The 144,179-nt window shown below is 39.7% G+C and overlaps 1 protein-coding gene across 1 annotated transcript; it reads left to right on the top strand.

Annotated features, from left to right (window-relative positions):
* Positions 1-61,858: 61,858 nt before the first annotated feature.
* NUP50 (nucleoporin 50) lies at positions 61,859-142,360 on the top strand. Its single transcript, XM_053719039.1, has 8 exons — positions 61,859-62,036; positions 67,754-67,833; positions 72,139-72,222; positions 85,735-85,921; positions 93,489-94,100; positions 104,892-104,970; positions 124,743-124,861; positions 142,007-142,360. Exons 2-8 carry the CDS (start codon positions 67,765-67,767, stop codon positions 142,207-142,209), a joined length of 1,353 nt encoding a protein of 450 aa, XP_053575014.1. The 5' UTR covers positions 61,859-62,036; positions 67,754-67,764; the 3' UTR covers positions 142,210-142,360.
* Positions 142,361-144,179: the final 1,819 nt, after the last annotated feature.

Raw genomic sequence — 144,179 nt, 5'->3', positions numbered from 1 at the left:
AATAGATAATTGCTATTGTTTTTAGCCTAAGTTCTGGACGTCCAGATTTTTCATATTTTATCTATATTTTTATCGATATTTTATCTGTGTTAATAAACATCACTATTTTTTTTAATATATCGAAATACGTTTGACATCTGTTAATCTTATAACAATACACAGCCCCTCGTTTTTGAATATATCCCAATACGTTTGAAATCTGTTAATCTTAAAACATTACATAGCCTTATGTTTTTCAACATCATTGACTATTAGTATAGTCATACGCCTATTAGCCTATTCATACATAGTAACCAAAAGTATCTCGCTGGACACTACTGTAATCTGCTTTCGACGAGCTAGTCCCTAGTGTTCCAACTCATTAGTTACTTAATTTATAATAGAGTGTATTTTACACTGAATCATTATATAATTTGCACATATAATAGCAGCTAAATATCTAAGAATTCTCTGACATAAGTTCTCATTAAAAACTCCCCCTAGCTTCTCAGCGCCAGTACTTTCCCTCCTTGTCCACATTTTTCCTACTAGAGGTTTCTGATTGGGGCACACCCCTGTACTTGGCATTTAGGGACCCATAGTGCCAACTTATCGCTCTTTATTTCTCAATACACTCCAGCAGGTAAAGTGGGACATTGGGAACAAATTAAAGGGGAGAAAGTTTTTGAGAAACTGTCCCTTTAAAGTGAATGTCAATTTTGATGCTAAAGTGCCCAGTTTTTAAAAATTTGATTAAAAACAGGGACACTTTAATTCATCAAAATTTACATTTCACTCCTGTTGTAAAAAACCCCCAAAACTTAGCTTTTAATCTTGACAGCAGCTCCAGCTTCCTCCAGTCGTTGCAAGCCATTTCTGATGTCAGAAATGATGGATAGGTCATCCTCCAATCACGGCTTCTGGTGTCCGATTCAACGCCGTGATTGGAGGAAGACGGATCCCTCATTTTAGACCCAGGAAGAGGCTTTGCGACGGGTGGAGGAAGCTGGAGCAGCTGTCAAGTTTAAAAGGTAAGTTTTTTTTTCACAACAGGAGTGAAATGTAATTTTTGATTAATTAAAGTGCCCCTGTTTTTAATCAAATTTTTTAAAACAGGGCACTTTAGCATCAAAATTGACATTCACTTTAAGTTGCATTCTTCCTCTTTTGACCATGGGCAATGATTGACTTCCTGTCTCTCTAGAATTCACAGAATAGTAAGGGTAAAGGAAATACTTGTAAAAAATTTAATACACATTAGCAGGTAAAATTGATAATTGGGAAAAATAAAAGGGGAGAAAATGTTTGAGTAAACTGTCCTTTTAACTGTATTAATTACCATCCCACCTGGCACCTCCCACCCTCTGATCCCTCCTAAACAGCTCTTTCCTCCCTCACCCCCCATTGGTCACCCCCATCTTAGGTACTGGCAGACAGTCTGCCAATATGACATTTTAAGGCAATATTTTTTTTTATATATTTTTTTTCTGCAGTGTAGGATCCCTCTTACCCTACAACCTCTATGATCCCTCTCTAACAGCACTCTAATCCTCCCCCCTCTAACCTTGTCCCCCATATTAGGTACTGGCAGCTGTCCGTACCTATAGAATGTCAATATATATATATTTTATTTTTATTTTTTTAATTTTACTTTATTTTGTTATTTTCTGTAGTGTAGTGGTCCCCCCCTTCCGCGATCCTTAGTTAGGGACCCGCTACCCCACCTTTTTCCTATAGCATCCCTACCTTTCCTCTCCCCCCCACCCCCCACCCCAATCCCTCCCACACCTCCCACCGGCACCTGTAGTTGTTTGTTACAGTAACCATTGTTACTGTAACAATCCAGATCTTGGCTTCCTGCAGCTCTGACGTATATATACGTTGTGTGGTACAATAAGCAAAGTACTGCACAAAGAATATATAGGTTGCTTTAGGCGAAGTTTGCTATTCTGTGAATTCTAGAGAGACAGGAAGTCAATCATTCGCTATGCTCAGAAGAGGCAAAATGCAACTTAAAGGGACAGTTGTCAAAAACTTTCTCCCCTTTAATTTGTTTTCAATGAACCACTTTACCTGCTGGAGTGTATTAAAATGTTTACAAGCATTTCCTTTACCCTTATTTTTGGCATTTGAAATAGTTGATTTAGCCTGTGGTATCCCTAGCTATTCTGAAAGTTTCTGGCCTTAGGTCCAAGTTATAGATAAGCTGCAAAAACAAAGCCAGCAGAAGAAATTACACTCCCAGTGGGGTATAGAAGAGATATGGCAATAAAATGTGAATTTTCCATTGTTCTTTCCAAGTATTGGTCTTTGGTTTACGGACAGATATAAGATAAAGAAGCATGTATATGTACACAGTGTGATAAAGTAATGAGATCTGATTATACCTAAAAGATAAACCCATTTTATTAAGTTATGGCTTCAAAACACAAAATCAGCTATTAAATATACACAAATAAACAGTATAAAACTATAAACTAGTAGTAGTTGGTAAAAAAAAAAAAAAAGTAATTGGAAACATTAAGGGAAAAAAAAATTACAGTAGACTGTCCCTTTAAATTCTCAGTATGTCTGCTCACTTCATCTAGCTGTAGGCAATGGCTACACTGAGAATTTCTGAGTGCTTGTTTTACAAGAAAATAACACCTAGCTTACGAGTTTTGCGCTAAACAGGGTGCGAAACTGACGCCCAAAAAGTTGCGTTATTTCACTCTCCATAGTGCTGCCATTACGAGTTACTGAAAAGCCTCCTTGTGTGTGCGATATGGTGGCGTTAAGCTCAATACTGCACAAAATCCAAGGGCTGATTTGACGTGCTCGTGCACGATTTCCCCATAGACATTAATGGGGAGAGAGTGTTAGAAAAAAAAACCCTGAAGTGTGGAATGAAATATTTCTGTAACGCAACCCCATTGATGTCTAGGGGGAAAAAAGTTACGTTTAATCCTAGCACCCTAACATAAACCCCAAGTCTAAACACCCCTAATCTGCCGCCCTGACATCGCAGACACCTAAATAAAGTTATTAAACCCTAATCTGCTGCCCCCAACATTGCCGACACTAATAAAAGTTATTAACCCCTATTCCGCCGCTCCCCGACATCGCCAACACTATAATAAAGCTATTAACCCCTAATCCGCCGCTCCCCGACATCGCCGACACTATATTAAAGTTATAAACCCCTAAACCGCCAGCCTCCCACATCGCCGCAACTAAATAAAGCTATTAACCCCTAAACCTCCGGGCCCCCACATCGCCTCCACTAAATAAACCTATTAACCCCTAAACCGTCAGAACCCCCACATCACAAAAAAAACTAAATTAAACTATTAACCCTTAAACATAAAACCCCCCTAATTTTAAATTAAAATTACAATATAACTATCTTATAATAAATAAAAAATTACCTGTGAAATATTATTTAACCTAACATTACTATTAGGTTCTAATAAAAAAATACTACCAATTAAAAAATCTAAATAACAAATTTAAAAAAACCTAACACTACGAAAAAAAATTAAAAAATCTAAAATTACAATAAAATAATAAACACTAAATTACGAAAAATAAAAAACACTAAGCTTACAAAAATAATAAACTAACGGCTAGATTACGAGTCTTGCGTTATGAGTAAAAAAGGACCGTTAAGCCTGATAACGCTGCTTTTTCACTACCGCTGGTATTACGAGTCTTGCAGATTTAGGGGCACCGCACACTTTTTTGGCCTTACCGCAAATCAACTTACGCAATTTGCGTATAGTCTTTTTTTCTATGGGACTTCCATAGCACCGGTATTATGAGCTTGTCCTGGGAGGCCAAAAAGTGAGCGGTACACCCTATCCCGTCAAGATTCGTACCGGATTCTAAAGTCAGTAGTTATGAGTTTTACACTACAAAGCTGTAGCATAAAACTCATAACTAAAGTGCTAAAAAGTACACTAACACCCATAAACTACCTATTAACCCCTAAACTGAGGCCCTCCCGCATCGCAAACACTAAAATTAAATTATTAACTTCTAATCTGCCGCTCCGGACATCGCCGCCACTATAATAAACATATTAACCCCTAAACTGCCGCACTCCCGCCTCGCAAACATTAGTTGAATATTATTAACCCCTAATCTGCCGTCCCTAACATCGCCGCCACCTACCTACATTTATTAACCCCTAATCTGCCGCCCCCAACGTCGCCGCCACTATATTAAATTTATTAACCCCTAAATCTAAGTCTAACCCTAACACTCCCTAATTTAAATATAATTAAAATAAATCTAAATAAAAATTCCTATCATTACCTAAAACTAAATACTTACCTGTAAAATAAAACCTACGCTAGCTACAATATAACTAATAGTTACATTGTAGCTATCTTAGGGTTTATTTTTATTTTACAGGCAAGTTTGTGTTTATTTTAACTAGGTAGAATAGTTACTAAATAGTTATTAACTATTTAATAACTACCTAGCTAAAATAAATACAAATTGACCTGTAAAATAAAACCTAACCTGTCTTACACTAACACCTAACCTAACCCTACAATTAAATAAATTAACTAAATTAAATACAGTTAACTAAATTCAAAACAATTAGCTAAATTACAACAACAACAACAAAATTACAAAATCTTTAAACTAATTACACCACATCTAATAGCCCTATCAAAATAAAAAAGCCCACCCAAAATAAAAAAAACCCTAGCCTAAACTAAACTACCAATAGCCCTTAAAAGGGCCTTTTGCGGGGCATTGCCCCAAAGAAATCAGCTCTTTTACCTGTAAAAAAAAATACAAACAACCCCCAACAGTAAAACCCACCACCCACACAACCAATCCCCAAATAAAACCCTAACTAAAAAACCTAAGCTCCCCATTGCCCTGAAAAGGGCATTAGGATGGGCATTGCCCTTAAAAGGGCATTTAGCTCTATTGCGGCCCAAAGCCCTAACCTAAAAATAAAACCCACCCAATACACCCTTAAAAAATCCTAACACTATCCCCCGAAGATCCACTTACCGGGAGAAGTCTTCATCCAAGCGGCAAGATGTCCTCAATGAAGCCGGCAGAAGTGGTCCTCCAGACGGGCAGAAGTCTTCATCCAAACGGCATCTTCTATCTTCATCCTTCCGACGCGGAGCGGCTCCATCTTCAAGACATCCGGCGGGGAGCATCCTCTTCCAACGACGACTACCTGACGAATGAAGGTACTTTTAAGTGACGTCATTCAAGATGGCTTCCCTTAGATTCCGATTGGCTTATTAGGATTGAGCTCGCATTCTATTGGCTGTTCCAATCAGCCAATAGCATGCAAACTCAATCCTATTGGCTGATTGCATCAGTCAATAGGGTTTTTTCAACCTTAATTCCGATTGGCTGATAGAATTCTATCAACCAATCGGAATCTAAGGGACGCCATCTTGGATGAAGAAAATTCCAGAAGTAACCATCGATTGAAGAGGATGCTCCATGCCGGATGTCTTGAAGATGGAGCCGCTCCGCATCGGAAGGATGAAGATAGAAGATGCGGTCTGGATGAAGACTTCTACCCATCTGGAGGACCACTTCTGCTGACTTTGTTGAGGACATCTTGCCACTTGGATGAAGACTTCTCCCGGTAAGTGGATCTGCGGGGGTTAGTGTTAGGATTTTTTAAGGGTGTATTGGGTGGGTTTTATTTTTAGGTTAGGGCTTTGGAGCAATAGAGCTAAATGCCCTTTTAAGGGCAATGCCCATCCAAATGCCCTTTTAAGGGCAATGGGGAGCTTAGTTTTTTTAGTTAGGGTTTTATTTGGGGGTTTGGTTGTGTGGGTGGTGGGTTTTACTGTTGGGGGGGTTGTTTGTATTTTTTTTTACAGGTAAAAGAGCTGATTTCTTTGGGGCAATGCCCCGCAAAAGGCCCTTTTTTTTAAGGGCTATTGGTAGTTTAGTTTAGGCTAGGGTTTTTTTTTATTTTGGGTGTTTTTTTGTTATTTTGATAGGGCTATTAGATTAGGTGTAATTAGTTTAAAGATCTTGTAATTTTATTTTCTGTAATTTAGTGGGGGTTTTCTTGTAATTTAGATAATTGTTTTGAATTTAGTTAATTGTATTTAATTTAGGGAATTTATTTAATTGTAGGGTTAGGTTAGGTGTTAGTGTAAAAGTGTTTAGAAGTGAGCGTTGGCGCTAACTGTTATCCTAAATGCCTGGTTAAAAAAACTACTCCTCCTCAGTAGTTTAAAAAATGTGAGTGCTATAATTAAAAAGGGGTAACTGGCGCTAATGGTTAGATTAGCTAGGATAACACTACCAATGATGTGACTATTATATTAATAGACGGCTATCCGTTTGAGTGAAAAAATAGAATTGTGGAAAAATGAGCATGTGATGTGGATATCCTATTATTATCCTTCTGTTAACTGAAAGATAAAATACAGTGTCTCAATTCCTAATTGGATAAAGTGACAGCGTGTTAAAAAACAGAAAATGTGATAGAGGATTTTACCTATTTGACATCGTTAATACTGATGTTAGTGTAGTAAGAAAATTGTGACGTGTATACGTTTGATGTGGTGGACAATTAAGGTCTATATATGTAGATAATAAGTAACAGATTGGATAGCAAAAATAAATCTCTGTGACAGTATTACTACGTAAAATATTTAATCCTTATAAAAAATCAATAAAACAACAATCAATATATTTAAAACATTAGGGACGTCTCCCTTGCAATCAGTAGTATCTGTCGACAAGAAGTTTGCTCAGCAGCAGTTAACTGGACATCGTTGGTGGTATATACTACAGTGTTACTGCATAAGTAAAAGTCACAATGGCACAAATAGTAAGGTACCTTACAGTTAGAGATGTTGTGGAGGCTGGTAGACCGACCGTGTGTTGATTCTTTTTGCCCTTGCACCGGGTCTCAGTATAGCGGTGTATTTCGCGGCTTAAAGACCAAACAGCTCGCTAATGTGGTGATTGGTGGTTTGGGTCACACACCCCTTCTCTGATAGGTCTAATGAATGGCGTTCCGTGAAAATATATCGGCCAATATATTATTTGATGAATCCTTCTTCTTACTGAAATGATGTTTGTTGAACTTGAGTCAGACAATTTGTGCCTGCTGTAGCCGTGTTCAGAGACGGTTATAGTGGTAAAAGTAAATACTCGCTATTCGCTGATCAGATCCCTGGTCCTTGCAGTGGCTTTATCTCCTAAATCATAAAATTAGAGAGTCCACAGGAGGGGCTGGATCGCAGCTTTTGCGTGTATTTCAATCTTTGATGGGTTCCAAATAAAAGCAAAGTTTCTGGAGTAAATTCTACACGTTTCACCCTGAGAGGGCTTTATCAAGATACTCCAGGTGTATATTTCACACTTTTTTAAAGGTGTTCTTTGGATTTCATTGGCTGCTTGTTTGTTGATTTCTATTGGAGCCAGTGTACAACACCTCTTTTCCATAAAGGTGGACTTTAGGTATTACTTAGACATATATAAGGTGGTATAGATATATTTGTACTTATACAAATCATTATCTCCTGTATTACTATAAATCCTTGACATACTTATATTTATACAGAGTATTTAAAGGGCTATATAAAAGTGATAACGTTTGTTGTATCACTAATGTTGATAAATACAATGTTCCTATACATATAAATAGAACAATATGACAGTTATAAATATATTAATGCTGTTACAAATCATTATCTCCTGTATTACTATAAATCCTTAAATTACTTAATCTTTGCAGAGTGTTTGGGGGGATATAAGAAAGTGATAACATATATTATATCGCTAATGTTGGTGAAAATGATATTCCTATACATGTTACTCGAACAATATGACAATTATAATCTTTAATAGAAAATAAAGAAAGAATTATATACATACAAATTACTGTAGGCGATCTAAATGGAGAGAGAAACTTACTGATTATTCACAGGGTGTCTATAGCAGACTTCAAGTAAATAACATATCTCTATATGTTATGAAATTATTATTAAGCTACAACTATGGGGATAAATGTCCAGGGATTTCCCTAAACTTAAGAATAAGTGAATGGCAAATATATAATAAAAATAAAAATTAAATAGTAAAAAAATTATTAAAAAAATAGTAAAAAAAATGTATTATTCAAAAATAAAAAACAATAAAGAGCTATTCTAATGTGCATCTCTATAAATTAATGGAGATATAAAGTATAATGCTAAATCACAAATGTGGTATGTAAGGACTATATGAGCGACAAAGATTCAAAACTTATGTTGTGGATGGATAAAAAGGGTTAAGTGGTCGACTAAAAAAGTGCCAGAAAGAATATGGAAGTTTATAGTGATACTATTCAGGTCAAAAATAAAAATATATAAATTAATAAAAATTATAAATTTATAAACAATTTATAAAAAAATGGATATTTCTAGTTCTGAGTTTAGTCCCTGGGGTTGTAATGTTTGTAAGGTGTATATAGTCTCTGATTCAATTTTGAGTAATTCTACTTCTAAGCTGCCCCCTCTCCAGTTTCTGGTTACTTTTTTGATTCCCCAAAATCTAAAATCTGCCAAGTTATTGTTATGCTTTTCTTTGAAGTGTTGATATAAATATGTATCTTTTTTTCCTTTTTCGATTGTCCATAGGTGCTCACGGATCCTTTCTCTAAGGGTTCTAGTTGTCTCCCCAATGTATTGTTTATTACATGTGCACTGGACCATATATATTATCCCTTTATCTTGGCATCTGATGGTACTATCGATTTTATATACTTTTCCTGTTTGTGTGGACTTATATTCCTTTGTTTTACAACTGTACTGACATGATTTGCAGTTTATACATGGAAAAAAAACATTTATATTTTCTCCTGATAGGCTAGTTTGTATTGTCTTGTTTGATTCATTTTTAAACTCGCTCGGAGCTAGAATTGTTTTTAGATTTCTGGCCTTTCTATAGATGATATTCGGGTATGGAGAAACTTTATTACCAATAATAGGGTCATTCTGTACTAGATGCCAGTGTTTATTCATTATTTTTCTCAGAGTTTTGTAGTCTTCATTGTAGTTAGTGATAAGTGATACATTGATGCTGTTACTATCTGGAGCGGATGTGTTTGATTTATCTTTATACTTCAGGAATTCTTTCCTATCAACAGATTCAATATCCTTTTTAGCTTTAGTTATTAAATCTTTGTTATAACCTTTCTCTAGGAACTTTCTTTCCAGAAAATCAGCTTGTTCCAAATAGTCTGTATTTTTTGAACAATTTCTACGCAAACGGATGCATTGTCCCTTTGGTACGTTCTCTTTCCATCTTTTTAGATGGCAGCTCTCTGAGTGTATTAGGTTATTAGCATCTACTTGCTTAAAATGAGTTTTCGTGTTCAATGAGTTCTCTACTATTTCAATTTCTAGATCGAGGAATACTATTTTTTCTTTACTTATAACATTAGTAAATTTTAAGCCTAGGGTATTGCAATTCATATCTGCTAAAAACTGGTCTAAATGTACAATATCACCTTTCCAAATCATTATAATATCATTTATATATCTTTTATATAGCACGAGGTTTGCGCCAAGCTCATGAGTCTGGATGAAATTTTGTTCCCAGTTGCCCATAAATAAATTAGCATAACTTGGCGCAAACCTCGTGCCCATTGCTGTACCTGTTAACTGTAAATAAAATTTCCCATTGAAGGAGAAGTAGTTCTGATTAAGAATGAAAGTTATACCATCTAATATAAATTTTGCCTGTTCTTTTTTTAATGTTTTGTCATTATGTAAATAAGATTCCACCGCTTTTATACCATCATCGTGTTTGATGCTTGTGTAAAGTGATGATACATCACTTGTAATCAGATAGTAGCTATTTTGCCATTCTAATTTTTCTAAAATTTGTAAAATGTTGGTGGTATCTCTCAGATAAGAAGGGAGAGTTCTAACATATTTTTGCAAGAATTTATCGATATATTCTGAGAGGTTGCATGTAAGTGATCCAATGCCAGAGATTATTGGCCTCCCTGGTGGGTTACTGAGATCTTTATGTATTTTTGGCAAGTAATAAAAAATGGGTATTTTCGGAAATTTTGATGTTAAATATTTGAATTCTTTGATGTTTATAATACCTTTGTCCTTTGCCTCATCTAATAATGAACTTAATCTATTGGAATATAGAAGTGTTGGATCTGATTTAAGTGTGGTGTAAGTACTTTTATCATTTAGTAGTCTATTTGTTTCAATTAGATAATCTTCTTTGTTTAAAATGACAACTCCTCCTCCTTTATCTGCCTGTTTAATCACAATGTTTTTGTTCTTTTGTAAACTTTGTATAGCTTGTTTTTCTTTTAAAGATAGATTATATTTAATATGGGTATTGGGTGTTGTATTTTGTACGTCTTTTTGTACTAACTTCTCAAAAAGTTCCAAATTGCTTCCCCGTTCATGTCTTGGGTAGAACTTAGATTTTTGTTTTAAATCTGTATGTGTATATACGGGGGTTTGGCCCGTATTTGTCCTTTGATTTAGAGGATTGGGATAGTTTCTTTCAATTGGAATTTTTAGAAAATATTTCTTTAGAGTTAACTTTCTAACAAATTGACCTATGTTAATATGTGTTTGGAATTTGTTCATTCGGGTGGATGGTGCGAAAGACAAACCTCTATTTAGAATTTGTATTTCTTCTTTGTTTAAAGTAGTGCTGCTAAGATTAAAAATACTGTTTGGCACTATTTCGTTCTCTTGAAGTCTCTTATTTTCCCTTCTTCCTCTTCCTCTGCACCCTCTCTTGATCTTTTTTTTTGGCTTCTTTGTGGTTTTTGTATTTCTCTTTCTATCCTTTGTTCTAATCTTGGCCCTGGTATAAAAAATGATGGTTTGGTAATTCAGTTTCTCTTTGGTTTTCAAGATTTGAGAATCTGTTCCTAGTGGGAATTTGCCAAGGGGAGTTAGCATGTGTGTGATTTTGATATCTATTCTTGGAATAATTCCAAGTATTGTCATTTCTCCAAGTGTTATCATTTCTTTCTTGTCTATTGTTATATCTGTTATATTCATCATGAGGGGGTTGATATTGGTTAAATTGATTTTGGTTAAAATGATTGGAATTGTTTCTTCTATAATTATGGTATCTGTATGTGTTTCCATTGTCATAATGTGTTCTGGATCCATTATAATTAGTGTTACTTCTATTATATGTATTATTAGTATTTGACCTGTTCTCTTTATAATATGTGTTATTCCAATCTCGTCTGTTGTATGTGGGTTCTATATTGGACCTTGATTCTCTATTTTGGAATGGTTCGTACCATTCCCTTCTGTTGTAATTGTCATTCATATGGTTGGAGTAATGTTGTTTAGTGTTACGTTCATTTCTAGTTCCTCTACTATTTTGAGGTGTGTAGGGGCCATTTCTATGGTAGTACTGATCTCTATGTTGGTTATCATGTTTGTTCTCTATATTAGTTTTAAAATTTGACTCGTTGGAAGTACTTGGTTGTGTATCTATGTTAATGGGCTCTACCGATTGTTCTAAATAATCATTTTGGTCTCTTTTCAATTTCCCCCATTTGGTATTTAACAGGTCTTTTCTGAGTTCGCCTAATTTGTCAATTATATCTCTTTGTCTGTCTTTATAATCTATGTTCTCTTTTTTATCTGCTAATTTGATTTTAATCCCTGAAATGTTATTTTCAATATCTATAAGGGATAATTCTCTAGATTTTTTAATAATACCCATTAGCGTCATGGAAGCTTTTTCTAAAGTGTCTTCCCATTCTTTTTCCAATTGTATTTGTAGTTCAAAGTTACATTTTTTCTTTAACCTCAGACCCCTTGGGACTATGTTTGAGTCTATGTACTTATTCATAAAAATAAGTTCTGTTTTTTGTTTGAGTTCTTTGGTCATATATTTCTCTAAATCAAACATTTCATCTTTGATATTAATAGACATATGTGCATTTTCATTCTCGGCCATATAATTGTCATTTAAATTTGCCAAAAGATTGTCTCTAAATTTAAACATATCTTCTTCCTTGATGTATAAAAACTTATTTATATATGTTAGGAGTGTTGAAATGATCTAGTAATGGTAGCTGTTGGGGCAACAACACTCAGTAGGAAGATAGAGAGGATAGTAGTGAACAAGTGTTTAGAAGTGAGCGTTGGCGCTAACTGTTATCCTAAATGCCTGGTTAAAAAAACTACTCCTCCTCAGTAGTTTAAAAAATTGACAAATTAGGCGAACTCAGAAAAGACCTGTTGAATACCAAATGGGGGAAATTGAAAAGAGACCAAAATGATTATTTAGAACAATCGGTAGAGCCCATTAACATAGATACACAACCAAGTACTTCCAACCAGTCAAATTTTAAAACTAATATAGAGAACAAACATGATAACCAACATAGAGATCAGTACTACCATAGAAATGGCCCCTACACACCTCAAAATAGTAGAGGAACTAGAAATGAACGTAACACTAAACAACATTACTCCAACCATATGAATGACAATTACAACAGAAGGGAATGGTACGAACCGTTCCAAAATAGAGAATCAAGGTCCAATATAGAACCCACATACAACAGACGAGATTGGAATAACACATATTATAAAGAAAACAGGTCAAATACTAATAATACATATAATAGAAGTAACACTAATTATAATGGATCCAGAACACATTATGACAATGGAAACACATACAGATACCATAATTATAGAAGAAACAATTCCAATCATTTTAACCAAAATCAATTTAACCAATATCAACCCCCTCATGATGAATATAACAGATATAACAATAGACAAGAAAGAAATGATAACACTTGGAGAAATGACAATACTTGGAATTATTCCAAGAATAGATATCAAAATCACACACATGCTAACTCCCCTTGGCAAATTCCCACTAGGAACAGATTCTCAAATCTTGAAAACCAAAGAGAAACTGAATTACCAAACCATCATTTTTTATACCAGGGCCAAGATTAGAACAAAGGATAGAAAGAGAAATACAAAAACCACAAAGAAGCCCAAAAAAAGATCAAGAGAGGGTGCAGAGGAAGAGGAAGAAGGGAAAATAAGAGACTTCAAGAGAACAAAATAGTGCCAAACGGTATTTTTAATCTTAGCAGCACTACTTTAAACAAAGAAGAAATACAAATTCTAAATAGAGGTTTGTCTTTCGCACCATCCACCAGAATGAACAAATTCCAAACACATATTAACATAGGTCAATTTGTTAGAAAGTTAACTCTAAAGAAATATTTTCTAAAAAATCCAATTGAAAGAAACTATCCCAATCCTCTAAATCAAAGGACAAATACGGGCCAAACCCCCGTATATACACATACAGATTTAAAACAAAAATCTAAGTTCTACCCAAGACATGAACGGGGAAGCAATTTGGAACTTTTTGAGAAGTTAGTACAAAAAGACGTACAAAATACAACACCCAATACCCATATTAAATATAATCTATCTTTAAAAGAAAAACAAGCTATACAAAGTTTACAAAAGAACAAAAACATTGTGATTAAACAGGCAGATAAAGGAGGAGGAGTTGTCATTTTAAACAAAGAGGATTATCTAATTGAAACAAATAGACTACTAAATGATAAAAGTACTTACACCACACTTAAATCAGATCCAACACTTCTATATTCCAATAGATTAAGTTCATTATTAGATGAGGCAAAGGACAAAGGTATTATAAACATCAAAGAATTCAAATATTTAACACCAAAATTTCCGAAAATACCCATTTTTTTATTACTTGCCAAAAATACATAAAGATCTCAGTAACCCACCAGGGAGGCCAATAATCTCTGGCATTGGATCACTTACATGCAACCTCTCAGAATATATCGATAAATTCTTGCAAAAATATGTTAGAACTCTCCCTTCTTATCTGAGAGATACCACCAACGTTTTACAAATTTTAGAAAAATTAGAATGGCAAAATAGCTACTATCTGATTACAAGTGATGTATCATCACTTTACACAAGCATCAAACACGATGATGGTATAAAAGCGGTGGAATCTTATTTACATAATGACAAAACATTAAAAAAAGAACAGGCAAAATTTATATTAGATGGTATAACTTTCATTCTTAATCAGAACTACTTCTCCTTCAATGGGAAATTTTATTTACAGTTAACAGGTACAGCAATGGGCACGAGGTTTGCGCCAAGTTATGCTAATTTATTTATGGGCAACTGGGAACAAAATTTCATCCAGACTCATGAGCTTGGCGCAAACCTTGTGCTATATAAAAGATATATAGATGATATTATAATGATTTGGAAAGGTGATATTGTACATTTAGACCAGTTTTTAGCAGATATGAATTGCAATACCCTAGGCTTAAAATTTACTAATGTTATAAGTAAAGAAAAAATAGTATTCCCCGATCTAGAAATTGAAATAGTAGAGAACTCATTGAACACGAAAACTCATTTTAAGCAAGTAGATGCTAATAACCTAATACACTCAGAGAGCTGCCATCTAAAAAGATGGAAAGAGAACGTACCAAAGGGACAATGCATCCGTTTGCGTAGAAATTGTTCAAAAAATACAGACTATTTGGAACAAGCTGATTTTCTGGAAAGAAAGTTCCTAGAGAAAGGTTATAACAAAGATTTAATAACTAAAGCTAAAAAGGATATTGAATCTGTTGATAGGAAAGAATTCCTGAAGTATAAAGATAAATCAAACACATCCGCTCCAGATAGTAACAGCATCAATGTATCACTTATCACTAACTACAATGAAGACTACAAAACTCTGAGAAAAATAATGAATAAACACTGGCATCTAGTACAGAATGGCCCTATTATTGGTAATAAAGTTTCTCCATACCCGAATATCATCTATAGAAAGGCCAGAAATCTAAAAACAATTCTAGCTCCGAGCGAGTTTAAAAATGAATCAAACAAGACAATACAAACTAGCCTATCAGGAGAAAATATAAATGGTTTTTTTCTATGTATAAACTACAAGTCATGTCAGTACAGTTGTAAAACAAAGGAATATAAGTCCACACAAACAGGAAAAGTATATAAAATCGATAGTACCATCAGATGCCAAGATAAAGGGATAATATATATGGTCCAGTGCACATGTAATAAACAATACATTGGGGAGACAACTAGAACCCTTAGAGAAAGGATCCGTGAGCACCTATGGACAATCGAAAAAGGAAAAAAAGATACAAATTTATATCAACACTTCAAAGAAAAGCATAACAATAACTTGGCAGATTTTAGATTTTGGGGAATCAAAAAAGTAACCAGAAACTGGAGAGGGGGCAGCTTAGAAGTAGAATTACTCAAAATTGAATCAGAGACTATAAACACCTTACAAACATTACAACCCCAGGGAATAAACTCAGAACTAGAAATATCCATTTTTTTATAAATTGTTTATAAATTTATAATTTTTATTAATTTATATATTTTTATTTTTGACCTGAATAGTATCACTATAAACTTCCATATTCTTTCTGGCACTTTTTTAGTCGACCACTTAACCCTCTTTATCTATCCACAACATAAGTTTTGAATCTTTGACGCTCATATAGTCCTTACATACCACATTTGTGATTTAGCATTATACTTTATATCTCCATTAATTTATAGAGATCCACATTAGAATCGCTCTTTATTGTTTTTTATTTTTGAATAATAAAAATTTTTTACTATTTTTTTAATAATTTTTTTACTATTTAATTTTTATTTTTATTATATATTTGCCATTCACTTATTCTTAAGTTTAGGGAAATCCCTGGACATTTATCCCCATAGTTGTAGCTTAATAATAATTTCATAACTTATAGAGATATGTTATTTACTTGAAGTCTGCTATAGACACCCTGTGAATAATCAGTAAGTTTCTCTCTCCATTTAGATCGCCTACAGTTATTTGTATGTATATAATTCTTTCTTTATTTTCTATTAAAGATTATAATTGTCATATTGTTCGAGTAACATGTATAGGAATATCATTTTCACCAACATTAGCGATATAATATATGTTATCACTTTCTTATATCCCCCCAAACACTCTGCAAAGATTAAGTAATTTAAGGATTTATAGTAATACAGGAGATAATGATTTGTAACAGCATTAATATATTTATAACTGTCATATTGTTCTATTTATATGTATAGGAACATTGTATTTATCAACATTAGTGATACAACAAACGTTATCACTTTTATATAGCCCTTTAAATACTCTGTATAAATATAAGTATGTCAAGGATTTATAGTAATACAGGAGATAATGATTTGTATAAGTACAAATATATCTATACCACCTTATATATGTCTAAGTAATACCTAAAGTCCACCTTTATGGAAAAGAGGTGTTGTACACTGGCTCCAATAGAAATCAACAAACAAGCAGCCAATGAAATCCAAAGAACACCTTTAAAAAAGTGTGAAATATACACCTGGAGTATCTTGATAAAGCCCTCTCAGGGTGAAACGCGTAGAATTTACTCCAGAAACTTTGCTTTTATTTGGAACCCATCAAAGATTGAAATACACGCAAAAGCTGCGATCCAGCCCCTCCTGTGGACTCTCTAATTTTTATGATTTAGGAGATAAAGCCACTGCAAGGACCAGGGATCTGATCAGCGAATAGCGAGTATTTACTTTTACCACTATAACCGTCTCTGAACACGGCTACAGCAGGCACAAATTGTCTGACTCAAGTTCAACAAACATCATTTCAGTAAGAAGAAGGATTCATCAAATAATATATTGGCCGATATATTTTCACGGAACGCCATTCATTAGACCTATCAGAGAAGGGGTGTGTGACCCAAACCACCAATCACCACATTAGCGAGCTGTTTGGTCTTTAAGCCGCGAAATACACCGCTATACTGAGACCCGGTGCAAGGGCAAAAAGAATCAACACACGGTCGGTCTACCAGCCTCCACAACATCTCTAACTGTAAGGTACCTTACTATTTGTGCCATTGTGACTTTTACTTATGCAGTAACACTGTAGTATATACCACCAACGATGCCCAGTTAACTGCTGCTGAGCAAACTTCTTGTCGACAGATACTACTGATTGCAAGGGAGACGTCCCTAATGTTTTAAATATATCGATTGTTGTTTTATTGATTTTTTATAAGGATTAAATATTTTACGTAGTAATACTGTCACAGAGATTTATTTTTGCTATCCAATCTGTTACTTATTATCTACATATATAGACCTTAATTGTCCACCACATCAAACGTATACACGTCACAATTTTCTTACTACACTAACATCAGTATTAACGATGTCAAATAGGTAAAATCCTCTATCACATTTTCTGTTTTTTAACACGCTGTCACTTTATCCAATTAGGAATTGAGACACTGTATTTTATCTTTCAGTTAACAGAAGGATAATAATAGGATATCCACATCACATGCTCATTTTTCCACAATTCTATTTTTTCACTCAAACGGATAGCCGTCTATTAATATAATAGTCACATCATTGGTAGTGTTATCCTAGCTAATCTAACCATTAGCGCCAGTTACCCCTTTTTAATTATAGGTGTTAGTGTAAGACAGGTTAGGTTTTATTTTACAGGTCAATTTGTATTTATTTTAGCTAGGTAGTTAATAAATAGTTAGTAACTATTTAGTAAGCATTCTAACTAGTTAAAATAAATACAAACTTGCCTGTAAAATAAAAATAAACCCTTAGATACAATGTAACTATTAGTTATATTGTAGCTAGCTTTGAGTTTATGTTATAGGTAAGTATTTAGTTTTAAATAGGAATTATTTAGTTATTAATAGTAGTTTTATTTAGATTTTTTTAAATTATATTTAAGTTAGCGGGTGTTAGGGTTAGACTTAGATTTAGGGGTTAATAAATTTAATATAGTGGCGGTGACGTTGGGGCGGCAGATTAGGGGTTAATAAATGTAGGTAGGTGGCGGAGATGTTAGGGACAGCAGATTAGGGGTTAATAATATTTAACTAGTGTTTGCGATGCAGGAGTGCAGCGGTTTAGGGGTTTATTATAGTGGTGGCGACGTTGGGGGCGGCAGATTAGGGGTTAATAAGTGTAGGTAGGTTGCGGCGACATTGGGGCGGCAGATTAGGGGTTAATAAATATAATGTAGGTGTCGGCGATGTTGGGGACAAGCGTTCCTTCGATGAAGAAAAATTAGGACACAAGGAAGGAACCACAATCTCCTAATTGATGTTGCGATCTGACACAACCTTAGGAAGAAAACCTAATTTAGTACGTAAAACTTTCTTATCTGCATGAAAAAAATCAGATAAGGGGGTTCACATTGCAAAGCAGAGATCTCAGAAACTCTGCGTGCAGAGTCAATAGCCAATAAAAAGAGAACCTTCCAAGATGACAATTTAATGTCAACAGAATGCAGAGGCACAAATGGAACCTGTTGCAAAACCCAAAGAACAAGATTTTGGCTCCAAGGAGGAGCCCCAGATCTAAACACAGGTCTGATCCTAATCAGAGCTTTAACAAAGGAATGCACGTCTGGAAGCTCAGCCAGTCTCTTGTGCCTTAAAACCGACAGGGCCGAAATCTGTCCCCTCAGGGAGCTAGCAGAAAGGCTCTTCTCCAACCCATCCTGGAGAAAAAATAAGATCCTGGCAACCTTAACTCTGTGCCAGGAAAAGCAACGCTCTTCACACCAGAATAAGTAGGTCCTCCACACCTTGTGGTAGATACACCGAGTAACTGGTTTATGAGCTTAAATATGAGTATCAATGATACTCTCAGAGAAACCTCTCTTGGCTAAGACTAAGCGTTTAATTCTCCACGCAGTCAGCCTCAGAGAATCTAGATTTTGATGAACAAATGGACCTTGTATCAGCAGGTCTCTGAGACAAGGTAACTTCCACGGAGGAGATGAGGACATCCCCACTAGATCCGCGAACCAAGTCCTTCGCTGACACAATGGATCAATCACGATTACTGATATCCGCTCCTGTTTGATGCGGGCCACTACTTGAGGAGAAAGCGGTAATAGAGGAAAAAGATATATGAGATTGAACCTCCAGGGCATTGCTAGTGCATCTATTAGATCCGCTTGGGGATCCCTCGACCCGTACCTGGGTAGCTTGATATTGAGACGGGACGCCATGAGAGCTATCTCCGGCGTCCCCCACTTGCTGCATATCTCTGCAAACACCTCGGGATGGAGAGACCATTCCCCTGGATGGAAGGATTGCCTGCTGAGGAAATCCGCCTCCCAGTTTCCTAACGTGACGAAAGGCAAAGAATGACTGGGGTAATGAGGAAGTGGGAGGGATATTTAAGCCTTTGGCTGGGGTGTCTTTGCCTCCTCCTGGTGGCCAGGTGTTGTATTTCCCAACCATAAGGAATGAAGCTGTGGACTCTCCCTATCTTAGGAAGGAAAAAACCCACCCAAAAAAACACTAACCCAAAAATATCTACTCACGGTTCCTGATGTCCGGACATCCATCTCCATCCAGGCGGCAAGAAGTCTTCATCCAGGCAGCGATATATTCATCGGTCCCGGGGGGGCATCTTCTATCTTCATTGCGGCGGCGCAGAGCCATCCTGGAAGCTGATCCCATCCTGTGCGGAGCGTCCTCTTCAAACGATCACCGCCATACACTGAAGTTGAATGCAAGGTAACCGTTTCAAAATGGTGTACCTTGCATTCCTATTGGCTGATTTGATTCTTTAAATTCAAATCAGCCAATAGTTTTTGAAATCCTATTGTTAAATTCAAAACAGCCAATAGGATGAGAACTACTGAAATCCTATTGGCTGTTTAAATCAGCCAATTTCATAGGAAAAGTTTTTATTTATTTAAATATAGTTATATTGTAATTTTAATTTAAAGTTAAGGGGATGTTAGGTTTAGGGGTATATAGTTTAATTTAGTGTTTTGCGATGTGGGGGCCAGTGGTTTAGGGATTAATAGGTTTATTTAGTGGTGGCGATGTGGGAGGCCAGAGGTTTAGGGGTTAATAGGTTTATTTAGTGGTGGCGAAGTGGGAGGCCAGAGGTTTAGGGGTTAATAGGTTTATTTAGTGCCGGAGCTATGAAAATCCCACACAAAAACGTAATTTTGAGTGCGGCATGGACGTTGCGTTACAGGCTAAAATGCTTGCGTTACAGCTATACCGACACAACTCGTAATATGCGTTCCTGGCCATAATGCTGGAATGAAAATCCAAAGAATACGGCAGCAATCAGTAGTTTAACAAATGGTCTTTATTTGGAGCACAGCAAACAAAACAGCGACGTTTCGGGAGCTTCCTCCCTTTGTCAAGCATAAAAAATTGTGGTAACAAGCTTCTTAATATACCCACATCCACCAGGTGGCAGCAAAGAGTAATTTCCTCCTATATAGGATACATTTTAACTCATTCATTTCCTTGGGACATTACAAAAAGTTTTTAACACATCAATATATTACAAAGATACAAATTGAATGTTAAAAATTATATATATTAAATTGTCTCAATATACAATCAAAATTGATACAATGTTTAACTATATATATACATGGTGCAGGGATCAATCCTTATAAACCTAGGTTAATAATTATTGGAAATGCAAACATTGCTTTTTAACAAGGAACATCACCACAGAAAACAAACCCAAGTTTATTCTATAGGAACACTGACAAGTCCCAATCTTTATTAAGCCCCATAGGTTGGAGGGTGTTCAATTCAAAAATCCAAAATCTCTCTCTTTGGTGGAGCATCATCTCCCTATTACCTCCTCTCCTTGGAATAGGGACAAAATCAATCACTTGAAAGCGTAGTTGACTAATAGCATGTCCTGCTGAATTAAAGTGACAGGCAACAGGGGACTTTTCATTCTTTATTCTAATAGAGCTCTTATGTTCCACTATTCTATCCCTAATGGGCCTGGTGGTCTCACCCACATAGCTCCGCCCACAAGGACACTTGATTAAATAAATTACAAATTTTGAGTGACAGGTATAGAAGTTCTTAATCTGGTATTTTTTGCCTGAACTGGGATGATAAAAGACAGATCCTTTAATCATATTGCCACAACATGAACATCCCAGGCATGGAAAACAACCCCTATTCCTGTCAGTCAAAAATCTCTGACCATCCCCAATCCTAGAGCTACCAATATCAGCCCTAATCAATTTTTGTTGCAAATTATAGCCCCTTTTAAAAGCAGGCATTGGATTCTCTACAAACTCAGAAATATTAGGATAGCATTTGGACAATAAAGGCCAATGCTTCCTAATGATATTATTAACCCCTTAATGACCACAGCACTTTTCCATTTTCTGACCGTTTGGGACCAAGGCTATTTTTACATTTCTGTGGTGTTTGTGTTTAGCTGTAATTTTACTCTTACTCATTTACTGTACCCACACATATTATATACCGTTTTTCTCGCCATTAAATGGACTTTCTAAAGATACCATTATTTTCATCATATCTTATAATTTACTATAAAAAAAATATAAAATATGAGGAAAAAATGGAAAAAAACACACTTTTTCTAACTTGACCCCCAAAATCTGTTACACATCTGCAACCACCAAAAAACACTCATGCTAAATAGTTTCCAAATTTTGTCCTGAGTTTAGAAATACCCAATGTTTACATGTTCTTTGCTTTTTTTTGCAAGTTATAGGGCAATAAATACAAGAAGCACTTTGCTATTTCCAAACCACTTTTTTTCAAACTTAGCGCTAGTTACATTGGAACACTGATATCTTCCAGGAATCCCTGAATATCCCTTGACATGTATATATATTTTTTTTAGAAGACATCCCAAAGTATTGATCTAGGCCCATTTTGGTATATTTCATGCCACCATTTCACCGCCAAATGCGATCAAATAAAAAAAATTGTTCACTTTTTCACACATTTTGTTACAAACTTTAGGTTTCTCACTGAATTTATTTACAAACAGCTCGTGCAATTATGACACAAATGGTTGTAAATGCTTCTCTGGAATCCCTTTTTTCATAAATAGCAGACATATATGGATTTGGTGTTGCTTTTTGGTAATTAGAAGGCCGCTAAATGCCACTGAGCACCACACGTGTATTATGCCCAGCAATGAAGGGGTTAATTAGGGAGCATGTAGGGAGCTTGTAGGGTTAATTTTAGCTTTATTGTAGTGTAGTAGACAACCCTAAGTATTGATCTAGGCCCATTTTGGTATATTTCATGCCACCATTTCAACGCCAAATGCGATTAAATAAAAAAAAAGTAAAATTTTTCACAATTTTAGGTTTCTCACTGAAATCATTTACAAACAGCTTGTGCAATTATGGCACAAATGGTTGTAAATGCTTCTCTGGGATCCCCTTTGTTGAGAAATAGCAGACATACATGGCTTTGGCGTTGCTTTTTGGTAATTAGAAGGCCGCTAAATGCCGCTGCGCATCACATGTGTATTATGGCTAGCAGTGAAGGGGTTAATTAGGTAGCATGTAGGGAGCTTGCAGGGTTAATTTTAGCTTTAGTGTAGAGATCAGCCTCCCACCTGACACATTACACCCCCTGATCCCTCCCAAACAGCTCTCTTCCCTCCCCCACCCCACAATTGTCCCCGCCATGTTAAGTACTGGCAGAAAGTCTGCCAGTACTAAAAAAAAAAGCTATCCTTGATAAAAAATAAATTTAAAAAAAGGCATATTTACATATGCTGCTCTGGAGGATCCCCCCTTAGCCCCCAACCTCCCTGATACCCCCCAAACAGCTCTTTACCCATCCCCCTCTAACTTATTAGTAGCCATCTTTGGTACTGGCAGCTGTCTGCCAGTACCCAGTTTATAGTAAAATATGTTTTTATTATTTTTTTTAAATAATTTTCTGTAGTGTAGCTTGCCCCCCCCCCAAAAGACCAACCCACCACCCCTCCCAGATCTCTTAGATCGACATATATGTAATTATATTTGGCAATCACTGCCACTTTTCTCCCATCACTTTTCTGTAGTATAGCGGTTCCCACCCGCTTCCTACCCCCGCGCGCACCCGCGCGCGCACCCGGCGTTCCCGCCCACGATCCCGCCCCCCTCCACATGATACGGCCCATCGATGGCCGCCCACCCGCCTCCCAGACTGGTTCCCACCCACCAACGAAACCGGCCATCGATGTCCGGTACAGAGAGGGCCACAGAGTGGCTCTCTCTGCATCGGATGGCCAAGGGGGGTTATTGCAGGATGCCTCGATGTTGAGGCATCACTGCAATAACCGGAAAGCAGCTGGAAGCGAGCAGGATCGCTTCCAGCTGCTTTCCAGACCAAGGACGTACGCCACACGTCCTCGGTCATTAACTGTATTTTTTTTGAGGACGTGTGGCGTACGTCCTTGGTCGTTAAGGGGTTAATCCTATAGCTCTGACAGTTGTATTCTGATACGAAAACCATTCTTTTAGACTCACCCCTTCTATCTTCCTTACTTTTTTTAGGGGGTATATGGTTTTTTTTCTGTGCTGATGTTCCTTGTTACAAAGCAATGTTTGCATTTCCAATAATTATTAACCTAGGTTTATAAGGATTGATCCCTGCACCATGTATATATATATAGTTAAACATTGTATCAATTTTGATTGTATATTGAGACAATTTAATATATATAATTTTTAACATTCAATTTGTATCTTTGTAATATATTGATGTGGTAAAAACTTTTTGTAATGTCCCAAGGAAATGAATGAGTTAAAATGTATCCTTTATAGGAGAAAATTACTCTTTGCTGCCACCTGGTGGATGTGGGTATATTAAGAAGCTTGTTACCACAATTTTTTATGCTTGACAAAGGGAGGAAGCTCCCGAAACGTCGCTGTTTTGTTTGCTGTGTTCCAAATAAAGACCATTTGTTAAACTACTGATTGCTGCCATATTCTTTGTATTTTTATTACATTTCAGTAGGGTCTGGTGGTACCCCTACATGGCGTGCAAGTGGTTCAGGTGCTGACTGATACTTTCTGGACATTTCATAATGCTGGAATGGCCATTTTTTTCAGCGTTAAAAGCCGTACCGCAACACTTGTAATCTATCAGTAAGTAAGCTATTTGCCAGTTCTTTTAAACACTATCGCCTAGATTACGAGTTTTGCGTTAGAGTCAAAAAGCAGCGTTGGCCGGTCCTAACGCTGCTTTTTTACGGCCGCTGGTATTACGAGTTTCAGTAACGCAACAAAAATATCCGTCTCCGCTGAAATCATTAACGTCAACCCAGACCCAGTAGTTAACAAAACTTAACATATACCGCAAAAAAAAAACATCCACGAATCACAAAAAAACATTACACAAACTACACTTACACTCATACAAACACTACACTATATTTATTTTTAAGATTTTATTTTTTCAGGTCAAAATAGAACGGATCAAAGTTACGAGATCTTGGGTGTTTGAAAAAAAAGCCAGAGAAATCCATTCTCCATTGACTTACATAGACAGACGGGAACATACACTCATATAGCTACATCTAACTACTAATATTATCACATACATACACTAATTGATAAAGACAAACAATATACAGCACATTACATACACAAATAAGATTTTTATTAGGAATTTAACATGATTTAGCTACTTTTTCACACAAGAACATGACGTCACTCACTTTACGCTCAAAACAAGTCTTGGATTTAATTTCTACACACATTTTTATCCTCCATTGACTTCTACGGGGAAGACGTGCTCGTGCACGTGACAGCCAGATTTACCTAACACACGGAAAAGAAAAGACAAGAAAACTCGTAATACCAGCGTTAAAATTGTGAAACTAACTCATTCTTTCTTGCGTTAGTATCGCTATGACAAATAGATCAAGAAATGGCTATTTCTCTATGGAGTTATGGCTTTTACTTGTGTGAAATTCCCTACAACATCAAATTGTTATATAAAATTTCATTATTTCAAATACAAATCACCATCAACAATACCAAATATTTTTGATCAATTACATCAGATTTAAACGGACAGAAAATTAATTTTAACATTTCATTATTCACAAACAGTAGACAATTTGAAACACCTCTCATTTACCTCTATTATAGCATTTAATTTATTCAACTCATAGGCTTGCATGAAAAGCATATCTACATAGGCTTAACACATGATCATTAATGGATGCACATACATTACTTTTATCATTCACTCATACATGTGCATTGATATGATGGGGGGAAAAACACATTAGATTCTCTCTATGAATCATGAAACATAAAATAGGGATTTTATTACAAGACCAGAGACTCATATTTTGCATTCTCTTTCTTTACTACTAAAATGCAGTTATTCAAAGTATAGATAAAAATACAACAAACTGTCAAATTTAAAAAGTAGACAGTAAAAACAAATAATACATCAGTGACCAATCAGAATAGAGAACTGATTAAACTAAAACCACATAACCAATCAAATTGATAATAAGTCCTATAAACTGTCCAAAATACAGCAATACATCCTCTTTCTTTTACTGCTTCAGAAAGATAAGTATTGCTGTATTTTGTTTATTCTTATTAAAAGTATTTTTATTGTTTTTTGTTTCCATCGTTTTTCCATGTTATGTTATGGCTTTTTTATCTTTAGATAGCCTTTAGGTTTATTTATTTATTTACTTTTGGTTTGCTTATTAAACTTTGTATTTTTACCCCCATTACTTTTTACTTACATTCCGGTTTTGGTTTTTATTTGTCTCAGCCGATTACGAAGCATCCTTGCTTGTAATCGGCTTCTTTTTCCCTGCTGCGTTATGCAGCACTGTTCCGACGTCCATTTTGTGTGTTGAGTCGGTTTCAGTGCGCATGCGCAGCCAGTCTTCACTTCCTACGCAGTTAGTTTCTTCTTCCCGTCCGACTAACAGCTGTTTGAGTCGGGTATTAGCAACATTGTTGCTTTCCTGTCTAGTTGTTTTTCTGCTAGGCAGTCTTATTATTTAATGTTTATATTCCTTGGTCTCTGTCTCCATCTTTTGGCCATAGTTTGTATAACTTTGGTTAAGATTAAGTTAATTCAAATTTATTATTTTGTGTTTTGTTCACATCCTTTGGGGTCAATATAAAATTGATATATATTTTTAAAAATATGTATTAGATTAAATTTGATTAGTTTGTTAAATAAATTTATTAATTTAGTTATTTTAAGTTTATTTTAATTGTTTATATATAGTTTAATTATGTTTCAATCTTCAGATTTGAACCCTCTTAATTCAGAAAGTGTTCAAAAGATGATTGATACATCAATGAATTCTATGCTTGAAAAAAATTCTCTTTTAATTGATAAATCGTCTAAAAAGACTTTAAAAAGAAAAAGGCCTATTTCAAGTGGCATTAAAACAAGTAAACAATTATTACTGAAATCTCGCCAGTTTGTCTTTGGTTCAGTTGTTCCTGGCAGGAAAGGAAGGAAAACCCCTGTAATTCCCTCTACTCCCAAGAGGTTACTTATGGGAGAGGCTTTGGCCAATGATGAAGAATCTGAGATTTCTGATACTGAAGTTAATTCTGATTCCTCTTTGGATGCTAATAAATCTGAAAATTATATTTCTAATTCTTCAGATAATTCTTTGGCCTCTCCGAAGATTAAAAAATTCAAAAAAGCTCTTTTAAAATCTAAACATTTGGATTCTTCAAAAGTTGAATTTTTTTATTGCTTAGGAAATCCTAGGTTTAATGCAGATGATCTGCACCACCCTAGATCTGCGGAGTGGTGCCCTTCATCTGATATTGCGGAATTCATTGATTACCAGTTAAGACAACCCTTAAAGAGGGACTCAAGAAATAAGATGAGGGCAGAATGCCCCAGACCAATTCTTCCTAACAACGCTTGTATTACACCTAAAGTAGATCCAAAAATTTTAAAATTCATAGGGTCTCCAGGTTTTAAGTTAAAGAAGGGCATGGACCGTGCTTGGAAAATTTGTCAAGACAAAATGCTTGACACTATTGGTCCTTTAGCTAAGCTATTTGATTTATCTGAACAAGCTGTATATGACAATTCATTGCTTGATCCGGTCATAGTCAGAGAATGGCTGCAGAGGATGCTCAGTTTTCTGGGTAACGCCAACTCTGCTATGTATACCGAACGCAGACGAAATATACTTAGACGTATTGACCCCAAGGTTTGTGATTTCGCCATTAATGAAATTCATTCAGATACTAATGGCCTTTTATTTGGAGACACATTTATTAAGGAACTTAACAGTTATGTAAATACCTTCTCTAATCTGAATAAAGTTCGTACTTCTATGAAAAAGATTTTTCATCAGGAACGTTTTTCTGAACAGGCTGGGAAAGGTAGAGGCCGCTTTCCCGGCCGTGCCTCATATCCAAACAGGTCTCAATTTACCAACCAGCAATTTCATTCACAAAGATCATATCAAAATCCAATTTCCTCAAATTTCTTCCCATCCAGAGGAAGATTTTGGAATCCTAGACTCCAGCGTTCGAGGCAAAGATCTCGCCCATCTCAAGGTAAGGCAGATTGTCTCTTTTTGCTCAAAATTGGAATTTAATAACATCAGATCAATGGGTTCTTCAGACGGTTTCAGGTCTTTTTATAGATTTTATTTCTCCTCCAGTTCAAAAATCTCTTCCATTTCCAATAAAATTTTCTGTTTCAGACAAAATTTTGGTTCAAAACGAAATTTTAAATCTGGTAGAAAAACATGCAATAGAACCAGCTTCAGATCTTCAAAATTGTTTCTTCAGCAATCTTTTTCTAGTAAAAAAGAAAAATGGTCAATTTCGCCCTGTTATAAATTTAAGAGCTCTGAATGCCTTGGTGGTTTATCAACATTTCAAAATGGAAGGTATTCATCTTCTCAGAGATTGTCTTCTAGACAACGATTTTTTAGTCAGATTAGATCTGACAGATGCTTATCTCACGATTCCAGTAGCTTTAGATCACAGGAAATTTCTTACTTTCAATTGGGAAGGGAAAATCTGGAGTTTCACTTGCATGCCTTTCGGATTATCTTCGGCCCCTTGGATTTTCACCAAATTGATGAAACCTATAATTACTTGGCTTCGTCTTCGAGGTGTTCGCCTTATCATCTATTTAGACGATATTTTGATTATGAATCAAAATTCAGTTGTTTTGAGTTCACAACTCAATCTATTTATATTTTAGAAAATTTAGGTTTCCTAGTCAACAAAGAGAAATCTGTTCTTTCTCCAACCAAGTCTCTAACCTTTTTGGGTTTTCAAATAGATACAGTGAAATCTACTTTAAGTCTTCCCAGAGAGAAAATTGTGAATATCAAGAAAGAGATTTCAAAAACTCTTTCATTGTCTTTAGTTCCCATCAGGACTATAGCCAGAATAGTTGGGTTACTTTCATCCTCTATTCAGGCTATTTTCCCTGCTCCTCTTCATTACAGGGAACTTCAACGTTTAAAACATTTTCATCTTCAGAAAGGTCTTTCATATTCTCATTTAATTCCTCTTTCTTCAGAAGCCAAAGAAGAACTTTCATGGTGGTTATCCCATATAGAAGCTCAGAACGGGAGAGCCATTTTTGGGAAATCTCCGGATTTAATTATAGAATCCAATGCCAGTCGTTCGGGTTGGGGAGCTCGTTGTGGTCCTTCAATCACAGGAGGAAAATTGTCTTCAGAGGAAAAACTTTTTCATATCAACTGCTTAGAACTTTTGGCAGGCTCTTTTGCAGTCAAAAGTTTTGTAAAAGATTCTTTGCCAGTGTCAATTTTACTCAGAATGGACAATATTCACATCTTTAAAAATTAGATTCTAATGTCACGCAATAGCACACAATCGATGTGCATTATAAATACATTTAATAGAGCAATGTCAATACTTCACAATAAGTCACGAAATTTATTTAATAAACAATAAATACATACAATGTTAAATTTGTATTAGTAAAACTTATTTGTATTCAAGAACCTGATCGATATTAAACATCGAAATGTGTAAAACATTTACTAATGTGACTGGATTATATTTCCAAAAAAATAAAAAATAATAATATTTAATGGATCACGTATATTACATCTGCGTCACACATATCCGCATAACAGTCCCATGAGTTACAAATAAGTCTACATGAAAATTGTAGTAACAGCACCCCCAGGAGGTATGTGTATGGAAGTTACAAAGATATGAAACATTAAGGAACAATCAATCAGAGTTCATCACACAAACATAACTTGAGTCATTATGGTCTCACAGACATGATAACAAAATTTCAATATTGTATCCAATCAGATGTACAGATACCATGTCCCATGGTGCATCTCATGTTTACTTCACCATATAAAAGTCCATTACACATTGCCATCTTTGTCAGTTCTCTAATGTCTGCTGGCAGATACAGTGTATATATATATATATATATATATATATAAATATATATATATAAATATATATATTATATTATATTATTAGACAACCTAGCAGGCATGACGTCTCCCAGGTTCACCAAGCTGGAGAGTGCTGCACTGGTCAATGCTGTTGAGGACTTCTATCCTCAGCTGTTTGGGAACAAGAAGAGGTTGATGAAGCAGAGCATTAAGAAGGCCCTCTGAGCATCTATTACCAATGAGGTTAATTTGTTGTTGGGTGTCCAGAGGAGCCAGGATCAAATCATGCGGAGGTTCGGGGATATGAGGTTGCGTTTGCACAAAAAAGTCGACCTCATAAGGGAGTGGGTAAAAGCCCGTAAGAGGGATGGCAAGAAAACTAAGCCACAACGGAAACTCTACCTACTCCCTTATGAGGTGACTTTATGCAAGCTCCTCAATCTCCGGTTCCCCAGCAGATTTAGATCCTCTCGCTCCTCGGCCTCTTCTTCTTCCCTCCCAGCTGCTGGATCAGAAAGTCCTGACCCGGAGGCCAGTGCAGCTGCTTCTCCGTCCGGTGGCCTGGGAGAGGAGCACAGAGAATATGAACCAGGTAAATATCCAACTTCATATAAAATATTAATATTTGATTTGATTTTTAAGAAATTTGTATATAGTCATATATTCAACCTATATAGATCTCACAACACACACTACATATGATGTTTAGATATCTGAATTTAGATTCGTCACACATAAAATATGAATGATGTTTCTTGCGCTCTACAGAATATGCATAACAGAGCGAAAATGGAATTGCGCATCTGTGAAATCCCTATTATCCGCCATTTCATACATTGACTATCGAATCATAACACAGTTCTAAATATTATTTGTTATTGTTCAATATTAACAAATATCCAATTGTAATCTCGTAATACACCCAATTGCAAATAGATTTGAAGTCTTTAGAAATGATACTCATCACACTACTATATCCAAATCAATTCTGAATCACGGATGCGTAATTCCGCTTGGAATCATTGCGCAATGATCACGAAAGATAGAATTGCGCACACACGTGAACATGTGTTTGCTGTAACTGGCATCGCTTTAGACATGTTGGTCAAATCACGGATGTGCAATTCCGCTTGGAATCATTGCGCAATGATCACGAAAGATAGAATTGCGCACACACGTGAACATGTGTTTGCTGTAACTGGCATTGCTTTAGACATGTTGGTCAAATCACGGATGTGCAATTCCGCTTGGAATCATTGCGCAATGATCACGAAAGATAGAATTGCTCACACACGTGAACATGTGTTTGCTGTAACTGGCATCGCTTTAGACATGTTGGTCAAATGTATACGTTAATTAGTATATATGAGAAGAATACAGTATCCTTATTTACAATCTTCTACATTATAAAAGCTATACTAGCAAGATCAAAATAAACAATGAACTATCTCTATCAATTGTTGAGAATGCAAGAAGACACAAAATGAATTAAAGCTACAGTCAACAACATAAAAGATTGAAAATAAGAATACAGAATCTCTTTATTTAGACATTAATTGAGGAAACAATGAACTCATGTGAATACAAATAGATTTGCACTTTGTCAATTAGAATTGAAAAATCAGATTGTTTGTGTCCATGACCTGATTTGTATTAATGATATCCAATCCTCATTGAATATTTTACAGATCTTGATGTTAGTGCTGGAACCTCAAGCCAGGGTTCGTCACAGCATGGTATGTCTCATATTAATTTACCTCTGTCTTACAAACCTGGACATAACATTAAATAATACATTCACATTGATCGATATTTATATGGATACTCTAATTATCTTTTCTGGTTATTTTAAAATAAGAATCACGAATCAAAGTTGGGATTACATTGTAATACGAATCTAAAATTATGAGTATTTGAAGATATCCCTTCTATTCTTGATATCTTTATTTTAATGTAAGCTTAGGTTCCTGCCTATATTATATTCTGCCCATGTGTAGTGCTTGACATTTTTTGGATACATTTAGACAACACTAACACATTTTTGAAAATGTGCAGATTAGAAAAATATACATTTCATATGTTTTTTTGTTTATTCTTATCATTAAAGGGACATGAAAACAAATATTTCACTTTTCGGATTTAGACACGTGATTTACCACAAATTACAAATTTGACTACATTATATAAATTGCTTCAGTCTATTGTTATCCTTATTATAAAAATCATATCTAGGTCGGCTCAGGATCAGAAATGCATTACTGGGAGTAACCGGCTGATTGTTTGATGCAGAAAATTGCCTATTTTCATTGGTTCAACGCATGTGTTCAGATACCAGTAGTACATAGTTGCTCCTTTAAAATAAAATTATAAGACAATGAAGCAAATAGACCAAAAAAAGTCTATTTGAAAGTTTTTTTTTAATCACAGGCTGGATTTAAAAAAAAAAAAAATTACACATTTTGAGCTTCATGTCCCTTTAAGAGAGAAGGATAATTAAAGATTCATGATGATATACTTAAATTACATATTTGATTGTAATTGCATGCTCCATCACATTCATTACATTACATTGTCAAATAAAGATATTTTAATATTAAAGGGATAATGAACATCAATTATTTCTTTTGTCCTTCAGATAGAGCATGCAATATTAATAAACTTTCTCATTTACTCCTATAATTATATTTTCGTTATTCTCTTAGTATCTTTATTTGAAAAGCAAGAATGTAAGTTTAGATGCAGGTCCATTTTTTGGAAACAACCTGGGTTGTTATCACTGATTGGTGGATACATTAAATGCCCAATATTTTATGAACCAAAATATTGCTTAGCTGCCTTCTTTTTTTGCATAAATAAAGCAAGAGAACGCAGACAAATTGATAATAGGAGTACATTTTAAATTTGCTTAAAATTAAATGTTCAATTTGAATCAATGAATTAAAAAATTGTGGTCAGTGTCCCTTTAATAATCAATATATTCATTCATCCTTACATTGTTTTGATGAAACAATATTGATATCTAAATCACATATTCACTCTTGGACTTACTTTATAGATATAAGCATACTCAAATAGCACCATGATGACATATTTTTAATAATAACTTCTGTTTTGCATTGTGATCAATATGTGTTGTGTCCTAAAATAAATTACTGTACATTGCACAAAAGGATCTATGTGCCACATGGCTTCAGTTCGATTTGTCACCAGTTGTTATTCGAAGTGTTGTTTGTGTGTATTATCTTAAAAAGATTGATCAATAGGTATATTTAGATAGGCAATAGAATCATATGAGATGAATTGTCTGTCTAATATAGTAAGAAATTAAACATATGTTAAAGACATAATTTTCTTTAGAATCACCTTGATTAACTCATGCATTTATTGTTCATATTAGTGCTCTATTCTTCACATTTCTAAGTATATTTTTTTGACAATTCTATATTGATGGGATTTAGTGATGTCCAAACTGTGTTCACTAATATATATCTATATCATTAATAGATGTAGTTGTTGTGGGGAGCCCAGAGGGATCCAGCACCGACAATGAGCTGCCTTTGCAGGCTTTGGGTAAGTCCATTGACTCATTCATATGTCATTGAAGGTGTATTTGTAATAAATATTATGATCATTATTCTGATGAAGCATTACATTTGAATAAAACAGATAATTTACTCCTCTGATTATATATCTATTTATTTTTAATTTTGAAAGATTAAGATCTCAAAGCTTCTTAGTCTACATCTTTGTGCTTCAGAACATGGATAGCATATGTTTCTTTTTAGCATAAATTTAGACAACATGTACTCTGCTTTTGAGATATTTGTAAAAATACACACTAAAATGTAATTATTACTCATCGATAATAACAAATCTAATGTCATTTGTATGCTCCATCAAAATGATGGAATTCCTAACTTCGGTTCAGTATATCTTTAATGCAACATTGATGTGTGTCCTTGAGCAACCGTAACATATGTTATAATATCTGATTTTAATGTGTACACATCATGTTATGTTTTACAGAGATTGATGTAACATGTGAGGCGGAGGAGGAAGTGGCTCCCTTGGAGTCTGATGGTATGTCAAATCTATATAACATGTATTGAACATGTATTATTGTTTTAAAACATTCTCTGGAAGAAAAACAAAGTCTACAGCTTTGGCACTTTAAAAATTATTATTCCATTATTGGTACAATACACTACTGCCCCCCTTTCTATATCATGCAGCATGAACATGTTTGTATTTTTCATTGATTTATGTATGATTTGTCATTAATGACATCATGATGTCACATGCATATTCCATGCCAAACCACAATAATCACCTTCTGATTGTACAGACAGTCATTGCTATTCATCTGAGTGCCTAGATGCAGACCATATCCTCATGTCATCATTGTTTATAAATTCCAAACCACTTTTAAGTATACATAAAACATAATCATGTTTAAATGGCTTGATTTGATTTCATGATGTATGAGATGTTAATATATTTTTATTATATATTTCAGATGGACCTTCCACTTCTGGGCATCAGCTTCCCGACCCTCCCCAGGCCCCTCCCCAGACAGAAGCCCCTCCCCAGGTAGAAGCCCCTCCCCAGGTAGAACCCACTCCCGGCCCTTCCCATTACTCCTGTCCCTCCAAAAAAACGCCCCTTTGTCCCCCCTCGCCTCTCTCCCCATATTTCCGCCAGTACAGCTCCCCCACCTGTCCAGCCCCCAACTCACCAGGCCCCTAACTCCCCAGCTGTACGGGCTACCCCAGTGCGGCAGCCCATCCCCCCTTCACTCCCCAGCCCAATCCCATCCCTCCACCCTTCAATCCCCCCAGTCCCCACCTTCATTGTCCTGGGTGTCGGATTGTCCTTCCCAAGCACAGTTGTAAGTATCATTCTAAATCCAAATTATAACATATTTGATCTTGTATCACTCCATATACCAATCACAACTACTTGGATAGAACAATAGATAATTAACTTTTTAGTACCTTATCTGTTCTATAAACCACTGGGAGTGTAATTTCTTCTGCTTGCTGTGTTTACACAGCTTGGCCTCGAGGCCAAAAGGTTTAAGGATAGGTGTGGATACCACAGGCTAAATAAACTATTTTGAATGCCAATTTAAGGACAATGGAAATACTTATAAACAATGTAATACACTCAAGCAGGTAAAGTGTATCATTGTGAACCAATTAAAGGGGAGAACATTTTTGAGTAAACTGTCCCTTTAATGGTTTATCTTTGAAGAACATATTTAATGTGTAAAGCTCTGTTTGGCCTGGTCGAATGGCATGAATTTCTTCTGTCTGCTGGATTTTGCTTTCAACATTTTCCCTCCGGGAGGCACGCATCTGTTCTTGAAAATCGCATAATATCGGCAGCTCTGCTATCTCCTCCTGAGGGGCTGCTGGTGCACGGCGGGCTGCTGGTGCAAGAGGGGTTGCTGCAGGAATCTCTTCTGCAGTGGGGACTTCTTCCGAGGATGAGGATAGAGGGATGTCTTCCCGAGGTGGCGAGTCATCTCCACCACTCTCATGCCTGGGTGAAGGAGGAGCCTGTAGTTGGTGTGCTGCCTCCTCCCCCTACTCTGTATATTGTAAAAAGAAAGAAATGTATATATTAGCATAGTTCCAAATAAAGATGTAAATGCTTTTGCTTACAATAGAATTACAAATGCAGCCTCATTAATCCACTTTGAAATATAACAATCAATACGATTTCCATATTTTCAAAACCGTGTTTCTGATATCTATCTGGTTAATCTGAATGTGTTTTTGCGTTTGTTTTCAGTCTGTTTAAATGCACACCTAATCTGTAGCCTAGATACCAATGTAATCGCAAGGCAATTGTGAATGCGTTTACGTAATAATGTGTAAAAAGGCGTAATTGCATTAATCATATCCTTAAATACATTCTTTATTTTTGATGTAAAGAGATTATTAAATGAGCTGACAGTCAGATCAGAGTGGCAGGTTCCCGGTATCGGCTCCTCCGATACCTACTATGGCCACCTCAGAGATGCTGAGACGCAACATATCCTCCCATTTGGAATACTCCACAGTCATTTCAGGGCCACCACCGGTCCCTGTTGCGTATTGGTACTCCCTGGAGATCTTTCTTTTGAGTTCTATTTTGCAGCCCCGGTAGCGATGCTTTATAGACTCGACATCCCTGTTACGTGCCCCCACTGCATTAACTGCATCCCTGATCCCCAACCATAGCTTCCTCTTCTCCCTAGGGGGTGGCCTTTTGAGCCTGCAGCCTCCTAGCCCTGTCATATAAGCCTCTACGAGGGCCTCCTTCTCCTCTATAGTATACCTCGCCTCCCTAGTCAGCTTGGTTTTCCCCTGTGATGATGTCCTCTGTTTCCCGGACATCCCTCCTCTATAACCTCTTCCCTGAACTGAATCTGGAGGAACTCTAATAGTTCGGGGGTAATCTGCCCCTATCCCCCCCTCCCGACATACTCCAACCAAAAGTGAATGTGCCCAAATGAAAGGGGGTCAAAATAAATAACAAAAAATTAAAAAGTGTGAAAGGGATATAAATAAAAGAGGGTAAGGAGTATTTAACCCCAAAAAATGTAAAAGAAGACTAAAATGAGGATATGTAAACAAAATCTACCTATGAGATGGGTATGGGCTTACAGGGAATGGGATTACAGGGAATGGGGTATGGAGTGTAGTATGAGAGGGGATGGGGTATGGAGTGTATGTAGTGTTATTGATAAGTGTATGTATGTATTGAATGTGTTTGCGTGTAAATGTGTTAAGTATACAGAAAAACCACTCTCACACTCACCCAAACCAACTCTCGATCACTACCGCTCTCTCACACTACCACTAACTCACTCTCTCACACTACCACACTACCACTAACTCACACTACCACTAACTCACACTACCACTAACTCACACTACCACTAACTCACACTCTCACACTACCACTAACTCACACTCTCACACTACCACTAACTCACACTCTCACACTACCACTAACTCACACTCTCACAATAACACTAACTCACACTCTCACAATAACACTAACTCACACTAACTCTCACAATAACGCACTAATCTCTCTCCTCTCTAATCTCCAAAAACCCTCCAGCAACAGAGTCAAAGAAGTCATGCTTGTGGCGTGCTTATATACCCTATGTAAATGTTTAATTATGTACCGGTTTGCCTTGTAAATTATGTCCAGGTGTGCTTTGTTGGTAATTAGTATGTGTGCAATATGTATTAGTTGTGTGAATTTACGCATGCTCATATTGAGTTAGTATTTGTGGAATGTGTAGAATGCGATGATGTCATAGTGATCGTTTTGCATAACATTGTCCAAATGAATTATGTGTAAATATAAATGTTGATTTGTGATTGTGTAGTATTTGTGAGGTGTTGTAAATATTTGTTTGTACTAATATTCCGTAATGTTGAATGTGAATGTTTTGCTTGTGTATGAGTGTGCAATTGTTTTTCGTGTTGTTTTGTTCCGTGTTGCAGTATCATAAGGTATTTCTGTATTCCTCGTTTAGTGTAAATCATGTTTATTGTTTTTGTTTCCCGATTGTGAATGTGTAATGCGTATGTGCTATGTTGCGTGATTGTTGTTAGTACATTTGCTGTGTGTTTTTGTTGTGCATTATGTGGTATACGTAATATGAAAGAGCAGTGCGTATTTCTCGCGAGATTGAGTGTTAGCTGAAAAATGCGTGCTTCTTTGATTTCTCATTGATCTCTATGGGAGAATGTTTAACGCGGGCGTGATTACGCGTATAAAATAAACGCGGTAGTCGTGTTATTTTGAGACTCCTAATACCTACGTTAGGAAAAGTGCGCTAAGGAAATAAGACGCGTAACTAACGCACCCCTTCTAACGCAAAACTCGTAATCTAGGCGAATGTTTCTTTTACTCTTTAATTTTTATGATTTTTGTTTATTTAGTTCTTTGTTATACACTTTCAAAGTAAAAGCTTAACACACACACATATACATACACACACACACATATACATACACACACATATACACATACACGCACACATCAGAGTTAAAAGCCGTACCGCAACACTTGTAATCTAGCAGTTCTTTTTAACACAATGTTTCTTTTTACATTTACTCTTTAATATTTAAGATTTTTATTTATTTAGTTCTTTGTTATACACTTTCAATGTAAAAGCTTAACACATACATACGTACAAATGCACACACATACACACATAAACATACATACACACACCTATACACACATATATACATACACACGCACACACACACACACACATGTATATACATACACATACATATATACATACATAAACATACACACACACATACACATATATATTCACACACACACATACACATATATATTCACACACACACATATACACATATATATTCACACACACACATATACACATATATATTCACACACACACATATACACACATACATTCACACACACACATATACACACATATATACATACATATACACACACACACACATACATACATACACACACACATACATACATACATATACACACACATATACATACATACATACATGATATAAAAAACAAAGAGGCACCCATGTGTGTGTCAATCTTCACCAACCTGTGACTTTAGGACACTGGGAATAAGGGTACTCACATTTATTGAAAGCACTCTCTTGTGCTAGTAGAGACACACTGACAGCTCTCAGCCTGTCAGTTGGCTGGCATCCAGACACTCCAACCGTCCGGTGGCTGTAACTGTCTTCCCAAAGAAATCAGCTCCAATAGTTAGCAGTTTAAAAGCATTTATTAAAACATAATAAAATCAAACAAAGTAACTATATTGCTGATACGGAGTACATCTGTCATAAATGTGTCCAAATAGTATACAGCGCGTTTCTCAGCGTGTAACTCTGCAGTTTCATCAGGCATAACATTGCCGTATCACTTGCGGTGTCTTGTCGAAATCTGCAACCCGACGGAATTTGTGACCGTTACGTCACCACATTCCTGACCGCACACGTGACTGGTTGACCACCAATCACCTGCTACAGACACCTCCTTCCAGATTTTGACACTACACCTTGAGGGGTCGCAGAATCAGACGGAACAGCTGAGCCTGTCTGATTTTGCAGCCTTCACTGAAGCGCCGCTGCTCCACAGCTTACCATGGCGGGAGGAATTGAAATTGTAACGTCTTTAGCAAACTGCTAGTGACGGTCACAACATTGGCATCATTCTGAGGTATTTAATAGAATATAGTGACATGGCGGCACATCATTGCTATGATAATATAGCAGTAGCACTCATATTAAACGTCTCGCTGGCAGTAAATAAAGGAGAAACATACAAACACTTATATGATCGGGTGGGTTACCATGCCTTCATACATTTATTAGCAGTCCGAAACGGATAGTACTAATATGGAAATGTCTATGAAAGTTAAAAATACGTTGACACTACAACGGTCTTAAATAGGGAAGAACAGTAACAATTAAGGAATGGGAGGTCTTTTTTACAGCGTGTAATCATGCAGATAGGTGCCTTTCATCAGTGATAGATGAAAACAGCTGAGCAGGCTACCAATAAAGAGCCTTTCTTTTGTCATGACGTAACTAGGCGTGTCCAACCCCCACAAATAAGGGAATAAATAATTAGTCAATATTTCTACACACCTCCATGTAGAGCCTCCTCTGACAAAACTTAAACATATGTGAGCGTAGTTTTAAAAAATATATACATATGTACACGATCATCATTGTACAGTGATATATATATATATATATATATATATATATATTTATATAGTGCAGACCTCCAAAAGCAACCACGCTCACTAGTGCTCATAGACACCTTACCAGTCCCATGAGAGAAACAAAGGGCGTCAGAATGGATATGAATAAAGTATAAACTATATGAAAGAGACACATCCAATCTATTTGAAAAAATGTGATAAGGAAAAATAACTATTGTGACTAAATCTAGTAGCGAATGCATCGACACTGGTCGGACTACCCGTAAAAACAATATTGGATGTAAGTGGACAATCATATATAAAAATGTGCATACATATAAATACTAAAGTAAATACAAAATCGCCAACAGGTTCCACACCTCCCACCGGCTTCCTGCAGCTCCGACGTATATATACGTTGTGTGGTAAGATAAGCAAAGTACTGCACAAACTATATATATGTCGCTTTGGGCGAAGAGGTTAAACATGTGCTAGTTTACTATTCTGTGAATTCTAGAGAGACAGGAAGTCAGTCATTGCCCATGCTCAGAAGAGGCAGAATGCAACTTAAAGAGACAATTTTTAAAAAAACTCACCTTTAATTTCACTTTACCTTCTGGAGTGTATTACATTGTTTCTAAGTATTTCCTTTACCCTTATATTGTCATTTAAAATAGTTGATTTAGCATGTGTTATCCCCACCTATTCTGAAAGTTTCTGGCCTTAGGTCCAAGCTATAGATAAGCTGTGTAAACACAGCCAGCAGAAGAAATTACACTCCAAGTGGGGTATAGAAGAGATAAGGTAATAAAATGTGAATTCTCCATTGTTCTCTCCAAGTATTGGGCTTTGGTTTACGGACAAATATAAGATAAAGAAGCATGTATATGTACACAATGTGATAAAGTAATGAGATCTGATTATACCTAAAGCTAAATCTATTTTATTAGGTTGTGGCTTCAAAACACAAAAACAGCTATTAAATATAAACAAAAAAACCTTATAAACAGTATAAAACTATAAATTAGAGGGGACGGAGCCGACCTCAACCAAGATGGTGGCGTAACTCCGGAGCTCCTCTGATGGCGCGCTAAAAAAATAACTTAAAAAAAAGAGACCAAATGCTCAAACTCGCACAGGCTACGAGTGATTAAGCTGTCCTAGCAGGCCCCGATACATCGGAGACAAGGAGGAACAAAATCGATGCGGCAGTAAGCTGGAAAAAGCCGTAAACGCTCTCACCACAGGCGATATTCCACGGACCACGAGTTAACGGCCGGCACACAAGCAGTGTATATATCCTCAGCAGGCCACACTAAAGGGCCAGATCATCAAGGGTAAGAGACATAGGGGGAACCCCCCCAAGTTCTTTCCCGCTAAGGGCTAACTCCACAAAATGTAACTAGGCCGGATCACGGCCTACACACTGCAGCCCCAACATATATTAAAATTATAATACGAAGCAAATATTGTTGTAAGCAATGACTCCATGAGGGAAGAATTTAACCAATTATAGTTACGCTACGAATCACAACAACACTCACTGGAAACCCTGCATAATAAAGTTGATGACCTGGAAAACAGGAGTTGCAGGAAGAACCTTTGCATCCGCGGGGTGCCAGAATTAGTCTTACCAAAAGACCTTCCTACCTACTTACCAGCCCTTTTTATCTACTTAAAGGGAGCCAACTCATCTGAACCCATTCCTTGGGATAGAGCTCATAGAGCTTCATGTCCGAAGCCAACAGATACAGCTCCCCCAAGGGACATTATAATAAAATTTAAAAACTTTTGCAATAAGGAAAAAATATTAGACACTTTCTTTGAGCAGTGGATTCGTCTTGATAAAGGTCTAGGACAGGCTTAAACAAGCAGATGTGAATCCACTGCCTTGTTTAAACAGAGTGCTCTGTATATTTGTTACCTGGATGATAATGGATTTAAAAGGAACCAATTTTTGCTAGTTCGAAAACAACGCCAAAAAGCCAGCTCCTGATTGGAGACCTGAGCGCATGTGACCGGCCAAACGTGGAAGTAACTTCAAAGACTGCATTCAGTTGGGGCAGCAAAAGGGACGATCGCCTAAGGATACGAGCACTTAAACTGAGTGTTACCACATCCTAAAAATAAGGTACAGTGGCGAATTATACTGGGTGGGACCCACTACTACACGATTAAAGGTATGGGCTGACTTGTTACCACCACTGTTCCGTAAACTTTTTAATAAATAGTAAAATATCTGATATCTCTGGGTTAAGAGAACTCCCAAAGCATCGTTGAATGCAGACCAACAACCTATTGAATTATAAGGATATCTAAATCTCTAACTATTTATGTTTCTTGGAATGATCATTGTGATTTCCTTAATAAGATTTCATATTTAAGATTCTACATTTTGAGACTGAGAATTATTTGCTTACATTTGTTTTATTGACATTGTGTTATTTTAAACTATTTCCACCGGTGGAATATTAACGTTGTATTTTTCATATGTGATATATTTGATCATTAATTTTATTAGTAAAGACTTTTGATTATGCATTTTATGAGAATTTTTAGTAAATACTTATCAGTAAATAGTAACTCCATACACAAACAGTTTTGCTGTTTATTAGCGCATCTTCTTTTTTACTTGGATTCTTTACTAGGATTGGTTGCAGAAAACAATTCTCTAAGGAGTTGCTAACTGTTTTTTTCCTATACTGACAGATTAGCCTATTGTTTTCTTCAAGGAAAAAATATTAGGCCTATCCCGAAAGAACAAACCAATACGGTTTAGAGGTACAGTCCTGCAGTTTTTTGCTGACCTCTCACAAAGAACTTTGCGACAAAGAAGAGATTTCATCTATGAGGACAAAAGATTTATTTGCAAGGAGACCTCAGAGATTGCCGACTAATGCAAGGCTTTAAATATTGAAGCACCAGGATCCAGAATCACCGACTGCACAAGATCACACGCCCTCCGTCTCACCTCAAACATGGACAACAGTGAACAACCAACAGAAAATAACTTTTTCCTCTCTACAAGCCCAGGACTCAAAGGCTCTGAGGATAACTAGACCTAGATCTCCAAGACCAAACTTTGGTCGTTAACTAAAGAGAAGATACATTGGTTTTCTGACCTCCCCCTAAGGAACAATTATCTAGTAAGGCCTTGAAGAAGTTAGGAAGGTCTCAGGACAGGTTTGAAAACCTCTGCTCTAGACTTTGCCCTCAAGTTTCTACGGCTTATTCTCTTTCCACAGGTGTCTATGGCTTATTGCAACGACCTCCCAAATGCTAAAACATATTATTTTTCCTCAAACTTCTGTGTTTCTTTGTCTCCTTTCTCTCCCCATGTCACTATAGTTCTCCTAAAAGGTGTATGTGTCCCTATCTCTTCTCCCTGTGTCTATAACTTATTCCCCGTTATTACAATGTTTCCACATCACTTTCCTCATCCATGTTTGTGAATCCATCTTTCTATACTCTCTATACCCCCCTCATGTCAGACTGCTCTATTAATCTCTTTCTTTTCTTCAGCTCAAGTCCCTATATGTCTCTCTCTCCAGTTCTCCATACCCTGTTGTACCCATATCTCATTGCCTCTTAGCCCCAGACATCAGTCATTCACGCTTTTTCCCTGCATACCTCCAGTTCTTGTCACTTTCTCATGCTCTCTCAGCCACCAATGCAGCAGCGCTCACTTTACTTACTGCACAGCATTATTGATAGTTTAGTTAAAAAGTGAGGGGAAATAGGCAGATTACCTTTGTTACCACTGAGCAACTTCTGTTACATGTTATGCCGCCACCACCACTGCCGCTTCTAAAACTTTCTGCTCTGTGAATTCATTGCAATATACGCTCTAACTCCCTCACTGTCCTGTCATGCGCAACCTGTCTTTATCTGTGAGCGGGCCTATCCAAATCACTGTGCATCTTACAGGGAACATTGGTTAGAATTTAAAAAAATGGCTTTTGCATTGCCGTTATTTTACTAATGCCGGCACCGGTTCCTAATCACCAATTACCAGCTGTGCCAGTAAAATACCGTCTGGGTGACAAATCTAAGTGTGAATAATGGTTATTAGAGGAAAATATCCTAACTGTGGCTCTTGTATCTGTGACAGGGATGTGAGGGGGGAGTTGTGGCCAGTGGTTCATCAGTGTTTGGTGGGCAGAGACACAACAGGAGGGGCAGAACAATGCATGATTATCTTGCAGACAGTTGCCAGTACTAGAGATGGCTGCCACTAGTGAAGGGGTTAAAGTAACAAAGTACTCTGTTTCTATCCTATACATGAAAGAGCAGACGATAAATATGTTAATAGAACTAACAGGAAGTACAAATGTTTATGTACAACTGATACATAGGTAGGTATCTATTACTCACTGACCCACAGTGGGTGTTTACGTGTCTGCATAGCCTTATTATGCTTGTAAAAAAGGGCCATGTGTTAATGTATTCACAGATGGAAAATAACTGCTCCCTTATATTTCTGTGCATATTTTCTGTGTGCTGAGCACTGAGCATACCTACAAACCAGCAGGGATACCATTTATTTTTATACTGTACAGTATTGACGTTCAGGTCCCTTTAATATGTGGACTGAGCATGTGCAAAAGCATTAAAGGGACATTTTACTGCAAAAATGACATATGCTAATTCATTAGAATGTGTAATGTTAGCACTAAGGACCCTGGAAAGTGGTTAAACACATAGTTAAAGTAACAGAGAGCGGCTGGTAGTGAGCAGTGGCAGGTGCATGCCCTACCAATCACCAGCCTTGTCTATTCATGAGCTGCAATTTACTCCCAAGCATTTATTTTACTATGTACTTAAAGGGATAGTCTAGTCATAATTAAACCTCCATGATTCAGATAGAGCATGCAATTTTAAGCAACTTTCTAATTTACTCCTATTATCAAATTTTCTTTGTTCTCTTGATATCTTTATTTGAAAAAGCAAGAATGTAAGCTTAGGAGCCGGACCATTTTTTGTTCAGTAGCTAGGTAGTGCTTGCTGATTGTTGTCTATATATAGCCACCAATCATCAAGTACTACTGATTATCTATTACCCAAATTGTTAATAGGAGTAAATAAGAAAGTTGCTTAAAATTGCATGTTCTATGAGAATCATGAAAGTTTAATTTTGACTAGACTGTCCGTTTAACCCCTTTGCGGGGATAAAACATATAGGGGCTGATTGCTGGTTTGTCTACAAAATTCATCAATAAAGTCTAGCAGGATTTTTGTAGATAAATATATGTGATCCACTCCATAGACAGATAAGTAGAGCTATAATCAAATTACAGCATGTCTTTTTCGCACTACAGTGTTCCTTTAAAAGGATATGAAACCCCCAAAAAATTATTCTGTGATTCAGACAGAACATAACATTTTTAAAAAGTTTCAAATTTACTTCTATTATCAAATTTGCTTTGTCCCCATGATACTCTGTGTTGAAGAGATACCTAGGTAGGCATCTGGATCACTACATGGCAGGAAATGATGCTGCCATCTAGTGGTCTTGCAAATGGATAACATACTTGCAAAACTGCTGCCATATAGTGCTCCTGAAATGGGCCGGCTCTTAAGCATAGTTCCTGCTTTTTGATAAAGACATCAAGAGAATGAAGACAATTTGATAATACAAGGAAATTAGAAAGTTGTTTCAAATCACATGCTCTATCTTAATCATGAAAGAACGATTCTGGGTTTCATATACCTTTTACCCCTTAATGACGCATGTCGTACAGGGTACGTCTTACACAAACTGGTCTTTAAAGACAAGCGGCATACCCTGTACGTCGTCAGGGGTTTCAAGCGTCTGGAAGCGATCCTGATCGCTTCCAGTCGCTTTCAAGGTATTGCAGTGATGCCTCGATATTGAGGCATCACTGCAATACCTTTTTAGGCACACCGATGCAGAGAGAGCCACTCTGTGGCCCTCTCTGCATGTGAAATATTCAATAAGCCATCAGCACTTGTAATTATTTAGAAAGCTTTATTGGAACAATGTGCAATGTTTCGAGGAATTAACCTCTTAATCATGCATGAGGTTAATTCCTCGAAACGTTGCACATTGTTCCAATAAAGCTTTCTAAAAAATTACAAGTGCTGATGGCTTATTGAATATTTCACATGGACTGGGAGTAATAAGCAGCAATACTCAGCCATTCGTGCACTATTGAGAGACTTTCTTTACCCTTTGGTGCTGTCATCCCATTGTTTGGACTATAAGCCCTCTCTGCATCTGCCAGCGATGGTGCTGATCGTTGGTGGGTGGGAGCCATTGCTTGGAGGCGGGTGGGCGGCCCATCGCTGGGAACTTCCTTCCGGCCAGCTGTTCTCCATGCCGGTTGTGCGCGGGAACGCGCGAGGGAGGTGAGGGGCGCGTGCACGCACACCCGCGATCTAGGCACAGACCAAATTAAAATTGTTGCAGAGATTGCTGGGAGAGGGTAGTGGGTGCAGAGGAGGGGGGGATCTGGGAGTGATCTGGGAGAGGGAGGGGGTAGGTTATGGAGGGGGGAAGCTACACTACAGGAACATTTAGGTTTTTAAAAAAAAAAAAAAGTTATTTTATTGCAAAGTGGGTACTGGTCTGGCAGACAGCTGCCAGTACCCAAAATGGTGGCTAATAGTTAGTGGGGGGAGGGTTAGAGTGCTCTTTGGGGGGGGATCATGGAGGTTGGGGGCTAAGGGGGATCCTACACAGCAGAATATAATATTTTTTTATTTTTTTTAAATAATAAAAAAAAACAAAAAAAACTTTATTTTAGAACTGGCAGACTGTCTTCCAGTACTTAAAGGGACATGAAACCCACATTTTTTCTTTCATGATTTAGAAAGAGAATGCAGTTTTAAACATCTTTCTAATTTACTTCTATTATCTAATTTGTTTTATTCTCTTGATATTCTTTGCTGAAAAGTATATCTAGATATGCTCAGTAGCTGCTGATTGGTTGCTGCACATAGAAGCCTTGTGTGATTGGCTCAACATGTGCATTGCTTTTTCTTCAACTAAGGATATCTAAAAAAATGAAGCAAAATAAATAATAGAAGTAAATTGTAATGTTGTTTAAATTTGTATGTTCTATCTGAATCATGAAAGAAAGAATTGCCTTTTAAGATGGTGGGGACAATTGTGGGGTGGGGGAGGGAAGAGAGCTGTTTGGGAGGGATCAGGGGGTGGGATGTGTCAGGTGGGAGAATGATCTTTACACTAAAGCTAAAATTAACCCTTCAAGCTTCCTACAAGCTACCTAATTAACCCCGTCACTGCTGGGCATAATACAAGTTTGGTGCGCAGCGGCATTTAGCGGCCTTCTAATTACCAAAAAGCAATGCCAAAACCATATAATTCTGCTATTTTCTGAACAAAGGGGATCCCAGAGAAGCATTTACAACCATTTGTGCCATAATTGCACACGCTGTTTGTAAATAATTTCAGTGAGAAACCCAAAGTTAGTGAAAAAGTTAACAATTTTTTTAATTTGATCGCATTTGGTGGTGAAATGGTGGCATGAAATATATCAAAATGTGCCTAGATCAATACTTTGGGTTGTCTATTACACAACCCTAAAGCTAAAATGAACCCTACAAGCTCCCTACAAGCTACGTGATTAATCCCTTCACTGCTGGGCCTAATACACGTGTGGTGCGCAAAGTGCTACTTGTACTTATTGCCCTATAACTTGCAAAAAAAAGCAAAGAACATGTAAACATTGGGTATTTCTAAACTCAGGACAAAATTTAGAAACTATTTAGCATGGGTGTTTTTTGGTGGTTGAAGATGTGTAACAGATTTTGGGGATCAAAGTTAGAAAAAGTGTGTTTTTTTCCATTTTGTCATCATATTTTATAATTTTTTTATAGTAAATTATGATATGATAAAAATAAGGGTTTCTTTAGAAAGTCCATTTAATGGCGAGAAAAACGTTATATAATATGTATGGGTACAGTATGGGTGAGTAAGAGGAAAATTACAGCTAAACACAAACACCGCACAAATGTAAAAATGGCCTGGCCCTTAAGGAGTTAACATTGAAACAAGGTTAAAAAATCTCATGCTTTTGAATATTTTTGTTAATCTGTCCCGAGGAGGAAATTGAAAACTGTGTGATACCTGTGCTAATCAGTATTTCATAGTAGGACGTTGTGAGTTAAAGGGATACTAAACCCACATTTTTTCTTTAGTATCCCTTTAAAGCAGAGCTTTCCAAACTTTTTATGTTGGCGACACACTTTTTAGACCTACATCATTTCGCGACACAGTAATTCAGTTGTACTGGCAAACAGGAGGTTAAACTAACTTGTTTTAAGAGATACGGATACATACATAAATGATATAATAACTAAATGTATTTACAAGTAACAGTATGTAAGTGTGCAAGAATTAAAAAAAAGTTTAATAACACCAACGGCTACTTACTATTTTAATGGGATGTATGAGGTTGATGGGATGAACACAATTTCAGAATATTTGGTGGAATATTAGATAAAGACACTCGCATTTCATCATCAAGCATTTTTAAGCTTCCCCTTCCTATCCATATATCAAGAGCAGGAGCAGCAATGCACTACTGGGAGCTAGTTGCAAAAAAAACCCCTCTGACTTCAGCTCAGCGTTTAAGCTGCCACCCTCAGAGCTCGGTGAGTCCGATTGACTACTGCCCGCGCTGTAAACACACTGCTGTCCCACTCACTGACTACACATGCAGTCACGAGCCGATTTAGGAGACTACACGTGCAGTCAGGAGCCAATGTGCCACCAATGGGAATAGTTTCAGTTCCCACTGAGCTGCGCCAATAGGTTAAGATGATCTGTGTCCCCCTAGGTATCAATCACATGTCAACCATGTGATATGGGTAGCAGCCAGGCGGAAAGTCAGAAACCAAAAAAAAAATGTAAAGAAATTTGTGCTGAAGCAGGGACACACCTACACACTGCTACCGACACACTAGTGTGTCCCGACACACAGTTTGGAAAGCACTGCTTTAAAGGCACAGTAAAGTCTAAATAAAACTTTATGGATTCTTAGAGCATACAATGTTAAACAAGTTTCTAATTGACTTCTATAATCTAATTTACTTAATTCTCTTGCTTTCCTTTGTGGGATCTAGCTGCTGATTGGTGGCTGCAATTCTGCAAATATATGTCTCTTGTCATTGGTTCACGTTCACCCAATGATTTCAGCTAGCTCCCAGTAAAGCATTCCTGCCACTTCACCAAAGGATAGTAGAAGTAAGTTTGAAAGTTTTTTAAAATCGTATGCTCTATCTGAATCATATTAGAAAAATGTTGGGTTTGTGCATTTAACTTTGGCAAAGCTGCTTCAACTAACGACCAATACAAAGGCTACATTAACATTCTGCAGCAATAAAATCTGTAATGTTTTATGATTTTTTTGGAATAAGCAAATACATTTGACAGCAATAATAGAGTGAATTAAAGGGACATAAAACCCAAAATGTTTCTTTCATGGTTTTCTTATATGATTCAGACATTCAGAGTATACAATTTTAAATGTACTTCTATTATCAAACTTGCTTTGATCTCATAATGATATTTGTACCTAGGTAAGTAGCGTCAGCAGTGCTGCTATCTAGTGCTCAACATTCTTGCAAAACTGCTGCGTATAGTGCTCCACACACGTGTACACTCCTGAGCTTATGTCCCTGTGATAATTAAAATAAATTGGAAAGTTTTTTTAAACTTGCATGTCCTGTCTGAATAATGATTTTTTTTATGTCCCTTTAAGACTATTACTTTTTTCATTTTTTATTTCATCAAACCTTTATCTCATAGGTCACTTTTGTTAATATTTACATTTGTAATTTAATTTATAATTACACAAATGCTTGTAGCTATGTATTTAACCCCAGCAAGGGAGTCGGTCACATAGTTAAAGTGCCATAAAACAGCTTGAGATCTGTGCATATTCTAAAAGGACTAATTAATTTAAAATGGTTTGCATAAAAAAAAAAAAAAAAAAAATTGCTGGCAAGTATTTTAAAATAATTTTCAAAAATAAGCAAAATTAGTTACATAGCTAAGCTGCCTGGAGCAGCCAACTCCACCCCTCTTATCAGTGTTAAATTACAGGCATTGTATTTCAGCTGAGTTCACAGTTTCTAGGTATGCTCCAGCAGATAATCCCTATGCACTTTGCATTCTACCAAAAGAACAATAAACATAGATACAGCCATAAAAGGAATTATGTGGGGGGAGTTAGAGCTTTACAATTCAGAAACTAAAAAGAAAGGGTTAATGGCGAGGCACTGCAGTATAAATTTGCAGGTAAAGTAATTAAGGTACATATATTATTTTGTCTCTATCCCAACTTGTTTCATGTCCCTTTAAATTCCTGTAGCTGCCAAGCCGGTCCTGCATAGAACACACTGTAGTGCTCCGGAGCAGAACTCCTAGTGTACTTGTTTTAATATGTACACTAAGGGTAGTCAGTGTAGTTGATAAGCCACCCACGAGCAATCAGTAACGCTCAGTCCGTTATTACAAGTTAAACTGTTTAACCAAAGTATTTTAACATACCCTATAAATATATAACTCACACTTTACTTTTTAATACTAGTGTGCAAATTAGCGATGCTGAATCTGTTGGTGCTCTACAAATAACTGATAAACAATAATCCTAAATATTACTTCTTTTAAAGGGGCGATAAATTCAAAATTAAACGTTCTTAAATCATAAAAATTCTTACAACTTTCCAAATGACTTTAATTATCAACATTTGCTTTGTTCTCTTGATATCCTTTGTTGAAGAGTAGACTCAGGAACAGCAATGCAACACTAGGAGCTAGCTGTACACATTAGGTGAGCCAATGACAAGAGGCATTTATGCAGCCACCAATCACCAGCTATCTCCCAGTAGTGAATTGATTCTCCTGTGTTTACCCAGGTATTATTATTGGTTATTTGTAGAGCGCCAACAGATTCCACAGCGCTAATATGCTTTTCAACAAATGGTATCAAGAGAACACAGTAAAAATACATAATAGCATTAAACTGGAAAGTTGTTTTAAAATACATGCTTCATCTGAATCATGAAATAAACTGTCCCTTTAACACTTTTGAAAAAATATCTGTTGATTAGTATAGCCTTTGCTGTTGTACTTTCAAATATACCTTCAAATCCTATAATATAAAAGGCTAAGTGTGTTTGTCCGAAGCTGTCATGCACAGTAGAGACAACAAGGACAAACACACCTGGCCTTACCTGACATGCTGTTTGCAGCGAAAGTGGGCGTGGCTGGATGGGGGCGTAGCCGATTGGGAGCGTGGGCGTGGGTGGGCGTGACCGGACATGGTGGGGTGTGGTCGGGCACGGTCGGCACAAGAGAGAGGGGAGCAAAATAGAAAGAGAGGGGGCAGAGACAGCAAAAGAGAGGGGGCAGAGACAGCAAAAGAGAGGGGGCAGAGACAGCAAAAGAGAGGGGGCAGAGACAGCAAAAGAGAGGGGGCAGAGACAGCAAAAGAGAGGGGGCAGAGACAGCAAAAGAGAGGGGGCAGAGACAGCAAAAGAGAGGGGCAGAGACAGCAAAAGAGAGGGGAAAGAGCAAAAGAGAGGGGAAAGAGAGAGCAAAAGAGAGGGGGGAGAGAGAGCAAAAGAGAGGGGGGAGAGAGAGCAAAAGAGAGGGGGGAGAGAGAGCAAAAGAGAGGGGGGAGAGAGAGCAAAAGAGAGGGGGAGAGAGAGCAAAAGAGAGGGGGGGAGAGAGAGCAAAAGAGAGGAAGGAGAGAGAGCAATAGAGAGGAAGGAGAGAGAGAAAAAGAGAGAGGGAGAGCAAAAGAGAGGGGAGAGAGAGAGCAATAGAGAGGGGGAGAGAGAGAGCAAAAGAGAGGGGGAGAGAGAGAGCAAAAGAGAGGGGGAGAGAGAGAGCAAAAGAGAGGGGAGAAAGACAGATCAAAAGAGAGGGGGAGAGAGCAAAAGAGAGGGATGGAGAGAAAGAGCAAAAGAGAGGGATGGAGAGAGAGAAAGCAAAAGAGAGGGGGGAAGAAAGAGAGCAAAAGCGAGGGGGGAGAGAGGGAGCAAAAGCGAGGGATGGAGAGAGAGCAAAAGAGAGGGCAGAGAGAGACAGAGCAAAAGAGAGGGGGGAGAGACAGAGCAAAAGAGAGGGGGGAGAGACAGAGCAAAAGAGAGGGGGGAGAGACAGAGCAAAAGAGAGGGGGGAGAGACAGAGCAAAAGAGAGGGGGGAGAGACAGAGCAAAAGAGAGGGGGGAGAGACAGAGCAAAAGAGAGGGGGGAGAGACAGAGCAAAAGAGAGGGGGAGAGAGAGAGCAAAAGAGAGGGGGAGAGAGAGAGCAAAAGAGAGGGGGAGAGAGAGAGCAAAAGAGAGGGGGAGAGAGAGAGCAAAAGAGAGGGGAGAGGGGCGGAGCTAGCCGCTGGAGAGTGAAGACGTGTCTGCTTGAAGCTCTCTCCTGCAGACTTATAAAACCCTGACATTTAGTGGGTTAAAGTGCGAAATTTTGCTTTTTGTTTGCCCCTGGTACTTGTCCTGCTCACCCTAAGTACTCCGGACAGGACTGAAGTTATCTGTGGGACGTTTTATTTACTTACAGTCCGGGCATTCTATTGCCTCTCTAACTCAAGGCGCTCCTGAGGGGGACAGCGAAGAGACCTGCTCTCCGGAGGGCCGGGGCTCCGCTCCGGAGGGCTAATTACCACCTTACACAGAGGATTGAGCAAGGTCAACTGCCCTACATCGAGCCTGTTAGATAACAGACCCTGACCGCCGGATACCTAGCGCACAAGAAGCAACCTGCTCCGGATACCCCTGTCTTACCCTCAGCCCTGCCTACTGACTTGCTCCGGAGGGTCGGGGATCCGCTCCGGAGCACTTGTCAGCTGTGTGGGGTCTCCTAGCCACCGGACGCTCTGTACCTGCCTGTCTTCAGGAACTTCGGGAGCCAGCACACGTGGGAGCCCGGGTGGCCTGATCTGGAGGCCGTGAGAATTGCAGAGGCAAGTGGCGAGAGCTGTCCCGGTGCGGTACCCAGGGGAGACGAAGTTTTGGAGGTGCCGGAGGATCAGTTTCGCCCCTCAAGGCAGTGGATGTTTTGCCTTCTTGTTGGTGCAGCACAGGAGGGCGCGAACGGCGGCCATCTTGGGCCTAGATATTAAACAGATACCAGCGCCTGTGTGACTCCTTGATCCTCCACCATCAGCAGAGGATTTGCCGCCCAGCCGCACTACGTGGATTGGTGAGACTGTTCCTTTATATATTCCCTATATTGTTGGCCGGGTGTTGGGGGGCCTCCTCACACAGAGTTGTATTGCCCAGCGTGGGGAGAGACTTTCCTAGAGGGGACTTGAGCTACTGTTGCCCCCTCCTTGAACTTTGTGGATGTGCAGCCTAATCCCGTACTAGAGGAGGCAACACTGTCAGGCCCTGGGTACGCTCTTGATAGGAGTAATCCTACCAATTTAACAGCAGTCTCTTAGAAGTGCATCCCCAGTGTTTATTAAGACCCATTCAACAGGCCCTGATAAGATATTCCCTGCCTGCTCACGCTATCTCCACTTGGGCTCTGAGCTGCTTATCTGAAATTAGACTTAAACTGCTTTTTCAAAGTTAGGCCAGCCTCAAACAGAACTCCCCAAGACTCTCCTTAGATAGATAAGGAACCCAGTACTTTCCCAGCCACGTATAGTAGTCTGGCACATCTTCTGTGTAACACATTTCTGCAGTCCATATCAGCTTGTGTATATGCCTTAGACTGTTAACAAAGATTGCCGCTGTGTTATTTCATATGTCTCTGGCCCTGTACTGCACAGCCTGACATTCCATATTAGCGGGCCTTATTATACTGTTAACTTATTGCTGCTGCGTCAGCTTATGTGTCTTTGGGCTTTGGCTCAAGGTGGAGTGTTGTGTTATTTCATTGCTGGTCTAACAACTTTTTTTTCCTGCAGGTCCATTTCATGATAATAGTCTTGCCTGTATATTAAGCAACTGTATGCTCCATTTCCTTTGCAGGGATTGCTGTATAATATCGCCCATAATTACTTTGTGATTCCATTTTGCCTGAACCCCAGTTGCTCCTGTCTGTTTATTGCACTTATCCGAATTATTTACTATCTGAGGAAGCAAACTTAGCTTCTCGCTCTGTGTACTGGCTGACAGGGGCCACTGCTCCGGGTGATCTAGGTTTATAAGCCCGTCTGTGTAACACTCTCACACCTCATATTTTGACACAGTCAGGCTCGCCCTCACTGAACTAACAAATCACCTGTGGTATATTGACTGATTTCTATACCCTACTGTCTAACCCCTCACCTCCCCGCTCCCGCCCGGCTTGTCCGGGTGGGTCACCTCCAACTCCCTTATCCCTTCCTTCGGGTCGTATCCCCCTGCTCCCCGAGGTGAGGGACTAGCGTGGTGGTAACAAAACTGTACACTCATGTAATTTCTCCTCTTGATGTGTGAATCAGCCCCGCTCCTACAATGTGATAGGTACTATGTAAACTAAGTGCTTGATTTTAGTATGTATAACCCTTGAATTTCTTTCAAAACAGCAGGATATTGCTCTTGAGCCTCCGGAGATTCACTACCTTACCTTCCAGAGATCTAACCATTAACCTATAAGATGCCTCACATGATAAAGAAACATTCAAAGTCTAACCCCAAACCCAGGAAGACAGTCTTTGACCATTTTGCCCACGTTTCTAAGGAACCCCCATCCCACCCAGGAGGTGAAATGAGTGAACCGGATTCCCAAGATGAAGAATCTCAATCTAGCCAACACTCAGCATCTTCCTCCCAACACTACATTACAGAATCATCGCTCAAGAAACTCCTGGCTATCCAGACTAAGTCCATCACCCAAGAAATCCAACGCAGCTCAGCTGAACTCAAAAAGGAAATTTCAGAAATTGGTGACAGGGTTGATGCGCTGGAGCGCAAGCAAGATGATCAAGCTGTGGACCAATCCAATATCCTGGCCTATGCTGAAAATCTGGCTGAGCAGATCTCACAATTAGAATCTAAACTGGCTGACATGGAGGACAGATCGAGGGGAAGTAATATAAGATTCAGAGGAGTCCCAGAAACGGTGGCTCCAGCAGATATCCAAGGCTACCTCCAAGACCTCTTCAAAGAGCTGATAGGCACCCCTGAAGGACTGTCTGGCACAATGGAGAGAGCGCATAGGGCTCTGCGCCCCAGGTCGGTGAGTTCTGACAAGCCGAGGGACATTGTGGTGTGCTTCCATAGCTACTTATATAAAGATCGCCTCCTTCAAGCTGCTTATCGTAAACCAAACCTAAGTGGAAGGTTCGAGGGGGTACAAATATTACCTGACCTTTCAGCACACACCCTCCAACAGCGTCGACACTTCCAGTCAGTGACCACTGCTCTGCGCAGGGCTAATTACCGTTATCGATGGGGGTTCCCAACCAGACTCATAGTTACCAAAGACAACCAGTCCGTAACCATCACTACACCCTCGCAGGGTACGACTCTGCTGACCTCATGGGGTTTATTAGTCGACCCCCAAAATGTACGGGCTCAACCTCAATCTGCCCTGAGAGCTTCAGCTCCTGAATGGTCAACAAAAGAACAGAGAATAAAAAGACCCAAGACACAACATCTGCAAGCTTCTCAAGGACATCCTGAGCATGTTGAATAGGCTCCTTCCGAAGTTACTTGACCTAGTTTAGAAATGAGTCAGCTATTAGGTCTCTCCTGATGGTTTCTTCTGACTAGCCTGCATTCTGAGGCAGGCAGGACCCTTGTGAGACTCTATAAGTCGTCACAATGTTCACTTTTGGAATAAGTTATATATTATAAGTTATGATAAGTTATGTTATCTGCTGTTTTGTAATTGTTTTGATTTAAGCACTTTATATTATGATAAATACGTCCCTGGAGCGGGGCTGACGCTTCTGCTTCGCTGAGCTAGCTCCGGAGCTGTTCATTCAGCCCCCCAATTGAAGCCCACACTAGGGCTCTCTTGAGGTGGACTACTTCCACCACACCAGAGGCACTGCTAAGTGCCCTCCTCTCCTATTTACCTTTCCCCCCCCTCTCTATTTCCCCCATTTTGTCTTCCAGTCCTAGGTACTACGACTTCCTGGCCCCAACTCTCAATCACTACTAGGCATGACTTCCTCTCCTTTGAGGTTTCTAACCCAAAACGTTAGAGGACTTAATACTCCCTTTAAGAGAAGTCTCCTATTGCGCTCGTTGAGGCACCACAACCCTGACATAGTGTTCCTCCAGGAGACACATTGGTTAAACGATGAACCGATCAGACTCTCCTCTAGGGATTACACGCACATCGAACATGCTCCCTTTACCAAAAAAGCCAGGGGCACTGCAATCCTCTTACATAAGAGACTAGCTATCGAACCGGTCATGACCATCAGAGACCCACAGGCCAGATATATTATTCTAATCTGTAATATTAACCACGTGCTCTATACACTTGTTTCAGTCTACCTACCCAACATTCATCAACCTAAGTGCCTCAAACACATTCTCCATGTCATCTCTCAGCACAAACAAGGCAGGGTCATTATCTCGGGCGACTTCAACATGACCTGGGAACCGAAACTAGATAGAAAATCCTCTGACTTAGCTAGGACTTCTCCCCCTACGGAAAGGCTTGCAGCGAAATTCCGCACACTTATGACAGGCTCAGGGTTCTTTGACATTTGGAGGGCTATCCACACTCAGGACAGAGACTACACCCACTACTCACTGCCACATCGACAATACGCCAGACTTGACTACATATTCTCTACGGCAGACTCCCTTGATCTAGTAACTAACACGGCCATCCATATTTGTCCTTGGTCCGACCACGACTGTGTTACCGTCGACCTCATATCCTCAAATACCACTCGCTCCAGACCCTCCTGGCGCATGCCCCATAACCTTTTGCAAGATATCCCCCTTAGAGAAAAATTACGCACAGAAATCAGACACTTTCTAGAAATCAATGACAGGGCACAAGTGGGTGATGACACCCTCTGGGGAGCTACTAAAGCAACCATAAGAGGCTTAATGATCTCTGAACAGGCTAAACTACGAAAGCAAGCGGGACTTTCGCTGTCTCAGTCTCACATTAAACTTAGAGAATTAGAGGCCCTAAATAGAGTAAAGCCTACTAACTCCTTAACGACCCAAATCACCAACATTAAAAACCACATATCTCAGCTAGAGCTTCGGAGAACCCAGGACAACTTAACTAAACTGAAGCAACTATACTTCTATAAGGGCAATAAGGCGGATACTCTCTTAGCCAATAAACTTAGAAGCAGAACTAGTATCGCACGTATTCATGGCATTGTTAAAGGAGGTTCCCTTCTTAAAATCCCCTCACAAATTGGGAAGGCTTTTGCTGAGTTTTACTCCAACCTCTATAACATAGAAAAAACTGAGAACCCCCCAGTAACCTCAGAAGACTCCATTCGTGAGTACCTAAAAACATTGAACCTACCGTCCCTCTCACCCGATCAAAAAGACACCTTAAATTCGCCATTCACCCTTAGGGAAGTACAACTGGTTATCAAGAACTCTAAATCATTTAAATCACCTGGCCCAGATGGCTTCCCAGTGCATTTCTATAAAACCTATATCCAAGAACTCTCCCCTCTGCTCCTTAGACTCTTCAATTTAGCCAGAGATGAAGGCAAATTTAGGAGTGAATTCCTTGAAGCCACTATTGTGACTATACTGAAACCTAATAAAGACCCCTCTCTTTGTGCCAGCTATAGGACAATCTCACTAATCAACACTGATATTAAGTTCTTCTCCAAAATTCTAGCTAACCGTATTGCCAACCTCCTCCCCCATTTAATCAATCCAGACCAAGTTGGATTTATCCCCGAAAGAGAGGGTCCAGATAATACTAGAAGACTCTTGAATGTGATGTCCCTGTCGTCCAGCCTTAATAAACCTATGGCGATTATATCATTAGACGCAGAAAAGGCCTTTGATCGGGTGAGATGGCAGTTTCTGTGGGAAGTACTTGATGCCTTTCAATTCCCGAGTTCCCTCATGGGAGCAATTAAAGCCCTATATTCTACTCCTTCCGCTTCGGTAAAGGGACTGGGTTTCCAAACCCCCTCTTTTCAAATCTCCAATGGAACTAGGCAGGGTTGTCCCCTGTCACCCCTACTTTTCGCGCTGGCCATAGAGCCGTTGGCAGAACAAATTAGACGCGACCCACACATGAGTGGGATTACCCTTTGTGGCACCAAGCACAATATAGCTTTATTTGCGGACGATATCACCCTTTTCTCTTCAGATCTTGCGTCCACCCTCCCTAGACTCTTACTTATAGTTAAGGAATTTAGTGCCCACTCTCACTACAAACTAAACATTCCCAAAACTGAGATTTACACCCAAGGCTTCCAGAGCTCGTCTATGGCCCCTCTAAAAATCAAATATCCTTTTAGATGGTCGGACACTTCAGTGACCCACTTAGGAGTCAAATTATCCAATGACTTTCCCCGGATTATCAGGGACAACTACCTTCCTTTGCTATCGGAGCTTCGCTCCCTCGGCAAGAGCTGGAACCTCTCGCAAGTTTCGTGGTTAGGGCGGATAGCAGCACTAAAGATGTCTTTTTTGCCTCGTCTCACATACTTATTCCGCTGTCTGCCAATCAGAGTTCCCAGGCACATTCTATTACAGTTTCAGAGCGAAATTACTAAACATATATGGCAGGGCAAGCCCCCAAGGGTGGCGCAGAGAGTGCTACAGCTACCTAGATCTAAGGGCGGTCTGGGCTCTCCCTCCGTGGTAAGATACTACGAGGGAGCAATGCTTACCCATGTCTCCCAATGGGGAGTCATGCAACCTTCCTGCAAATGGCACTCCATCGAACAGGCTTCGCTTCCCTATAACCTAAGTCTGCGTGACCTGATATGGACGCCGACCCATTGCCGTAGGGAACTATCCCTGATAAACCCCATCATCCAGGAATGCCTGAAATTTTGGGACAAAATCCGCCACTCTAGACAAATCGCCCCTCACCCCTCTCCCATAACCTCATTATCCGGCCTGTTAGTAGGCCTACAGGATGCCCATCCTCTGAGATGGACCCAAATTGGAATAAAGGTGGTCTCGGACCTTTGGCTACCGGCTCCGGAGTGTGGATTTAAAACTGCATCCCAATTGGGGGCTGATGTGGCCTTACCCCATATCCTTAAATTTGAATATTACAGAATCAAAAGCTTTATGACCGCCTGGGGCTTCAAGCCTCAGTCAAATCGCCCACTGACCCCGTGGGAGTCCACTTGGAACCTAGGAAAGAGGCTATATAGACCCCTCTCTAGACATTACACCCTGTTGGACTCGGAACCAAACCCAGTTCTGGCCCCCCACCTTGCCAAGTGGAGCTCCCTGCTAGACAAACCGCTCACAGTAGAAGATTGGGAACAAGCGCTCGAACGAACCAAAAAAGCTGTACACTGCACCACCCTATTTGAAACTTATTATAAGTTGGTGGCCCATTGGTACTATGTTCCCATCAGGCTAGCTAAAATATTCCCTAGCGCATCTCCGTACTGTTGGAGAGGTTGTGGTCAGAGAGGGGACTCTTTACACATTTGGTGGGAGTGCCCTAAAATACGCCCTTTATGGACAAAATGCTTTGGAGCCCTCTCCAAATTGGGAGTCTCCTTACGTAGCTCTCCTGCAGTTGCCCTACTACACATAGGTATCCACTCTATCCCTAAACACCATGCTTACATTAGTATATACCTCTTCATGTCCATCAAACACCTGATTGCCTGTGACTGGAAATCAGAGCCCTCACCTAGTTGGACGAGAGTTTGCTCCTATATGGCCTACTTATATAATATGGAAAAAAGCATATTTTACAACCTAGGTAATTCTGACTTATTTGAGCTTACATGGACCTACTGGAAAGACACTTATGATACAACCTGGAGACCTAATGTCCTCACTCCCTCTTAGCTTTTCCCGGAGGGAATGAGAGATCTGACCTAGGGATAGTTCTGACTAGACCCAGCTGGATTTCCTTTGAAACACCCACCTACGACCAATGACATATCACTCAACCCTTCCCCCTACCCCCTCATCTCACCCTTAGACCTTTCTCCCTTCCTCCCTCTATCTGGCCAAGAGACCTTTGGGTCTCCCCCAACTGTGTTATAAAGTACCACTAAATATCTTTGTTCATGATGGTGTTATCAGTACTTCCTTGAACAGTATATCATTTATTTCATAATGTATGTCTATAGACAGTTTAGAGGACGGACTGTGTCCTCGCACTGCTATATTTGCATCTGTATTGTTCTTTTTATTTTTACTTGTAAACATGACAAGTTTAATAAAGCTCTTTTGAAAACTTAAAAAAAAAAAAAGAGAGGGGAGAAAGACAGATCAAAAGAGAGGGGGAGAGAGCAAAAGAGAGGGATGGAGAGAAAGAGCAAAAGAGAGGGATGGAGAGAGAGAAAGCAAAAGAGAGGGGGGAAGAAAGAGAGCAAAAGCGAGGGGGGAGAGAGGGAGCAAAAGCGAGGGATGGAGAGAGAGAGAGCAAAAGAGAGGGCAGAGAGAGACAGAGCAAAAGAGAGGGCGGAGAGACAGAGCAAAAGAGAGGGGGGAGAGACAGAGCAAAAGAGAGGGGGGAGAGACAGAGCAAAAGAGAGGGGGGAGAGACAGAGCAAAAGAGAGGGGGGAGAGACAGAGCAAAAGAGAGGGGGGAGAGACAGAGCAAAAGAGAGGGGGGAGAGACAGAGCAAAAGAGAGGGGGAGAGAGAGAGCAAAAGAGAGGGGGAGAGAGATAGCAAAAGAGAGGGGGAGAGAGAGAGCAAAAGAGAGGGGGGAGAGACAGAGCAAAAGAGAGGGGGAGAGAGAGAGCAAAAGAGAGGGGGAGAGAGAGAGCAAAAGAGAGGGGGAGAGAGAGAGCAAAAGAGAGGGGGAGAGAGAGAGCAAAAGAGAGGGGGAGAGAGCAAAAGAGAGGGGGAGAGAGAGAGCAAAAGAGAGGGGGAGAGAGAGAGCAAAAGAGAGGGGGAGAGAGAGAGCAAAAGAGAGGGGGGAGAGACAGAGCAAAAGAGAGGGGGAGAGAGAGAGCAAAAGAGAGGGGGAGAGAGAGAGCAAAAGAGAGGGGGAGAGAGAGAGCAAAAGAGAGGGGGAGAGAGAGAGCAAAAGAGAGGGGGAGAGAGCAAAAGAGAGGGGGAGAGAGAGCAAAAGAGAGGGGAGAAAGACAGATCAAAAGAGAGGGGGAGAGAGCAAAAGAGAGGGATGGAGAGAAAGAGCAAAAGAGAGGGATGGAGAGAGAGAAAGCAAAAGAGAGGGGGGAAGAAAGAGAGCAAAAGCGAGGGGGGAGAGAGGGAGCAAAAGCGAGGGATGGAGAGAGAGCAAAAGAGAGGGCAGAGAGAGACAGAGCAAAAGAGAGGGGGGAGAGACAGAGCAAAAGAGAGGGGGGAGAGACAGAGCAAAAGAGAGGGGGGAGAGACAGAGCAAAAGAGAGGGGGGAGAGACAGAGCAAAAGAGAGGGGGGGGAGACAGAGCAAAAGAGAGGGGGAGAGAGAGCATGCAAAATAGAGAGAGAACGCAAAAGAGAGGGGGGAGAGAGAGAGCGTAAAAGAGAGGGGGAGAGAGAGAGCATAAAAGAGAGGGGGGAGAGAGAGCGCAAAAGAGAGAGGGCAGAGAGGGAGCAAAAGAGAGGGCAGAGAGCAAAAGAGGAGGGAGAGAGCACTAAAGAGAGGGGGAGAGAGAGCAAAAGAGAGGTGGAGGGAGCGAGAGAGCGCAAAAGAGAGGGGGAGAGAGAGAGCGCAAGGGGTGGGACCGCTGTACTGCAAAAAATGGTCCGTGTAAACAGGCTTTAGGACTAGTTAGAAATAAATTAATTGAGTCTGAATTAAAGGGACATGAAACCCAAAAAAATTCTTTCATGATTTAGGTAGAACACACAATTTTAAACAACTTTTCAATTTACTTCTATTATTAAATTTACTTCATTCTGTTGGTATCATTTGTTGAAGGAACAGCAATGCACTACTAGTTTATAACTGAACACTTGTGTGAGCCAATGACAATCGGTATATATATGCAGCCAGCCAGCCACCAATTAGCAGCTAGAACCTAGATTATTTGCTGCTCCTGAGCTTTTTTAGATAAACCTTTCAGCAAAGGATAACAACAGAATGAAGCAAATTAAATAATATAAGTAAATTGGAAAGTTGTTTAACATTGAATGTTTAAACTAAATCATAAAAGAAAAATTTTGGGTTTCATTTCCTTTTAAGGCTTACTATATGGGAAACAAAGGGTTAAAAATAAAGAAAAAAAAGGTTTTGAGATGCAGTCAGAAGGGTATGTATATGACAAATAGCAGAGAGATACATGAATAATGTCACTTCCTGCAGTATGTTATTACTATAGCAGGGGGGCAAAAATGTTTGTACCAGACCAGGGTCCTCGTTGAGTACATAAAGTGTTTGTGTGTATGCACTGTTATTTAAATTATATGTTCTTATTTCGGGTGAGGTCACCATCATCAAATATGCAGGTTCTGAGATATGATGCCTCAGTTTATGCAACATGTCCCTGTAATACATTAAACTAAATACAGAACACAGGATTATTTACTAATAAAAATATATTCACTAAGACTGAAATGCAAATGTAAAGAGAATAATATTGATTTTTATTATTAATTAATTTTAAAACGTCATTAGTTATGTAAATGAGAGCACATTGGTACGTAATGTAAGACCAGTTGCAGCCCTCACCCTGTACGATCCCTACACGTGGCTACTGCGCTTGCGTACGTCAAAAGCCTCATGCCCTAAGTATGAATGAGTAGTACGTCACTAAGCAAGGCGAAGCCCTTTGGCGCTTCTTATTTCTGCGCATGCGCTTTGTGCGTTGGCTCTCGGCGCTCTTAGAAAATGGCGGTGTGAAGCCGCTTCCCGCTCTTCTGTGTTTTATCTGATCTTGCTGGGCGGATTTACTGTGAGATGTGTCTCTTCTAACTGACGTTACCGTGAGGCCTGTGGTGGTGGGAAGTATTGTGAGACCTGGGGTCCGAATCCTGTTTTTGTGCGACAGGTAATTTGTCAGGGAGATGTGGGACTGTTTGCGGCGGTACCGGACCGCCGGGTACGTTATTGACAAATGGGGCATTGGATTGGTGTGATTCAGCAGAGAGTACCGGTGTTCGTTCTAAGATGTCCCTGGACCAACCGATGCTGGCACACGGGCCTGGGCTGTCTGGTCGACACAATGCTCCTGGAACTGACAGATCTACCTCACAGGGCCTGTACCGTGACACCCTACCCGGCTGCTGTAGTATAGTTATAGCTGACAGACCTACCTCACAGGGCCTGTACCGTGACACCCTACCCGGCTGCTGTAGTATAGTTATAGCTGACAGACCTACCTCACAGGGCCTGTACCGTGACACCCTACCCGGCTGCTGTAGTACAGTTATAGCTGACAGACCTACCTCACAGGGCCTGTACCGTGACACCCTACCCGGCTGCTGTAGTACAGTTATAGCTGACAGACCTACCTCACAGGGCCTGTACCGTGACACCCTACCCGGCTGCTGTAGTACAGTTATAGCTGACAGACCTACCTCACAGGGCCTGTACCGTGACACCCTACCCGGCTGCTGTAGTACAGTTATAGCTGACAGACCTACCTCACAGGGCCTGTACCGTGACACCCTACCCGGCTGCTGTAGTACGGTTATAGCTGACAGACCTACCTCACAGGGCCTGTACCGTGACACCCTACCCGGCTGCTGTAGTACAGTTATAGCTGACAGATCTACCTCACAGGGCCTGTACCGTGACACCCTACCCGGCTGCTGTAGTACAGTTATAGCTGACAGACCTACCTCACAGGGCCTGTACCGTGACACCCTACCCGGCTGCTGTAGTACAGTTATAGCTGACAGACCTACCTCACAGGGCCTGTACCGTGACACCCTACCCGGCTGCTGTAGTACAGTTATAGCTGACAGACCTACCTCACAGGGCCTTACCGTGACCCCCTACCCGGCTGCTGTAGTACAGTTATAGCTGACAGACCTACCTCACAGGGCCTGTACCGTGACACCCTACCCGGCTGCTGTAGTACGGTTATAGCTGACAGACCTACCTCACAGGGCCTGTACCGTGATACCCTACCCGGCTGCTGTAGTACAGTTATAGCTGACAGACCTACCTCACAGGGCCTGTACCGTGACACCCTACCCGGCTGCTGTAGTATAGTTATAGCTGACAGACCTACCTCACAGGGCCTTACCGTGATACCCTAGCTGCTGTAGTACGGTTATAGCTGACAGACCTACCTCACAGGGCCTGTACCGTGACACCCTACCCGGCTGCTGTAGTACGGTTATAGCTGACAGACCTACCTCACAGGGCCTGTACCGTGACACCCTACCCGGCTGCTGTAGTATAGTTATAGCTGACAGACCTACCTCACAGGGCCTGTACCGTGACACCCTACCCGGCTGCTGTAGTATAGTTATAGCTGACAGACCTACCTCACAGGGCCTGTACCGTGACACCCTACCCGGCTGCTGTAGTATAGTTATAGCTGACAGACCTACCTCACAGGGCCTGTACCGTGACACCCTACCCGGCTGCTGTAGTACGGTTATAGCTGACAGACCTACCTCACAGGGCCTGTACCGTGACACCCTACCCGGCTGCTGTAGTATAGTTATAGCTGACAGACCTACCTCACAGGGCCTGTACCTTGATACCCTAGCTGCTGTAGTACGGTTATAGCTGACAGACCTACCTCACAGGGCCTGTACCGTGACACCCTACCCGGCTGCTGTAGTACAGTTATAGCTGACAGACCTACCTCACAGGGCCTGTACCGTGACACCCTACCCGGCTGCTGTAGTACAGTTATAGCTGAAAGACCTACCTCACAGGGCCTGTACCGTGACACCCTACCCGGCTGCTGTAGTACAGTTATAGCTGACAGACCTACCTCACAGGGCCTGTACCGTGACACCCTACCCGGCTGCTGTAGTATAGTTATAGCTGACAGACCTACCAGCTGTAGTACAGTTATAGCTGACAGACCTACCTCACAGGGCCTGTACCGTGACACCCTACCCGGCTGCTGTAGTACAGTTATAGCTGACAGACCTACCTCACAGGGCCTGTACCGTGACACCCTACCCGGCTGCTGTAGTATAGTTATAGCTGACAGACCTACCAGCTGTAGTACAGTTATAGCTGACAGACCTACCTCACAGGGCCTGTACCGTGACACCCTACCCGGCTGCTGTAGTACAGTTATAGCTGACAGACCTACCTCACAGGGCCTGTACCGTGACACCCTACCCGGCTGCTGTAGTATAGTTATAGCTGACAGACCTACCTAGGGTTGCCACTTTCAAAACAGAAAAATAAGGGACACCTAACGCAGCGGGGGCCAAACCCCTCGGGGCCACGATGACCACAGTGGTGGTAAATCACAACTTAAAACATGTTTTTCATATGCAGAAGAAGTGGGGAGGGGGGGGTCTGTTTTTTTTGCTATAGAACCATTGCAGTGGGTGTCCCAGCTAATCTTTTTAACAGTGCTAAACTGGGATCTTCTAAGTAAGTTTTTAAACAGTTTTATACTGGATTTTTAGCTCAGCATCTGTGCATATTATTCTTTATAGTAGTGTCTATTACATGCAGTTAAATACAAAGTGGTGTATACAATGTATATAGTATTTAGAGTAATTTATCATTAACCTAGAATGTACCTGTATTGCATTATATTGCATCTCTAGTAATTACAATGGTAGAGAATGACAAATTTAGGGAATCTTGGAAGCCAATGATATATATAGGTATATGCAGAATAAGCCATAAATTATTGAGAAGCCCAGGGATTTGGCATGCACTGTCCTATAGCATCTGTCTACTACAAATATCCACTTAGCTCCTAAGCTATGGTACACATACTCATCCCAGCCCTATTCAAAATCATGCAAAGTAGCACATATAACATACCTGTGTCACACTTTCCCAGGCATGTACATTGTTGCAGGGAACAATATAAGCTTGCATTTATTTCATCTCTGGCAGTCGTATTATATATTGTGTGAATTGCTAAAACAAATAAAAAGGTTTGTCATGCCAAGCCTAATTTGCATCAAATCAATTCCCTATCTGGTTGCTGGCAAACTCCTTAGCAAGCATTGGGCAAAAAGAGTCAAGAAACCTATACACACTGGAAAAATAGTAATTATTTAGTATAATTTTTATTTTGCCTTTTTGCTTAATGCTGCAGTCTTCCATGCTTTTTGTTTAGGTATTATTTAAAGACAATCAATGTTGTGCTGTATGACAGTCGCTCATCCTGTCACAACATTAGATCACAAGATCACAGACTTTACTTTCACAGGATACCAACAACTAATGTCTAGAAGTAAACAACTATACAGATAAACACTGGTACCGGAACAATCCTACCAACAGCTACACATAGCAAGGTAAAGGCAAAGCCACAATTACCACAGTCAAACCCATTCGCTGCTAAATAAGCCCTGCACATCAGCTGTGTACCACATCATTTAAGCTGCTTTTTAACTCACCAGTTATTATTATAGTGCCGGTCCCCCGCCAGCCAGCATACTCAAGACACCGGGTGCAAATCCTCTCTTTCGTCTCCTTCTACTCTATCTGCTTGAACTGCTTCCCGCCACACCGACACTACCAAGCCCCGCCCACCACTAACTCCATGTCCACCACCTCTGCACCGCTTGTCACTGGGTCCCCCGGACTCCTACCAACATAGCCACGGTGGCTGCCAGCCAGTAGAAAATACGGGACAAACCCCGTCCCGTATTGATTCAAAACGGGACGTGCTATTTTAGTCTCAAATACGGGACGATTCCGTATTTTAAGGGACGGGTGGCAACCCTAGACCTACCTCACAGGGCCTGTACCGTGACACCCTACCCGGCTGCTGTAGTACAGTTATAGCTGACAGACCTACCTCACAGGGCCTGTACCGTGATACCCTACCCGGCTGCTGTAGTACAGTTATAGCTGACAGACCTACCTCACAGGGCCTGTACCGTGACACCCTACCCGGCTGCTGTAGTATAGTTATAGCTGACAGACCTACCTCACAGGGCCTTACCGTGACACCCTACCCGGCTGCTTTAGTACAGTTATAGCTGACAGACCTACCTCACAGGGCCTGTACCGTGACACCCTACCCGGCTGCTGTAGTACAGTTATAGCTGACAGACCTACCTCACAGGGCCTGTACCGTGACACCCTACCCGGCTGCTGTAGTACGGTTATAGCTGACAGACCTACCTCACAGGGCCTTACCGTGACCCCCTACCCGGCTGCTGTAGTATAGTTATAGCTGACAGACCTACCTCACAGGGCCTTACCGTGACCCCCTACCCGGCTGCTGTAGTATAGTTATAGCTGACAGACCTACCTCACAGGGCCTGTACCGTGACACCATACCCGGCTGCTGTAGTACAGTTATAGCTGACAGACCTACCTCACAGGGCCTGTACCGTGACACCCTACCCGGCTGCTGTAGTATAGTTATAGCTGACAGACCTACTTCACAGGGCCTTACCGTGACACCCTACCCGGCTGCTGTAGTATAGTTATAGCTGACAGACCTACCTCACAGGGCCTGTACCGTGACACCCTACCCGGCTGCTGTAGTACGGTTATAGCTGACAGACCTACCTCACAGGGCCTGTACCGTGACACCCTACCCGGCTGCTGTAGTACAGTTATAGCTGAAAGACCTACCTCACAGGGCCTGTACCGTGACACCCTACCCGGCTGCTGTAGTACAGTTATAGCTGACAGACCTACCTCACAGGGCCTTACCGTGATACCCTAGCTGCTGTAGTACAGTTATAGCTGACAGACCTACCTCACAGGGCCTGTACCGTGATACCCTACCCGGCTGCTTTAGTACAGTTATAGCTGAAAGACCTACCTCACAGGGCCTGTACCGTGATACCCTACCCGGCTGCTGTAGTACAGTTATAGCTGACAGACCTACCTCACAGGGCCTTACCGTGATACCCTACCCGGCTGCTGTAGTACAGTTATAGCTGACAGACCTACCAGCTGTAGTACAGTTATAGCTGACAGACCTACCAGCTGTAGTACAGTTATAGCTGACAGACCTACCTCACAGGGCCTGTACCGTGACACCCTACCCGGCTGCTGTAGTACGGTTATAGCTGAGTGACCTACCTCACATGGCCTGTACTGCAACACTCTACCTGGCTGCTGTAATACGGTTATAGCTGAGTGACCTACCTCACATGGCCTGTACTGCAACACTCTACCTGGCTGCTGTAGTATGGTTATAGCCAACAGACCCACTTTGCATGATCTGTACCGTGACACCCTACCTGGCTGCTGTAGTACAGTTATAGCTGAGTGACCTACCTCAGATGACCTGAACTGTAACACCCTACCTGGCTGCTGTAGTACGGTTTTAGCTGACAGCCCTACTTCACATGACCTGTACCGTGACACCCTACCCGGGGGCTGTAGTAAGGTTATAGCTGACAGGCCTACCTCACATGACCTGTACTGTGACACCCTACCAGGCTGCTATAGTGAGATTATAGCTCTTTGTGCCACTTGGCTCTCTTGTGAGGTTTGCTATTCATTTCAGTATACTTTGTGAGCTGGTGAACTCAGAATGGAGAGATCATAGCATTTGAACTTTATCCTGTGTTAATCCTATGTAGTTAATCCTTGTTTTAAACCACATTGTGAGCTGACTCATGCCTTTTATTTCAGGCAACAACAAGATGGCAAAAAGAATTGCAGACAAGGAGTTGACTGACCGGAACTGGGATGAAGAGGATGAGACAGAGGAAGTATGTTATATTTTTTTATGTAGACAATTCAGTATCCAAAATTAAAATATAACAAAATATAGAGTACGTCCTATACGGGTCAGGCTAATATACTAAAACTAATAATAAATGGAGATGCCAAAGTAAAATGTTAAATACAATGCAGTTTAAGATTCACAGAGAGAGAGATTTGTATTAGTTCTGAAAAAAAACATTGGGGAGGGAGTGTCCCAGTAATCCCCTTTGAGAAAAATGGGGCATTGCATTCTACTAACTCAACAGAAAATAGGGCTGGTCTTCATATTTTTCCAGGGATGCTTTTTATTCCCAGTCAAGCCCTGGCTTAGAGTACAGTATGTTTTGAGCACAATTGTGCAAGATGAGAACTAGCAGTATAACAGGAAATCTAGCAATTAGAATATTTTTTTTCAAAAGTTAGTGGCAAGTTCTTAAAGGGGCAGTATACACTCATTTTCATTTAACTGCATGTAATAGACACTACTATAAAGAATAAGATGCACAGATACTGATCTAAAAATCCAGTATAAAACTGTTTAAAAACTTAATTAGAAGCTCTCAGTTTAGCTCTGTTGAAAAGGTAGCTGGAAAGCCCACTGCAAGTGGGAAATAAGACACTCCCCCCCTCCCCCTTCTTTTGCATATGAAAAGACCCTTTACACAAACAGGAGCAAGTTGAAGTAGGTATACGTCAGTATTCGCATAAAACTTTGGGGCTTGGTTAGGAGTCTGAAAATCACAGCAATGTTATTTAAAAATAAGCAAAACTATAAAAAAAAAACTTTATGGGCTATATAAATAGATCATCTACAAAACATTTATGCAAATAAAAAATGTGTATAATGTCCCTTTAAGGAACAGAAGCATCTCTGCATGTTTAGCTATAAGTCTGTTTCTTTTATAAGTAAGGACATTTGACGCTAAGCTGAACAGTCTTCCACTTTTCACACTACTGCATGGGGCAGAAATTTATATTTGGGCCATTTTAGCCTGAGCTGGAAATCTCAGTTTATTAACTGCCCAGTACTTCAGGGGTTTGTCTGAATGAGGTACAGTCATCTCTCCCTGGTAGGCTTCCAGCGGTTTATTAGCAGCTTTTGGAGCACTGTTCTCAAACGTACAATAACACCTTAATTTTTCATAAAAACATTTAACACTACCGAATCTTAATGTACATGTTTCTCATTGGCCAATACAGGCTGAGAGCATTAAAATACACACAACAAAACTATTTTAAATAAAATTTAAGTTCAAAACAAGATCTGTGTCGGATCTCGATGGAGGCGGCTCAGGCTCCCAGCTGTGACGTAGAAACCGGCTTCTTTTCAGCCACCGCTGCATGTGTTGCAATCCAAAGCCTGCTGACATGGGGTGAGTGATGTCACTTCTGGGCGGGGCTAAAAATCGCATACACTCGCGGTTTAAAACCACATATGCGGTTAATCATACAGCCCTAATATATCTAACAAAAATAACTTGCATATCCAGTTGTAAATAACCAGCTATAAGGTTAGGGAAAAAAATATTTAGTCTGTTCTTAAAATAATATACACTTATAAAGGTTGAATCTGGTACAAATCACATTATTAAAAATATATAAATAAAACTATTTAAAAAAAAGTCAAAAGCGCTGAGGACTATATATCAATATCTGGACATAACCTTACACATTTATCTTTACAGTACATATAATCAGCAATAGCAAGCAATTCGCTAATGTGCAAACTGCACATCAATTTAAATAACTCCTAGGGCTAGGTGTAACGAATAAGCTTGGCACTATATCACGCAAAGCATAGTCCCAAATCCCCTGATTTAATATAAACCATTCAAATGACTCCTATTTCTGGGTTGCACTCTTACACTGTCCTGGAAAAGTAAACGTCTGTAGATGTACTTTAGGCTAAGGGTATTATCATAAAACACAATACCATGTACAGGATTTCATTGGAGTTAGCTTTTGCTGTGTGCAAACAAATTAATCGATAGATGATGGATGAGAATACTTGACAACTATTTTCATTATCAATTATTTCAATTAGTTGTTGCAGCTCTAGAAGTTTTTCAAATCTTGGATTCCTCTGCAACATTATGTACAGATATAAGTAAAATCAAAATTCAGGGACACTTTCTAGGTTCCACTATTTGGGTTCCAACGTGCATGGTCATTATTGTAACAGGGAAATATTTCTGAGTTTTTAGCTTCTAAATTTACTTTTTGGTTAGTTTAATGCTCTTTAACAAGCCACATAAGACGTGGCAGTACAAAACTGATATGGCTTAATATTTTTCTTCTTGCTTGACCCTTTTGCTGTATACTACAAAAATGTATGTGTAAATTCCTTAATTTGCCTACAAAAATGTGTAATGCATGAGTAACCAAAGTGTGTATGTAGGAATTCAATATCTGTATGAATTTATTGGGAGCTGGGCCGAAATTGCTTTTAAAATGGGTGTATGCATTTTCACTAGGTAAGCTGATAGTGTAGCATGCACAGTTGTAAGCTTTTAACGAAAATAAATTGATAACACAATTAAGGGACCTTCAATAGCATTTATATCTTTATAATTAAAGATTTTTAGTTTTGTTTTTTAAATCCCTGAAACAGCTGTGTTAGTGCTGTTGTGTTGTCATCCCCACTAGTCATGGTACGCACTTATTTTGTGTAACAAGCTAACGTATTCAAGTTTGCTTCTACCTACACAACCTATATCTTAAAGGGACATGAAACCCAAAAAATTTATTTCATGATTCAGACAGATGATGCAATTTTAAACAACTTTCCAAATTACTGCTATTTAATTTGCTTCCTTATCTTATCTTTTGCTGAAATATTTATCTAGGCAAGCTCAGAAGCAGCAAAGAACCTAGATTCTCGCTGCTGATTGGTGTGTGTACACAGATTGTCATTGGCTCACCCATGTGTTCACTTAGAAACCATTAGTGCATTGCTGCTCATTCTACAAATGATACAAAGAGAATTAAACAAGTTAGATAATAGAAGTAAAGTAGAAAGTTGTTTAAAATTGTGTTCTCTATCTAAATCATGAAAGGAAATTTTTGGGTTTCATGTCCCTTTTAACTTGCCTTAAAGGTACATTTTCTTTCACGATTTGGATAGAACATAGTTTTAAACCACCTTCAAAATTACTTTTATTAAATTATCTTTTGCTGAAGGAACGGCATTACACTACTGGCAACTATATGAACAAATCTAATTAGACAATCACAAGAGACAAATGTGTGCAGGCATCAATCAGCAGCTAGCTCCCACTAGTGCAGGATATGTACATATCCCCCCCCCCCCCCACACACACACACACACACACAGGGGATGGATACCAAGAGAACAAAGCACATTTGAAAATAGAAGCAAATTTAATAGTGTCTTAACATTTTTAGTTTAGTTTTACTTCTTGAATGTTTTGATTGTCAAAGCTTTTTTAAAATAAAACAATTTAGGAGCCAGATAGTGGGATTTGTATATTGTTGTATGGAGAATAAACCCAAAAAGGAGCCAGTAGCTTGGTTTGTCAAGCCTTGGTTTAAAGTCTATGTAAATTTTGATGATAAAGTGCCCATTTTTTTCAATTTAAATTTCACTTGTGTTGTGAAAATACTTGCCTTTTTAATCTTGACAGCCGTTCCGGCTTCCCCCAGTTGTCACAAGCCTCTTCCTATGTCAGAAATGACTGATCGGTCATCCTCCAATCATGGCTCCCCCCCCCCCCCCCCCCCCCCCCCAGGTGGAATCGGTGTCTGATTCAACGCTGTGATTTGAGGAAGCTGAACTCCTCATTTTAGACCTAGGAAGAGGCTTTGCGATGGGCAGAGGAAGCGATACAGCGGCTGTCGAGATTAAAAGTTAAGTATTTTCACAACACAAGTGAAATGTAAATTTTGATGTATTAAAGTGCCCCTGTTTTTAATTGAATTTTTGCACTTTATCAGTTTACATTCACTTTAAGGTATGTTTGATTAAAACTAAATGAACTGGATATAAACCGTATACTGAGCTACACAGGGTGTGAATATACTTTTCACACCCTGTGTAGCTCAGCAACTCATACTTTCCCTTTGTGGTGGTGTGCAGTACAGCAAGTCAAACTCTCTTCCTTCCTTTCAGATAGCCAAGCATCCTCTTGTGTCTGTTATAGGCAGTAAAATAAGTGTCAAAGGTTCTAACATTTTAATGCAGCAGTTATTTATGAAGTAATTCTTCCCCCAACCCCCCGCCCTCAATTTGAAATGTTCCTTGTTCAGTAATGGTTTTAAAAATAAATTCTCTCCAAAATGTATTTCAATAGGCAGGAACCTTTTCTGTGGCCCCTGCAGATGTCTTGAAGACCAGAGAGATAAAGAAAGCAAAAAGAAGAAACACTGGAAGTGAAGTAAGTTCACTTGAATTTAAACATACAATGTTACATAAGCCAGTGTGTACACAGTTTCTTTTGCATGGAGGATTTTTTCCCAAAATCTGAATTTTATAGAAAAATTCTGACTAAAAATCTGTTTTCTGATTTATAACCTGGTAAGTCTGTACCCATCGAAAATTGAGGTACAGGTAGAAAACCTTTAATCCAAACTGCTTGGGACCATAAAGGGTTTGAATTTTGGAACATTTGCATCTGTAAAATGGGACAGTTTAGAGAGGGGACATGAGCAACCAAGTGTAAACATCTTAAAGTGATGGTAAACTCCTTTTTAAAATCGTATCCATAATATTAGGGATATTTTAGATGGAGTTTGTGTCATCAAGTGTTATTAAGTTGCTCTAAATTTTTAATAGATATATGAAATTCAAATTCCCTGCACTCCGCCACCCACTCACTTAAAGTCAATTTTTCTGTGAACAAACGGTTTGAATTGTCCTCAAATCAGCACTCTAGCTACAACAAAACTGCTATATGAGGAGAATGCTGATTGGACAACAATTCAAACCTTTAGCTCACAGAAAATTTGACTTTTGAAGTAGGCAGTGGAGTTTTTAAGAGTATTTTTAGTTAACGGCACTTATTCATTAAACTTTACATTCACTTTAATATAGATTTTAAATTAAAATATCCTGCATATTTTAATTTAAAATAAATATTAAAGTGAATGTAAAGTTTAATGAATAAGTGCTGTTATCTAAAAATACTCTTAAAAACTGGGGCACTTTCATTCATTAAACTTTACAATGAAGCTTTTTTTTCTTTTTAATGACACAAGTCCACGGATCATCTAATTACCATTTGGAATATCACTCCTGCCCTGCAGGAGACGGCAAAGAGCACCACAGCAAAGCTGTTAAATATCACCTCCCTTCCCTCACACCCCAGTCATTCTCTTTGCCTACGTTAAGTGCGAGGAGGTGGTAATGTTAGGTGTTGGAAAAGATTCTTCAATCAAGAGTTTATTATTTTAAAGTAGTACAAGATTGTGCTGCTTTGTCCTGGGGTGTAGCCGTAGTCCATATCAGTCTCTTCAGTAGAGCAGTTTTGGCTTTAGAGCAATGGGAACTTGAGGGACATAATTCTCACTGCACCTCCCTTATATTCTATGCTGCCCTATTTATGAAATTGTTATGGGAAAATGCTCAGTCTTTTTTTATTTCCTCAGGTCTAAGGGACATTTTAACTCTCCTTACTGGAGAGGACTCTGATAGCAATGTTATGCAGGCACTGTGGCTGAGCTGCTTATTTTGTTAAACTATGGCGGTTCCACTTCTCCCGGTGGTGAAACTTTAACAAATATACCGACCGGGAGATTATTTAGAGATGCTCATGAGGGTCGGAGTTAAGTGTGGCGGTAATCAGCATTTCGCGCCATTTTTCTTGCATCTAAAAGGGGAGTCGGCTGACTAGAAACACATGGTTTCCTATGGAAGCATGCGACTAGGAGCGGAACTCGACTAGGATCGTCTCCTGATGGAATCCGGATCGTTTAGGCTGCTAAATTGATCCATTGTGGAGTCAGAATGGACCAAGAGGCCTTGCAAATTGTCATTTGCTCTTTGTGTTTCGATGCCAATGTGGAACCATCAATCCCTTTTTGTTCCTCATATAATTGAGAGGACTTTACATTATAGGAATAGACTTTTTTCTGAGCCAACATGTTCCAAGGTGGATGTTCAGGAGTCTATTGACAATGTTCAATTTATGCCGCAGCTCTCTCCTCAAGTGTCCCAAAGTTTACCGCCCACACAAGCAGTGCACTGCGTCTCCTCTCTAACTCCTGGGGTTACGTTGCAAGACATCACTTCTCTCATGTCTTCTGCAGTTTCTGATGCGATGTCTGCTTTTCCCATGTTACAGGGAAAACGTAAGAGGAAAAACAAACATTCAGTAAGCAAGGTTTCTGACGCAGTTGTTGCTATTTCGAATGCCCCCTCCCAGAAGCCTGAGGAGGAGGATACCGTAGTAGCATCTGAAGGTGAAATTTCAGATTCTGACAGTGTTAATTCCTCTTGCTGATGTTGAAGTTGTATCTTTCAAGTTGTTTAAGCTAGAGCACCTCAGTCTGTTACTCAAGGAGGTTTTAGCTACATTGGACAACTGCGACACCACGTTCGCAGTTAATCCTAAGAAATTCAGTAAGCTAAACAAATATTTTGATGTATCCTTCCTTGGTGGAGGTTTTTCCTGTACCAGATCGTGCTACTGAGATTATTGCTAAGGAATGGGAGAGACTGGGTATCCCTTTTTCTCCTCATATATTTAAAAAGATGTTTCCCATAGCAGACTCTATCATGGAGTCTAGGCAAACAGTACCCATGGTGGAAGGGGTAGTTTTCACTCTAGGGTTGGATGAAGTAGTGCTAATATATTAAAGTATGGGACGTCTCCCTTTTAAACTTTATATTTTTGGGTTTCTATGTATCTTAACCTTTACGTCTAGATTATTACAACACTCTAGTTACACAATGGCTATGTAACCACCTTAATCCACCTTATATTTGCATCTGAAAATGTAGTGTCTTTAAAAAGATATTTTCTTGACTAATTGTCAGAAATAAAATGTTCATAAAAATTGCTTTGATGTTTAAAAGTCTTTTTCCAGTATAAAAATATATTTGTAGTCCAATAAATTTCCGCTATTTCTTAGAGGGGTAACCTTGTAACACTTCAGTCTTTTTTATGCAATTTGTAACGAGTGTTTCTAATGAGCTTACCGGGTCTTCTGACACCTGCTGTGTCTGGCGGTTTGTTTGTTTATCTTACCAGGAAGATGTTTATGCCTTTTCTCTCTCCAATCTTGTACGATACAAGACTAGCCTGTAAGCTTGGTTCCTCGGAGCCTATTTCAGTCTGTGTGGCTCTGATGGTTCAGCACCTTCTGTTCAAAATATCTCTGGCTGTCAGTATTTGGCAGCAGGCTTTCGAGTCAGGTGAATACTTCCGCTACACGCTCCGGCGTGTTTGGCGGTTCCTCCGATACTTAGTGTACAAACGGCCGTTTGTTTCTTTTCTTCTTCCCCTGTACTCAAATTGTGATTGAGATCCTGCAGGGTATATGTGAGCTGTAATGGTTGCGTCTACGCGTTTCGCCGGTTGGCTTTATCAAGACGGATGGTTTGTGTTCTGAAGCCCGGTGTTTTTAAAGAGCCCTCTTCTCTTTCTGATTGGTTGATGTTTCTTCCTTTTTCTATTGGTGATCTGTTTAAATGGCTTTTACTGAGGATTTAAGGTGGACTATCGAATTGTATCTATCTTTGCAAATAGTATAGATACATTTGTTCAATTTATAAGGTGGATTTTTCATTTGTATCTATCTTTTTCAGATGGTATATCAATTTTTTGTTATTTTATTCGATTTATAAGGTGGATTATTAAAATCTTCTATTATATACATCAATGTTTCTAGTCGACTTATATAATATATTAATATATTGTTTATCAATTTCTAATGGATTTTCTATATATCCAAGCCTAAACGCAGATTATTTCAAAATGGATGTTTGTTATTTCATATAATTATCACATTTTTATGATATATTTTTCCCATTCTTTTGTTAGAATGTATAGCCATCAATTTTTTGTCATCGTATTAATTAGTGTGTTGTATATATAGTTTTCATTATTTTATATAATTCTAGCTTTTATTCTTTACATAGTTCTTTTACTAGATTTGTCCTTATATATTTGGTATAGTGTTGTTAAATTATAAATAATTTTTAGTGACTTATTTCTGAATTTTTTATTATTTAGAAACTAACGATTTCATTATAGAATTTGAGATAGTAAGATAGGTAATAAATTTTGAATCAAGTTTTTTATAAAGAGTAATTTAATTCCCATGTTTTTTAGATGGTTTTTATGGTCTTGTTGAAATATTGAATCTTACTAGTTCTATTTGTTTTCATCATTATGAGGTAAGAAATGGGGAAAGGTCCAGTTCAGAATTTAGTCCTGATGGATATAAAGTCTGCATGTTGTAAATTAATTCTGCCTCTTTTCTTAATAGTTTTTCTTCAAAGTTTCCCCCTCTCCACTCTTGTTTCAATTTCTTTATACCCCAGAATTTAAAGTCTTTTAAGTTATTCTTATGTATTTCTCTGAAATGAGTGTATAGATGAGTTTCTAGATTTCCCTTAGCTATACAGGACAGATGTTCTCGTATTCGTTCTCGTAGGGTCCTTGTAGTTTCTCCTATGTACTGTAACTGGCAAGTGCACTGTATAATGTAGATGACCCCTTTGTCCTGACATCTTATTGTTTCTTTTATGTGATGTATTAATCCGTTAGTGTTGGATATAACTTTCTTACATTTACTGCTAAACTTGCAGGATCTACACCCAAAACAGGGAAAAAAACCTTCTAATTTGTTTCCAGTTAGATCTTTTTGTGTCATGTGTGTTTTTTGTATCTGTTTAAATTCGCTAGGGGCGAGTATCTGTTTAAAATTTTTGGCTTTCCTGTATATGATTGTTGGATTATCTTTCATTTTTTCTCCTATCAGAGGATCTGTTTGGACCAGATGCCAGTGTTTTTTGACAATTCTTTGCAAAATATGATGGTCACTGTTATAGTCTGTGATTAATGCAACATTAATTTTATCTTCTTTCTCCTCTATAATTTTTTGGATTTGAATCTTTATTTTTATAAGTAAGTAGATTTTTCCTTTCTTTTTGATCTACTTGTTCCTTAGCTTTCTTTATTATATTAGGGTCATACCCTCTATCATGGAATTTTTTCTCTAATATTTCTATTTGTTCTAAATAGTCGGAGGTTCTTGTACAATTTCGTTTAATCCTGAGGCATTGGCCTTTAGGAATATTCTCCTTCCATTTATTTAAATGGCAGCTATTAAAATGTATTAGATTGTTGGCATCTACTTTTTTGAAGTGTGTCTTAGTTATTATTTCTTTTTCTACAATTTCTATATCCAGATCAAGGAATGTGATTTTTTCTTTACTGATATGATATGTAAATTGAATTCCTATGTCATTTTGGTTCATGTCTGCTATGAATTTTTCCAATTCTTTAGATGTCCCCTTCCATATAAGGATGATGTCATCGATATATCTTTTATAGAGCACGAGATTTGCGCCGAGCTCATGCTTGGATATGAACTCTTCTTCCCATTTGCCTAAGAAGAGATTTGCATAGCTCGGCGCAAATCTCGTGCCCATAGCAGTACCTCTTGTCTGGAGATAGAATTTTCCATTGAAGGAAAAGTAATTTTGATTTAAGATATAATTAATACCTAGAATTATAAAGTCTTTTTGTTTTTGATTGAGTGTATCATCTCTTGTCATATACATTTCTGCCGCTTTAATGCCCAATTGATGTTTGATACTTGTGTATAACGATGATACATCACATGTACTGATGATATAATTATCTTCCCATTTTAATTTATTTAAATTTTGTAATACGAGCTATGCAAATCTCTTCTTAGGCAAATGGGAAGAAGAGTTCATATCCAAGCATGAGCTCGGCGCAAATCTCGTGCTCTATAAAAGATATATCGATGACATCATCCTTATATGGAAGGGGACATCTAAAGAATTGGAAAAATTCATAGCAGACATGAACCAAAATGACATAGGAATTCAATTTACATATCATATCAGTAAAGAAAAAATCACATTCCTTGATCTGGATATAGAAATTGTAGAAAAAGAAATAATAACTAAGACACACTTCAAAAAAGTAGATGCCAACAATCTAATACATTTTAATAGCTGCCATTTAAATAAATGGAAGGAGAATATTCCTAAAGGCCAATGCCTCAGGATTAAACGAAATTGTACAAGAACCTCCGACTATTTAGAACAAATAGAAATATTAGAGAAAAAATTCCATGATAGAGGGTATGACCCTAATATAATAAAGAAAGCTAAGGAACAAGTAGATCAAAAAGAAAGGAAAAATCTACTTATAAAAATAAAGATTCAAATCCAAAAAATTATAGAGAAGAGAGAGAAGATAAAATTAATGTTGCATTAATCACAGACTATATAACAGTGACCATCATATTTTGCAAAGAATTGTCAAAAAACACTGGCATCTGGTCCAAACAGATCCTCTGATAGGAGAAAAAATGAAAGATAATCCAACAATCATATACAGGAAAGCCAAAAATTTTAAACAGATACTCGCCCCTAGCGAATTTAAACAGATACAAAAAACACACATGACACAAAAAGATCTAACTGGAAACAAATTAGAAGGTTTTTTTCCCTGTTTTGGGTGTAGATCCTGCAAGTTTAGCAGTAAATGTAAGAAAGTTATATCCAACACTAACGGATTAATACATCACATAAAAGAAACAATAAGATGTCAGGACAAAGGGGTCATCTACATTATACAGTGCACTTGCCAGTTACAGTACATAGGAGAAACTACAAGGACCCTACGAGAACGAATACGAGAACATCTGTCCTGTATAGCTAAGGGAAATCTAGAAACTCATCTATACACTCATTTCAGAGAAATACATAAGAATAACTTAAAAGACTTTAAATTCTGGGGTATAAAGAAATTGAAACAAGAGTGGAGAGGGGGAAACTTTGAAGAAAAACTATTAAGAAAAGAGGCAGAATTAATTTACAACATGCAGACTTTATATCCATCAGGACTAAATTCTGAACTGGACCTTTCCCCATTTCTTACCTCATAATGATGAAAACAAATAGAACTAGTAAGATTCAATATTTCAACAAGACCATAAAAACCATCTAAAAAACATGGGAATTAAATTACTCTTTATAAAAAACTTGATTCAAAATTTATTACCTATCTTACTATCTCAAATTCTATAATGAAATCGTTAGTTTCTAAATAATAAAAAATTCAGAAATAAGTCACTAAAAATTATTTATAATTTAACAACACTATACCAAATATATAAGGACAAATCTAGTAAAAGAACTATGTAAAGAATAAAAGCTAGAATTATATAAAATAATGAAAACTATATATACAACACACTAATTAATACGATGACAAAAAATTGATGGCTATACATTCTAACAAAAGAATGGGAAAAATATATCATAAAAATGTGATAATTATATGAAATAACAAACATCCATTTTGAAATAATCTGCGTTTAGGCTTGGATATATAGAAAATCCATTAGAAATTGATAAACAATATATTAATATATTATATAAGTCGACTAGAAACATTGATGTATATAATAGAAGATTTTAATAATCCACCTTATAAATCGAATAAAATAACAAAAAATTGATATACCATCTGAAAAAGATAGATACAAATGAAAAATCCACCTTATAAATTGAACAAATGTATCTATACTATTTGATACAATTCGATAGTCCACCTTAAATCCTCAGTAAAAGCCATTTAAACAGATCACCAATAGAAAAAGGAAGAAACATCAACCAATCAGAAAGAGAAGAGGGCTCTTTAAAAACACCGGGCTTCAGAACACAAACCATCCGTCTTGATAAAGCCAACCGGCGAAACGCGTAGACGCAACCATTACAGCTCACATATACCCTGCAGGATCTCAATCACAATTTGAGTACAGGGGAAGAAGAAAAGAAACAAACGGCCGTTTGTACACTAAGTATCGGAGGAACCGCCAAACACGCCGGAGCGTGTAGCGGAAGTATTCACCTGACTCGAAAGCCTGCTGCCAAATACTGACAGCCAGAGATATTTTGAACAGAAGGTGCTGAACCATCAGAGCCACACAGACTGAAATAGGCTCTGAGGAACCAAGCTTACAGGCTAGTCTTGTATCGTACAAGATTGGAGAGAGAAAAGGCATAAACATCTTCCTGGTAAGATAAACAAACAAACCGCCAGACACAGCAGGTGTCAGAAGACCCGGTAAGCTCATTAGAAACACTCGTTACAAATTGCATAAAAAAGACTGAAGTGTTACAAGGTTACCCCTCTAAGAAATAGCGGAAATTTATTGGACTACAAATATATTTTTATACTGGAAAAAGACTTTTAAACATCAAAGCAATTTTTATGAACATTTTATTTCTGACAATTAGTCAAGAAAATATCTTTTTAAAGACACTACATTTTCAGATGCAAATATAAGGTGGATTAAGGTGGTTACATAGCCATTGTGTAACTAGAGTGTTGTAATAATCTAGACGTAAAGGTTAAGATACATAGAAACCCAAAAATATAAAGTTTAAAAGGGAGACGTCCCATACTTTAATATATTAGCACTACTTCATCCAACCCTAGACTGATTATACTGTTTATATTATTGTTTTTTATGATTTTTTGATTTATATATGTTTTTAGATTGTCCACCAGCAATAAATATTGTACAAATTTTAAATCTCCATATTGTCTTTAAAGCTTTTTTAGCGCTCCCAAACTTCAATAATTGACTTTTGTAGTTTTCACTCTGGCCAAGAGAACTACTATACCCATAGAGCATAGTTGTGCCTTTAAAGATTCAATGGATACAAAATTAGAGGGCTTACTCATGAAGATGTACGTACACCAGGGGTTACAATGGCAACCTCCGGTGTGCATTGCTACCGTCACTAGCTCAGCGACATACTGGTCTGATGCTATTAGGACAGACACTTCTCTGGATGAAATTCAGGATAGGATAAAAGACCTTAAAGGGACACTGTACCCAAAAATTTTCTTTTGTAATTCAGAAAGAGCATGCAATTTTAAGCAACTTTCTAATTTACTCCTATTATCAATTTTTCTTCGTTCTCTTGCTATCATTATTTGAAAAAGAAGGCATCTAAGCTTTTTTTTGGTTTCAGTACTCTGGACAGCACTTTTTTATTGGTGGATGAATTTATCCACCAATCAGCAAGGACAACCCAGGTTGTTCACCAAAAATGGGCCGGCATCTAAACCTACATTCTTGCATTTCAAATAAAGATACCAAGAGAAAGAAGAAAATTTGATAATAGGAGTAAACTAGAAAGTTGCTTAAAATTTCATGCTCAATCTGAATCAAGAAAGAAAATTTTTGGGTACAGTGTCCCTTTAAGTTGGTTAATTCATTTATTACTGATGCTTCCCTGCAGGTTATCAAGCTGGGAGCAAAGATTTCAGGCTTTGCCGTCTTAGCTCGCAGAGCCTTATGGTTAAAACCTTGGTCTGCAGATGTGTCATCTAAGTCTAAACTTCTAGTGATTCCTTACAAGGGGAAGACCTTGTTTGGACCGGGCTTGACGGAAACAATCTGATATCACGGGAGGAAAGGGTCACCTTCTCCCTCAGGATAAGAGAAACCAGCAAAAGGGATGTCAGTAATTTTTGTTCCTTTCGAAATTTCAAAGTTAATTCTTCCGCTTCCGCCTCTAAGCAGGGACAGTCCAAACCCTCCTGTAGGCCCAATCAGTCTTGGAATAAAGGAAAACAATCTAAGAAGCCTGCTATTGAATCATAGACATCATGAAGGGCATGCCCCCGATCCGAGACCGGATCTTGTAGGGGGCAGACTTTCCTTTTTTGCTTGGGCTCGAGATGTTCAGGATCTCTGGGCAGTAGAAATAGTGTCCCAGGGATACAAACTAGAGTTCAAAAGTTTTTCCTCCCAGAGGCAAGTTTCTGCTTTCAAGATTATCTGTAGACCAGACAAAAAGACGTTCTTACAATGTGTACGGGACCTCTCCGACCTGGGAGTGATAGTTCCTGTTCCGATTCAGGAAATGGGTCTGTGATTTTATTCCAATCTGTTCGTGGTTCCCAAAAAAGAAGGAACATTCAGACCAATTTTAGATCTCAAGAGTCTAAAATTCCACAGAGTACCGTCCTTCAAGATGGAAACTATTCGTTCCATTCTTCCTTTGGCCCAAGATGGTCAATTTATGACAACTGGATTTAAAGTACGCGTACCTGCATGTTCCCATTCACAGGGATAATCACAAGTTTCTAAGGTTTGCCTTTCTATGCAAACGCTTCCAATTCGTAGCTCTTCCTTTTGGTCTTACCACAGCTCCCAGGATTTTCTTTAAGATTCTGGGATCTCTGTTGGCTGTGCTTCGATTACAGGGCATTGCAGTGGCTCCCTATCTGGACATCCTGGTCCAGGCGTCATTCTTTTAACAAGCAAGGTCCCACACGGAAATGTTATCCTTCCTGCGATCTCACGGATGGAAGGTAAATTTGGAAAAGAGCTCCTTCGTTCCAAATACATAGGTAACCTTCTTGGGAACCATAATAGATTCCCTATCCATGAGGATTTTTCTGACAGAAGTCAGGAAATCAAAGATTTTCAATTCTTGCCTAGCGCTTCAGTCCGCTCCTCAGCCATCAGTGGCTCAGTGCATGGAGGTAGTCGGGCTGATGTTTGTGGCAATGGACATCATCCCGTTTGCTCGTTTCCATCTCAGACCTCTGCAGCTAGACATGCTCAGTCAATGGAACGGAGATTATGTGGATTTGTCTCCACGAATACTACTGAAACAGGAGACTAGGGATTCTCTTCAATAGTGGTTGTCTCGGGATCATCTCTCCCAGGTAACCTGTTTTCGCAGACCCTCTTGGGTAATTGTGACAGACGCCAGCCTTCTGGGATGGGGAGCGGTCTGGGGCTCCCTAAAGACTCGGAGTTTGGACTCAGTTCCAGAATGTTGATAGGTAGAACAGACTAAGAGCGATCTTCAATGCTCTACTGGCCTGGCCTCAGTTAGCCTCGGCCCAGTTTCAGGTTCCAGTCAGACAACATAACTTCAGTGGCTTACATCAATCATCAGGGAGGAACGCAGAGTTCCTTAGCAATGGAGTTAGCCAAAATACTTCGGTGTGCGAAAACCCACTCTTTGTCTGTCTGTCGGCGAGCCATATCCCAGGGGTGGACAACTGGGAGGCGGACTTCCTTAGAAGGCAGACCTTTCACCCGGGGTAGTGGGAACTCCATCCAGAAGTGTTTTCCAGCCTGTTTTTCAGATGGGGTCAGCCGGAATTGGATCTCATGGCATCTCGTCAGAATGCCAAGCTTCCGAGGTACTGATAGAGGTCCAGGGACCCTCAGGTGGTACTGATAGACACCCTGGCGGTACCTTAGACCTTCAGCCTAGCGTACGCATTTCCTCCGTTCACTCTTCTTTCTTGGTCATTGCTCGAATCAAGCAGGAGAAGGCGTTGTGATCCTTTATTGCACCAGCTTGGCCTCGCAGGATTTGGTATGCAGATCTGGTGGACATGTCCTCTCGTCCACCTTGGAGACTTCCACTGAGGAAGTATCTTCTACTTCAAGGGCCCTTCCTTCATCCGAATCTAGTTTCTCTGAAGTTGACTGCTTGGAGATTGAACGCTTAAATTTTATCCAAGGGGGGCTTTTCAGAATCGGTCATAGAGACCATGATTCAGGCTCATAATCCTGTGACTAGGAAAATTTACTACAAGATATGGCATTAATATCTCTTGGTGTGAATCCAAGAGCTACTTTATTGGAGTAGAATTAGGATTCCTAGAATTTTGTCTTTTCTCCAAGAGGGTTTTGAGAGAGGATTATCGGCAAGTTCCCTAAAGGGTCAAATATCTGCCTTGTCTATTGTTACACAAGCGTCTGGCGGATGTACCAGACGTGCAATCTTTTTTTGACAGGCCTTGATCAGGATCAGGCCTGTGTTCAAACCAGTTACTCCTCCCTGGAGTCTTAATTTAGTTCTTAAGGTTCTTCAAGGGGCTCCGTTTGAGCCTATGCATTCCTTAGATATTAAGTTATCTTGGAAAGTTTTGTTTCTTGTTGCTATTTCTTCTGCTCGTAGAGTGTCAGAACTCTCAACATTGCAGTATTAGTCTCCTTACCTTATTTTTCATTCGAATATTGTAGTTTTACGTACAAAGTTAGGTTTTCTATCTAAGGCAGTTTCTGACAGGAACATTAATCAGGAGATTTTTGTTCCTTATGTCCTAATCCTCCTCAAAATTTTAAGGCACGTACATCTAAATTCTGCAGAAGCTGTTCCTTCTACTTAAAGGCCACTAATGATTTTCATCAGTCTTCTGCTTTGTTTGTGGTTTTCTCTGGGAAAACGTAAGGGACAGAAAGCTACTGCTACTTCTCTTTCCTTTTGGCTGAAGAGTATTTGTTTTACCTATGAAACTGCTGAACAGCGTCCTCAAGAGTGTTACGGCTCATTCCACAAGGGCTGTGGCTTCCTCATGGGCATTCAAGAATGAAGCTTCTGTGGAAAAGATTTGCAAGGCTGCAACTTGGTCCTCTCTTCACACTTTCAAAATGCTACAAATTTGACACTTTTTTGCTTCGGCTGAGGCCGCTTTTGGGAGGTTCTTCAAGCAGTGGTGCCTTCCGTTTAGGTTCCCTGTCTTGTCCCTCCCTTATCTGTGTACTCTCGCTTGGGTATTGATTCCCAATAGTAATTAGATGATCCGTGGACTCATAGTGTCATTAAAACCAAAAGAAAATGTATGCTTACCTGATGTATTTCTTTTTGACGGCCCGCCCTGTTCGATAGACAGGTTGTTGGTTATAAACTTCAGACACCCCTGCGCCTTGTTGCTTCCTTTTTCTCCTTTACTTCGGTTGAATGGTGGGAGGGAAGGGAGGTGATATTTAACAGCTTTGCTGTGGTGCTCTTTGCTGCCTCCTGCAGGGCAGGACTAATATTCCCAATAGTAATTAGACTATCCGTGGACTCATCGTGTAAAAAAAAGAAATACATTTATCAGGTAAGCATACTTTTTTTTTTATTTATTTTTTTATGGAAAACAGACTGGCAATCGCACGCCCGCAGCTCATGCTTTAGCTAGCAAATGGCATATCCGGCTTCCTCCAATCGTTGCGTGACCCCTTTGGCAGCCATCACGTGAGGCACGTAATGATTGGAGGAAGCCGGAAAAAGTCATCACTTTCATTCCAGATCTTGTTTTAAAAAAGGGGGGAGTTTACCATCACCAATTCATTTAGGCAATATTTACATCTCATAATAGTTTATACATACACCCTAAAGGTAGTTTTATATCACTTAAATACTTTTGTTTACAAAGTACCTTCAGAAAGTTAGTACAGTACTGTCATCAAAAAAAAAATTTGCTTTAAAAATAGACTATTTGCCTTTTAGAACAGACACAGGCAGGGGAAGATTGACTTAAATGGGGGGGAGTCATTTTTTATTTCATTTTTAAAATATGAATTAAAGTTTAAATTTTGGAATTTGTGCCTGTATTAAATGTTTAATTTAATACACATGGAAAGTGTGTTCCTACCATGCTGGGGCCACATATCACTTCAATTGTATGTCTTCAGTTTCCATGTTACTTTGATCAGAAGTCAAGTGCCTTAGCTGCCCCACATTGCCAGTAGAGACTGACCTCTGAGGGATATGTATTTGTTTTAATGGTAGCATTGCTGCCAGCTGAGGTTATTGTGATCTACATTTTCATACTGTACTATTTGCTAGTGTAAGACAGATTTTCAAGTAACGTTTATCAGTTCTACTCTTGTTTACATTTGGGCGTTTATTGTTTTTTTTTATTCAGTCTGAAGTTTCTGGTGCTTTTAAAGGATTTAAAGGCTTGATTCCGTCATCTGGAGGTGCATTTTCTGCATTTGGAAATGGATCTGGATTGAAACCTTTAGAAGGAATGACAAATGGAACTGTCAGCACACCAAAACCGCTTTTCTTTCCCACTGTGAAAACGACTTCCGAGACTAAACCGGCCTTTGGTAAGATTTTAAATTAAAGTAGTGCATTGCCGGAACCTTAAAAAACCTGAATATTATACTGAAGCTAAATTCTGTAACTGATCCTGCGTCCATAAGCTTGTAAGAAGTACATGAAAAATATAAATATTCATTATTTGATAGCCGAAAATGGCCCCCACCTAATGTGTATTTCTCCAACATAGGTGTGTCCGGTCCACGGCGTCATCCTTACTTGTGGGATATTCTCTTCCCCAACAGGAAATGGCAAAGAGCCCAGCAAAGCTGGTCACATGATCCCTCCTAGGCTCCGCCTACCCCAGTCATTCTCTTTGCCGTTGTACAGGCAACATCTCCACGGAGATGGCTTAGAGTTTTTTAGTGTTTAACTGTAGTTTTTCATTATTCAATCAAGAGTTTGTTATTTTCAAATAGTGCTGGTACGTACTATTTACTCAGAAACAGAAAAGAGATGAAGAATTCTGTTTGTATGAGGAAAATGATTTTAGCAACCGTAACTAAAATCCATGGCTGTTCCACACAGGACTGTTGAGAGCAATTAACTTCAGTTGGGGGAACAGTTTGCAGTCTCTTGCTGCTTGAGGTATGACACATTCTAACAAGACGATGTAATGCTGGAAGCTGTCATTTTCCCTATGGGATCCGGTAAGCCATGTTTATTACGATTGTAAATAAGGGCTTCACAAGGGCTTATTTAAACTGTAGACTTTTTTTGGGCTAAATCGATTGATATTAACACTTATTTAGCCTTGAGGAATCATTTATTCTGGGTATTTTGATTTAATAATATCGGCAGGCACTGTTTTAGACACCTTATTCTTTAGGGGCTTTCCCAAAGCATAGGCAGAGTCTCATTTTCGCGCCGGTGTTGCGCACTTGTTTTTGAGAGGCATGGCATGCAGTCGCATGTGAGAGGAGCTCTGATACTTATAAAAGACTTCTGAAGGCGTCATTTGGTATCGTATTCCCCTTTGGGTTTGGTTGGGTCTCAGCAAAGCAGATACCAGGGACTGTAAAGGGGTTTAAAGCTTAAAACGGCTCCGGTTCCGTTATTTTAAGGGTTAAAGCTTCCAAAATTGGTGTGCAATATTTTCAAGGCTTTAAGACGCTGTGGTGAAAATTTGGTGAATTTTGAACAATTCCTTCATGTTTTTTCGCAATTGCAGTAATAAAGTGTGTTCAGTTTAAAATTTAAAGTGACAGTAACGGTTTTATTTTAAAACGTTTTTTGTACTTTCTGATCAAGTTTATGCCTGTTTAACATGTCTGAACTACCAGATAGACTGTGTTCTGAATGTGGGGAAGCCAGAATTCCTATTCATTTAAATAAATGTGATTTATGTGATAATGACAATGATGCCCAAGATGATTCCTCAAGTGAGGGGAGTAAGCATGGTACTGCATCATTCCCTCCTTCGTCTACACGAGTCTTGCCCACTCAGGAGGCCCCTAGTACATCTAGCGCGCCAATACTCCTTACTATGCAACAATTAACGGCTGTAATGGATAATTCTGTCAAAAACATTTTAGCCAAAATGAACCCTTGTCAGCGTAAGCGTGGCTGCTCTGTTTTAGTTACTGAAGAGCATGACGACGCTGATATTAATATCTCTGAAGGGCCCCTAACCCAATCTGAGGGGGCCAGGGAGGTTTTGTCTGAGGGAGAAATTACTGATTTAGGGAACATTTCTCAGCAGGCTGAATCTGATGTGATTACATTTAAATTTAAATTGGAACATCTCCGCATTTTGCTTAAGGAGGTATTATCCACTCTGGATGATTGTGAAAATTTAGTCATCCCAGAGAAACTATGTAAAATGGACAAGTTCCTAGAGGTGCCGGGGCTCCCAGAAGCTTTTCCTATACCCAAGCGGGTGGCGGACATTGTTAATAAAGAATGGGAAAGGCCCGGTATTCCTTTCGTCCCTCCCCCCATATTTAAAAAATTGTTTCCTATGGTCGACCCCAGAAAGGACTTATGGCAGTCAGTCCCCAAGGTCGAGGGAGCGGTTTCTACTTTAAACAAACGCACCACTATTCCCATAGAGGATAGTTGTGCTTTCAAAGATCCTATGGATAAAAAATTAGAAGGTTTGCTTAAAAAGATGTTTGTTCAGCAGGGTTACCTTCTACAACCCATTTCATGCATTGTCCCTGTCACTACAGCCGCATATTTCTGGTTTGATGAACTGCTTAAGGTGCTCGATAGTGACTCTCCTCCTTATGAGGAGATTATGGACAGAATCAATGCTCTCAAATTGGCTAATTCTTTCACTCTAGACGCCTCTTTGCAATTGGCTAAGTTAGCGGCTAAGAACTCTGGGTTTGCTATTGTGGCGCGCAGAGCGCTTTGGTTGAAATCTTGGTCGGCTGATGCGTCTTCCAAGAACAAGCTACTAAACATTCCTTTCAAGGGGAAAACGCTGTTTGGTCCTGACTTGAAAGAGATTTTCTCTGATATCACTGGGGGTAAGGGCCACGCCCTTCCTCAGGATCGGCCCTTCAAGGCAAAAAATAGACCTAATTTTCGTCCCTTTCGTAAAAGCGGACCAGCCCAAGGTGCTACGTCCTCTAAGCAAGAGGGTAATACTTCTCAGGCCAAGCCAGCTTGGAGACCAATGCAAGGCTGGAACAAGGGAAAGCAGGCCAAGAAACCTGCCACTGCTACCAAGACAGCATGAAATATTGGCCCCCGATCCGGGACCGGATCTGGTGGGGGGCAGACTCTCTCTCTTCGCTCAGGCTTGGGCAAGAGATGTTCTGGATCCTTGGGCGCTAGAAATAGTCTCCCAGGGTTATCTTCTGGAATTCAAGGGACTTCCCCCAAGGGGGAGGTTCCACAAGTCGCAGTTGTCTTCAGACCACATAAAAAGACAGGCGTTCTTACATTGTGTAGAAGACCTGTTAAAAATGGGAGTAATTCATCCTGTTCCATTAAGAGAACAAGGGATGGGGTTCTACTCCAATCTGTTCATAGTTCCCAAAAAAGAGGGAACGTTCAGACCAATCCTAGATCTCAAGATCTTAAACAAATTTCTCAAGGTCCCATCGTTCAAGATGGAAACCATTCGAACTATCCTTCCTTCCATCCAGGAAGGTCAATTTATGACCACGGTGGATTTAAAGGATGCGTATCTACATATTCCTATCCACAAGGAACATCATCGGTTCCTAAGGTTTGCATTCCTGGACAAACATTACCAGTTCGTGGCGCTTCCTTTCGGATTAGCCACTGCTCCAAGGATTTTCACAAAGGTACTAGGGTCCCTTCTAGCGGTGCTAAGACCAAGGGGCATTGCAGTAGTACCTTACCTGGACGACATTCTGATTCAAGCGTCGTCCCTTCCTCAAGCAAAGGCTCACACGGACATTGTCCTGGCCTTTCTCAGATCTCACGGCTGGAAAGTGAACGTGGAAAAGAGTTCTCTATCCCCGTCAACAAGGGTTCCCTTCTTGGGAACAATTATAGACTCCTTAGAAATGAGGATCTTTCTAACAGAGGCCAGAAAAACAAAGCTTCTGGACTCTTGTCGGATACTTCATTCCGTTCCTCTTCCTTCCATAGCTCAGTGCATGGAAGTGATCGGGTTGATGGTGGCGGCGATGGACATAGTTCCTTTTGCGCGCATTCATCTAAGACCATTACAACTGTGCATGCTCAGTCAGTGGAATGGGGACTATACAGACTTGTCTCCGAAGATACAAGTAAATCAGAGGACCAGAGACTCACTCCGTTGGTGGCTGTCCCTGGACAATCTGTCTCAAGGGATGATGTTCCACAGACCAGAGTGGGTCATTGTCACGACCGACGCCAGTCTGATAGGCTGGGGCGCGGTCTGGGGATCCCTGAAAGCTCAGGGTCTTTGGTCTCGGGAAGAATCTCTTCTACCGATAAATATTCTGGAACTGAGAGCGATATTCAATGCGCTCCAGGCCTGGCCCCAGCTTGCGAGGACCAGGTTCATACGGTTTCAATCAGACAACATGACGACTGTTGCGTACATCAACCATCAGGGGGGAACAAGGAGTTCCCTAGCGATGGAAGAAGTAACCAAAATTATTCTTTGGGCGGAGTCTCACTCCTGCCACCTGTCTGCTATCCACATCCCAGGAGTGGAAAATTGGGAAGCGGATTTTCTGAGTCGTCAGACATTGCATCCGGGGGAGTGGGAACTCCATCCGGAAATCTTTGCCCAAGTCACTCACCTGTGGGGCATTCCAGACATGGATCTGATGGCCTCTCGTCAGAACTTCAAAGTTCCTTGCTACGGGGCCAGATCCAGGGATCCCAAGGCGGCTCTAGTGGATGCACTAGTAGCACCTTGGACCTTCAAACTAGCTTATGTGTTCCCGCCATTTCCTCTCATCCCCAGGCTGATAGCCAGGATCAAGCAGGAGAGGGCGTCGGTGATCTTGATAGCTCCTGCGTGGCCACGCAGGACTTGGTATGCAGATCTGGTGAATATGTCATCGGCTCCACCTTGGAAGCTACCTTTGAGACGAGACCTTCTTGTTCAGGGTCCGTTCGAACATCCGAATCTGGTTTCACTCCAGCTGACTGCTTGGAGATTGAACGCTTGATTTTATCGAAGCGAGGATTCTCAGATTCTGTGATCGATACTCTTGTTCAGGCCAGAAAGCCTGTGACTAGAAAGATTTACCACAAAATTTGGAAAAAATATATCTGTTGGTGTGAATCTAAAGGATTCCCTTGGGACAAGGTTAAGATTCCTAGGATTCTATCCTTCCTTCAAGAAGGATTGGAAAAAGGATTATCTGCAAGTTCCCTGAAGGGACAGATTTCTGCCTTGTCGGTATTACTTCACAAAAAGCTGGCAGCTGTGCCAGATGTTCAAGCCTTTGTTCAGGCTCTGGTTAGAATCAAGCCTGTTTACAAACCTTTGACTCCTCCTTGGAGTCTCAATTTAGTTCTTTCAGTTCTTCAGGGGGTTCCGTTTGAACCCTTACATTCCGTTGATATTAAGTTATTATCTTGGAAAGTTTTGTTTTTAGTTGCGATTTCTTCTGCTAGAAGAGTCTCAGAATTATCTGCTCTGCAGTGTTCTCCTCCTTATCTGGTGTTCCATGCAGATAAGGTGGTTTTACGTACTAAACCTGGTTTTCTTCCAAAAGTTGTTTCTAACAAAAACATTAACCAGGAGATTATCGTACCTTCTCTGTGTCCAAAACCAGTTTCAAAGAAGGAACGTTTGTTGCACAATTTGGATGTTGTTCGCGCTCTAAAATTCTATTTAGATGCTACAAAGGATTTTAGACAAACATCTTCCTTGTTTGTTGTTTATTCAGGTAAAAGGAGAGGTCAAAAAGCAACTTCTACCTCTCTCTCTTTTTGGATTAAAAGCATCATCAGATTGGCTTACGAGACTGCCGGACGGCAGCCTCCCGAAAGAATCACAGCTCATTCCACTAGGGCTGTGGCTTCCACATGGGCCTTCAAGAACGAGGCTTCTGTTGATCAGATATGTAGGGCAGCGACTTGGTCTTCACTGCACACTTTTACCAAATTTTACAAGTTTGATACTTTTGCTTCTTCTGAGGCTATTTTTGGGAGAAAGGTTTTGCAAGCCGTGGTGCCTTCCATTTAGGTGACCTGATTTGCTCCCTCCCTTCATCCGTGTCCTAAAGCTTTGGTATTGGTTCCCACAAGTAAGGATGACGCCGTGGACCGGACACACCTATGTTGGAGAAAACAGAATTTATGTTTACCTGATAAATTTCTTTCTCCAACGGTGTGTCCGGTCCACGGCCCGCCCTGGTTTTTTTAATCAGGTCTGATATTTTATTTTCTTTAACTACAGTCACCACGGTACCATATGGTTTCTCCTATGCAAATATTCCTCCTTAACGTCGGTCGAATGACTGGGGTAGGCGGAGCCTAGGAGGGATCATGTGACCAGCTTTGCTGGGCTCTTTGCCATTTCCTGTTGGGGAAGAGAATATCCCACAAGTAAGGATGACGCCGTGGACCGGACACACCGTTGGAGAAAGAAATTTATCAGGTAAACATAAATTCTGTTTTTTTGGTATGTTAAAGGGACTGTCTAGACCCAATATTTAATTTTTGTTACTTGTTACATACCAGCCAAGCATCTTTTAATGGGTTCCACAGTTAAGCTTGTAAGAAGTACATGAAATTATGTTTTTCTTAGACACAAATGACCCCAAAGCTCCACCCACAGCTTTCTTGTCCAATTAGCGTTTTTCTTGTATGTCAGTTTAGCAGTGCGCGTTTTTAATATTTTTCAATTAGCCATTTCAAATTTCACATGCTCAAATTTGCACGTGTGAGTATGAAAACTTATTCCAAAAGTAGATTGTGATTGGAGAAATGTAACATACCAAAATATACATGCAATAGTTGGGTGGAGCTTGGCAACCATTTTCAGCGCCTAACAAACTAGTATTTAAATGTTTCATGTACTTCTTACAAGCTTATAGATGTGGGACCAGTTGCAGGATGTTTCTCTGGTATGTAACAAGTAATCAAAATTATGTGTTGGGTCTAGACTGTTTAGGTTTCTCCAGTTACCTTAAGTTTTCCTACTCGCACATGCTGATTTGCGCAATTTGAAATAGCCAACTGAAAAATATTAAGCAAACACTGCTAAACTATTATACAAGAAAACGGCTAACTGGACAAGAAGAAAGCTGTGGGCGAAGTTTGGCAGCCATTTTCTACTGCTAACAAGATTTGCTTTTTGTACTTCTTGCATTCTTACAGATGTGTGGTACCTGTTGTAAGATACTTGTCTGGTATTTAACGACAAGTAATAAATGACGTATTGGTTTTAATCTGCCTTTTTTAATTTTAAAGAAATTGCACCATTACAGCATGGCAGTGGATATTACATAGCTTGCATATAGTGTTCGAGAATAAGAATTGGGGGGTCAGGAGTTAAAATCAAGTACAGGTGGCCCTCGTTTTACAACGGTTCAATTTACACCGTTTCAGAATAACAACCTTTTTTTCCAGTCATGTGACTGCTATTGAAAAGCATTGAGAAGCAGTGCATTTATTAAAATAGCCAGTAGGTGGAACTGTCCGCTTGTGTTGCAGCAAAGCCAAGCAAGTTAAAATTAATCAGTTTAACCAGACCTGAGCTATCGAGCAGATTTCAAAGGAACAAGATCTTCCTGTCTATAAATCAGTTCATATTGGAATGCATAGAAAGAACTGTTTGCAGAAAAATGCAAGTGAAGTCTGTGTTGTGTGATTATTTTATTAGGTTTATAATGCTGTTTAGCATTTAAAGTCTTCAATTCAAAGCTTTAAAAATAATGTATTAGGTGTTATGACAATTTTGAGAGGGACCTGGAACCTAACTCCCTCACTTCCCATTGACTTACATTATAAACTGGGTTTCAATTTACAACAGTTTCCATTTACAACCTTTCCTTCTGGAACCTAACCCCAGCGTAAACTGAGAGCTACCTTTTACACTAAATTTGATGGTTGTTTTGACTAGTGAACTTTTTTTATTTAATGAAGATTTAAATAAGTGTTTAAGTAAATGTTTTTCAAAACCTCTGAACTGAATTCTTTTAATAGGTTCTCTGCTTTTTAATGGTCCTTCCTCCACACATTCTGGATCTGCTAGCACTGCAAAAACCAATGGAGAACGGACTCAGCCTACCTCTGTTCCTGGATCAGCATCAAATAAGCCTTGTAGCAGTGACTACAACAAACAGTTAACGTCGCTCAATTGTTCTGTACGTGATTGGATTGTAAAGCATGTGAATGCAAATCCCCTGTGTGACCTGACACCAATTTTTAGAGACTATGAAAAACATTTATCAAGCATTGAGCAGAAGTATGGCAATATCACTGATAGTGGTTCTGAAAGTGACAGCAGTGGCAGCCAAGCCAAAATCATTCCAATATCAGGTGTCCCAAAATTAGAAAAACCTCCAACATTTACCTTTAGTAGTAAAGAAAATCCATCAGACAAGAAAAAAGATACTGAAGAAAAGAAACCACAGACTGCGCCAAGCTTTAACTTTGGACAGAAAGTTGACAGTTCTGTGTTTAGTGTTGGCGCTGCTGCTGGATTTTCATTTTCCTCTGGTGTTGGCTTTGGCAAAGACGCAAATAAAACGAGTACAACGGTCTCATCGTTTCCAATCCAGCCAAAGGAGTCAAGTGGCAACAGTGAAGATGCAGGTAATATGCATATATTTAATTTTTCTCTGCACATAATACAATACAGGATTTTTGCTGTAAGATTATCAAATATAAACTTAGAAATCTCTGCTACCGTACATTTGTACTATATTCCTTCCTGCTCAGTGATGCCCAGTTCTTGTTTATCAGTTACTTAGCCGTTATAACAATGTACATGAAGACACTACAAGTGTTTGCTGCAAATTGCAGCCTGCAATTTTAAATTGTATATGAATATGCTATACTAATACAGGTTCCTCTTCCATTTATAATTTAAAGGGACAGTTTACTCAGACATTTTTGTTTAAGAATATAGATAATACCTTTATTATCCGTTCCCCAGTTTTGCACAGCTCACATGGTTATATTAATATACTCTTTACCTCTGTGATCACCTTGTATCTAAGCCCATCTATTGACTTGTATTTTAGCCTATTACGCATAAATAGCTACTGGCATTGGCACAATGTTATCTATAATGGCCCACATGAACTAGCATTCTCCTGTTGTGAAAAGCAAATAAAGCATGTGATATGAGGCGGTCTGTAGTGGCTTAGAAACAGGAAGATATTTAGAGGTTTAAATGTGAGTATTTAACCCCCTGAAAAAAGGAGCACTGCTGGTCTTGAGCTGAAAATCCTGTTGATCCAATCAGAAGCACTAGTTGCCCTAAAAATCACTAATTTATAACCAATAAGGGAAAAGTTTATTTTCTGCTCAGCGTTATGGAATAAAAGTTAAACTTCATGCTTTTTTACTTTTTTTTTTTCCCCAGTTTAAATTTTCGGCTTCTTAAAATATTGTGTGCACAGGATCATAATGTATGTCGCTTTTAAACAAATCCCAGAAATTTAGCATTTGGTTCATCTAGATACCCTTGTATTATCTTGTGTAGATTATTTCGCTCCTTGGCCTCTAAAAGGTTACCATTATTAAGTGTAGCTTTCATGGAAACTACTAGATAAATTGGGTATCTGTATTAAACGGACACAAACACAAAAATTTCCATTTGTGATTCAGAGAATACAATTTTTAAAGATTCCAGTTTACTTATATGATCAAATTTGCTTGATTTGTTAATGATATCTAGATATGTTGCATGCACATGCCTGGAGCAAATAGTGCTGCTATCTAGTACTCTTGATGATGTATAACATTGTTGCAGAACTGCTGGCATATAGTACTGCAGGCACGTGCACACTCCTGAACTTACCTTCCTGCTTTTTCAACAGGGTAACAAGAAAATTAAAGGGACATATGCTAAATCACTTGAAACTAATGCAGTATAACTGTAAAAAGCTGACTGGAAAATATCACCTGAGCGTCTCTGTGTAAAATATTTTACCTTGCAATTTCCACAGCTCAGCAGAGTAAGTTCTGTGTAAAAAGTTATACTTGGCCACTCCCAGCTGCAGGTAAAAAAATAAAATGAAGAAATGAACAGCAGCCAATCGGCATCAACAGTGCTGAGGTTATGAACTCTTTTACTGTGATCTCATGAGATTTAAAGGGATACTAACCCCTCATTTTTTCTTTCATGATTCAGATAGAGCATGCAATTTTAAGCAACATTCTAATTTACTCCTATTATCAATTTTTCTTTGTTCTCATGTTATCTTGATTTAAAAAAGCAGTAATAAAAGGTTAGGAGCCGGACCATTTTTTAGTTCAGCACCTTAGTAGAGCTGCTGATTGGTTTGCTACATTTAGCCACAAATCAGCAAGTGCTACCCATGTGTTGAACAAAAAATGGTCTGGCTCTAAAGCTTACAGTACTGCTTTTTGAAATTAAGATAGCATGAGAACAAAGAAATTGATAATAGGTGTAAATTAGAAAGGTGCTTAAAATCTCATACTCTATCTGAATCATGAACTAAAAAAATTGGGTTTAGTATCCCTTTAATTGTAAACTTCCGTACACTGAATAGGGAAATGAGATGAGTGTGCACGAAAGCTCGCTCCTTCCACTGTCTCGGGACAGACATACTGATTTGTTGCTTAGAAGTCCTTTACAATGGGATGTGGCTAATGAGAAACTTTTGAGGTAAAATACTTTTTTTTTTTTTTAAACAGATGTTCAGGTGATATTTTTCTAGTCCGCTTTTTACAGCTATACTGCTTCACTTTCAAGTGTTTAAACATTTGGATATTATGGCCCTTTAATAATTTTATAATACTGTAAATACATTGGAAAGTTGTTTAAAATTCTATGTTGTATCTTAATGAGAATAATAAATTGGGTTTTATGTCCCTTTGATTTTTTTTTTGTTTTGGTATAGAAACCTTATTTATAGTCCCTGTAAGACACTTGCTTCTATAGCATAAGACTAGTCTTAAAGTGAAGGTAAAGTTTGAACTTGTTAAAATGGGGAGAGAGTAAGCGCTAAAAAGCTTAAAAGGCTAGTAAAAGGTACATTTTAATACATATAAAAATTTACAAATGGCAATCAGACGCATGGATCCATGTCTGACTTAACAAAAAAAATATATATATATATATATATATATATATATATATATATATATATATATATATATATATATATATATATATATATATATATATATATTAAACAAATCTAAAAATATCCAATGGAGTATAGCATGTGACGCTGACTTAGTGAGCCAGTGATGAGGAGTTAGGACATGTACATTCAATAATATAAACAACCTAAGTGAGTGATTGAGTGCACACAATAGCTTTCAACAAAGAAAAATAGCATTCACAAAAAAGAAAAATAGCATTCACAAAAAATAGTGTTCACAAAAATTGGCGTACATAAAAAATGTTCAAATGTTCAACCGGTTATATGTAAGTGAATCCAGTAGTGTTTCCTCCAAAGTGACGTGTAGAAATATAACGTGAAGTCAATAATAGTAGAATGTAAACGTTGAGTGGGTCAAATTATTGTGGTTCAGCTGCTAAATTAAAAAATTGTAAATCCGTGAGGTGTATAAAAATAAAAATAACTTGTGAAAAAATCCACGTGGAAAACTTGAATTCAAATGATAAACAAAGGTCAAAAATCAAGACAAATCAAAAGACAAAAATATCAAAAGACAAAAATAGAAAATCAGTGATAATATTAAAAAGCACTAAAGATCTAGTGAAAACAAATCCTTGGTAAGATCCATAACAAACAAATACATCGATAAAATACCTAAAAGGGAACAAAAGAGAAACAAATAGTGCAACACTGTATATGATATATAATATAGGTAATTAAAACCAAGCTCACCAGTATGCCAACGCGTTTCGGCCTAGACTGAACTTGTAAAATACACCAATTAGTATTTGTCGCTAAGTTGAAAGCTATATTTCCCCAATTTCTTTTATATTTCCGAAATAAAACATATCTAATTCCCTACCGTTGCGATCTTGACTCCTCCCAACAGCCATTTCCTTATTTTCAAGGCAGTGACTTATAGAGCGGTCCCACTCGCTCTGTGTCTCCAATGCGCGTCCGCGATCCTCCGATGAACTGTGCATGCGCCATTCTGCAATTCTCTCCCTACTGTGCATGCGATAATTATCTACTTTTTTTTTTTTTTTTTTTTTAAAGTGCATGCGGCAGCGTGCATAGATTCAGAGCAGTAGAAATAAAAAAATTTGCACATGCGCACATCAGGTGACGTAGATTGATAGCCGTCTAGTGGCCAGATTTTCAATAGGCTCCGGGAAGAAACTGGACTAAACCCGGAGGAAAAGAAAACTGGTTGATTTTGCGGACCAAGAAAGTGAGTAAATGGCAAAACTTAATTTATTTAAGAACTTACCTGATAAATTAATTTCTTTCATATCGGCAACAGTCCATGAGCTAGTGATGTATAAGATATACAATCCTACCAGGAGGGGCAAAGTTTTCCAAACCTCAAAATGCCTATAAATACACCCCTCAACGCACCCACAATTCAGTCTAATGAATAGCCAAGTAGTGGGGTAATAAAATGAGTAGAAAAGCATACAAAAAGAGCAAATGGAAAAATAATTGTGCTTTTTATTCAAAAATCATAACCACCATAAAAAGGGTGGGCCTCATGGACTCTTGCCAATATGAAAGAAATTAATTTATCAGGTAAGTTCTTACATAAATTGTTTTCTTTCATGTAATTGGCAATGAGTCCATGAGCTAGTGACGTATGGGATAGAAATACCCAAGATGTGGGAGACCACAGAAGAGTCACTAGAAAGAGAGGGATAAAATAAAAACTGCTATTTCTGCCGAAAAAAATAAATCCACAAGTGTCATAATTTACAAGAAAAAAACTTAAAAGGACATAATACTCATATGCTAAATCACTTGAAACTGATGCAGTATAACTGTAAAAAGCTAACAGGAAAATATCACCTGGGCATCTCTATGTAAGATATTTTACCTCACAATCTCCTCAGCTCAGCAAAGTAAGTTCTGTGTCAAGTTATACTTCACCTGCTCCCAGCTGCAGGTAAAAATAAAAAAAAATGAAGAAATGAACAGCAGCCAATCGGCATCAGCAGTGCTGAGGTCATGAACTCTTATTGTGATCTCATGAGATTTGACTTAACTCTCATGAGATTTCATAGTAAGCTTCCTTTACCTGATTGGTGAAATAATGAGAGTTCACGAGGCTCATCCCCTAAGCTGTCCCAGGACAGACACACTAAAATGCTGCTTAGATATCCTTTACAATGGGAGGTGGCTACTGAGGAACTTTTGGGGTAAAATATCTTTCTTTTTTACATAGAGATGTTAAGGAGATTTTCTTGTCTGCTTTTTACAGCTATATTGCATCACTTTCAAGTGTTTAAACATTTGGGTTTTATGGCCCTTTAAATCATAAGCAGAAGAATCAGACAGCTGCCTGAAGAACCTTTCTACCAAAGACTGCTTCTGCAGAAGCAAAAACATCAGAATGGTAGAATTTAGTAAATGTATGCAGACGAAGTTGCTGCTTTGCAAATCTGATCAACTGAAGCTTCATTCTTAAAAGCCCAAGAAGTGGCGACTGATCTAGTAGAATGAGCTGTAATTCTCTGAGGCAGAGACTGTCCCACCTCCAAATAAACCTTGTGAATCAAATGCTTTAACCACAATGCCAAATAAATGGCAGAAGCTTTCTGGCCTTTCCTGGAACCAGAAAAAGATACTGGAAGTCTTTCTAAAATCCTTAGTAGCTTCAATATAGTATTTCAAAGCTCTTACAACATCTAAAGAATGTAAAGATCTTTCAAGAACATTCTTAGAATTAGGACACAAAGGAGGCATATCAATTTCCCTACTAATGTTAGAATTCACAACCTTAGGCAGATATTTAAACGAAGTCTGCAAAACAGCTTTATCCTGATGAAAAATCAGAAAAGGACTCTACTCTCAAGAGAGCAGACAATTCAGAAACTCTTCTAGCAGAAGAGAGCCAAAAGGAACACTTTCCAAGAAAGTTTTAAGATCCAGAGAATGCATAAGCTCAAACGGAGGAGCCTGCAAAGCTTTTAAAACCAAATTAAGACTCCAAGGGATAGTGATTTAATAGGCTTGATACGAGCCAAAGCCTGAACAAAACAGTGACTATCAGGAAGCTTAGCAATCTTTCTATGAAATAAAACAGAGCAGATATTTGTCCCTTCAAAGTACTTTATCCAAACCATCCTGAAGAAACTGTAAAATTCTAGGAATTCTAAAAGAATGCCAAGTGAATTTGAGAAGGACACCAAGTATAGGTTTTCCAAACCCGATAATCTTCTGTGAAACACTTACGTGCCTGAAGCATAGTATTAATCACTGAGTCAGAGAAAAATCTATGACTAAGTGTTAAATTTCCATACCTTTTTTTATATTTAGCGTTTTGAGATCCTGATGGAAAAACGGCCCTTGAGACAGAAGGTCTGGCCTTAACGGAAGTGGCCAAGGTTGGCAACTGGATATCCAGACAAGAGCCGCATACCAAAACCTGTGAGGCCATGCTGGTGCTATCAGAAACACATGTGATTGTTCCATTATGATCTTGGAGATCACCCTTGAAAGCAGAACTAAAGGCGTAAAAATATAAGCAGGTTGGTAAAAGCATGGAACTGCTAACGCATCCACCATCTCTGCCTGAGGATCCCTGGACCTGGAAAGGTACCAGGGAAGTTTCTCGTTTAGATGGGATGCCATCAGATCTATTTCGGAAAGACCCCACATTTGAACAATTTGATAAAATGCATCTGCATGGAGAGACCACTACCCTGGATGTAAGAACTGGCGGCTGAGATAATCCACTTCCCAATTGTCTACACCTGGGATATGTATCACAGAAATTAGACAGGAATTGTATTCCGCCCAAGACAGTATCTGAGATACTTCTTTAATCGCTAAAAAAGGACTGTGAGTCCCCCATTGATAAACATTTACCACAGTTGTGATATTGTCTGTCTGAAAACGAATGAATAACTCTTTAATAGTGGCCAAGCCTGAAGAGCTCTGAACATAGCACGGAGTTCTAAAATATTGATTGATAACCTTGCCTCTTGAGGATTCCATTCTCCTTGTGCTGTCAGACCCCCAGACAGCTCCCCAACCTATGAGACTTTCATCTGTTGAAATCACAGTCCAGGCAGGACGAACAAGAGGCCCCTTGAATAATCCGATGATGGACTAACCACCAGGACAGAGTTGATTGTTGGGATTTAAGTATATCAACTGTGATATCCAAGTATAATCCCTGCACCATTGAATCAGCATGCAAAGCTGCAGAGGTCTCATATGAAAACTAGCAAAGGGGATCACGTCCGATGCTGCAGTCATGAGACCTAAAACTTCCATGCACATAGCCACTGAAGATTTCGACAGGCAGAAACTAATTTCATTTGTCTCTTGTCTTTTAAAGACAGTCATGGACACTGAATCTATCTGGAAACCTAAAAAGGTGACCCTTGTCTGAGGAATCAAGGAACTGTTTGGTAAATTGATCCTCCAACCATGTCTTTGAAGAAACAATCAACAAAGTTGATTTTGTGAGATTCTTCTAAATGAAAAGATTGGGCCAGTACCAAGATATCGTCCAAATAAAGAAACTCAGCAATACCCTACTCTCTGATTACATACCGATAGAAGGGCACGAGAACCTTTAAAAAGATTCTTTGAGCTGTTGCTAGGCCAAATGGAAGACCAACAAATTGGTAATGCTTGTCAAGAAGAGAATCTCAGAAACAGTGGTCTGGATGAATCGGAATGTGACGATATGCATCCGGTAAGTCTATTGTGGACATATAATGACCTTGCTGAACAAAAGGCAGACAAGTCCTTATAATCATCTTGAAAGTTGGGACTCTTACAAACCTATTTTAAAAACTTCAGATCCAGAAGTGGTCTGAAAGATTTTTCCTTCTTTGGGACAATGAATAGATTTGAATAAAAACCCAAACCCTGTTCCAGAAATGGAACTGGCACAATAGCTCCTGAAAGCTCTAGATCTTAAACACACTTTAGAAAAGCCTGAGATTTCACAGGATTTTTGGAACGTGAGAAAAAATCTTCTTACAGGAGGTCTTATTCTGAAACCTATTCGATACCCCTGAGACAATATTCCAATGATTCCGAATGGAACCTGCCCAAATGTCGAAGTAATTTCAATCTGCCCCCCACCAGCAGAACTGGATCGAGGGCCGCACCTTCATGCAGACTTGAGGGCTGGCTTTGGTTTCTTTTAAGGCTTGGATTTTTTCCAAATCGAGGATGGCTTCCAATTGGAGCCAGTCTTTAGATGAAGGATTTGTTTTCTGGTCTCTATTCTGACGAAAGGAACGAAATCGATTAGAAGCTTTAAAATTTCCTTTAGACTTCTTTTTTTTTTTTTTTATCTTGAGGCAAAAAACAGATTTATAAACAATTTTAAACGTTTACTAGATTTTTTTTTTTATCAAGAGGACCAGACTCATCAATATCCAAAGTGATCAACACTTCTTTCAACAAAGAACGAATATAATCAATCTTAAAAAGATAAGATTTATCAGTGTCAATGTCTGAAGTAGGATCTTCTGAATCAGATTCTCATCAGAGGATAGATCAGTATGTTGTCAGTCATTACAAATTTCATCAGTATTATGAGAAGTTTTAAAAGACCTTTTTACGTTTATTTGAAGGAGATATAGCAGCCATAGCCTTCTGTATCACATCGGCAATATAATTTTTTCATATCAACAGCGATATCATGTACTCTAGATGTTAAAGGAACATACTGTACTAGCACTAATAGGGACCTTTTCTGCATTCAAAAGCTTATAACTATTACATACTACAGTTGGAAAAATAATCTCCACTAGTTTACAACGGATACACTTGGCTTTGGTAGAACTGTGTTAAGGCAGCGTGGTTCCTACAGTAACTTCTGAGACGGGATCAGATTGAGACATCTTGTAAAATGTAAAAAAAAAAAAAAGAAACATAACATTAAAGGACCAGTCAACACTGTAGATTTGCATAATCAACAAATGCAAGATTACAAGACAATGCAGTAGCACTTAGTGTGAACTTGAAATGGGTAGTAGACTTTTTTTTTTTTTCTGACAATTTTAAGTTATGTCTTTTTCCACTCCCCCTGTACTATGTGACAGCCATCAGCCAATCACAAATGCATACACGTACCATGTGACTGCAATCGGCCATTCACAAATGCATACTTATTCTTGCACATGCTCAGTAGGAGCTGGTGACTCAAAACGTTTAAATATAAAGTGTGCACATTTTGTTAATGGAAGTAAATTGGAAAGTTGTTTAAAATTGCTGCTCTGAGTGACAAAAAAAGCAAATAGCATAGCCCTCTGAGAATAAGAAGGCAAGGAGGATATAGGAAGTGGGGTAAAATATATAAATACATTTTTTGGCTCCAAGAATGACGCAAAAGGAAGTTGAGAAATATTTTGGCGCCAACAAACATCCAGGAATGACGCAACTCGCGTCATAACAGAATTTCGTGTCAAACAACCTTGCGTCAACTAAAACGCAGGAAATTACAAGCTTGTGTCATGACACTCACATTCACGCCCAAAATATTTGTCACGGCAAGAATGACTCAATAAATAACATAAATTTGCGAGCCTTATATAAGTTTTTTTTTTTTTTTTTTTTTTTTTTTAAGAAAACCAAATTGGAAAGACTCCAGGTAAGAATAACTTCTTAAACATGATTCCCATAACGATACTGCTGGACTGCAAAGGGAAATACACATATGCCTGACTCATGGCAAATATAAGTAAAATACATATATATTTAAAACTTTATATTAATACATAAAGCACCAAACCATAGCTGAGAGTGTCTTAAAATAATGGTGCATACTTACTGAAAGACACCCATCCACCTATAGCAGATATCCAAACCAGTACTGAAAGCTATCAGCAGTGGTAATGGTATGAGTATATCGTCCATCTGAAAAGGGAGGTAGGAGATGAATCCCTACAACCTATAACATAGAACCCTTGAAAAGATTTCCTGCGAGGAAAACCATAACATCAAACGGGCGATACTCTCTTCACGTCCCTCTGACAAACACTGTACTCTGAGAGGAATTGGGCTTCAGAATGCTTAGAAGCGCTTATCACAGAAGAAATTTAGAAAACATCTAGCACAAACTTACTTCACCACCTCCATAGGATGCAAAGTTTGTAAAACTGAATTGTGGGTGTGGTGGGGGGTGTATTTATAGGCATTTTAAGGTTTGGGAAACTTTGCCCCTCCTGGTAGGATTGTATATCCCATACGTCACTAGCTCATGGACTCTTGCCAATTACATAAAATTATTTTAGATTTAAATTTAAAATCATGAATGAAACTCATTCATTTTGTGCAACAAATATTATTGCAGTATCATAGCTTTACCTTTACTTTAACATTTTTAAAACAAATCAACATACTTTTTACTGTATTTTTCAATAGCTAAATTCAACCCTTCACTTGCCTTATTTGGAGGAACCAATCTTGGATTTAATCTGCAGGCAACAAAGCTAGCCACCGTCTTGTTACTGTATATAATGCATTGTTTTGATAAAGGGTTAAAGAGTTACCCTTGAAAAGCCAGCATTGAAGTTTTCAGAATTAGAAACTTAAATTGCACGGAAAATTTAGCAAAATGGTTATATTGCAAATGCTTTTGATTACACAACTGAACGTTTATATAAAAATTTGTTTTAAAATCATTTGAAATTAAAGGGACAGCCTACTTTATATTTACTTTTTTGTTTAAAAAAAAAAAACTCCTACCCATTGCCCAGCTTTGCACAATCAACATTATTTTAATATACTTTATAACCTATACATCTCTGCCTGTTTCTAAGACCCTGCAGGCTGCCTCTAATCTCATTGCATTTTATAAGCTTTTTACAGCCAGACAGTGCTAGTTAATTTGTGCCATAGGTAACATTGTCCTCCCATGGAATTATGCATGAACCAGTACTAATTGGCTAAAATGTAAGTTTGTAAATAGCACTGAGAAAAGGGTCAGACTGTATAGTCTTAGCTACAAGGTAATCCCAGAGGTAAAAAATATATTATAACAATGTTAGTTGTGCAAAACTGAGAAATATGTAATAGAGCTCTTCTGATTTTTCTTTTTTTTTCTTTTTTTTTCTTTTTTTAAACCAAAACATGTTTCAAGTAAAATAAAGTCAACGTTATTAGTTTTCTAAGAGGGCTTTTCAATACAGGTACATAAATTAGCAAACCTGTTTATCACTCATGTCAAACACTCTTGTAATCTTTAGTTTTTATAAAAATATATACAGGTTAAAAAGTAACTGTGCTTTGTATTTGTAATATTACTTTGTTTCATATACAGGGGGTGCTGAGGAAGAGGAGGAACCTCCCAAAGTAGTAATCAATGAAGTAAAAGAAGAGGATGCCTTCTATTCTAAAAAGTTAGTATATTTTAAATATACTGCTAGGATTTTGCCATATTTTGATAATTCCATACTGATACATGTAGGCATCAATATCTAAAATTTTAATTCCTACTTAGTGACTGTTTTTTTTGTTTTTTTTTTGTTCCCAATAATTTTTACCTGCTGTAGTAGTATAATTAAATTGTCTACAAATAGCTCTGTTACCTTTTTTTATTTTGGCATTTGGGATTTTTTTGCTTGTTTCCCTACCTATACTGAACGTTTCTATACTTTAAAGAGATGGTAAATCCTAGCATTCAAAAATGCTAGCATTTACCAGTGTTAAAAAATAAATGCAACTTTAAGTAATCTGGGGGGGGGGGGGGGTTACATAAAAAACAAAACAAAAAAAACTAGCATTTCTGGACACTGATGAAGAATAGTTTTTTTTTTTTTTGTGACTTTTCCGCCTCATAGCTTATAGCCTTGTGGCACTGTGCCTTTTGCTAGCAAGGCTATTTGCTAAGAGGAGGAAACATTCCCTTTTTGAAAAACAGCGTTGCTGTAGGCGGCTTAGTTTATCAGCTGCAAAGGTAGGTTTTAACATAAACATTTTTTTAAACTGATGACTTGGTCATGGTAAACTCTCCCCTTTTTTTAAATCGTGTCCAGAATGTTAGTGATTTTTTTTTTTATTTTTTTTTTTTAGATTGAGTTTCATTCATCGGTTGTAATGAAGAGGTGCTATAACTTTAATATGATTATGAAATTCAAATACCCCCAAACTCTGCCGCCCACTTAAAGTCAATTTTTCTGTGTGCTAACGGTTTGAATTGTTGTCCAATCAGTGCTAAAGCTACAACAAAAATGCCATGAGTACAGCGCTGATTGGAAGAAAAAAGAGAAATAAATGTAGGGAAAAAACTACGCAGTAAACTAAATTTAAAGGGCCACTGTAAGTAAATATTTTCTATGCCTGTTACTAACTAACTACCCCAAATACGCTTTTTATCAATAGCATTTCATTAACATATCCCTACCGTATATCAGAAATCTTGTCTGCAAATTTAATTTTTTTCCAAACCCACTCCATGGGTATCCTTTGCTCTGTACCAATCCGTTTACAGTACCTAGGTTTCAAAATGGCGCTTTAAACACAAAGTTATTGGTTTAAGTATTTTGAACACTCAGTGCTGAAAATAGTGGGCAGGATAACATGACATCGGCGAATAAAAGATATAACTTTTAGAACGTTATGAAACTTCGTTTTGGAGAAAATATAGGTCAGTAGGTTTTAATTAATGTTTATTAACTTTAATATGTTGTTTAGCTTAAAAATTATAACAAAGTAATCCTTTAATGAAACATGGATAAAAATAGAGCGCTGATTGGACAACCATTCAAACTTTTAGCTCACTGAAAAATTGACTTTTGAAGTAAGACAGAGTATTTCAACTTTGTATCTATATTAAAGTAAGTTATAGCTCATCTTCATTACAACTAATAAATTAAACTAAATCCAAAATATCTAACATTCTGTATCTGTTTTTTTTTTTTGTTTTTTTTTTAATAGAGTTTACCATCACTTTAATTCATGTAGGCAATATTTTCATGTCATAATACAGTTTACATGCAACCTAAAGGTAGTTTCTCTTGCAAGGTGTATCCAGTCCACGGATTCATCCTTTACTTGTGGGATATTCTCATTCCCTACAGGAAGTGGCAAAGAGAGCACACAGCAGAGCTGTCCATATAGCTCCCCCTCTAGCTCCACCCCCCAGTCATTCTCTTTGCCGGCTCTAAGCACTAGGGTCTCTCTACGGGAGGGTAAAGTGAATGTGGTGTTAGAATTGTAGTTTTATATCTTCAATCAAAAGTTTGTTATTTTTAAATGGTACCGGTTTGTACTATTTACTCTCTAGCAGAAAAGTGATGAAGATTTCTGCTGAGAGGAAAATGATTTTAGCATGTTGTAACTAAAATCCACTGCTGTTCCCACACAGGACTGAGGAGTACCAGAAAACTTCAGTTGGGGGGAACAGTTTGCAGGCTTGACTGCAATGAGGTATGTTCAGTCATTTATTTCTAGACAAGACTGAGATAATGCTAGAAGACTGACAAGATCCCCATGTGGGGAGGGTAAGCTTTGTTCTGAGAACTTGGTAAAGAATTGAATGCTTGCATAACAGGGCTAATTAGGCTGGTTGACACTAATTCAGGGCAATCGATTATTTGTTTAAGAAATACTCGTTGGAGACACTTTTTTAAGCACTTTGGAGTGTTTTCTCGGGTTATTATCCACATGGCTTAAATTTAGTCACTCAGAAGTGATTTTTGTAGGCCTCACAACTCCGGAGTGGGAGGGGCCTAATTTCGTGCCTCAGATGCGCAGTTAGAATTGAAAGACAGTTCATGCTGCTTCACATGGAGGGTCCAGCTGCTGATTGAGGGCCTAAAAGCTTTTTTTTTTTTTTCCCCCAAAACTGATCCCTAAGGGCAGGTAGGGCCACAGCAGTAAGCTGTGGCAAGGTGCTGTAGTTTAACCGGTTGCTGGCTTTAGGCTGCTCCGGTTCGGGCATTAAGGGGTTAATCATTCTGCAGCTTGTGGTGCAATCATATTAAAGCCTTAGGTACATACTGAGAAAATTTCAAAAGGATTACTGCATTTTTCACTGGTTTGTAAAATTGTGTGCTTTTTATTCCTTAAAGACACAGTAACGTTTTTTTCAAATTGTGTTTTTTATTTGATTAAAGTTTTTTCCAAGCCTGCTTGTGTATGCTACTAGTCTGTTAAACATGTCTGACACTACGGAAAATCCTTGTTCAATGTGTTTAGAAGCCATGGTGGAACCCCCTCTCAGAATGTGTCCCAATTACACTAATATGTCTATACACTTTAAAGATCATATTGTTGCACTTAAAGTGTGGCCCTAGATGATTCTCAGACTGAAGGTAATGAGGATAGTCCGTCTACCTCTCCCCATGTGTCACAACCAGTTACGCCCGCGCAAGTGATGCCTAGTACCTCTAGTTCGTCTGCCCCTATTACATTGCAACAACTAGCGACAGTCATGGATAATTCCCTTGCGGCCTTTCTATCCAAACTGCCAGTTTTCCCTGCAAAGCACGATAGCTCTGTTTTAAGAACAGATTATGAGCAGTCTGAAGCTTCGGTAGCCTTATCTGATGTGCCCTCACAACACTCTGAAGTGAGGGTGAGGGATTTGATGTCTGAGGGAGAAATTTCAGATTCGGGAAAGGTTTCTCATCAGGCAGAGTCAAATTCATTAGCATTTAAATTGGAATACCTCCGCGTATTGCTCAGGGAGGTATTAGCTACTCTGGATGATTGTGACCCTATGGTGGTCCCAGAAAAGTTGTGTAAAATGGACAAGTACCTAGAGGTCCCTGTATACACTGATGCGTTTCCGATCCCTAAGGGTTGCGGCATAGCAGTGGCGCCTTATTTGGACGACATTTTAATTCAGGCGCCGTCTTTTCACAGAGCCATGGCTCACACGGAGATTGTATTGGCCTTTCTAAGGTCTCACGGGTGGAAGGTGAACATCAAAGAGTTCTCTGTCCCCATTCACAAGGGTTCCCTTCCTAGGAACACTAATAGATTCGGTAGAAATGAAAATATTTCTGACGGCGGTCAGAAAGTTGAAACTTTTAACTACTCGCCGAGTTCTTCATTCCATTCCTCGGCCATCTGTAGCTCAGTGCATGGAGGCAATTGGATTAATGGTAGCGGCTATGGACATAGTCCCTTTCGCTCGGATACATCTCAGACCACTGCAACTATGCATGCTCAATCGGTGGAATGGGGATTATGCAGATTTGTCTCCTCAAATACAGTTGGACCAGGAAACCAGAGTTTCTCTTCTCTGGTGGTTGTCTCAGGATCACCTGTCTCATGGAATATGTTTCCGCAGACCAGAGTGGATCATTGTAACGACCAACGCCAGTATGTTTGGCTGGGGTGCAGTCTGGGACTCCCTGAAAGCTCAAGGCTTATGGTCTCGGGAAGAATCTCTTCTCCCGATAAACATTCTGGAACAGAGGGCGATATTCAACGCGCTTCAGGCATGGCCTCAACTAGCTGCGGCCAAATTCATCAGATTTCAGTCGGACAACATCACGACTGTAGCTTACATCAATCATCAGGGGGGAACAAAGAGTTTCCTAGCAATGAAGGAAGTAACCAAAATAATCAGATGTGCGGAGGACCACTCCTGCCATCTCTCAGCAATTCACATCCCAGGAGTAGACAACTGGGAGGCGGATTTTCTGAGTCGTCAGACTTTTCACCCGGGAGAGTGGGAACTCCACCCGGAGGTATTTGCCCAGCTGACAGCTATGGGGCATTCCAGAGTTGGATCTGATGGCGTCCCGTCAGAACACCAAGCTTCCTCTCTACAGATACAGGTCCCGGGACCCCAAGGCGGCATTGATGCTCTAGCAGCGCCTTGGTCCTTCAATCTGGCTTATGTTTTCCCACCGTTTCCTCTTCTCCCTCGTCTGATCGCCAGAATCAAGCAGGAGAAGGCGTCGGTGATATTGATAGCGCCTGCGTGGCCATGCAGGACTTGGTATGCAGACCTAGTGGGCATGTCATCTGCCCCACCATGGACACTTCCAATGAGGCAGGACCTTCTAATACAGGGTCTGTTCAAGCATCCAAATCTAGTTTCTCTACATCTGACTGCTTGGAGATTGAACGCTTAATTCTATCAAAGCGTGGTTTCTCTGAATCTGTTATAGATACTGATTCAGGCTAGAAAGCCTGTCACCAGGAAAATCTACCATAAGATATGGTGGAAATATCTTTGTTGGTGTGAATCCAAGGGTTACTCATGGAGTAAGATTAGGATTCCCAGGATATTGTCTTTTCTCCAAGACGGATTGGAGAAAGGATTGTCGTCTAGTTCTTTAAAGGGACAGATATCTGCTCTGTATCCTTTTGCACAAGCGTCTGGCAGAGGTACCAGACGTTCAAACGTTTGCACAGGCTTTAGTCAGAATCAAGCCTGTCTATAAACCTGTGGCTCCGCCATGGAGTCTACATCTAGTTCTTTCAGTTCTTCAAGGGGTTCCGTTTGAACCTTTACATTCTATAGATATTAAGTTATCTTGGAAAGTTTTGTTTTTGGTAGCTATCTCTTCTGCTCGAAGAGTCTCAGAATCATTTGCCTTACAGTGTGATTCACCTTACCTGGTGTTCCATGCACATAAGGTAGTTTTGCGTACTATACCTGGTTTTCTTCCTAAAGTGGTTTCTAACCAGAATATTAACCAGGAAATTGTTGTTCCTTCTGTGTCCCAATCCTCCTTCGGAGGAGGAACGTCTGTTGCACAATCTTGATGTAGTTCGTGCTCTAAAGTTCTATTTACAAGCAACTAAGGATTTCAGACAAACATCTTCCTTGTTTGTTATCTATTCTGGTAAGAGGAGAGGTCAGAAAGCGACTGCTACATCTCTTTCCTTTTGGCTAATCCGTTTGGCCTATGAGACTGCTGGCCAGCAGCCTCCTGAAAGAATTACTGCTCATTCTACCAGAGCAGTGGCTTCCACATGGGCTTTCAAGAATGAGGCTTCTGTTGAACAGATTTGTAAAGCAGCGACTTGGTCTTCAGTGCATACTTTTGCCACATTTTACAAATTCGATACTTTTGCTTCTTCGGGGGCTATTTTTGGGAGAGAGGTTTTGCAAGCAGTGGTGCCTTCTGTTTAAGGTACCTGTCTTGTTCCCTCCCTTCATCAGTGTCCTAAAGCTTTGGTATTGGTATCCCACACGTAAAGGATGAATCCGTGGACTGGATACACCTTGCAAGAGAAAACAGATTTTATGCTTACCTGATAAATTACTTTCTCTTGCGGTGTATCCAGTCCACGGTCCGCCCTGGCAATTAAGTCAGGTAAATTTTTTATTTAAATTATAGTCACCACTGCACCCTATGGTTTCTCCTTTTTCTTCCTAACCTTTGGTGGTCGAATGACGGGGTGGAGCTAGAGGGGGAGCTATATGGACAGCTCTGCTGTGTGCTCTCTTTGCCACTTCCTGTAGGGAATGAGAAAATCCCACAAGTAAAGGATGAATCCGTGGACTGGATACACCGCAAGAGAAAGTAATTTATCAGGTAAGCATAAATGCTGTTTTTATATAATACTTGTGTATACAAAGTTTTTGAAACGCTAGGATATACCATCACTTTAAGTATTGGCTGTAGAAAAGTTGTGTAGATTGCATTCCCAGTGGCGTTTAGAGTGATCATTTTCAAGTATTGGACTTTGGTATACAGCCAGATATGTAAATACATTAAGGGAAAAAATAAATTGGAATACGCTGTCTAATTTTAACATGTTGCCAGTACAATAAAATAGGTCAATTTTTTGTTTGTGTATAGCAGCAAAATCAAATATATATTTAAAGTAGGGATGCACCAATACCACTTTTTTTTTTTTTTTTTTTTTTGAGACAGTGTACAAGTACTTTCCGATACCTATTACCAATACTTTACTCCCTTCCCCATAGCAAAATAGGCAGCATTCTGTCATAACACCATTACACAGATAGAAGTGAGACTTCATTTGATAAAGAGTCATATTTCAAATAAGCAGCCTTGTCTGTCCTGCTACCAAGTGGGCTTGGGGGTCTTTTCACACCTACCTGTATAATAAGACTTTCAGTTAAGCATCATACAATGCAAATACTTGGTTTCACTTACTATCAGGTTATCGTGATATCTGTCTTAGTAATAAGGATCACGGTGGCAATTCCATCAAGGCTTAAAGATGACCATTTACAAAGGCAAATACACAATTTGAATTTAGGTGGAATCATGCATAAAGTGTGTTGCCACTGCACTGTAAACAGAGGATTGCAATCGTTGCAAATGTCCCCGGTATTTTTCCAGGGGTATAATATAGCTGATCAAAGAGGGTTGGTGTTTTGCTCTTGTATATTATACTTGCCTGTTCTATAATTCTTGACTAATTCCTGGCATTCTGCAACTGGATGTACATCTGATTCTGTAACGATACTTTCATACATAAATGATGTACGCAACCTACATCTTTCTAAAACACACACACACTATATGAGGTGACTGTCTATTCCTCAGCGTACTCCAGCTCCCACAGCTAAACTTGCCCTCCCTAGGGAAATCCCTATGATTGTCAGGTCACAGCCGTGACAGAGTTAATTGAAATAAGCATTGAAACACTTGACATGAAATGCACAGTCAGGTTGACATTTTTCTAAAATCATTAAAAGATTCATGTCCAATAAGTTTGCTTTTCTCCAACATAGGTGTGTCCGGTCCACGGCGTCATCCTTACTTGTGGGGATATTCTCTTCCCCAACAGGAAATGGCAAAGAGCCCAGCAAAGCTGGTCACATGATCCCTCCTAGGCTCCGCCTACCCCAGTCATTCTCTTTGCCGTTGTACAGGCAACATCTCCACGGAGATGGCTTAGAGTTTTTTAGTGTTTAACTGTAGTTTTTATTATTCAATCAAGAGTTTGTTATTTTAAAATAGTGCTGGTATGTACTATTTACTCAGAAACAGAAAAGAGATGAAGATTTCTGTTTGTATGAGGAAAATGATTTTAGCACCGTAACTAAAATCCATGGCTGTTCCACACAGGACTGTTGAGAGCAATTAACTTCAGTTGGGGGAACAGTGTGCAGTCTCTTACTGCTTGAGGTATGACACATTCTAACAAGACGATGTAATGCTGGAAGCTGTCATTTTCCCTATGGGATCCGGTAAGCCATGTTTATTTAGATAGTAAATAAGGGCTTCACAAGGGCTTATTAAGACTGTAGACTTTTTCTGGGCTAAATCGATTCATTATTAACACATATTTAGCCTTGAGGAATCATTTATTCTGGGTATTTTGATATGATTATATCGGCAGGCACTGTTTTAGACACTTTATTCTTTAGGGGCTTTCCCTAATCATAGTCAGAGCCTCATTTTCGCGCCGGTATGGCGCACTTGTTTTTGAGGACAGCATGGCATGCAGCTGCATGTGTGTGGAGCTCTGATACATAGAAAAGTCTTTCTGAAGGCATCATTTGGTATCGTATTCCCCTTTGGGCTTGGTTGGGTCTCAGTAAAGCAGATTCCAGGGACTGTAAAGGGGTTAAATATAAAAACGGCTCCGGTTCCGTTATTTTAAGGGTTAAAGCTTCCAAATTTGGTGTGCAATACTTTTAAGGCTTTAAGACACTGTGGTGAAATTTTGGTGAATTTTGAACAATTCCTTCAAATAATAAAGTGTGTTTAGTTTAAAATTTAAAGTGACAGTAACGGTTTTTTTTTTTTAAAACGTTTTTTGTGCTTTGTTATCAAGTTTATGCCTGTTTAACATGTCTGAACTACCAGATAGATTGTGTTCTGACTGTGGGGAAACCAAGGTTCCTTCTCATTTAACTATATGTATTTTATGTCATAAAAAAATTTAGTAAAAATGATGCCCAAGATGATTCCTCAAGTGAGGGGAGTAAGCATGGTACTGCATCATCCCCTCCTTCGTCTACACCAGTCTTGCCCATACAGGAGGCCCCTAGTACATCTAGTGTGCCAATACTCCTTACTATGCAACATTTAACGGCTGTAATGGATAATTCTATCAAAAACATTTTAGCCAATATGCCCACTTATCAGCGAAAGCGCGACTGCTCTGTTTTAGAAAATTCTGTAGAGCATGAGAACGCTGATGATATGGTTTCTGAAGGGCCCCTACACCAGTCTGAGGGGGCCAGGGAGGTTTTGTCTGAGGGAGAAATTTCAGATTCAGGAAACATTTCTCAACAGGCTGAACCTGATGTGATTACTTTTAAATTTAAGTTGGAACATCTCCGCGCTCTGCTTAAGGAGGTGTTATCCAATTTGGATGATTGTGATTATCTGGTCATTCCAGAACCACTATGTAAAATGGAAAAGTTCTTAGAGGCCCCGGGGCCCCCCGAAGCTTTTCCTATATCCAAGCGGGTGGCGTACATTGTTAGTAAAGAATGGGACAGGCCCGGTATACCTTTAGTACCTCCCCCCATATTTATAAAATTGTTTTCCTATAGTCGACCCCAGAAAGGACTGATGGCAGACAGTCCCCAAGGTCGAGGGGGCGGTTTCTACTCTACACAAGCGCGCCACTATACCCATAGAAGATAGTTGTGCTTTCCAAGATCCTATGGATAAAAAATTAGAAGGTCTGCTAAAGATGTTTGTTCAGCAAGGTTCCCTTCTACAACCAATTGCATGCATTGTCCCTGTCACTGCAGCCGCGTGTTTCTAGTTTGATGAGCTAGGAAAGGCGATTATTAGTAATTCTTCTTCTTATGAGGAGATTATGGACAGAATTCGTGCTCTTAAATTGGCTAATTCTTTCACCCTAGACGCCACCTTGCAATTGGCTAGGTTAGCGGCGAAAAAATTCTGGGTTTGCTATTGTGGCGCAGAGCGCTTTGGTTAAAATCTTGGGCAGCGGATGCGTCTTCCAAGAACAAATTGCTTGACATTCTTTTCAAGGGGAAAACACTCTTTGGCCCTGACTTGAAAGAGATTATCTCTGATATCACTGGGGGCAAGGGCCACGCCCTTCCTCAGGATAGGTCTTTTCAAGACCAAAAATAAACCTAAGTTTCGTCCCTTTCGCAGAAACGGATCAGCCCCAAGGAGGGCTACGTCCTCTAAGCAGGAAGGTAATACTTCTCAAGCCAATCCAGCCTGGAGACCTATGCAAGGCTGGAGCAAAGGAAAGCAGGCCAGGAAACCTGCCACTGCTACCAAGACAGCATGAAATGCGGGCCCCCGATCCGGGACCGGATCTGGTGGGGGGCAGACTCTCTCTCTTCGCTCAGGCTTGGGAAAGAGATGTTCTGGATCCTTGGGCGCTAGAAATAGTCTCCCAAGGTTATTCTCTGGAGTTCAAGGGGCTTCCTCCAAGGGGGAGGTTCCACAGGTCTCAGTTGTCTTCAGACCACATAAGAAGACAGGCATTCTTACATTGGGTAGAAGACCTGCTAAAAATGGGAGTGATTCATCCTGTTCCATTAGGAGAACAAGGGATGGGGTTCTACTCCAATCTGTTCATAGTTCCCAAAAAAGAGGGAACGTTCAGACCAATCTTAGATCTCAAGATCTTGAACAAGTTTCTCAAGGTTCCATCGTTCAAGATGGAAACCATTCGAACACTTCTTCCTTCCATCCAGGAAGGTCAATTCATGACCAAGGTGGATTTCAAGGATGCGTATCTACATATTCCTATCCACAAGGAACATCATCGGTTCCTAAGGTTTGCATTCCTGGACAAGCATTTCCAGTTCGTGGCGTTTTCTTTCGGATTAGCCACTGCTCCTAGGATTTTCTCATAGGTACTAGGGTCCCTTCTGGCGGTGCTAAGACCAAGGGGCATTGCTGTAGTACCTTACTTGGACGACATTCTGATTCGAGCGTCGTCCCTTCCTCAAGTAAAGGCTCACACGGACATTGTCCTGGCCTTTCTCAGATCTCACGGATGGAAAGTGAACGTGGAAAAGAGTTCTCTATCTCCGTCAACGAGGGTTCCCTTCTTGGGAACTATAATAGACTCCTTAGAAATGAGGATTTTTCTGACAGAAGCCAGAAAAACAAAACTTCTAGACTCTTGTCGGATACTTCATTCCGTTCCTCTTCCTTCCATAGCGCAGTGCATGGAAGTGATAGGTTTGATGGTAGCGGCAATGGACATAGTTCCTTTTGTGCGCATTCATCTAAGACCATTACAACTGTTCATGCTCAGTCAGTGGAATGGGGACTATTCAGACTTGTCTCCGAAGATACAAGCAAATCAGAGAACCAGAGACTCATTCCGTTGGTGGCTGTCCCTGGACAACCTGTCACAAGGGATGACCTTCCGCAGACCAGAGTGGGTCATTGTCACGACCGACGCCAGTCTGATGGGCTGGGGCGCGGTCTGGGGATCCCTGAAAGCTCAGGGTCTTTGGTCTCGGGTAGAATCTCTTCTACCGATAAATATTCTGGACCTGAGAGCGATATTCAATGCTCTCAAAGCTTGGCCTCAGCTAGCGAGGGCCAAGTTCATACATCAACCATCAGGGGGGAACAAGGAGTTCCCTAGCGATGGAAGAAGTGACCAAAATCATTCTATGGGCGGAGTCTCACTCCTGCCACCTGTCTGCTATCCACATCCCAGGAGTGGAAAATTGGGAAGCGGATTTTCTGAGTCGTCAGACATTGCATCCGGGGGAGTGGGAACTCCATCCGGAAATCTTTGCCCAAGTCACTCAACCGTGGGGCATTCCAGACATGGATCTGATGGCCTCTCGTCAGAACTTCAGAGTTCCTTACTACGGGTACAGATCCAGGGATCCCAAGGCGGCTCTAGTGGATGCACTAGTAGCACCTTGGACCTTCAAACTAGCTTATGTGTTCCCGCCGTTTCCTCTCATCCCCAGGCTGGTAGCCAGGATCATCAGGAGAGGGCGTCGGTGATTTTGATAGCTCCTGCGTGGCCACGCAGGACTTGGTATGCAGATCTGGTGAATATGTCATCGGCTCCACCATGGAAGCTACCTTTGAGAGACCTTCTTGTTCTAGGTCCGTTCGACCCACTCCAGCTGACTGCTTGGAGATTGAACTCTTGATCTTATCAAAGCGAGGGTTCTCAGATTCTGTTATTAATACTCTTGTTCAGGCCTGAAAGCCTGTAACCAGAAAAATTACCACATAATTTGGTATATCTGTTGGTGTGAATCTGCAGGATTCCCTTGGGACAAGGTTAAGATTCCTAAGAGTCTATCCTTCCTTCGAGAAGGATTGGAAAAAGGATTATCTGCAAGTTCCTTGATGGGACAGATTTCTGCCTTGTCTGTGTTACTTCACAAAAAGCTGGCAGCTGTGCCAGATGTTCTAGCCTTTGTTCAGGCTCTGGTTAGAATCAAGCCTGTTTACAAAATTTTGACTCCTCCTTGGAGTCTCAACCTAGTTCTTTCAGTTCTTCAGGGGGTTCCGTTTGAACCCTTACATTCCGTTGATATTAAGTTATTATCTTGGAAAGTTTTGTTTTTGGTTGCAATTTCTTCTGCTAGAAGAGTTTCAGAATTATCTGCTCTGCAGTGTTCTTCTCCTTATCTGGTGTTCCATGCAGATAAGGTGGTTTTGCGTCCTAAACCTGGTTTTCTTCCAAAAGTTGTTTCTAACAAAAACATTAACCAGGAGATAGTTGTGCCTTCTTTGTGTCCTAATCCAGTTTCAAAGAAGGAACGTTTGTTGCACAACTTGGATGTAGTTCGTGCTCTCAAATTTTACTTAGCAGCTACTAAGGATTTCAGACAAACTTTGTCTTTGTTTGTTGTTTATTCTGGTAAACGGAGAGGTCAAAAAGCAACTTCTACCTCTCTCTCCTTCTGGATTAAAAGCATTATCCGATTGGCTTATGAGACTGCCGGACGGCAGCCTCCTGAAAGAATCACAGCTCACTCCACTAGGGCTGTGGCTTCCACATGGGCCTTCAAGAACGAGGCTTCTGTTGATCAGATATGTAAGGCAGCGACTTGGTCTTCACTGCACACTTTTTCTAAATTTTACAAATTTGATACTTTTGCTTCTTCTGAGGCTATTTTTGGGAGAAAGGTTTTGCAAGCCGTGGTGCCTTCCATTTAGGTGACCTGATTTGCTCCCTCCCTTCATCCGTGTCCTAAAGCTTTGGTATTGGTTCCCACAAGTAAGGATGACGCCGTGGACCGGACACACCTATGTTGGAGAAAACAGAATTTATGTTTACCTGATAAATTTCTTTTCTCCAACATAGGTGTGTCCGGTCCACGGCGTCATCCTTACTTGTGGGATATTCTCCTCCCCAACAGGAAATGGCAAAGAGCCCAGCAAAGCTGGTCACATGATCCCTCCTAGGCTCCGCCTACCCCAGTCATTCTCTTTGCCGTTGTACAGGCAACATCTCCACGGAGATGGCTTAGAGTTTTTTAGTGTTTAACTGTAGTTTTTCATTATTCAATCAAGAGTTTGTTATTTTCAAATAGTGCTGGTACGTACTATTTACTCAGAAACAGAAAAGAGATGAAGAATTCTGTTTGTATGAGGAAAATGATTTTAGCAACCGTAACTAAAATCCATGGCTGTTCCACACAGGACTGTTGAGAGCAATTAACTTCAGTTGGGGGAACAGTTTGCAGTCTCTTGCTGCTTGAGGTATGACACATTCTAACAAGACGATGTAATGCTGGAAGCTGTCATTTTCCCTATGGGATCCGGTAAGCCATGTTTATTACGATTGTAAATAAGGGCTTCACAAGGGCTTATTTAAACTGTAGACTTTTTTTGGGCTAAATCGATTGATATTAACACTTATTTAGCCTTGAGGAATCATTTATTCTGGGTATTTTGATTAATAATATCGGCAGGCACTGTTTTAGACACCTTATTCTTTAGGGGCTTTCCCAAAGCATAGGCAGAGTCTCATTTTCGCGCCGGTGTTGCGCACTTGTTTTTGAGAGGCATGGCATGCAGTCGCATGTGAGAGGAGCTCTGATACTTATAAAAGACTTCTGAAGGCGTCATTTGGTATCGTATTCCCCTTTGGGTTTGGTTGGGTCTCAGCAAAGCAGATACCAGGGACTGTAAAGGGGTTTAAAGCTTAAAACGGCTCCGGTTCCGTTATTTTAAGGGTTAAAGCTTCCAAAATTGGTGTGCAATATTTTCAAGGCTTTAAGACGCTGTGGTGAAAATTTGGTGAAATTTGAACAATTCCTTCATGTTTTTTCGCAATTGCAGTAATAAAGTGTGTTCAGTTTAAAATTTAAAGTGACAGTAACGGTTTTATTTTAAAACGTTTTTTTGTACTTTCTGATCAAGTTTATGCCTGTTTAACATGTCTGAACTACCAGATAGACTGTGTTCTGAATGTGGGGAAGCCAGAATTCCTATTCATTTAAATAAATGTGATTTATGTGATAATGACAATGATGCCCAAGATGATTCCTCAAGTGAGGGGAGTAAGCATGGTACTGCATCATTCCCTCCTTCGTCTACACGAGTCTTGCCCACTCAGGAGGCCCCTAGTACATCTAGCGCGCCAATACTCCTTACTATGCAACAATTAACGGCTGTAATGGATAATTCTGTCAAAAACATTTTAGCCAAAATGAACCCTTGTCAGCGTAAGCGTGGCTGCTCTGTTTTAGTTACTGAAGAGCATGACGACGCTGATATTAATATCTCTGAAGGGCCCCTAACCCAATCTGAGGGGGCCAGGGAGGTTTTGTCTGAGGGAGAAATTACTGATTTAGGGAACATTTCTCAGCAGGCTGAATCTGATGTGATTACATTTAAATTTAAATTGGAACATCTCCGCATTTTGCTTAAGGAGGTATTATCCACTCTGGATGATTGTGAAAATTTAGTCATCCCAGAGAAACTATGTAAAATGGACAAGTTCCTAGAGGTGCCGGGGCTCCCAGAAGCTTTTCCTATACCCAAGCGGGTGGCGGACATTGTTAATAAAGAATGGGAAAGGCCCGGTATTCCTTTCGTCCCTCCCCCCATATTTAAAAAATTGTTTCCTATGGTCGACCCCAGAAAGGACTTATGGCAGTCAGTCCCCAAGGTCGAGGGAGCGGTTTCTACTTTAAACAAACGCACCACTATTCCCATAGAGGATAGTTGTGCTTTCAAAGATCCTATGGATAAAAAATTAGGTTTGCTTAAAAAGATGTTTGTTCAGCAGGGTTACCTTCTACAACCCATTTCATGCATTGTCCCTGTCACTACAGCCGCATATTTCTGGTTTGATGAACTGCTTAAGGTGCTCGATAGTGACTCTCCTCCTTATGAGGAGATTATGGACAGAATCAATGCTCTCAAATTGGCTAATTCTTTCACTCTAGACGCCTCTTTGCAATTGGCTAAGTTAGCGGCTAAGAACTCTGGGTTTGCTATTGTGGCGCGCAGAGCGCTTTGGTTGAAATCTTGGTCGGCTGATGCGTCTTCCAAGAACAAGCTACTAAACATTCCTTTCAAGGGGAAAACGCTGTTTGGTCCTGACTTGAAAGAGATTATCTCTGATATCACTGGGGGTAAGGGCCACGCCCTTCCTCAGGATCGGCCCTTCAAGGCAAAAAATAGACCTAATTTTCGTCCCTTTCGTAAAAACGGACCAGCCCAAGGTGCTACGTCCTCTAAGCAAGAGGGTAATACTTGTCAGGCCAAGCCAGCTTGGAGACCAATGCAAGGCTGGAACAAGGGAAAGCAGGCCAAGAAACCTGCCACTGCTACCAAGACAGCATGAAATATTGGCCCCCGATCCGGGACCGGATCTGGTGGGGGGCAGACTCTCTCTCTTCGCTCAGGCTTGGGCAAGAGATGTTCTGGATCCTTGGGCGCTAGAAATAGTCTCCCAGGGTTATCTTCTGGAATTCAAGGGACTTCCCCCAAGGGGGAGGTTCCACGAGTCGCAGTTGTCTTCAGACCACATAAAAAGACAGGCGTTCTTACATTGTGTAGAAGACCTGTTAAAAATGGGAGTGATTCATCCTGTTCCATTAAGAGAACAAGGGATGGGGTTCTACTCCAATCTGTTCATAGTTCCCAAAAAAGAGGGAACGTTCAGACCAATCCTAGATCTCAAGATCTTAAACAAATTTCTCAAGGTCCCATCGTTCAAGATGGAAACCATTCGAACTATCCTTCCTTCCATCCAGGAAGGTCAATTTATGACCACGGTGGATTTAAAGGATGCGTATCTACATATTCCTATCCACAAGGAACATCATCGGTTCCTAAGGTTTGCATTCCTGGACAACCATTACCAGTTCGTGGCGCTTCCTTTCGGATTAGCCACTGCTCCAAGGATTTTCACAAAGGTACTAGGGTCCCTTCTAGCGGTGCTAAGACCAAGGGGCATTGCAGTAGTACCTTACCTGGACGACATTCTGATTCAAGCGTCGTCCCTTCCTCAAGCAAAGGCTCACACGGACATTGTCCTGGCCTTTCTCAGATCTCACGGCTGGAAAGTGAACGTGGAAAAGAGTTCTCTATCCCCGTCAACAAGGGTTCCCTTCTTGGGAACAATTATAGACTCCTTAGAAATGAGGATCTTTCTAACAGAGGCCAGAAAAACAAAGCTTCTGGACTCTTGTCGGATACTTCATTCCGTTCCTCTTCCTTCCATAGCTCAGTGCATGGAAGTGATCGGGTTGATGGTGGCGGCGATGGACATAGTTCCTTTTGCGCGCATTCATCTAAGACCATTACAACTGTGCATGCTCAGTCAGTGGAATGGGGACTATACAGACTTGTCTCCGAAGATACAAGTAAATCAGAGGACCAGAGACTCACTCCGTTGGTGGCTGTCCCTGGACAATCTGTCTCAAGGGATGATGTTCCACAGACCAGAGTGGGTCATTGTCACGACCGACGCCAGTCTGATGGGCTGGGGCGCGGTCTGGGGATCCCTGAAAGCTCAGGGTCTTTGGTCTCGGGAAGAATCTCTTCTACCGATAAATATTCTGGAACTGAGAGCGATATTCAATGCGCTACAGGCCTGGCCCCAGCTTGCGAGGGCCAGGTTCATACGGTTTCAATCAGACAACATGACGACTGTTGCGTACATCAACCATCAGGGGGGAACAAGGAGTTCCCTAGCGATGGAAGAAGTAACCAAAATTATTCTTTGGGCGGAGTCTCACTCCTGCCACCTGTCTGCTATCCACATCCCAGGAGTGGAAAATTGGGAAGCGGATTTTCTGAGTCGGCAGACATTGCATCCGGGGGAGTGGGAACTCCATCCGGAAATCTTTGCCCAAGTCACTCACCTGTGGGGCATTCCAGACATGGATCTGATGGCCTCTCGTCAGAACTTCAAAGTTCCTTGCTACGGGGCCAGATCCAGGGATCCCAAGGCGGCTCTAGTGGATGCACTAGTAGCACCTTGGACCTTCAAACTAGCTTATGTGTTCCCGCCATTTCCTCTCATCCCCAGGCTGATAGCCAGGATCAAGCAGGAGAGGGCGTCGGTGATCTTGATAGCTCCTGCGTGGCCACGCAGGACTTGGTATGCAGATCTGGTGAATATGTCATCGGCTCCACCTTGGAAGCTACCTTTGAGACGAGACCTTCTTGTTCAGGGTCCGTTCGAACATCCGAACCTGGTTTCACTCCAGCTGACTGCTTGGAGATTGAACGCTTGATTTTATCGAAGCGAGGATTCTCAGATTCTGTGATCGATACTCTTGTTCAGGCCAGAAAGCCTGTGACTAGAAAGATTTACCACAAAATTTGGAAAAAATATTTCTCTTGGTGTGAATCTAAAGGATTCCCTTGGGACAAGGTTAAGATTCCTAGGATTCTATCCTTCCTTCAAGAAGGATTGGAAAAAGGATTATCTGCAAGTTCCCTGAAGGGACAAATTTCTGCCTTGTCGGTATTACTTCACAAAAAGCTGGCAGCTGTGCCAGATGTTCAAGCCTTTGTTCAGGCTCTGGTTAGAATCAAGCCTGTTTACAAACCTTTGACTCCTCCTTGGAGTCTCAATTTAGTTCTTTCAGTTCTTCAGGGGGTTCCGTTTGAACCCTTACATTCCGTTGATATTAAGTTATTATCTTGGAAAGTTTTGTTTTTAGTTGCGATTTCTTCTGCTAGAAGAGTCTCAGAATTATCTGCTCTGCAGTGTTCTCCTCCTTATCTGGTGTTCCATGCAGATAAGGTGGTTTTACGTACTAAACCTGGTTTTCTTCCAAAAGTTGTTTCTAACAAAAACATTAACCAGGAGATTATCGTACCTTCTCTGTGTCCAAAACCAGTTTCAAAGAAGGAACGTTTGTTGCACAATTTGGATGTTGTTCGCGCTCTAAAATTCTATTTAGATGCTACAAAGGATTTTAGACAAACATCTTCCTTGTTTGTTGTGTATTCAGGTAAAAGGAGAGGTCAAAAAGCAACTTCTACCTCTCTCTCTTTTTGGATTAAAAGCATCATCAGATTGGCTTACGAGACTGCTGGACGGCAGCCTCCCGAAAGAATCACAGCTCATTCCACTAGGGCTGTGGCTTCCACATGGGCCTTCAAGAACGAGGCTTCTGTTGATCAGATATGTAGGGCAGCGACTTGGTCTTCTCTGCACACTTTTACCAAATTTTACAAGTTTGATACTTTTGCTTCTTCTGAGGCTATTTTTGGGAGAAAGGTTTTGCAAGCCGTGGTGCCTTCCATTTAGGTGACCTGATTTGCTCCCTCCCTTCATCCGTGTCCTAAAGCTTTGGTATTGGTTCCCACAAGTAAGGATGACGCCGTGGACCGGACACACCTATGTTGGAGAAAACAGAATTTATGTTTACCTGATAAATTTCTTTCTCCAACGGTGTGTCCGGTCCACGGCCCGCCCTGGTTTTTTTAATCAGGTCTGATATTTTATTTTCTTTAACTACAGTCACCACGGTACCATATGGTTTCTCCTATGCAATTATTCCTCCTTAACGTCGGTCGAATGACTGGGGTAGGCGGAGCCTAGGAGGGATCATGTGACCAGCTTTGCTGGGCTCTTTGCCATTTCCTGTTGGGGAGGAGAATATCCCACAAGTAAGGATGACGCCGTGGACCGGACACACCGTTGGAGAAAGAAATTTATCAGGTAAACATAAATTCTGTTTTCTCCAACGGTGTGTCCGGTCCACGGCCCGCCCTGGTTTTTTTAATCAGGTCTGATAATTTATTTTCTTTAACTACAGTCACCACGGTAACATATGGTTTCTCCTATGCAAATATTCCTCCTTAACGTCGGTCGAATGACTGGGGTAGGCGGAGCCTAGGAGGGATCATGTGACCAGCTTTGCTGGGCTCTTTGCCATTTCCTGTTGGGGAAGAGAATATCCCCACAAGTAAGGATGACGCCGTGGACCGGACACACCGTTGGAGAAAGAAATTTATCAGGTAAACATAAATTCTGTTTTTCGCTTGTTTCATAGTCATCTCTTGCATTACACCAAAGGAGTGGCATGCAAGGCAAAGTGGGTGGCGATCTTCTCCATACTGCCCACCAAAAACAGTATGCCATCTTGTATCGCCGCCTACTGCTATGACAACCTTGTGTATGTTCCAAACAAAGTTCTATAGTATGGTACTTCTGTAGTCTCTCACAATGTCCCTGTCCATTTAGGAGCAGTAATAAGTGTGAGGGGTTGTTTCAGCTGCATGTTTCCTTCTAACATGGAACTGTATGTGCGTTAGGTCCCTCCTCATCTGGTCATCTTTAACTTTTATTATCACAAATAGAGACCCGGCTCGTCCTGCCTGCAACTACCCCTCCTCCACTTACATTGCCGCACTGTAGCAGGGATCCCAGCGCCAGCATTGACAGACCCAAGGTTGTAGTGTGGATGTAGCAGGTTTGCAAAGCCTTCCCGACAGGGTGTGATACTGCATTACAGTATTGGTTTAGGTATTGGAGCATTTTGCACGAGTACAAGTACTCCGGCAAATGCTCAGTTTCAGCACAGATACTAGTATCTGTATCGGTGCATCCCTAATTTAAAGTATGGCAAATAAAGCTAAGATTGTATAGATTTCCATAGCATTCATTTGCATCATTAAAATGACCTATGCAAACTAGTGGTTCTTTGCTGTAACTAACAAATTGCTATTGTTACAAATCTGTATATAAAATACTGTACTATTTTTAAAAATGTAAAGCAAGATAATTACATAATTAGTTACTACTTAAAACGCTAATATTAATTTACAACTTTTTTTGCCTATTTAGCTCATTTGTTGTATTTTTATTCAAGGTGTAAACTCTTCTACAAAAAGGACACAGAGTTTAAAGAGAGAGGTGTTGGTACACTTCATTTAAAGCTTATGGGAAATCAAAAGACCCAGCTGTTGGTTCGCGCTGATACGAATTTGGGTAATTATTTAGCAGTTTGTATTTAGTTGTTCAAGTCCACACTGACTTTTCACATTTGACTGCTTTTATTAAAGGCATTAATGTTTCACTATACATTTTTATTACTGTACCAAAGTGGGGTGTTGTGGACTACTGTTGATACAAAACGTGAGTTCCAAATGAAATCTGAGTAGTCACAAGTATATAACATTTGAAAACGTGGTAAGAATCCATTTGTTTATTTTGATTTATTGATTAATTCAATGGTATCTGTAAGGTCTCATGGTTACTGTAACAGTAGTAAAAACTCTGCATTTTGTCCCCAAAATTCCTTGTTTCATATATGGTGATCAACCGCTGTTAAAAAGAACTTGGTGACACTAGAAACACTCTAGCATTAAAGGTATACTAAGCACAATTTTTTTTTTTCTTTCTTGATTCAGAGCATGTAATTTTAGGCAACTTTCTAAATTACTCCTATTTAATTTTTTCTTTATTTGAATGTAAACTTAGGAGCCGGCCCATGTTTGATTCATCACCTGGGTAGCTTTTGCTGATTGGTGCTAAGTTTAGCCACCAATCGGCAAGAGCTACCCAGGTGCTAATCCAAAAATAAGATGGATTCTAAGCTTAGGTTCCTGCTTTTCAAATTAAGGTAGAAAGAGAATAGGAGTAAATTAGAAAGTTGCTTAAAATTGCATGCTCTATCTGAATAATGAGAGACAAAAAAATAGGTTTAGTATCACTTGCACACAATAATACATATTACTGTTAAATGTTACATCGCTCCTTTTCTCTTGTAAGGTGTATCCAGTCCATGGATTCATCCATTACTTGTGGAATATTCTCCTTCCCAACAGGAAGCTGCAAGAGGATCACCCACAGCAGAGCTGTCTATATAGCTCCTCCCCTTACTGCCACCTCCCAGTCACTATCTTGCAGCTCTCGACAAGGGAAGTAGCTAGAGATATGTGGTGCATTAATGTAGTTTATCTTCAATCAAAAGTTTATTTTTTTCAAATGGTACCGGAGTTGTACTATTTTAGCCTCAGGCAGAAAGTTGAAGAAGAGTCTGCCTGTGGTTTTTGATGATCTTAGCGGTTTGTAACTAAGATCCACTGCTGTTATCACACATAACTGAAGAGATGGGTAACTTCAGCTGGGGGAATAGCGTGCAGGGTCTCCTGCTCTGAGTTATGTGCAGTTTTAAATTTTTCTAGAGAGATAAGCTAGAAAATGCTGACAATACCGGATTTATTTAAGGTAAGCCTGATTACAGTGATTTAATAACGACTGCTATCATGCTTGCTGTAAAGGGTAATATTTGTTATTTACTCATTACTGAATAGATATAACTTTTGCTTGAGGTATATAAACGTTTATTACAATTTGGTGATTAAACTTTATTCTGGGGCCCAGTTTTCCACATGGCTGACTAGATTTTGCCTAGGGATAGTTTTTTAAGGCCCTCTCACTGTACAGGTTGGGAGGGGCCTATTTTCGTGCCTAAATTGCGCAGTAGTTTTTGCAGCTTGAGACATCCAGCTTCCCTGAAGGAGTCCCCTGAACATATAGGACCTCTCTAAAGGGTTTTTGTGCCTTCCAAAGTCGTATGGGCAGGTAGGAGCCACAGTAGAGCTGTGGCAGTTGCTTGTGACTGTTTAAAAACGTTTATCGTTTTTTTTATCCTGTTTTGAAACTAAGGGGTTAATCGTCCATTTGCAAGTGGGTGCAATGCTATTTCAGTCTATTATACACACTGTAAAAATTTCGTAGATTTTACTGCTTTTTTCACTGTTTTGTAGTTTCTGTGATTGTTTTTTTTTTTTCTCTTAAAGGCACAGTACCGTTATTTTTTGCTTCAGTTATTAAAGTGTTTTCCAAGCTTGCTGGTCTCATTACTAGCCTGTTTAAACATGTCTGACATAGAGGAAACTCATTGTTAATTGTGTTTAGAAGCCGTTGTGGAACCCCCTCTTAGAATGTGTACCAAATGCACTGATTTTACTATAGATTAAAAAGACCATATTCTGGCTTTAAAAAATTTATCACCAGAAGAAATTGACAAGGAAGTTATGCCGTCTAATTCTCCCCACGTGTCAGAACCTATAAATCCTGCTCAGGGGACGCCAAGTACATCTAGCGCGGCCATTGCGTATACCTTGCAAGACATGGCGGCAGTTATGAATCATACCCTTACAGAGGTATTATCTAAACTGACAGGATTGCAAGGAAAGCGAGACAGCTCTGGGACTAGAATAAATACAGAGCTCTCTGACGCTTTAGTGGCTATGTCTGATACACCCTCACAATGTGCTGAAGCAGGGGAGATTCAATCTGTGGTTGATTTTTCTGATTCAGGGAAGATACTTCAACCTGATTCTGATATGTCTACATTTAAATTTAAGCTCGAGCATCTCCGCATATTGCTCAGGGAGGTCTTAGCAACTCTGGACGACTGACACTATTGTAGTCCCAGAGAAATTATGTAGATTAGATAAATACTATGCAGTACCTACTTAAACTGATGTTTTTCCAATCCCTAAGAGGTTTTCTGAAATTATTACTAAGGAATGGGATAGACCAGGTGTACCGTTCTCTCCCCCTCCTGTTTTTAAAAAGATATTTCCTATAGATGCCGCTACACAGGACTTGAGGCATACGGTCCCTAAGGTGGAGGGAGCTGTTTCTACTCTAGCTAAGCGTACCACTATCCCTGTCGAGGACAGTTGTGCTTTTTTAGATCCAATGGATAAAAAATTAGAGGGTTTCCTTCAGAAAATTTTTATTCAACAAGGTTTTATTCTCCAGCCTCTTGCTTGCATTGCCCCAGTCACTGCTGCTGCGGCTTTCTGGTTTGAGTCTCTAGAGGAGGCTCTACAGGTTGAAACCTCGGAAGATATTGACAAGCTTAAGGCTCTTAAGCTAGCCAATTCATTTGTTTCTGACGCCGTTGTTCATTTAACCAAGCCAACGGCTAAAAATTCAGGGTTTGCTATTCAGGCGCGTAGGGCGCTATGGCTTATATCCTGGTCAGCTGACGTGACTTCAAAGTCTAAACTTCTCAACATTCCCTTCAAAGGACAGACCCTATTCGGGCCTGGACTGAAGGAGATCATTTCTGACATCACTGGAGGAAAAGGTCACGCCCTTCCTCAAGATAGGTCCAACAAATTAAGGACCAAACAGTCTAGTTTTCGGCCCTTTCGAAACTTCAAGAGTGGCGCAGCTTCAACTTCCTCTAACACAAAACAAGAGGGAACTTTTGCCCAGTCTAAGCCGGTCTGGAGACCTAACCAGGTTTGGAACAAGGGGAAACAGGCCAAGAAGCCTGCTGCTGCCTCTAAGACAGAATGAAGGAGCAGCCCCCGATCCGGAAACAGATCTAGTAGGGGGCAGACTCTCTTCGCCCAGGCTTGGGCAAGAGATGTCCAGGATCCCTGGGCATTGGAAATTGTGTCCAAGGGTTATCTTCTGGAATTCAAAACCTCTCCCCCAAAAGGGAGATTTCATCTCTCACATTTATCTGCAAACCAGATAAAGAGAGGCATTCTTACATTGTGTTCAAGACCTCCTAGTTATAGGAGTGATCCACCCAGTTCCGCAGGAGGAACAGGGGCAGGGCTTCTATTTAAATCTGTTTGTAGTTCCCAAGAAAGAGGGAACATTCAGACCAATCTTAGATCTCAAGATTTTAAACAAATTTCTCAGAGTCCCATCCTTCAAGATGGAGACTATTCGAACCATCCTTCCTATGATCCAGGAGCGTCAATATGTCTACCGTAGACTTAAAGGATGCTTATCTTCACATCCCGATACACAAAGATCATCATAGTTTTCTCAGGTTTGCCTTTCTATACAGGCACTACCAGTTTGTGGCTCTTCCCTTCGGGTTGGCCACGGCACCAAGAATCTTTACAAAGGTTCTAGGGTCCCTCCTAGCGGTGCTAAGGCCGCGGGGTATAGCAGTAGCCCCTTACTTAGACGACATTCTGATACAGGCGTCGACTTTTCAAATCGCCAGGTCCCATACTGACATTGTTCTGGCATTTCTGAGGTCCCATGGGTGGAAGGTGAACGAAGAAAAGAGTTCTCTATCACCTCTAACAAAAGTTTCATTCCTAGGGACTCTGATAGATTCGGTAGAAATGAAGATTTACCTAACTAAGGCCAGATTGTCAAAGCTTCTAGATTCTTGCCGTGTTCTTTATTCCACTTCTCGTCCTTCAGTGGCTCAGTGTATGGAAGTAATCGGTTTAATGGTAGCGGCAATGGGAAAATCTATCATAATATATGGTGTAAATATCTTCATGGGTGTGAATCCAAGAGTTACTCATGGAGTAAAGTCAGGATTCCCAGGATATTATCTTTTCTCCAAGAAGGATTGGAGAAGGGATTGTCAGCTAGTTCCTTAAAGGGACAGATTTTGCTCTGTCTATTCTTTTGCACAAGAGTCTGGCGGATTTTCCAGACGTTCAGGCGTTTTTGTCAGGCTTTAGTTAGAATCAAGCCTGTGTTTAAACCTGTTGCTCCGCCATGGAGTTTACTTTTAGTTCTTCAAGTGGTTCCGTTTGAACCTCTGCATTCCATAGATATCAAGCTTTTATCTCGGAAAGTTCTGTTCTTGGTAGCTATCTCTTCGGCTCGAAGAGTTAGTTATCTGCCTTGCAGTGTGATTCCCCTTATCTGATCTTCCATGCAGATAAGGTAGTATTGCGTACCAAACCTGGGTTTCTTCCTAAGTTGGTATCTAAGAATATCAATCAGGAGATTGTTCCGTCACTGTGTCCTAATCCTTCTTCAAAGAAGGAACGTCTATTACACAATCTTGACGTCGTTCGTGCTTTAAAGTTTTATTTACAAGCTACTAAAGATTTTCGTCAAACATCTGCATTGTTGTCTACTCTGGACAGAGGAAAGGCCAAAAGGCTTCAGCAACTTCTTTCTTTTTGGTTAAGAAGTATAATCCGCTTAGCTTATGAGACTGCTGGCCAGCAGCCTCCTGAAAGAATTACATCTCATTCCACTAGAGCGGTGGCTTCCACATGGGCTTTTAAAAATGAGGCTTCTGTTGAACAGATTTGTAAGGCGGCGACTTGGTCTTCGCTTCATACTTTTTCTAAATTCTACAAATTTGATACTTTTGCTTCTTCGGAGGCTATTTTTGGGAGAAAGGTCTTACAGGCAGTGGTGCCTTCAGTTTAAGCGCCTGCCTTCTCCCTCCCTTCATCAGTGTCCTATAGCTTTGGTATTGGTATCCCACAAGTAATGGATGAATCAGTGGACTGGATACACCTTACAAGAGAAAACAAAATGTATGCTTACCTGATAAATTTATTTCTCTTGTGGTGTATCCAGTCCACTACTGTCACCACTGCACCCTATAGTTTCTCCTTTCTCTTGCTTGTCGTCATTCGAATGACTGGGAGGTGGCAGTTAGGGGAGGAGCTATATAGACAGTACTGCTGTGGGTGATCCTCTTGCAGCTTCCTGTTGGGAAGGAGAATATCCCACAAGTAATGGATGAATCCGTGGACTGGATACACCACAAGAGAACTACATTTATTAGGTAAGCATAAATTTTGTTTTTCTTTCCTAAGATATGGTGAGTCCATGGTTTGAGTAATTACTGTTAGGAATATCACTCCTGGCCAGCAGGAGGAGTCAGAGAGCACCATAGTTAAATTGCAAAGTATCACCCACAACCCCCAGTCATTCTCTTTGCCTTCGGTGCATGGAGGAGGTGAAGTATAGATGTCTGAATAAAAATTTTGATTTCATCTACAAGCAAGTTTTGGGGTATAGCAGTTTTCCACGTCCTTCCTTGCAGTCAGGTAGTGGTGGCTTTAAAGCAGTTAGGAAAACGAAGTAAGTACCTCTTTACAAGTTCCTAACAGTTGCTGCCCTAATTTAGAAAGCCAGAGTTGGCTACTATTTCTTTTTTTTAAAAAAAGGTCTCTGAAGCACTGTCTTCTCATACCTTGTAAGTTTAAACTGATAGTAAGGCTGAATTTTCTATTCTTATTCATTTCCCCTTTTTAAAAAAAAAAAAAGCAATGCAACATTTTAAACTGTCCGGTTTGAAAAAATGGTTATTTCTGGTGCCTCTTTGTCGCAGCAGTAATTTGAGCTCAGCAGTTGCAGTCACATGAACGGCTTTACTTTGTTTCTGAGGAAAAGGTGGTTTTTCTCCATTTCTGGGTGGTCCAGTCTTAATTGGTAGTGGTAAGGCACCTCAGTAATTGAGGTGTGGGGTTGCCTGAGGGCTATTTTAGAAGTTTATTTGATGTTTATTAAATGTTTTTTCTTAACTTTTTTTCTCACATAGTTTTAGCTGGGGGTCGATCCTAGTTTAGGATAAAATTTAAAGTATTTTCCTTAGCTTATTTTAATTGAATATTAAAATCTTTTAAACTCATCTGTACAAGTTTATTTACGGTTTCACATGTCTGATATGGAGCAAGAGCCTGCTCTCGGGAATTCATGCATATGTTTAGATGCACAAATTGCAGCTCCTATGCAATTTTGTTCATGTGTCAAGAAAACCTTACAAAATAAAGGTAAAAATTGAGCCTAATGTCTCTCAGGATGATGCTGTTAAAATAATACCTCAGCTTTCTCCTGCTATGTCCCAAGCCTCAATGGCGTCGCATGCAGTGCCCTGTGGTCAGGAAAAACAATCAATTCCTCTTGCCTCTCTTCAGGCTACTGCTCATCGTTTAGTGGCTCAATGTATGGAGGTATTCGGTCTGATGGTGGCTTCCATGATCATCATTCCATTTGAGAGCTCCCCAGTTGTGCATGCTCAGACAATGGCATGGCGACCATGCGCATCTACCTCAGAATAGTTAGATCAGTCGTCAAGGTATTCTCTCCCATAGGGCATTTCTAAGGAACATCTGTCTCAGGGCACATGCTTTCGGCAACCTTCCTGGGTGATTATGACCACGGGCGCCAGCCTGCGTTAAAAGCTCAGGACCTTTGGACTCAGGAGGAGTCTGCTCTTCCCATCAACATCTTGGAGTTGAGGGCGATTTACAATGCTCTATTGGCTTGGCTTTAGTTGTCGTCAGCTCAGTTTCAGGTTCCAGTCAGACAACATAACCTCTGTGGCTTACATCATTCACCAGGGAGAAACTCTTAGCCCTGAAGGAGGTTACTCGGATTCTTCAGTGGGTAACCTCAGCTTGTTTGAGTTCTGTTTGGCAATCTCACCCTAAATGACCTAAGACTGCCTTCTGTGTCTATTCCTGCAGGTCAGGTTAACCGTTCAGAGCCCTCTACTTCTTAGGACTCTGTTATTCCTGATATGCCATCCCTGTTCCCTCGTGTCCTGTTGTCCCATATGCAGTACCCTGCGGCCCAGCTTCTAACTCCTCTTTGTCTCCCTGGGGATTCTGCTGCACAGCTTGTCTTGCTGATCAGCTTCATGTTTCTTCGGATATGCTGTAGAATGCTTTAGTCAGTCTCAACATTCTGATGACAACTCCTCTGTTGCTTCCCAGGGAGAGATTTCTTCCTCTGATTCCTCAATTGATAAGGTAGCAGAACCTGAAGAGGTTAACTTTAGGTTCGTGCTTGGACATCTTTGCTTCCTACTTAAAGGGACAGTATACACAATATGCTCAAATGCTGACTGATCTTAAAAATCCAGTATAAAAGCTTACTTAGAAGCTCCAAGTTTAGCACTGTTGATGTAATTAGCTGAAACACCCAAAAAGTGTGGGGTTCCCCCCCCCTTAATTTTGAGTGTCCAATTCTAGATGAGCCTGGCACCAGGAACCTTCTTAAAGGATGTTCCATTCCCAAGGTGGACGGCGCTATCTCCACTTTAGCTAAACGCACCACTATTCCTTTAGAGGATAGTACCTCCAGGGATCCCATGCACAGAAAGATGGGGGGGTATTTAAAAAAGGATGTTTAATCAAATGGGTCTACCCTTTCAACCGGCAGCAGGTATTGCGGAAGTTGCTGGAGCCGCCACCTTCTGGTGCAACTCCTTATCTGACGTTCTGGTAGAAAATCAATTACAGGACATTCAGTATCAGATTAAGGCCCTTAAAGGGGCACTGACCCCAATTTTTTTTTTTTTTTTTTCCTTCATGATTCTGATACAGCATGCAACTTTATAATTTACTCCTAAATTTTTCTTAGCTTGCTATCTTTATTTAAAAAAGGCATTCAAGCTAAGTAGCCCGCCAATTTTTGATTCAGACCCTGCACCGCACTTGTTTATTGGTGGGTGAATTTATCAACCAATCAGCAAGAACAACCCAGGTTGTTCACCAAAAATGGGCCGGCGTCTAACTTACATTCTTGATTTTCAAATAGATACCAAAGGAATGAAGACAATTTGATATTTGTAAATTAGGAAGTTGCTTAAAATTGCATGCTCTGAGTCAGAGAAAATTTGGGTTCAGTGTCCCTTTAAGCCAGCCTATTCCCCTCCCTCTTGGAGGAGCACGCACTCCCTCACTCTCACCTTAGTTCTGTTTGCTTTAGCAGATGGCCTTTCTGCTACTGATAGGCAAGTGCTAACATTGAATATGATCAGCATGCTTGTAGCAGTTCCCTCAGATTGCTCTGATTGTTAGACCTGCAGACTCTTCTGTCTGAGTTTTGTTCTGCGAGTACTGTTTCTGTACAGGCATCTAACTCCTTAGGACAGGGCACAGAGGCAGCTCCTGCCACTATCTGAGAAGCAGCTGTGCCGTGCTTAGATAAAACAAAAGTATATGCAGTTAAAGGGTCATAATACTCATATGCTAAATCACTTGAAACTGATGCAGTATAACTGTAAAAAGCTGACAGGAAAATATCACCTGAACATCTCTATGTAAAAAAGGAAGATATTTTACCTCACAATCTCCTCAGCTCAGCAGAGTAAGTTCTGTGTAAAAAGTTATACTCAACTTCTCCCAGCTGCAGGTAAAAAAATGAAGAAATGAACAGCAACCAATCGGCATCAGCAGTGCTGAGGTCATGAACTCTTTTACTATGATCTCATGAGATTTGACTTAACTCTCATGAGATTTCATAGTAAGCTGAATAGGGAAATAATGAGTGCACAAGGCTCATCCCCTAAGCTGTCCTAGGACAGACATACGAATATGCTGCTTTGAAATCCTTTACAATGGGAGGTGGCTACTGAGAAACTTTTGAGGTAAAATCTTTCTTTTTTACATAGAGATGTTCAGGAGATATTTTCTAGTCTGCTTTTTACAGCTATACTGCATCACTTTCATTTGTTTAACCATTTGGATATTATGGCCCTTTAACCCCATAACTACCAAAAGAGAACTGAAGTGTAAATATGTTGCAGCCTCTTTGTCACAGGGTTGACTGCATCTAATAGTTTTTATATCACTGCTGACTGTTTCTCTTAAGTGTATCCAGTCCACGGATCATCCATTACTTGTGGGATATTCTCCTTCCCAACAGGAAGTTGCAAGAGGATCACCCACAGCAGAGCTGCTATATAGCTCCTCCCCTCACTGCCATATCCAGTCATTCTCTTGCAACTCTCAACTAAGATGGAGGTCGTAAGAGGACTGTGGTATTTTATACTTGGTTTATTTCTTCAATCAAAAGTTTATTTTTAAATGGTACCGGAGTGTACTGTTTATCTCGGGCAGTATTTAGAAGAAGAATCTGCCTGCATTTTCTATGATCTTAGCAGAAGTAACTAAGATCCTTTGCCGTTCTCACATATTCTGAGGAGTGAGGTAACTTCAGAGGGGGAATAGCGTGCAGGTTTTCCTGTAATAAGGTATGTGCAGTTAAAATATTTTTCTAGGGATGGAATTTGCTAGAAAATGCTGCTGATACCGAAGTAATGTAAGTAAAGCCTTAAATGCAGTGATAGCGACTGGTATCAGGCTTATTAATAGAGATACTTACTCTTATAAAAGTGTATTTTAAAACGTTTGCTGACATGTTTAATCGTTTTTTACATATGTTTGGTGATAACTTATTGGGGCCTAGTTTTTTTTCCACATGGCTGGCTTGAATTTTGCCTAGAAACAGTTCCCTGAGGCTTCCCACTGTTGTAATGAGTGGGAGGGGCCTATTTTAGCGGGGTTTTTTTCACAGCAAAAATTAGACATCCAGCTTCTTCCTGCATGATCCAGGATTTCTCTGAAGGGCTCAAAAGGCTTCAAAAGTCGTGTTGAGGGAGGTAAAAAGCCACAGTAGAACTGTGGCAGTTGTTGTGACTGTTTAAAACACGTTTTTGTCATTTATTCCATTTTTGGTATTAAGGGGTTAATCATCCATTTGCAAGTGGGTGCAATGCTCTGCTAACTTATTACATACACTGTAAAAATTTCGTTAGTGTAACTGCATTTTTTCACTGTTATTTAAAAATTTGGGAAAATTTGTGTTTCTTAAAGGCGCAGTAACTTTTTTATATTGCTTGTAAACTTGTTTTAAAGTGTTTTCCAAGCTTGCTAGTCTCATTGCTAGTCTGTTTAAACATGTCTGACACAGAGGAACCTACTCGTTCATTATGTTTGAAAGCCATGGTGGAGCCCCATAGGAGAATGTGTACTAAATGTATTGATTTCACCTTAAACAGTAAAGATCAGTCTTTATCTATAAAAGAAATATCACCAGAGGGTTCTGTCGAGGGGGAAGTTATGCCAACTAACTCTCCCCATGTGTCAGACCCTTCACCTCCCGCTCAGGGGACGCACGCTAATATGGCGCCAATTACATCAGGGACGCCCATAGCGATTACCTTGCAGGACATGGCTGCAATCATGAATAATACCCTGTCAGAGGTATTATCTAGATTGCCTGAATTAAGAGGCAAGTGCGATAGCTCTGGGGTTAGGAGAGATACAGAGCGCGCAAATGCTGTTAGAGCTATGTCTGATACTGCGTCACAGTATGCAGAACATGAGGACGGAGAGCTTCAGTCTGTGGGTGACATCTGACTCGGGGAAACCTGATTCAGAGATTTCTAATTTTAAATTTAGGCTTGAGAACCTCCGTGTATTGCTTGGGGAGGTATTAGCTGCTCTGAATGACTGTAACACAGTTGCAATTCCAGAGAAATTGTGTAGGCTGGATAGATACTATGCGGTGCCGGTGTGTACTGACGTTTTTCCTATACCTAAAAGGCTTACAGAAATTATTAGCAAGGAGTGGGATAGACCCGGTGTGCCCTTTTCCCCACCTCCTATATTTAGAAAAATGTTTCCAATAGATGCCACTACACGGGACTTATGGCAGACCCTCCCTAAGGTGGAGGGAGCAGTTTCTATTTTAGCAAAGCGTACCACTATCCCGGTTGAGGACAGTTGTGCTTTTTCAGATCCAATGGATAAAAAAATTGGAGGGTTACCCTAAGAAAATGTTTATTCAATAAGGTTTTATTTTACAGCCCCTTGCATGCATTGCACCTGTCACTGCTGCGGCGGCTTTCTGGTTTGAGGCCCTGGAAGAGGCCATCCAGACAGCTCCATTGAATGAAATTGACAAGCATAGAACGCTTAAGCTAGCTAACTCATTTGTTTCTGATGCCATTGTTCATTTGACTAAACTTATGGCTAAGAATTCCGGATTCGCCATCCAGGCGCGTATGGCGCTATGGCTTAAATCCTGGTCAGCTGACGTGACTTCAAAGTCTAAATTACTCAACATTCCTTTCAAGGGGCAGACCTTATTCGGGCCTGGCTTGAAGGAAATTATTGCTGACATTACTGGAGGCAAGGGTCATACCCTTCCTCAGGACAGGGCCAAATCAAAGGCCAAACAGTCTAATTTTTGTGCCTTTCGAAATTTCAAGGCAGGAGCAGCATCAACTTCCTCCGCTTCAAAACAGGGAACTGTTGCTCATTCCAGACAGGCCTGGAAACCTAACCAGTCCTGGAACAAGGGCAAGCAGGCCAGAAAGCCTGCTGCTGCCCCCAAGACAGCATGAAGGAATGGCCCCCTATCCGGAAACGGATCTAGTGGGGGGCAGACTTTCTCTCTTCGCCCAGGCGTGGGCAAGAGATGTTCAGGATCCCTGGGCGTTGGAGATCATATCTCAGGGATATCTTCTGGACTTCAAAGCTTCTCCTCCACAAGGAAGATTTCATCTTTCAAGGTTATCAGCAAACCAGATAGAGGCATTCCTAAGCTGTGTGCAAGACCACCTAGTAATGGGAGTGATCCATCCAGTTCTGCGGACGGAACAAGGACAGGGATTTTATTCAAATCTGTTTGTGGTTCCCAAGAAAGAGGGAACCTTCAGACCAATCTTGGATCTAAAGATCTTAAACAAATTCATCAGAGTTCTTTCATTCAAAATGGAAACTATTCGGACCATCCTACCCATGATCCAAGAGGGTCAGTACATGACCACAGTGGACTTAAAGGATGCCTACCTTCACATACCAATTCACAAAGATCATCGGTTATTAAGGTTTGCCTTTCTAGACAGGCATTACCAATTTGTAGCTCTTCCCTTCGGGTTGGCCACTGCCCCGAGAATTTTTACAAAGGTTCTGGGCTCACTTCTGGCGGTTCTAAGACCGCGAGGCATAGCGGTGGCTCCGTATCTAGGCGACATCCTGATACAGGCGTCAAGCTTTCAATTTGCCAAGTCTCATACAGAGATAGTTCTGGCATTTCTGAGGTCGCATGGGTGGAAAGTGAACGTGGAAAAGAGTTCTCTATCACCACTCACAAGAGTCTCCTTCCTAGGGACTCTTATAGATTCTATAGAGATGAAAATTTACCTGACTGAGTCCAGGTTATCAAAACTTCTAAATGCTTGCCGTGTCCTTCATTCCATTCCATTCCACGCCCGTCAGTGGCTCAGTGCAAGGAAGTTATCGGCTTAATGGTAGCGGCAATGGACATAGTGCCATTTGCGCGCCTGCATCTCAGACCCCTGCAATTATGCATGCTAAGTCAGTGGAATGGGGATTACTCAGATTTGTCCCCTCTACTAAATCTGGATCAAGAGACCAGAGATTCTCTTCTCTGGTGGCTTTCTCTGGTCCATCTGTCCAAGGGTATGACCTTTCGCAGGCCAGATTGGACGATTGTAACAACAAATGCCAGCCTTCTAGGTTGGGGCGCAGTCTGGAACTCCCTGAAGGCTCAGGGATCGTGGACTCAGGAGGAGAAACTCCTCCCAATAAATATTCTGGAGTTAAGAGCAATATTCAATGCTCTTCTAGCTTGGCCTCAGTCGTGACAACATCACGACTGTGGCTTACATCAACCATCAAGGGGGAACAAGAAGTTCCCTAGCGATGTTAGAAGTCTCAAAGATAATTCGCTGGGCAGAGTCTCACTCTTGCCACCTGTCAGCGATCCACATCCCAGGCGTAGAGAACTGGGAGGCGGATTTTCTAAGTCGTCAGACTTTTCATCCGGGGGAGTGGGAACTCCATCCGGAGGTGTTTGCTCAACTGGTCCATCGTTGGGGCAAACCAGAACTGGATCTCATGGCGTCTCGCCAGAACGGCAAGCTTCCTTGTTACGGATCCAGGGACTCGGGAGCAATGCTGATAGATGCTCTAGCAGCTCCTTGGTTCTTCAACCTGGCCTATGTGTTTCCACCGTTTCCTCTGCTCCCTCGACTGATTGCCAAAATCAAACAGGAGAGAGCATCGGTGATTCTGATAGCGCCTGCGTGGTATGCAGACCTAGTGGACATGTGATCTCTTCCACCATGGACTCTGCCTCTGAGGCAGGGCCTTCTAATACAAGGTCCTTTCAATCATCCAAATCTAATTTCTCTGAGACTGACTGCATGGAGATTGAACGCTTGATTGTATCAAGGCGTGGCTTCTCCGAGTCAGTCATTGATATCTTAATACAGGCTCGGAAGCCTGTCACCAGGAAAATCTACCATAAGATATGGCGTAAATATCTTTATTGGTGTGAATCCAAGAGTTACTCATGGAGTAAGGTTAGGATTCCTAGGATATTGTCCTTTCTCCAAGAGGGTTTGGACAAAGGATTATCAGCTAGTTCTTTAAAAGGACAGATCTCTGCTCTGTCCTTTTGCACAAGCGTCTGGCAGAAGTTCCAGACGTCCAGGCATTTTGTCAGGCTTTGGTTAGGATTAAGCCTGTTTAAAACTGTTGCTCCCCCGTGGAGCTTAAACTTGGTTCTTAAAGTTCTTCAGGGTGTTCCGTTTGAACCCCTTCATTCCATTGATATTAAACTTTTATCTTGGAAAGTTCTGTTTTTGATGGCGATTTCCTCGGCTCGAAGAGTCTCTGAGTTATCTGCCTTACATTGTGATTCTTTTTATCTGATATTTCATTCAGACAAGGTAGTTCTGCGTACCAAACCTGGGTTTTTACCTAAGGTGGTTTCTAACAGGAATATCAATCAAGAGATTGTTGTTCCATCATTGTGTCCTAATCCTTCTTCAAAGAAGGAACGTCTATTGCATAATCTGGACGTAGTCCGTGCCTTTAAGTTTTACTTACAGGCTACTAAAGATTTTCGTCAAACATCTGCCCTGTTTGTCGTTTACTCTGGACAGAGGAGAGGTCAAAAAGCTTCGGCAACCTCTCTCCTTTTGGCTTCGGAGCATAATACGCTTAGCCTATGAGACTGCTGGACAGCAGCCCCCTGAAAGGATTACAGCTCATTTTACTAGAGCTGTGGCTTCCACCTGGGCCTTTAAAAATGAGGCCTCTGTTGAACAGATTTGCAAGGCTGCGACTTGGTCTTCGCTTCACACCTTTTCAAAATTTTACAAATTTGACACTTTTGCTTCTTCGGAGGCTGTTTTTGGGAGAAAGGTTCTACAGGCAGTGGTTCCTGCCTTGTCCCTCCCATCATCCGTGTACTTTAGCTTTGGTATTGGTATCCCACAAGTAATGGATGATCCGTGGACTGGATACACTTAACAAGAGAAAACATAATTTATGCTTACCTGATAAATGTATTTCTCGTAGTGTATCCAGTCCACGGCCCGCCCTGTCCTTTTAAGGCAGGTCTAAATTTTAATTAAACTACAGTCACCACTGCACCCTATGGTTTCTCCTTTCTCGTCTTGTTTCGGTCGAATGACTGGATATGGCAGTTAGGGGAGGAGCTATATAGCAGCTCTGCTGTGGGTGATCCTCTTGCAACTTCCTGTTGGGAAGGAGAATATCCCACAAGTAATGGATGATCCGTGGACTGGATACACTACAAGAGAAATAAATTTATCAGGTAAGCATAAATTGTTTTTTCGGGTAGCAGGAGGTTATGTGGGAGGAGCTGCCTTTGTTCTCTTTGCCATGCCGAGCTAGTCATTTACTGCTTTTTGCCAGCAAAGCATAATCTTGCAACCACAAATGTTTAGTAAAGTGTTAACACGGACTGGATGAGTATTTATAAAACTTTTTTTTTTTTATTTAAAGGGACACTGAACCCAATTTTTTTCTTTTGTAATTCAGAAAGAGCATGCAATTTTAAGCAACTTTCTAATTTACTCCTATTATCAATTTTTCTTCGTTCTCTTGCTATCATTATTTGAAAAAGAAGGCATCTAAAGTTTTTTTGGTTTCAGTACTCTGGACAGCACTTTTTTTATTGGTGAATGAATTTATCCACCAATCAGCAAGGACAACCCAGGTTGTTCACCAAAAATGGGCCGGCATCTAAACTTAAATTCTTGCATTTCAATAAAGATACTAAGAGAATGAAGAAAATTTGATAATAGGAGTAAATTAGAAAGTTGCCTAAAATTTCATGCTCTATCTGAATCACAAAAGAAAACATTTTGGGTACAGTGTCCCTTTAAACACATTTTTCTTTCTTTCAGTATTTAGATAGATGATACAATTTTTTTTAAGAGTTTCCAATTTACTTCTGATAAAATTTGCTTCCTTATGTTTGTTGAAAATATACCTAGGTAGGTAGCGTGCACATGCCTGAAGCACTACATGACTGGAAATAGTGCTGTCATCTAGTGCTCCTGCTAATGTATAACATTATTAAAGAGCTGCAGACATGTGCACACTCGAGCTTACATCATTGTTTTCTTGTTATCCTTGTTTAATACTAAGAATTTGATAACAGAAGTAAATTTTATGTCCCTTTAAGAAAAGTAGACATAAATGTTTTTATTTTGTTTTACCCCTCAACATCCTCTATAATTTCATGTAATATAAAACTGCTTTATACTTTCCCACAAATGCACTGTTAAAGGGACATGAAACCAAACTTTTCTTTCATGATTTAGGTAGAACATACAATTTTAAACAACTTTCTAGTTTACTTCTATTATCAAATGGGCTTCATTCTTTTGGTATCATTTGTTGAAGGAGCAGCAATGCCCTACTGGTTGCTAACTAAACACATGGGGTGAGCCAATGATAATAGGCATATATATATGCTGCCACAAATCTGCAGCTAGCACTCAGGTACTTAGCTAGATAAACCCTTCAACAAAGGATAACAAGAGAAGGAAACATAAATAAATATAAGTAAATAGGAAAGTTGTTAAATTGTTTGCTGTCTAAATCATGAATGTCTGACTTTATTCTCCCTTTTAAAGTGAATGTAAATTTTGATGATAAAGTGCCCGGTTTTTAAAAAATCATTTAAAAACAGGGGCACTTTAATTCATCAATTTACATTTACTTTAAACAGGTTTACAGTTATGGGCAACAGAAAATGCTGTCCAGTAACTTTGTTTTTCCTTTAAAATGTTTCACTTTGGTCTTGTTTCCCATACATTGTTTTCATTAAATACAATATTATACAACAAAATAAATGTATGTATGTCTCCAGTACTGTATATATAAATAACATGCCCCAAACAGCTACTTCATCATGCCGGCTGGCAAAAATGTGTTGTGAGAACACCGTACAGCCATCAATCAGACATGTATGTCCGCTGCTTCCCTAACATCTTTTCCACCTATTAGGTGGCGAATTTCAATCTCCCTGCGCATGATTGGCTGTGCCTGGGGTGAATGGTGAATTCAGCCCGCCAGAGGCGAGCTGCGATGGACAGGGATGTGTATGTACGCCCCTGTCCACCGTAGCATGATTAATCGACCCCTATCTTCATATAAAATTTGATAAAGAAGTCTCCTAAAATTGCATGGTCTGATTCAAAAGTTTAATTTTCACGTTAGTGCCCCTTAAATTTGTTGGTGATGCAAATTCTCCAAAACTTATATATATATTTTTTTCCTCTCTTCTGTTCTTTAGGAAACATAATGTTAAATATTTTGGTTCAGCCTTCGATGCCATGTTCGAGAACAGGAAAAAACAATGTTATAATAGTGTGCGTTCCAAACCCACCAGTGGATGAAAAGAACCCTGCAGTTCCTGTTACCATGTTAATTAGAGTGAAAACCACAGAAGATGCTGATGAGCTTCACAGATTAATACTTGAGAAAAAAGAAATGTAAAGCACAGAATATTTTTTTTTTTTTTTTTACTACTTTGTTGCTCATCCTAGAATTTAATGTTGCAATTTATTACCTTAACTGAGGCTACTCTGTATGCTGAAAGGTTGTATTAATCATATCAAGAAGGCAATAAAAGCATTTAAGTAACCTACATTGTGCGTGTGCAGTGTGTACTAAGCTGTTAAATACCTGGAATGGAGATGCACTGTTTACCACAAAAAAGCCTTACCTGTTCTTCACACAAGCCCTCCCTAAGTTTACAGTGTGACGGACAAGGCCTTAATTTGAATTCCTGACAACGTTCTTCAATGAAAAACTAAATTCTCTACTGCTGTTTTATTCCTGTTAATCTTCTGAAATGTTCTCTATTCTAATTGTATGTTTAGATTAACTTTTACTAAAAAGGTGTTTGTTCTATCCCAGTGACACTTACAATTGTATTTTATACCAAATTCTTAACTGTGGTGGTAGTCATGTAAATTCATTTTTTAATTTCCTGGAGTAGAATCAACCCTGTATTTCACTTCAAAACTTAAATTTTGAATTTTATTTTTTTTTGGTCAAAAATGTGTTTGAAATGGTGGGAAGTAATCTCAAAACTGAAATTCATTATGATATTGGAGATTCACACAGTTTGTATAATGCACAGTTGCAAAGGGTAGATATTCATGAAAAATTGTTTATCAAATGTTCTGTTGTATCTAAACACAATTTTAGAACATACAACTTGCTGTCCCTTTAATTATTTGTGATTGAAGACTGCACTAGTGTAATATTGGCTAAAATCCCATGTTCCTTGCAAATGTTAGAATTCAATCTCCGATTAATACTCAAAATTTCGTACACCAAATCCTTGCTCATTTAAGCAATTGACACTTAATCTGATTGCTAATGTTATTACTTTTTTATGAAACGCCACTTTTGTGTGATTTTATTTGCTGAACACAAATTCTCTGAGCTTTTGGAATGTTCACTTGTTTTTTCCGTTTGAGGTTTTCAGTGAAATGATCGTGTATGCTGCTGTAACTTTTAATATTTACTAATAAAGGCAGAAGAAGCATGTATTAACCCAATCTGTGATAGAAGCCTGAGAAATATTTGTATGAAAGGTTTTAATTCTAAAATTTGGCCACTGTTTGTTTTTTCTTATTTTCAGCTAAGTGAATTAAGCTTTTTCAGATCATTGAAAAGATTTCCTTTTAATTTCCAGAAAAATATTCTGTTTTACAAATGTTAAGTTTTTTTTTTTACACTTGCAAACATTTAGTATCTGCTTTTAAAGGGACCTTCAACTCCAAATGTTTTATGGTTTAAAAAGATAATTACCTATTGCCCAGTTTTGCATAACCAACAGTTATATTAATATATTTTTTTTTACCTTGTGTTTATCTTGTATCATAATCTCTTCTGACAGCCCCCTGATCACATGGCTATTTATTGACTTGCATTTTAGCTAATTAGTGCTGTCATGCACAATGTTATCTATTGACCACATGAATTAGCAATATCTTGTTGTGAAAAGCAAATAAACAAAGCATGTGATAAGATAGTGACTTAGATACAGGCAGAAATGTATAGATTTAAATCCTATAAAGTGTATTAATATAACAATGTTGGTTGTGCAAAGCTGGGGAATGGGTAGTAAAGGCATTTGCTATCTTTTTAAACACCAACAAGTAGGATTGCACCGATACCATTTTTTTTATGACCGAGTACAAGTACCGATACTTGTTTTCAAATACTCAACATTACCAATACTTTTTTTTATGTGACAGTTTACCAAGCACAATAAAGACTATAATTATAAAGAAGGAATCTTAAATAATTAAAGGACTAACTCAAAAGACATTATGAAATAATAAGTTTAATTTGTCACAAAGTTCACAGAACATGTTTATAAATAAAAAAAAATATTACAATAAAATTTTAATTTAAAGGGGTGATGCAATTGGGTTGTAGGGCTGTTATAT

This window comes from Bombina bombina, chromosome 6, assembly GCF_027579735.1.
Source record: "Bombina bombina isolate aBomBom1 chromosome 6, aBomBom1.pri, whole genome shotgun sequence".
Taxonomy (NCBI): Eukaryota; Metazoa; Chordata; class Amphibia; order Anura; family Bombinatoridae; genus Bombina; species Bombina bombina.
Note: the sequence above shows the minus strand (reverse complement) of the source record. Positions and strands in the feature narration are given on the sequence as shown.

What these genes read in the sequence shown, in the direction of transcription:
- NUP50 (XM_053719039.1), top strand. Translation starts at nt 67,765, where the DNA reads ATGGCAAAAAGAATTGCAGACAAGGAGTTGACTGACCGGAACTGGGAT. An exon ending in CGAGACTAAACCGGCCTTTG is followed by an intron (nt 85,922 to 93,488) that starts GTAAGATTTTAA and finishes TTCTTTTAATAG; the next exon opens with GTTCTCTGCTTTTTAATGGT. An exon ending in GATGCCTTCTATTCTAAAAA is followed by an intron (nt 104,971 to 124,742) that starts GTTAGTATATTT and finishes TTTTTATTCAAG; the next exon opens with GTGTAAACTCTTCTACAAAA.